This window comes from Uranotaenia lowii, chromosome 2 (genome assembly GCF_029784155.1).
Source record: "Uranotaenia lowii strain MFRU-FL chromosome 2, ASM2978415v1, whole genome shotgun sequence".
Lineage (NCBI taxonomy): Eukaryota > Metazoa > Arthropoda > Insecta > Diptera > Culicidae > Uranotaenia > Uranotaenia lowii.
Genome location: NC_073692.1, coordinates 83133366 through 83269670, shown reverse-complemented (window position 1 = coordinate 83269670; position 136305 = coordinate 83133366). Strand labels below are relative to the sequence as shown.

The 136305-nt window shown below is 36.6% G+C and overlaps 3 protein-coding genes across 3 annotated transcripts; all 3 read right to left on the bottom strand.

The window, feature by feature from the left end:
- Positions 1–21708: 21708 nt before the first annotated feature.
- Positions 21709–22744, bottom strand: LOC129741607 (pupal cuticle protein 20-like). The gene is made up of 3 exons (XM_055733345.1): positions 22727–22744; positions 22332–22488; positions 21709–22271 (listed from the first exon to the last, which is right to left on the bottom strand). The coding sequence occupies exons 1-3, from the start codon at positions 22742–22744 to the stop codon at positions 21709–21711; spliced, it is 738 nt and encodes a 245-aa protein (XP_055589320.1).
- Positions 22745–43695: 20951 nt separating this feature from the next.
- LOC129741606 (pupal cuticle protein 36-like) lies at positions 43696–44881 on the bottom strand. The gene is made up of 3 exons (XM_055733344.1): positions 44784–44881; positions 44293–44452; positions 43696–44234 (listed from the first exon to the last, which is right to left on the bottom strand). Exons 1-3 carry the CDS (start codon positions 44799–44801, stop codon positions 43696–43698), a joined length of 717 nt encoding a protein of 238 aa, XP_055589319.1. The 5' UTR covers positions 44802–44881.
- A 12075-nt stretch (positions 44882–56956) lies between these two features.
- LOC129741602 (uncharacterized) lies at positions 56957–119151 on the bottom strand. The gene is made up of 6 exons (XM_055733339.1): positions 118961–119151; positions 112673–112784; positions 105463–106174; positions 57780–57941; positions 57617–57714; positions 56957–57552 (listed from the first exon to the last, which is right to left on the bottom strand). The coding sequence occupies exons 1-6, from the start codon at positions 118985–118987 to the stop codon at positions 56957–56959; spliced, it is 1707 nt and encodes a 568-aa protein (XP_055589314.1). The 5' UTR covers positions 118988–119151.
- Positions 119152–136305: the final 17154 nt, after the last annotated feature.

Here is a 136305-nt window from a genome sequence, read left to right as displayed (position 1 = left end):
ACAGTTAGGGCAATTTTTTCGCACATGTAGCCGGGCCAGGTACATCCGGGCTTTTGAAAAAAAAAATTGGCAAAATCCGGCCAACTGATTTCGAAATTTTCAACCCAAAATCAAGGCAATATTTGAGCATATTAAGTTAAAATCCCAGAAATTATACATTAAAAATCTATATATATATAAAAATGGATTTCTGTCTGTCTGTCTGTCTGTCTGTCTGGTCCCTATAGGCTCGGAAACTACTGAGCCGATTTGCGTGAAACTTGGCAGGTGGGGGTATTGGAGGCAGGGGAAGGTTCCTATTGTGGTTTGAGACCCCTCCCTCTCTCATGAAGGGGGGAAGGCCTCCCAAACAAAAGGCAATTTTTTGCATAACTCGAGAACCCATCAAGCAAATGGTATCATATTTGGCATGGGGTGGTATTTGGGAACGAGGAATATTTCTATGGATATTTGGTACCCCTCCCTCCTTTCAGTGGCGTGATAGGAAGGGGGGAGGGGGGCTACCTTACAATTTTTCATATAACTCGAGAACTAATCAAGATATTGGATCCAAATTTGGCATGTGAAGGTATTTGGATACGAAAAATATTTCAATGATTATTTGAGACCCCTCCCTCTTTCCAATTGAAAGGGGGAGGGGCCTCTTTCATATTTTTTTATATAGTTTAAAAACTAATAAAGCAATTTGAACCAAATTTGGCATGGGAGGGTATTTGGATACGAAAAATATTTCTATAATAATTTGAGACCCCTCCCTCTTTTCAGTAGGGAGGTATAAAGAGGGAGGGGCCCTCTTTTATAGTTTTCAACATAACTAAGAAAGTAATTAAGCAAATGGAACCAAACTTGGCATGGGCGGGTCCCAAATGGAACGTGACATGTTCTAATGATTGTTTGAGACCCCTTCCTTCTTACAGCGGGGAGGAAGGAAAGAGGGAGTTTCATACAATTTTTACTGCATAACTCAAGAACTAAAACAGCAAATGGAACCAAATTTGGCATGGAAAGATATTTGGGTACAAGAAATGCTTCTATGAATATTTAGTATCCCTCACTCTTTCGAAGAGGTGGATGAAAAGGGGGAGGCGAGGTCTCCCTTACAATTTTCAGTATAACTGGAGAGCTGATCAAGCAAATTGAACCATATTTGATATGTGAGTGTATTTGGATACGAGAAATGTTTCTATTATAAATTGAAGCCGTACCTTTTAAGCGGTAAGATATAAAGGAAGAAGGGGGGGTTTCCATTTTTTTCCATAACTCGCGAATTAATCGAGCAAATGAAACCAAATTTGGCATCAAAAAGTATTTGAATACGAAAAATACTTTTATGAATATTAAGTTATCACCCCTCTATTGAAAGAAGAGAACGGAAAGGGGGATGGTACTCCCTTTCAAGTTTATACAAAACTCAAAAATTTACTACGTAAATAAAACCAAATTTGGCATGGCATGGAATATAGGAAGGGAAGAGGGAAGCTTACATTTAACTTTTATTTTACAAAATCCGAGAAATGGACAATACTTAACATGGAAAATCATTTTGGTATGACTCTATGATTATTTGACACATCATCCTCCTTTCAGTGAGAAGGTACATGGGAGAAGGGAGGTGAGCCCAATACAATTTTGTTAGCATATGTTCTCAATTTATGCTTACAAAGCCAACAAATGGAAACAAATATGGCATGGAAAGGTACTTGGTTACGAGATATGTATCTACGATTGTTATAGACTCTTATGCTTTACAGTGTAGAGAGGGAAAGAAAGAAAGGGGCTCCATACAATTTTTGTTGTAAAGCTTAAATACTTATCAACCAATGGAACTATATTTGATATAAGAGGATTTTTGGGAACGAAAAAAATATTTATTGAAGATTACAATCTCCATTCAGCAGGGGGTGAAAGGAAGGACAGGGGGGGCTCTCTAATCAGTTTTTTAGCATAAATCCATATCAAGCAAAAACAACAATACTTTATAAGTTAGATTATTTACGAACGATTAATTTGGGACGCTTCTTTTTTAGGGCGAAACTTAAGGAAACAGATGAAAATTATCAGATCTTTAAAACAAATTTATAAATCAAGATTCCGAATATAAGTTATGGTTTGTGTTGCAATTTGAAACTCCAGCTGAAGCTCTCATTTTATAGTGGTTGCTTATTAATTTCGTCATAATTTGATTTAAAATAATACCAAAAACAATAAAAATTTGAATGATTTCTGAAAATATCATTTGATTCTGAAAGGTGTAGCAAAGCACACCGAGTCAGCTAGTAAAAAATAAAACAGTTGAAACATTATATTTTTTTTAAAACACATCAGCATATTTTTTATTGTATTCTAGGCTTCCATAAAATCGATTATTTTGACAAAACTTGTTCAAAAAATTTCCTTTTTGGACGAAAAAATATAAAAGTATAGTTCCACTGAGGTTGCCAGGCAAATCCCAGAAATTTTATATTAAAGCCTAGCAAAATCCGAGCATTCATTTTCCTTGTACTACGTTGTGCATTTTCCAAAATTGACGACTAAAAATCCGAGGAATTTCCGGGAAATTTTTTTCAAAACTCAAAAATTACTCAACAATAGAATACAATTTGTATTTACCAAATAAAGTGAATAAATCCAGGCAAAATTCGGGCGTTTTTCAACGAAATCAAGGCATCCGGGCCGGGCCGGACTGTTCCCAAATTTTGTATAAAATACTCGGGCAAACTCGGATAATACCAGGCATTCTGGCAACCTTAAGTTATGTGATTTGAATTTTTTTAAAGAGCGACCATTCTCCCGAAGGCATGAAACCTCATCACTGTTTTTTCAATGGGTCTTTTCAAAGTTATTTACAAAACTCAAAGTTAACATTTTTTTCTTCACTATTATCATTATTTTTTTCGGATTTAATCTACTGGAATTTTTATAGAACTAACTCTGGTTCGTGACAGTCGTGTTTTCGGTGGTGCAAAGTTTTACGAAGTTTTTTATGCAAAAAATGAATTGTGAAAAATTGTCTATGTTTGGATCTGGTACATTTCCGAGACTTTTGGCTGCGATTCGCACGGAATGAAGAAAATTGGTGATGCTGAATCCCAGGTTTTCCAAGATCTTGTGAAGAAAAAATATGGCGGAAAGGAATCTCCTGGAGGATGCGCTTTTAGAATGCACCTGTCGACCGATTCAAGCCGAATTGTCTTGAAAAACTAAGAGGGTGGAGTGTGATTGATTTGAAAATTAGGAAACGTTTTTATTTTCTTGGATCCCCGGAATCGAAACCGCCTTTCAGGAGTCATCATTGCTTCGCCAGCGGAAGAACGGATAGGCTTGACTTAGAGAGGTTTGCTGAGAAGTTTTAAAGGCCGCCCGCTGTCTAGCTTTCGAAGAAAACCCGGATTACATCACAGTTTCTAAGAAGCTAAGTCACAATCTTTGACCAATTGGTTGAAGATACTTCAAAGCTTCATCATGGTCTAAATTCAAATGGTATTTTGAAGCGGAAGGAAGAATGAGCCAGCTGAACTCGATGAGATTGTTTAATTTGTAGAAATTTACTAGTCATATTTGCCATGTAGAATCTCCCATATCTAAAACCCTCCCAAATCCTTTCTGAAACAGCTTCATGGGTCGTATGAGTTCTCTGCACCTAAAGAGCTTATTTCGCTGTTTCAGAACTTCCCTATCATGATCACATTGACTTGCCGCGGTGTGCATTATAGTACTTCGCTGAAAATCAAAGCGGCACTTGAAATAAGTATTTAATCTAGATACAGACCCCGTTCGTTTTTGGCAACATTCGATTTTGGCAACATTCGATTTTGGCCACATCCGTTTTTGGCACATTTGCCAAAATCGAATGGTTTTTATAAAACAACATCAACTTTTAGTTTTCGCTATAACAGGACCATTAAAATTTAGACAAAACCGAAAATACGTTTTAACGTTAATAAATGGTGATAAAATACAACACAAAAAACAACAAACCTTTTTTTAAATTATAAAGTAGGTACTTAAAAATGACAACAAGATGAAATAAAAAACAAATACAAGCAAAAGACTAAAAATGACAAACAGCAACTGAAAAATGATGAAGAATGACAAAAATAGCAAATAAGACAAAAAGCAAAAATATCATAAACAAAACAAGAATAGTGCCAAATACATCAAAAACATGAGAAAAAATAATTGAAATTTACTTAAAATGGTCGGAAATTGACTTGTATTTAATATCGTTTATGGTAATAAAAATAGTTATTTTGTAAAAATAATTGAAACACATTTTAGAGAATAAACCATTCGATTTTGACAACACAAAATATTCGACCATGTTGCCAAAAACGAACGGGGATTGTACTGATTTTGGCATCTTGTATTGGTTCTGATTAACAGGTTTACTTTCTGTATCAGCCAATGTAAGATGTGTGTAGTCACCCTAGGCTATGCTATGCTATTATACTTTTTTTAAGACTGTGAAGGCTTTGGTAGCTTGGTGAAATTTAATGGAGGAGGTTGGAGGCGGTGTTTTTTTTTTGGCGGGTGATGGCTGGTGGAGAGGGCATATACATTGCAATATTTAAAGGGAAAAAATCCGGGCAAAATCCGGGCATTTTTCAACAAAACCCGGGCAACCGGGCCGGGCCGGATCGTTCCTAAATTTTCCACTTAATATCCGAGCAAGTCCGGATAAAACTGGACAATATTGCAAGCTTACTTAAGTTTTTAATGTAATGCTAGAATCATTCAAAATTTTTTGCCTCAAGGATTTTTAAAGAAATTTATCCATATATAAGTTAAATTACTTGTATTTTCTTTAAATAGTGAGTATACTTATACACAGACAGAAATGGCAATTGGTTTTCATATAATCTGTGGGTTTTAGTGAATAAAATTTATCCGTTATTTATAACAAAACCGTTCAAAAAATTCGTTTTTTTACATAATTATTTGGGATAAATTAAAATGATGTTTCAAATGAAACCAATTGACCAACCGGCTATTTGCTACGAACTCACCACCCGATTCCTGAACTGTTATACGGGTTTGTTATACGGTTGGAATTCACCATATGCAAGCTGAACTTTCGCGACTATGCTGGTTGCTTCTTTCGAAAGTTTGACTCTTCAAAGCTTTGGGTTTGTGCGTCGGTGCAAAAGAAGTTTCTTTTGAACGGTTGACACAGATTTCATGTTTCGAGGTTACTTTGTTCAACATACAATTCAAATTCCACTCATTTTTACACAAATCTTGAACCTTAAATAATTTTTGTTGAAACGTTTGTGGTGCCATTAAATCACTGTTCAACTATCACGGCATTGAAATATATTAATAGTAGGTTTTTTTTGTCCACACCAAAATTATTCTAGTATTTTTGCTATTCATGGCACAAATCGCCATTGCCATTCGAAAAAAGGCATATTCGTGGTATAAAATTTAACGAATATAACAATTTTCTGAAAAAAATAACGAAAAAATATAAAATCATTGCTTATGTACCTAACTTCTTAAGTCCGTCTATTTTTCCTGCTTTTTTCATCTATTCCGTTAAAGAGTTTTTTTTTGTTAAAAATCTGTACTTCAGTTTAAATTTTGCGTACACCAATTTTTAAGTTTAATTTTTGATTTTTTTTTTTAATTTGAATTCAAATTATTTTTTTTAACTTTTTGTCATTGATAAAATCAGATTTTTTTTTCCTATAGGAAAGATAAAAGTTGATTTTATTTTATGAATTTCAAACAGCCTAAAACTCAAAACAAAGAGAAGGGGTTTGGTCAATTTTTAGACAAACTGTATATTATGGAGATGAGAAAGTACGAAAGGCTGTTATAATAAAAAGACATCAACGAGTGTAATACTGTCAGTGAGCGACGAACCTGAAACTGAATCAAACACACATGCATGACTATTAATAATGGGAATGATAATGCAGGAAAATGTTCTTATTTTGAATCAAGTAACACAACTGAATAGCTTTCAATGCGTTATTCTCAGATTTTTGCAAATTAACAAAGTTTAATTAATGTCTTAAATACAAATTCATAGAAGAAAAACAAAAACCTACGGTAACCTGCACAGCAAAAAATTTCTAAAAGTATACGCAATCTAAAATACGAGTGATCTACTTTTTGACCAGTGTAATTCAAAACTGATGTAATTTTACACTCTTTTTGATCTATTTTTGAATCGTTGGTATAAACTTAATTTTGTATGATGTATGTTTACACGCCCTGATCTAAAAAATATATCTCAATATAAAATTACATCGAAAACAATGTAAAACACGACAGATCCATTGTTTTCCTTTTTTTCGCGGCATAAATTGTTCTGTTTTTATCCGAGATGGTGGTTTATTGTGCGAAAAAAAAATTCGCTTCCGCTGTTAATTTTGTATTAAAACCGAACCAAATTCTTTCACAATTGAAATAAAAAATGGTAGGTTATAGTTTTAGACGAAATGAAAAACATGGAACTTCAAATTCTCTTTCGATTGCAGGAATTGCAGTTTTTATAAATGGATCGAAGGTCGAATCAATGTTGAATGTTTCTGATGTTTAGAGGATTCCGATTACTATGCTGTTCCGGAAGGATTCAAGAATGCCTGAAGCTGATCGGCAAAACATCGCCCTGCTGGGGATCATCGGACACAACCACAATTCCAGCTGCAAGTGATGGTGGATGTTTTTTGAGTTTGCAGTGTATCGGAAATATATGTTAAAAAAAATGACACATGTGGCGTATTTATTCATAATTTATTTATTTTATTTACATAGTATTCCGTCTCACGACATAACTTGACGAACATAATTCCTAAAATTCACTCGGTTCATAGCAACCGTTCTCCAATTTCTCGGGCACCCCACGTTCGCCAGATCACGCTCCACTTGGTCTAACCACCTCGCTCGTTGCGCCCCCGCTCGTCTTGTTCCTACCGGATTCGTAGCGAACACCTGTTTTGCAGGACAGTCGTCCGCCATTCTCGCAACATGTCCGGCCCAGCGTATCCGGCCAGCTTTCACCACCTTCTGGATACTGGGTTCGCCGTAGAGTCGCGCGAGCTCGTGGTTCATCCTTCACCTCCACACTCCGTTCTCCTGTACGCCGCCAAAGATGGTTCTTAACACTCGTCGCTCGAATACTCCGAGTGTACGCAGGTCCTCCTCGAGCAATATCCATGTCTCGTGCCCGTAGAGAACAACCGGTCTAATGAGCGTCATATACAGGTTACACTTCGTGCGAGGGCTAAGTCTTCTCGACCGCAGTTGCTTGTGGAGTCCATAGTAGGCACGACTTCCGCTGATAATTCGCCTCCGGATCTCACGGCTGGTGTCATTGTCTGCGGTCACCAGTGAGCCGAGATAGACAAAGTCTTCGACTATCTCCAGCTCGTCGCCGTCGATCGTGACCTTGTTATTACTGGACAAGCGGGTTCGGTCGGTCTCGGATCCGCAGGCCAGCATGTACTTCGTCTTGGACGTATTAATCATCAACCCAATCCTTCCTGCTTCGCGTTTCAGTTTGCGGTAGATCTCCTCCACCGCCGCAGATGATCTGCCGACTATATCAATGTCATCGGCAAAGCAGATAAGTTGACTGGATCTGTTGAAAATCGTGCCCCGCATTTCGCCCACCGCTCGTCGAATAACACCTTCTAGCGCCACGTTGAACATCATGCAGGATAGACCATCACCTTGTCGAAGCCCCCTGCGCGATTCGAATGAACTCGACAATTCACCCGAAATCCGCACACAGCACTGCGTTCCATCCATCGTCGCCTTGATCAGTCTGATCAGCTTCCCGGAAAAGCCGTTCTCGTCCATGATTTTCCATAGCTCGTTACGGTCGATCGTGTCGTATGCGGCTTTGAAGTCGATGAATAGATGATGCGTAGGGACTTGGTGTGCACGGCATTTTTGGAGGATTTGCCGCAATGTGAATATCTGGTCCGTCGTAGACCGTCCCTCCATGAAGCCGGCCTGATGACTTCCCACGAATCTGTTTGCTTGTGGCGTTAGGCGGCGGAGTAGGATTCGGGACAACACTTTGTAGGCGGCATTGAGGACAGTGATCGCTCGGTAGTTCTCACAGTCCAATTTGTCGCCCTTCTTGTAGATGGGGCATATTACCCCCTCCTTCCACTCCTCCGGTAGCTGTTCTATGTCCCAGATCCGGATTATCAACCGATGTAGGCAATCGGCCAACCTGTCCGGGCCCATTTTGATGAGTTCAGCTGCGATGCCATCCTTCCCAGCCGACTTGTTTCTATTCAGCTGGCGAATGGCTTTTTTAACTTCACTCATCGTTGGGAGTGGCTCCTCTTCGTCGTTGGCTACGCCGGCGATGTACCTTCCCCCACCGTCTTGATCTCCTGCATGTGCGCCGTTCAGGTGTTCATCGAAGTGCTGCTTCCACCTTTTGATCACCTCGCGATTGTCCGTCAGGATACCCCCGTCCTTATCCCGGCACATTTCGGCTTGCGGCACGAAGCCTTTGCGGGATGCGTTGAGTTTCTGATAGAACTTTCGTGTTTCTTGGGAACGATGCAGCTGCTCCAGCTCCTGGAGCTCCTCCTCCTCCAGGCGGCGCTTTTTCTCCTGGAAAAGTCGGACTCGCTGCCTCTTCCGCTGTCGGTGATTTTCCACATTTCGACGGGTGCCTCTTTGCACTACTGCCGCCCGCGCGGCATTTTCTTCGTCCATCACCCTCCTACACTCCTCGTCGAACCAGTCGTTCCGTCGAGATCGCTCCACATAACCGATGACGTACTCCGCCGCACTGTTGATGGCTGTTTTGATGGTATCCCAACAGTCCTCGAGAGGGGTTTCGTCAAGCTCGCCCTCTGCCGGCAGCGCTGCTTCGACCGATTGCGCGTAGTCTGCCGCGACCTCAGGTTGCTTCAGTCGCGCGATGTTTAACCGAGGCGGGCGCCGGTTTCGCTTGTTGTTCACTACGGAGAGTTTTGGGCGCATCTTCACCATCACCAGATAATGATCCGACTCGATGTTGGCGCCCCGACAGGATCTGACGTCGATGATGTCCGAGAAGTGCCGGCTGTCGATAAAAACGTGGTCGATCTGTGATTGAGTTTGGTACGGTGATCTCCAGGTGTACTTGTGTGGGAGGCGGTGCTGAAAAAAGGTACTACGTACGGCCATTCGTTTGGAGGCGGCGAAATCAATAAGTCTGAGGCCGTTTTCGTTGGTCAGCTGGTGCGCGCTGAACCTTCCAATTGTCGGTTTAAATTCCTCCTCCTGGCCGACCTGAGCATTGAAATCCCCGATGACGATCTTGATATCATGTTTTGGGCAACGGTCGTATTCACGCTCCAGCTGCGCGTAGAATTCGTCTTTGTCGTCACCGGTACTTCCGAGGTGAGGGCTGTGCACGTTGATGATGCTGATGTTGAAGAACCGGCCCTTGATTCTCAACCGGCACATTCGTGAGTTGATCGGCCACCACCCGATCACGCGCTTTTGCATCTTTCCCATCACTATAAAAGCTGTTCCAAGCTCGTGTGTGTTGCCGCAGCTCTGGTAGATGGCACGACCATCTGGATACGTTCGTACCGTGGAGCCCTTCCAGCATAACTCCTGCAGCGCTACGATGTCGAATTTGAATGAATCATTCGTTGGAGAGCACGTGGGTACTGCCCACAAAATTTAGAGATCGGCAGTTCCATGTTCCAAGTTTCCAATCGCTAGTCCCTTTTCGTCGCGTGGGTCTTTGCCGATTTCCATCCGAAATTTGTTGTTCGTTATTCGTTGCTTATGTTTTTTTAGTAGTCACAGGCTCGCAAGGCCCGCAGCTAACCCCACTATCTAGCAGGAGGACCGTCGTGATGTTACTGTTTTGGGTCCCGAACACCACCAGGACGTTTTTGCACTCCACACGCCGCCCCTGACATGGAGAACAGACGCGTACGAAGCCCCCTGACTCAGTCTGCATGCGACCAAAGCATCCACCGGGGTTGGGTACCCGATCTCCGCTAAGGTTACTCGCACCCCAGCTAGTACCACGGGGAGGTAGAGAATCGGAGTTGCAGACAAGAGGTGATATGACCACTACCCGAGGGTTGGGCGTATGGGGTCTCGAGTTGCACATTGTCTACTTCACTAGCCATAAACAACTTATTCATAAACAACACCCAAAAACTGATTATTTAAAAAAAGATTTGTAATATTAACGGTAATATGTTTTGAAATTTACATCATTGTGTATTTTTACACGACGGTTTATGTCATCCGTTTGCGTGCATTGTTTTCGTTCTAAATTTACACGCCTCAAAAATTACATTGTTGAGAAAAATACACCGTGGTAGAATTTTATATCAAAATCGATATTCCGTTTTCGTGCATCGTTTTCGATCTAAATTTACACGATTTTTTCTTGCTGTGTGGACGAAAAACTGTTTTAGAAAGTGAAGCTCAAAGATTCCTTTTTTATAATACCCTTGTAAAATATATATAAAGCTTAGTTCTTTCAGAAATTTGAAACTTTTTTTTCTAATAGCTCGTTTATTTGTAATCGGACATTTAAAGTTTTGACAGCGATTAGCTGCTTGTAAAAAGTACTATCCGACCCATTTTTGTAATTTCTAATTTACGCGTTTTTGAGATATTTACGATGCAAGAGAAGAAGAAAAAAATAATTTTGCAGAGTTTCCTCCAAAATTCATCATTATCAAATTGATAGCTGACAAAACCGTTGATTATTCAAAGAATTACTGTATGTGAGTGGTGGAAAAGTATGCAAACACTGTTAACAATGTCCACAAAATTCAAATTGAGCATTGGAGTGAAGCACATGATCCGCAACTACGGTTAAGGGTCTTCTGGGAAGTCATATCTCCTACCAGAATTTTTAATTTGGAGCAAAAACTAAGGGCCTAGTAAAGAGTCATTCAAAACAAACCTGAAACAACAATTTTTTGCTAGTTCCAGAGTTCGTAAGCTGTATAGCCAGTATCGAGGCAATGGGACAGATGATTTCTGATGAACGACAAAACTTATGACATACCCTATTTAATACAAATTCCTGCTTTTGAATCCTTTACCAAATCTGCTCGTGGCAATGTCCCGAGCATATTAAAGTATGTATTGGCTAGATGTTTTGTATAAAATATAATGATTTGCCAAAATTCTGCTCTGCTAAAAAAACATCAATTTTCAGTATAAAAACTTTGGTTTTCGCTGTTTTTAAAGGCCTAAAAGGGTAATCTTGCTTGTACCCTTCGCAACCTATGATCTACACTAACCGATTATATGTACTTTAAATTCAATTACATGATGGTTTCACTTCGTTATTGTCGGATTTAGCCAGCAGAAATTGCATTAAAATCGCGATGAAGTGGCTCAATAATAATCAAGTTTAGTTGATTTCGAAACAGTTGTATTCATTAAAATGCCCTCAGTTTCTTTCAAAAGAGAAGTATTGAACCGAAAAGTAGCAGAAATTGAAAGAGGAGGATGTAGCAATCTAAAATAAAGATTAGACGAAGTATAAGTTTAAAAAACTGATCAATATCACGAATGAAAAAAGTGTGCGCCGGTCGATGGGAGGTACCAAGAATAAAGTAGATTTTTATCTTACAAAGAACGAGAAATTTTTTTTTTTAAGTTTTTTAACAATAATGGTAAGATAACCTTAATTTCTCTCATAGAAAGTATTTAGATCAAAGGAATAGTATTCGAGATACACGCATTTGTAACTGTCCCATTACTAAAAGAACTAAGGTTTATACAGGGTGACAATAAATTACGTACAGTCAAATCAAATCAACCAAACAAAAGTTACATTTTTTGGAATGTTTCTATCAGGTTGAACCAAAAAAAAAATACAAAAATTGCTTAAAACCTTTCCAAGACCTACATATATTTTTTTTTTTCAGTAAGTAGAATATGCCTTCGACGCTGCTCTATTCAAAAACTCATTAAAGGGTTTCCTTCACCAACACCAAGATTTTGACAACTGAGCCACTTCATTACCAACTATAGTTCAAGGCAAGGAGGGCCAACATAACATTCAGCAGTAAAAAAAAATCTAGAAAAAAATTGTATGTTTTTTTCCATGAAAATGAATAGAATTTCTGTCTGTCTGTCTGGAAGGGTATTTGGGTACAAGGTATGTTGCTATAAATATTTGGTACCCATCCCGCCTTCCAATGTGGAGATAGGAAGGAAACCTTTAATTTTTTTACATAACTTGAGAATTATTATTTTATTTACATGGTATTCCGTCTAACGACATAACCTGATGATGAACATTATAGGGTTAGTTGCCCTACTTTGGACCCTTTAGGCGATGGGTTTTAAAAAATAATGCTTTTCTCATAAATGGGCGAGAGGTTTAAAATTTTCAGGAAATTAATTTATATTTCATGATCTAATCTGCAAGTATCAATGATAGTTTTTGACATAGATTTCACCGTTGTTGAAAGATTTGCAAAGATATGGATGACCGAAATTTCCATCTTTGAACCTTCTGTTCCTATTTTGGTACTGAACTGGTTCCTTTCATTGGACCTAGATCTAAAATTCCTATAAAAAGTATGATTTCTCGAAAATGTGCAAAAAATTCATTAAAAATGTAAGCTTTTATCAAATATTATCATAAAAAAGTATTACAGATTTTTACAACTAAAACATCTAAATTTCTTTTATGGATATCTCAAACACTTTTACTCCTTGTCAGCTCTACCAGTAGAACAACAGCTGAAACTTTTTTTGTTTACTTACTTGTAGTTTACTTGTGTAAAGCTGACAAAAAATTTCAGAAATGTTCAATAAATATTGGTTTTTAATTATCCTCCAACTAAAAATTCGCACTTTTGTTAAATTGTTGCTATTTAAACAAAGTTTTGGTGATATTAGGTCTAAAAATGGAACACCAAAGTCAAAAGTCTCCTATATTTGGACCCATTACTAATTTTCCGGGATTTCCATTGATTATCATTTATTTTAGGTAAAATAGGTAGTATGGTTTATGTTCTTCACAAAGAGAGCAATTTCCCTATAAAATTTGGTTTGGGCAGTAAAATAACGTGATTTTTCCTTATTCACTCTAATTTCTCAAAACGCGGCCAACTAATTGAGCTGTCTGATTTACCACTGATGAGGAGGTACATTTTTAAAAGCGTTGAAAATTTTATGAGAACAACTTTTTATGGCAAAAAGCGGTATTATAGGAATCAGGAAGAATAAGAGTTCATTGTGTGCATTGTAATATCTTTATACTATGCTAGCAAAACAAATTATTGACAATTTTCAGCATCTTAGGACTAAAGTAGGCTCTAGGTTCAAAGTAGGAGCACTCACCCTACCTCCAATTCACTCGGGCCATGGCAACCGGGGCAGAAATGGGTTTATGGGGAATTCTGTGATAAACTTTATATTGTGGAGATAAGAACGTTCAAAAGGCTTTTATAATCAAAAGACATCAACGACTGTAATATTGTCGGTAAGCGATGAACCTGAAACTGACCTGAATCAAACACAAATGCATGAATGACTATTAAAAATGCATCATCGCATTATTTTCAGCTTTATGAAAATGATCAAAGTTTAAATAATGTCTTGAATGCAAATTCAAAGAAGGAAAACAAAAAACTACGGTAACTCAGACGAAAAATCGTTTTCGAAAGAGAAGCCCAAAGATTCCTTTTAAATAAACGTTAATGATTGAGTTGCCGCTACGATTACAGCTTTCTCTTAAATGATCTAATATAGAAAAATCAAGTGGCGCATTCGGAAAAAAATCCCTAGAAAAATCTTTATACAATAAAATTCCCGAAAATTTTGATGAATATTTCAACAACGTATAACTTCTTTCTAATCAAATCTAATCAACCAAACATTATTTACATTAAGATTGCCAGATTAACTGGTTATATTTGAATTCGACCGTATTTTTAATAAATTTTTTTTTCAATGTTCGGTATGGTCCGGTTGCCCGGATTTCATTGAGATCAGCCCAAATTTTGCCCGGATTTATTGATTTTATTTGTCAAAAACATAAATTGGGTTTGGAAATTTTTTAATTATGCCTCCAGAACGATTTTTTAAAAGTAATCATGAACAGGTTTTTGGAAAGCCAAAGTACAATGTAAAATCTGTCGATAAGTTCTGATAAAAAAATGTTTTTAAGTTTTCTTTTCTAGATTTTTGTTGAGTAATTTCTGGGTTTTGGCTAAATTTGTTTTTATGGATATTGCCCGGATTTGTCGTCAATTTCGAAATCAAAAGCCCGAATTTTGCCAGGTTTTTTTTCATAAAGTTGCTCGGATTTTTCCGACCCGGACACGTGCTGAAAAAGTTCCGGCAATCTTAAATTACATTTAGAGGAATTTTTGCTATCAGGTTGAACAAAAAAAAAAAAAAATGCAAGAATAGCACAAAATACCTTCCGTAGACCTCCTCTAGACCGCTGCAAGCTTTGTATGAAAAATTCAAATTTTTATCTTTTTACACCTCCCATAACTTTTTTTGGTTGTTTTTGCTGCCAGTAATAGCAATAAAAATTTTGGAAGCGATCCATCTAGTCCTGAATTAGCGCAACGAGTTTTAGTTTTGTATGGAAATTTGTAAGGGAAGCCAAAATTTTTCATTCGAAAATCGCCAGAGCTGTACTGAAAGTTCCAAAAAATATAATTTTGAATGGAAAATGTTTCTTGATTCTCGCAGTACAATTCATGTGAACAAAGCACAAACAAAGAACAAAAATTTTTTTGTTCTAAATTATTATTTTTAATTTTAGCGTTTTTGACTGCTTGTTTGAAAGCTGTGAAACCGTAGGATGAGTTTAAAGAATCTCAAAAAACTGCTTTGCATAGCCAGGGATTTTATTAATTTGTATTACATTTTCAAGACATTCCATGAAATTATTAAAACCTCATTCAAGCAAAGTCTGCTATTTTTAAGTACTTTTCAATGAATTCAGATTTTTTAATTTGAAACGGCAATAACTTTTTTCATGAAATTCTTAGCTGCTTGTCATGTTAGCAAAAAATGAAGCTTAAGAATAGTCAAAACCAAAAATCAAAGACCGATTTCATTTCAAGCTTATTTGATTTTTCTGAATGGTTTAATGTGCAAAAATTTCTTCTCCCATACAAATTTCCATACAAAATTGAAACGCGTTGCGCTAACTCAGGAATCAACCAAATCATCTCCAATTTTACACTGATGCTTGGTGTCCCAAAAGGCATCGAAAAAACATATGGAAGAAAAAAGTTATTTTTTGCGATGGTCTAACCTCCATACCTTTATTTCAGTAAGTAGAGCATGCCTTCGACGTTGCTCGCTACTAAAACTCATTATTGGGATTTCTCCACCAACCCCAACATCATCTGTAAAAAGTAGTTTTTTTAGCATTTGGCTCCTTGGGGCCAAGGATACCAAAGCCTGCCAAACTCAAAAATCTTCACCAAAAACAATGGGGAAAGAAGTGTATAAACCTCGAAGAAATTCATTATCTCCCCTCCTACATGAAACAAATCTATCAAAATATACTTACTTTAGTCAAAATGTTCGTAAAATAGATTGGGAATAGTTTCAGATACCGCACAAGCTTACGAATTTAGATAAAGTGCCTTTTGAACCCCTAATTCCCCTATATTTGGTAAACAATCCATAAAAACACTGACTTCAACTAGAAAATTTTGAACAAAAACAAATCTATCTTATGTGATTTTTCCCGAGAAATCAAATAAAGGTTATTTAAGCTAACACATGCTTCGGAAAATGGAGTTATGGCTGATTTACCCTCAATTCTCCTACATTACAAAATTACAAAATTTTGAATCAAATGAGACCTATCTTGTGCAATTTTTTTTCTCCAAAAAATCAAATGAAGGCTCACCCTAAAATTCCCAACATTTTTCAGTTAATTCATAAAAAGCTTGATTGTACTGGAAAACTTTGAATCAAATGAGACATATCTTGTCTTTTTTTGTTCGAGGAATCGAGTAAAGGCTATTGGAGCCATCTCATGAATCGTAAAATGGAGATATGGCTGCTTTACCCTCAATTTCCCTCCAGTTTTCAAATATTTCAGAGAGTTGTTTGTTCGGACTTGAAAATTTAAATCTAAGTGAGACTTTTCTTGTGTGTGTGTTTTTTTTTTCAGAGAAATCGAATGCAGGCTGTTTGAGCCACCACATGCTTTGTAAAAACGGTCATAACTTAAAATTCCGATGCTTACGGTGCGTGGCTCAAATAGCCTTCATTCGATTCCTCGTAAAAACACATAAGATTATTCCCATTAGGTTCAAAAATTTTAAGTCTATACACGATTTTCGTAAACTGTATTAAAAATGTTGGGGAGTTGAGAATAAAAACATCCTCAGCTCCATCCTACGATGCATGCTGTGGCTCAAATAGTCTTCATTTGATATCTCAGAAATGAATCACATAAAATAAGTTTCATTTGGTGCAAAATTTTCGAGTTCAAACTTATTGTTTTAATATATTCTTGAAAAATTTAGGGGAATCTAGGGCAAAGCAGCCATAGCTCCATTTTCCGAAGCGTGCGGTGACTTCAATAGCCTTCCCAGCAAACATTTTTGTAGGTATATTTCCCAACAAACTTTGCTATACGTTTCATATACATTATAAAATCATCTTATATAACTCGAAAAAACAGCATTTACGTACTAAAGTGGAGGCAATATACATACATATTTTTAACTTCTGGCTTATGCGATAAGTGTTGTAAAAATTGGACGATATACAACACCTTTTACCGTACATCCTGACAGTATGCGAGAGAGCGCAAGTTTTGCTGCAAACCGTTGCCAGCAACAATATTTTCTGCTTCTCTCATTGGACAGTTTAACCAAATGGACCCTCTGATTTTTAGAAATCTGGTTGCATTGCTAATCGCAGAGAGAACAACAAGGTTGTTTCTCACTTGAATCCCGCACGCGGGAGACAAATTTGCAAACATGGCGCAATTTTGTCATATCCGAGTTGGTAGACTTTAACTAACCATTTTTACGATCATTTACTTGGTTTGGTAGGAATTACGATTCGCATTAACATTGTTAACGAGTTGAGCTGACATTTCTAATGCGATGTTATGTTTGCTGGGTTCATGCGATTTCTCGAAAAAAAACCACACAAGACAGGTCCCATTTGGTTTCAAGTTTTCAAATCAGAACGTGTATTTTTCTGAAATATTTAAAAAAAATTAGGAGAATTGAGTTCAAAGCGACCTTACTCGAATTTTCGATTACTCTTATTTGTTCCAAAATCTTCCAGTCCGAACAAGCTAACCTAACCCTAACCCTAACAGCCTTCAATCGATTCCTCGTATAAAAATACATCAGACAAGTCTCTTTTAGTTCAAAATTTTCAAGTCCGAACTTGCTTTTTTGGAACTCTATTGAAAATATTGGGAAGTTGAAGGTGAAACGGCCATAACTCCATTTTACAAGGTTTTTTTTTCGAATCGTCAAAAAAAAAAAAAATTACACAGGGTAGGTCTCATTTGATTCAAAATTTTCAAGTCCGAACTTGCTTTTTTTTAATTGATTGAAAATGTCTCCAAAAAACCATTCGCTTGATCGAAATACTTTCTATGAAGGAAATTAAGATAATCTTATGATAATTGATGAAAAAATTAAAAAAAAAATATTTATCTTTTTTTGTAAGAAATATTGCTACTTTATTCTTAGTACCTCCCATTGGCCGGCGCACACTTTTTTCATGGTATTGATCATGATCATTGATATTGATCAGTTTTTCCAACTTATATTTCCTCTTAAGTATCTGTTTTTTAGGTGACTGCATCCTCCTCCTTCAATTTCGGCTACTTTTTGGTACAATACATCTTTTCTGAAAGAAGCTGAGGGCAGTTTAGGGGGTAAAGGTTGATACGGTCAAAATTTGGTCGAGGGAAAACGCGTGTAAATCGGTAAAATCGTTTATTTAAAAAATCAAATTAAATTTCTTTTTCAAGTTTAATTAGTACAAAATTAAGGAAAAATATTCAGTTAGGCTTCCGATTTTCCAAATCCGAATTGCCGGGCCTTAGGCTTAACCCCTGCCATCAGATTTTGTACAGCCACCTTGTCCACCTTCTTCGCCGCAGAAAGCCAGTTTGTCTTGAACTGCTGCTCGTCCTTAGCAGTTTTTTGGTCTTCTTTAGGTTCCGCTTGACAATAGCCCAGTATTTCTCAATTGGGCGGAGCTCTGGCGTGTTTGGAGGGTCCATGTCCTTGGGAACCACCTGCACGTTGTTGGCGGCGTACCACTTTATGACCTTTTTACCGTAATGACAAGATGCCAAATCCAGCCGAAACAGTACGGAACAACCGTGTTTCTTCAGGAAAGGCAGCAGATGTTTATTCAAACACTCTTTAACGTAGATTTCTTGGTTGACAGTCCCGGAAGCTATGAAAATGCTGCTTTTCAAGTCACAGGTACAGATGGCTTGCCAAACCAGATATTTCTTCGCGAATTTTGACAGTTTCATGTGCTTGAAAATATCTGCTACCTTTCCCCTTCCTTTTGCCGTATAAAACTCCTGTCCCGGAAGCTGTTTGTAGTCGGCTTTGACGTAGGTTTCTTCGTCCATTACCATGCAGTCAAACTTCGTCAGCATCGTCGTGTACAGCCTCCGGGATCGCGTTTTGGCCGTCGTATTTTGTTTATCATCGCGATTTGGAGTCACTACCTTCTTGTAAGTCGATATTCCGGCTCGTTTTTTGGCTCGATGCACGGTTGTAGACGATACACCCAGCTTATTTGCGGCATCTCGGAGAGAGGGGTTAGGGTTTGGCTTGAAACTACCGGCAAATCTCTTTGTCGTCTCAGCGGCTTCCGGTTTTCGATTTCCCCCCGATCCAGACTTCCTGGCTGTCAACAAACGTTCCCCAAACACTTTAATTACATTTGTAACGGTTGATTTGGCAACTTTTAGCGGTTTTGCCAGCTTTGCGTGCGAGTAGCTCGGAATTTAGAGATGCGCGAGAAAAATTTTGATTCGCTGCTCTTCTTCCTTGGACGGCATTTGGACAACTGAAGAGTGAATTCCAAAATCAAAATAGGAGCAACATTCTACACACACACACACACCTTCAAAATGAGAGGTGTTCAGGTTTTTTAAATGCAAAATTGAAAGAAATACGTCAAGTTGATATTGACCAAATTTTGACCGTATCACTTTTTAGCTGTTTGCGAATTGACAAAACTTGATTATTTTTGAGTCACATCAAAGCGTTTTCAATGAAATTTCTGCTGAAAAAATCTGACAATAACGAAGTTAAACCTTCATGAGAATTAACTTAAAGTATAATCGGTTGGTATAGATCGTAGGTTGCGAAGGGTACAAACAAGGCTTTTAAAAACAGCGAAAACCAAAGTTTTCGTTTTGAAAATTGTTGTTTTTTTCCACAGGAGCAGAATTTTGACAAATCATTATATTTTATACGAAACAACCAGCAAATACCTACTTTAACATGCTAAGGACCTTTCCACGAGCAGACATGTTATAGGAAGGGGAAAAGGGTTTTTCATAAGTTTTGTCGTCCCTCAGAAATCATCCGTTTCATTGCCTCGGTACCGGCTACACAGGTTAAAAGCTCTGCAACTTGTAAAAAATGATGTTTGAGGTTAGGTTTGAATGACTCATAATGAGGCTACACTTTCAGCTTATCGAAGAAAAATGTTTTGGACATTTCAACGAACTACACTTCGATTTTCGCTTATTCAAAATTATAAATGCTGGTATGAAACTTGACTTCCCAGATGACCCATAACCGTAGTTGCCGATCATGTGCTTCACTCCAATGCTTGATTTGAACTTTGTGGACATTTTGTACTTTGTTTGCATACTTTTCCACTCGCACACATTAGTTCTTTGAATAATAAACGGTTTTGTCAGCTATCGATTTCATAATGATGGATTTTGAAGGAAACTGTTTAAAATTATTTTTTTCTCAAAAACGCGTGAATTTTAAATTTTGAAAAAAAAAAAATTGGTCGGATGGTACTTTTTACAGGCAGCAAAATGCTGTCTTGAATGTACGATTACTAGTTAACGAGCTATTAGTAAAAGAAAGTGTCCCATTTTTGAAAGAACTAAGCTTTATAGGGGAATTAGGGACTTAAAAGGCACATAGCTTGTGCCTTCACCCTGTAAATAAAAAAGGGAGATTGCTGTCTGTCTTTTTTTTTAATTTCAGTTATTTTTTTCTTTTTATTTTTTATTTATTTTTAATTTATTTTATTTATTTTTTGATTACCCAGGTGGTAGATTTTGTCTGTCTGGCAGGTGGGAAGGTCGTGGGAAGGTTTCCAGTATGGATTGAGGACCCTCTCTCTCATTGAAAGGGGGGAAGGGCTCTCTCAAAGAAAACACAAATGTTGACTCAAGAACTGATTAAGTTAACCAATTTTGCATGAGAGAGTACACTGAGTCGATTTGGGGTCATTTTCGAACCTCTCAAACCCTGGGATTAAATAGACCCCAGGTGCCTTGACTACTTTTTATGCAATGCTAAGCGAGTAACAAGCAGTGATGTCATTTAAATTGATTGTTTGTCATTGCCAAAAGACATGTCCCCTTTAAACACCTAATAACTTTTTTGTGTAATAAGATTCGAAGTAACGGTCTTCGACAAAGCTGTTCAGTGGAAAATTTTCCTCTGAGAATTTATTAATTGGCACAAAAACCATTCGCAAACCAGGTTCCAAAGAAGAAACAAAAGTGATGACGATTTTTCAGTACAAAATATTCAATTTTCCCATACAAACATGAAATTTTAAATTTACTCATGTAAACGTTACTTAAAAAATCTGCAAAAAATCATGGATTAGTTTTGAACCAAAACAAAGCATTCTAGACTCCAGAGTTTGATAAATTCGAAAATGACCCCAAATCGACTCAGTCTAATGGGAGAGTGTTAGGTGAGGTCGGGGAGAGGGGGGCTACCTTAAAATAATTCACAAAACTCGAGTGCTAATTAAGCTAATTGAACTAAATTTAGCATGGGAAGGGATGGTATACGAGAAATGTTTCTATGATATTTTGAGAAATCTCTGTTCTTCCAGTGGGAACATTTTAAGTTGGGAGGGTGCTTCCATACAATGTTTTACATCATTCGAGAACTTATCCAGCAAATGGAACCGAATTTTGCATAGGAGGGCATTTGGATACAAGAATGGTTATATATGGTTATGCTTATTCGAGACTCCTTTCGCCTTCAATTGGGGATAAAGTTAGGGAAGAGGTGAGCTCCAATTGGTTTGCATAAACCATTTATTTAACAATTAGAATAAAATATGGCATGGAAATTTGTTCTATGATTATTTGAAATAGCACCCTTCTTCCAAAGAGTACATATGTAGGAAGAGGGGTGGGCACCCAATACAATTTTGTTGGTATAACTGTAGAAGTAATTGAGCAAATAAAATCATCTTAACATGGAAAGGTGTTTGAGTACGAGAAATGATTCTATGAATGTTACAGCAGACAGCGGACAGAGGGGAGACAATAAAGTGATTAAAAATATGGATTTTTGAATCAAGAATGCTTATAGCAAAAAATGTTTGCATTTCGGATAGCATTGAATGAATAAGCAATGCTTGAATTTGTTACTATTTTTCCGCAAAATCTTATTTATAGTTCTCGTTCATTTCATCTGAATATTTTTACAATCACGAACACAGTCAGGTAAGGGTGTTAACTTTTAATGACTATTTTTGAGAGGCGATTCCCATTTAGTTGGCTCGCAGAACCTGCAGGGAGCGGAGGATTTCCTCTGGGATTGGGGGTGGAGTTGGCAGATGGGTTCCGGTAGGCTGGAATCCATTTTCGTCGGCGATGTAGTCGACGCGGTACTTGACACCATCATCGGCAACGAATTCGTAGTATCCCTTGGCCCGGAGCACTTCGTTGTCGCTTCCACGGTTCTCAATGCGGCCAGATTCGGCGAAGTCGATGTTGTTATCGGTCAAGATACGGTAGTTGTATCCATCTTCGTTCAGGTCACGGGTATCTTCCTTAACTCCGATGGTGTTTCCGCTGCTGCTGCTTCCTGAGCCGAATCCGCTTCCTCCACGTGTTCCGAATCCACCAGCCGAGGCAGAGACAACAGCAATTGGGGCAGGAGCAGGAATGACAGGAGCGGGAGCAGCGACAATTGGAGCACTCTGGACAAATCCTCCAGCACCAGCTCCTCCGAAACCAGCTCCACCGAATCCAGCTCCTCCGAATCCTGCACCACCACCAAGTCCTGAACCACCTCCAAAGCCAGATCCTGATCCGGATCCGAATCCTGAACCTTTTGAAAGATAACTATCGATAAGAATTTGTTGGGATCTTCACTTGTGTTTGAAATTACCTCCAGATCCACTTCCTTTGCCGCCGCTTCCACGATAGGCACCTCCGCCATTAGGACGGTACTGGCCATCGTCGTATTTCTGATGCAGGACCTCTGGACGGTATTTACCATCATCGTAGTTTTGGGCAAAGGCACAGCCCAAAACCAGCATGGACATCTGCAAAGCACAAATTGAAGGCGTTTAAAACATCTCTTTCACGTTAACAACCCTTTTTTGACACCCAGTGTTCTGTAATTGCTGTTTTAAATATCACTGATCATAATCATTTGCCGGCAATTATCACTGTAACACGTGAAGAATGTTTGTCCGTAAACTTCTGATCACTCCCAGTTTGATTTTCCCAACAGTCCTTATAATTGTCACTGAAGCCCAAAAACCCTCTAATTGCTCTTACCACAACAAAGCACTTCATTTTTATTAGCACTCGCGGTTTGATTCTTCGATTCTTAAAGATGAGCGCGAAACTTTCGATTTCAGATCCACTCTTCGTCGGGGGAGCAGGTGAAATGATGTGCTGTATCCGGACCGTGCTCTAGTTTATATACTGGTTGGAATAAAGAATCAAAGCTATTAAGACCAGGCTATCATATCTTCTCTCTCCACTTTTCGGCGCTTCCACAATAGATTGTCACCAAAAGCGGCGAAGAAGAACCCGCCCCCTAGCCGAAGACAATTCCACATATTCTGATCTGATCTGGTCGAGGCCCCCTTTGACATCGCGCGGTGGACATGCGAAGAAACCATTAGAGCATCTTCCTTCTAAAAAGCGCGCGCCGAAGCATTTCGCGTTTGTAAAATGTGGTTCAACGAATTTCCGAGTCTGGCGCTATTAACAGTTCATCGTTAGATCCTGGTGTAAAAAGATCGACGGTTTCCAATTTGTCTTATGTCCGGTAGAACGAATGTAGCTTGTTTGGAACTTCGAATTTTCTTTTTCGAATTTCGGTGCATGAAAATATTCTATGAGAGTTAAACATTTTAGCACAATTGTTCAAATTTTTGTTAACAAGTTGGAGCTTCTTCATCAAATTGATATTAAATTTCATCAGCAAAGGTAGCCGAACCTCGACGTGTTCCAGCATTTTTAGTGTAACAAGAAGCACTGTAAAGTCGATCAGCGTAAATGCAATGTTTAAAGAGAAGTGCAACTGACACGAGTGAAGTGCATAAGGTGAAATGGCTAAGTAATGGGTAATATTAACACATTGCTGACTAAATTCGAGATATCTGGTTTTTTTTCGCTTGCCGCGAGAAGTGAGTGCAGCAGAAGCATAACTCGTACACTTTCGGTAACTCAAAGATACTCAATGTTTTAAATTTAATGGAGTTGTTTCTGAGATAAGAATGACGAATATTGGCATTTTCCGGCTTAAATTTCTTTGCAGTCCTTAATTTGTTAAAAGTGTGTTGATAATAATTTCGATAAACCTTAAAAAAAAGGAGGAACTGTTTAGAGGACTGAATCACTGTTTATTAGTCAACAAAAATTCTGATTGCATAAATCAGAATAGCAGATTTTTAAAGAGCTTTTTCACTTGATTTTTATAATCAGTTACAGTGACGTTCAAAATTCTATAGAAATTAGATGCATGCGCACTAGACCGCTGCAAGTTTTGTATGGCAATTATATTCTTAGATATTCTGAAATTTTTACACCTCCCATAACTTTTTTTGGTTGATTTTGCTGCCAGATAACGCAATGAAATTTTTGGAACCGATCCATACAGTCCTGGCTTAGCACGACGAGTTTAATTTTGTTGAGATATTTGTTAGGAAAAATAAATTTTCCATTCAAAAATCTCCAACGATGTACTGAGAGTTCCAAATATTTTAACCTTGGACGAAAAATAAAATCTTCTTTGATACTTGCAGTACAACTCATGTGAACAAAGCAAAAACCTAACTTGTACCCCACAAAAGATATTCGATGTAATACACAATTTTTGTTTTCAATTTTTTTTTTAACTTTTAGCGGTTTCTACTGCTTATTTGAATGCTGTGAAACCGTAGGATGAGAATAAAATATTTGAAAAACTGCTTGGCATAGAATGAAAATTTATTGATTTATGTAATCTTTGCAAAAACATTTCATGAAATTATTAAAAGCTCTGGCGTTTTCAACCCTTCGGTTCATGTTTTTTTTTAAATTTCTACTCAAAAATGATTTTAAGCAGTGGGAATTGATGTGTACACCAATAAAATTAAAATAAAATACGATTTTTCAATTTTTCTGCAAATTATGTTGCAAATTTGTTACTTTATGAAACGAAGGGTCAAAAACTTCTCAATGGATTCAGATTTTTCATAGTTTTTATGGTTTTTCTTTTTTCATAAAATGCGTAGCTGCTTGTCATGTTATCAAAAAATGAAGCTTAAGAATAGTCAAAACTAAAATTCGAAGACCATCATCATGTTAAACTTATTTGAATTTTCTGGATGATTTAATGTGCCAAAATTTCTTCTTCTGTACAAAATTTAAACGCGTTGCGCTATCTCAGGAAACAATCAAATCATCTCAAATTTCAGACCGATGCTTGGTGACCCAAAAGGCAATGAAAAAGCATATGGGAGGAAACAGTCATTTTTTGCAGCGGTCTTATGCGCACTGTCACTTCAACTATGAACTTACGAAACTTTTTTCCCTGATAATATTTTTCGATTGAAACATAACACTAATTATCACACTATTGTCTCACGAAATTCGAAGTTTTTTTAAATTATTTGTGACCTGAGTTATAGCAATTCCGGAAAAAATCGAGTTTTTAGACTTTTTCCATATAATCTGCAATATCTCAGAAGTTATGCAACGCATATAAGATATCGAAACTTTGGAGAATGTTTAAAAAATATATAAACTTACGGGAGTGAAGTTTTTGAAAAGGGATCGAAATCATTTTTTGTCATTTTTGTTTTTTTTTGTCATTTTTGTCATTTTTGTCATTTTTGTCATTTTTGTCATTTTTGTCATTTTTGTCATTTTTGTCATTTTTGTCATTTTTGTCATTTTTGTCATTTTTGTCATTTTTGTCATTTTTGTCATTTTTGTCATTTTTGTCATTTTTGTCATTTTTGTCATTTTTGTCATTTTTGTCATTTTTGTCATTTTTGACATTTTTGTCATTTTTGTCATTTTTGTCATTTTTGAAAGCTTTTTCAATCAACTTTTATAAACAATTACAGTACCATTCGAAATTGTAATACTTTTTTTTTTCTAAATTTTTCCAAATATTTATTTTTGGATGCATTAAGATTGGATTGAATTGAAACTATAACAAATTTAGACCAAACAATAATTTTTCTGTCTGTTATGAGGCATAATATTCTTAATAAGGCACAGCACTTTTTCTAATCCAAACAACTGATAGCATTCGTTTTCTCATGAAAGAGTTTGTAGCGTTAATCAGAGATCTTATTTTTTTTTTATAGTAGTGAATTGTAAAAATCTGAAAAAAATAACAATTTTGCGAGACAATGATCCCTGATCATGTGCCAACAGGTTGGATTTAAACCATGAACACAATTAGGAAACTATTATTTACAAATTTCGTGCACTTCTTGTACTACTATCGATATTCTACAGCATTTTGTGTTCTGTTTTCAAATATTTCTTTATTCTTGATAAGGGGCCGTTCACATACCACGTGGACAACTTAGGGGGGGTATGGAAATGTCCACGCTTGTCCATGGAGAGGGGGGTAGGGGTTTGGGTCATGTCCACGTGGACATACTTACTTTCAAAATATTTTCTAAAGGTGAATAAATATTAAGATGTTTAAATCAAAATCTTAAATTGGGAAAGCTTTCCAGTTTAAGTTTTAACAATAAGTAGCTACTTGAAAGTAAGTGATGAATATGATAATTTAGAAATTTTAAATTTTTAAAATTATATTATATCAGGAAATTCTTATTCGTTTTTTTTCCAAAATCAGCCATTTCAATAACAAAAAGGCAAAAAGTGGTGTTTTTAACTGTCAAATTTATTGGTATTTAAAAAAATATATTTCAAATCTGTCCACGTGGACATCCAGGGAGGGGGGTAGGGGTTTACCAAATGTCCACGGAGGGGGAGGAGGGGGTCAAAAATCTCATTTTTCTGTCCACGTGGTATCTGAATGGCCCCTAACGTATGTTAGTTTTACTCACAACAGCTTTTCGTGATGTTTCATTTGATGGATTTTTTTTTTTTGGGTTTTATGTTAAATTACATTGGAACTATGTGCTATAAATTCGAACACTGAGGAACGCTTCAAGAATGAATTCTCGAATAAGTTTAATTGCAGTACATTAGGTCAGAGGAGTGCAAGTGCTCAAACCGCGAAGTAATATAGAAAAATGTTTGGTAAACTTATTTTAAATTGATGACTTTGGCACTCGCAGTTCTCTGAAGATAGGCTGAATGTATGGAAAATGGAATGGAAATTGTATGAAAGAAAAATTCATCATCGAAATTCAATAACCACCGAAATACATTTAGTTGACTAGCGTAAAAAACTGACCTATGAATAATTTCAGCTCAATTGTTCTTGATATAGGAGTGATTGGGGCTCAGTTGCAATTTTCTCCCCTAAAAAATCTCCAAAGAGGGAATCAAAGGAAGTCGTTGAAATTTTAACTATAAAGCCAAATGACTTAGAAATGTCAAAGACGTCAAGATCAAAATTTTTGTCATTTTTGTATTTTTTTCTTCTTTTTTTCATTTTTCCCAGCTTTGTTCCTTTTTTTATAATTGTTTCATTATGTTTTACATTTATTCCATTTTGTCATATTTGTTGTTTCAAATTGAGTTTAATTTTCCATAGAATTTTAATATTTTCTTTATTTTGTTTTTTTTTTTATTTTTAGGAATGCACTAGCGGAAAATAATTGAACAACCCTATTTAAGAATAATTTCTTAGCTGCTTCTTATACTTGGGTTACATGAGGTTTATTGGGACTTGTGATTTATTTTACAGTCAAATTTTTGATCATTCCATAGAAATTTACTGGTTTTTCAAAAATGGTTAAGCCCTCAAAAGTCGATTTAAGCCAATTTTTTGTTCCAAAATTAAATCAGATCTCGACGTCTTCAGAACTTTTAGAACTGAAAATAATTCTTCTTATGTTTGTATTTTATTTATAAGTTTATATTAGAAGAAAAAAGATTTTTTAAATAAATTTTAAAATTTGATTTCAAGGTTTTGAAAGCTGCACTATGCTTAAATACTCAAATTTGAATGGTGTACATCTGTACAGCTCTGTAAAAAATCAGAATTTCAATTCAGAATGTCAAAAACTAGTTTTCAATCCCACATATTAATCTATCTTTTAAATTGTAACACGCTTATAGTTTAAAATTAGATCACAGAATTCTTATTTATATAATTGATGGATTTTCAAAAAAAAATCTTTCTTGATACAATTAATAATTGCAATAGTGAAAAATTATCAATTATTGAACTTGCCTATTTAAGCTCAGCGTCATTCGCCTTTTCAATTAAAGTTTTAAGATTTTAGAATTTTTTTACATCCATCGTTGACTTTTGCATTTATTGAACAATTTGTTTTAATGAAAAGGTTTAGGAGCTTGTTTCCGTTCAGAATCATAGTTTTAAACATTTATCATTATTTGAAAGTTTCGAATGGAAATTAAGAACAGAACCCAAGTTTAGGAATCTTAAATTCATGGTAAAGATAAAATATTAATTTGAAGGGATGAATGTAATTTTTACTTAATAAATATCAAAAGATAAAATGAATAAAATTTATATCAATACAATGACAATATTTTTGGCAAAACTTAACGTCAGTCTTCACGGTACAACTTGAGTTCGAAGTTAACGTATACATTCAAGTTTGAAGAAAAAATGGGAGATTTTAACTTATAAATGTATGATTAGGTGATTATCAAATAAAAAACAGAGCATTTTTACATTTTTTAGTTTTACAAGAAATCAAACAAAATTTCGTAAAACGTTTTGACGACAACTCAAAACTTTGTTCATATAACCGATTGTGCTGCCAAAATTCGATTGATAACTGTTTCATTAAAAATTAAAAATTTACGTATTTTAAGATATTCTGGGATATCTAACGAGACTTTCTTTATGGTTCTTTCTGGTACTACTGGAAGATGTTTGAATCTTGAAACAAAATATTTTAGTTAACTTAACAACTTTGTTAAAAAATACGGAAAGTTTTCTCTTAGATATACTTGCAATATTGCAATAATTGTGTTTCTGTTAATCATTTTTTTTTAATTAACTTGTAGTTCTTATGTATTACCAAACGGGACATAATCAAAACATCACCCCAATAACTTTGTACTCAGAGGTAAAAAAATATTCGCTTATAATAATTTCCGGTTTATTCTTGTCGGAAAGCTCTATTTTACTGAGCAAATGCAGTTCTCTAAATTATTAGCATATCACATGTAGTGGAGTAAGAGGCCGTTCATTATGTTTATTACGTAAGCACAGGTTTGGAATTTTTAGATCCTCTTTCTATGAAAAAAAAAAAAAACATTTCCAAACCCCCTCCTCCACCTTTGTTAAAATCATACGTTTTTAATTATATGACAAATTCAAAAAAATATAATCAAAATATATGGTTTTAAATATATTAATATGAGATCATGTAGTCGTCAAGTCTTCGAAAAGCACACTTTAGCACACTTTTTTTTTAACCTAAGGTCAAATTTTAAAAGCGAAGCTGCAGAGTTTGTGGAATTCTTAAACTTCAATGAGGTCGTTAAAAAACCAAAAGACTCTGTTACATTCGTATGAATTTCGGTTGACACATTTTTTGCTAAATTGTGATTATAATCATAGGTGTATGACGATAAAAAAGATCAATCACTTAGAAGGTTTATCAAAATGTATGTTGATAATCCACCATAGGCGCGCGGATTCAACGCAGTTTTTGCCTAAGTATATATTCACATGCATTATTTAGATGTATAAGTTCGACAAATCTCCAATGCAGCTTATACACTAAACCCGGACCCCATAGCTTCGTATAAACCATGGGCGGCCAAACCATGACCCGCGTCTTTATTTTGGTGGCCCGCAAAACTTTTTTCAGAATTGAATGTTTTCCTTCTATATCATTTAAACAAACCGACTATATCAAGCAAATGAGAAACATTTTTATATTCTTCAAATTTTAAAACATTTTACATATTGTTTGTACTTTGCAATCATGTATTATGCAATAAGTATCTGTTATTTAGTTACTTTAAATAAGTGGTATTGAAAGTAGCCTCCACTATTCTGGGAGCGTTGAGAGTCCTCAAGCGGAAACTTCTATAACTTTGAAGAGATATGCTCATAAATTTCGAAATAACTCGAATAACTCAGAACATTCAAATGGTAATGAGTAGGTAAATAATTATTTATGTAAATTTTCAGCCAAAAATTCACCGTATTTCAAAATCACTAATAAGATATTTACAAAACAAAAATTCAGTATTTTTTTGACTTTGCAGTCCAACATTTCATTTGTCAGCTTCGATTGAAACAAATCAAACGGGAAAACAGAAGGTTAAAAATAATAGAAATCTAATTTGTAAAATTATTACAGTATATTGTAGTTACACCATTATTAGAGTTCTACTATTCTACTACTTCTACTATTTGTAATTTGAATTCTATTTTCGAAACTTTGGTTACCAACAAAAATTATTCAGCTTGTTAAAATGTATTTAAAAATATATAAACTCTGCACTTTATTTGTACTTTATTTCAACAGAAAAACATAACATTTTTTAAATTAAATCGAAACGATATATCTTAGTATCAGTAAATATTTTTAATTTACGTGCAATGGTGTATAAACTATTAGAAACATTTGGGCATTAAAATGCTGATTGCTAATTAATGTGCTTTGTTTTTGTTAGAAAATTTAGGCCGGAACAAATTTCAAATCCTTCTTTTGTCACTCGGATTCGGAACATCGCGAGGGAGGGGAGGGACAATTAAAAATAATGGGAAAACAAATATATTGGAATAAATTGCACGAAAGCTTGTACGCAACCAAATTGCATATTCTATTATTGCATAAAACCTATAAATCAAGTATTTTTTTATCGAAAAATTCAATAAAATCAAGAATACAAAATGTGAATTAATTTCCATCTACCAAAATTTGGTTTTTGGTCATGTAATCTTTCGGATATTTGAATTTTTATTTGAAATTTACTTAAAATACTTCAAACTTTATTTATTCCCCCCTTCGAGATTTTGGAAATTTCGGAGGAGGGGGGGGGGGGGGAGTGTTGGTTGAAAAAAGAAGAAGTTGATAATATACAACTTGATATTTGTTCCAGCCTTATTTCCTCTTCAAATTTGTGGTATACAAGCTCCACCAAAGACAATTTGACGAGCAAGATGACTTACATAAAGTTTCCCTCAGATTGTGGAGCTTTTTTATCTGTAAGTTCACTTTAAATTAAGAGAGATAATAATGTAGAAAATATAAAATTAGTGGCCTTATAAGATATCATATTCATTTAGCTCTGCAATCAAATAATTTATTTAGGTAAATTTTAACTAAATTTCAACTTGAACTAATTTGGCAATTACATATTACGGGGAAGGGGGATTTAAATTAAAAAAATATATTTTCATAGTAATTTTCCTTTTTTTTTATTTCAAAAGGTAGCAGGTTTATATAAATAAAAAACTCTTAGCGCACACATTGCATTGCGTGTGCTGTATTCATACGCCGAGATCGGCGTATGTCTACAAAATGACAATGATAATTTGAAAAAAAAAATCAAATTATTTTTATACGATTTATGAACGGATTCATCGCTCATCGAATTCAAGTTAGATCAAATGAGAATGTTAAAAAGATCGATTATTAAAATTTTAACTTTTAGATTATCAAAGAATTACAGAACCCGAGCAGACTTTTATGGCAAAATTATAGCAAATTTTGCTATCACGCCCTGAGAGCCAAATTTGCTCTCATTATGCTTGACATAAGGTGGTACACAGCAAAAATGAGAGCAAAAATTTTCATACTTGGTTAGCAAAGTGATACCTTATTTTGCTAAAATTGAGACCCCAACAACTACATCTCGTTTTCCGAGAGCTTGGAAAGCATAATAATGCCAATATAAGGCATCACGTATTTTTCTATGATAGCAAAATTTGACATCATTATGGTTTCAAATCTTTCGAAAAAATGAGGTGTTATTAAGGTCTCTATTTTTGCCAAATTGGCATCACGTTGCTAACCAAGTACGAATGTTTTTCTTTCATTTTTGCTTTATATCAAGCAAAATGACAGTAAATTGATCTATCAAGGAGTGATAGCAAAGTTCGCTATAATTTTGCAGCAAAAGTTTGCTTCAGTGAATAACTTTCGTTCCTTTTTCCAAGTTTACTTCATTATCATAATTGTCGATTTTTATCCATTTTTTCCTTGAGTGCCTAATTCTACTAAACTAAACGCCTGAATTTATATTACTGCTTGGCGTTTGAATTGGAAACCCAAGTTTATTAAAATTCCTTGCCTACCCAAAGGCGTTAAAAACTCGCACCATAAGTAAATGAACTATTTCTTTTTCTTGAAAAGCATCGAATGGATCAAAAACTTAATAATGACATAATAACATGTCATGTCAAATGACATGTTATTATTGCAAAAGAAATGAAATTCAAAAGTATATAATCGTAAAAAAGTAAGGAACCTATAATTTTCAAAAGTCCAATGAAAACATTTTCATATAATTATGCTAATGCTTTTCAACCATTTTTTCAAACTTTCATCACTACTAGAACTGTTCTTAGACAAAAAAAGAGCAAAAACGAACACTTTTGTTTACAAAATGCATATTTTTTATAATATTTTTACTATAATTTTTCAAAAGTTTGTAATGTAGATTTCGGAAAACGTATGTGGTGTACCTATTTATACCGTCGTGGGTCAAATGACCGCTAACACTTGTTCGACTAAAAGTCTCTTGTTTCTCAACCGATTTTAACAAAATTTATAGAAGCTTGTAACGTGACTCAAAAATGATTCTCAGAAAATATTCAGCTACAAATATTTATTGTTAAAGTATTCTAAGTCTAAGAAAACAAAACCCGAAAAAAGGCAAAATCCTGCTTCGCGAAAAGAGCGGTAAGTCAGTTATTAAGTGCACGAAAAAAAAATCACATAGTGCTTGAGAAAGCTGAAGTGAGAAGCTGTATTTTGCATAGATGGATTTTTTTTTAAATTTCTTAGGATCATGGCCACAAAAAATGTAAAAAAAAGTGTTAAGATTCAAATAATACTGCTCGAGTTTAAAAATGTATAATAATTGTATAATTAAAAATCGAGCACCTGGACAATATTTACCCCTTTGTGTATGCAAGACATTGATAATTGAAAAGGAAAACGAACTTTGTTTCCCTTTTGCAAAATGCGTTGTCTAAAGAAAGGCGTTTTAAATGTGCATCAAAATTTGAAGTTATATCAAATATCGCTATTTACTAGAACTAGTTCTTGATTTAACTTAAGAATGAAAACCGAAAGTGCTTTTCAACTAAATCAACAACATTAAACAACATGATAATAATGTTCTACATGTTTCTAAAAAAACTGTTCTACAATTGATCAACATTGGCGAACGCTCAGAGTAAAAACTTACAGATGGGTGCTCGACCTATTGCTGCTGATCCAAAAGCTGGAACGACCTTACGACCTCCATGAGCCATCAGGAAAAGGTCGCTGTTTCTTTGTCCGGTATCCAGTTTCGAATCGCACCTTGTCGTTTTCCATGTATCGGCCGGAGAACGCAACTCGAACTGCGAACGGTGAACAATTTCTGCAGAAATTCCTCTTATTGTTACCGTTTTCCGAATTCACAGTACTTGTAGATCAGCTTCTGCGTTATGGCAATGTTCGAGGTGATCCACATAAGGCAGACCAAAATTGGTCAGCAGGTACATCACCTTCTTGTTGGCGATTTTCTTATCCCGATGCCGAAACACTATTGTCAGCCAACCGTGTGCAGCCGCCATTCAGTGACACTTCCGTCTTCATGAAATTCCGCAAGATCAGTATTAGCTTCCGCTCATCTTTGTGGTAATCGGCAATAAGAACCATCTTTTTTCGTTGTCCGACAGTGCATGCAGAAAGTTCTGCAGATCTCCTCCGACGTTAGCTTGTCCGAAACGAATTTCAACCACAATCGCTCGGCTATGTAATCGGGACACTAAACAAAAACAAAGTCCAAATGATTGCTCATAAAATCGTTGTGATAATTATTATTGATGTTATCTCAATATTTTCGATTTATTACTCTACGCTTACCTTCAAGAGAGAAATAATCAAGGCTCCGATCCTCTTGCAAGTGCACAAAACAGACAAAACAATACCAAATCGGTTATTTACATTCAGATTTTGTTTCGTTTTTTCGTGCATCGAACACTTTAAATCATAAGTACTCATACTCACAATGTTTATCACCCACTTGGGAATGATATCTAGATAATTATTCTGAGATGCTAATCCAGAATAAAAAAATCTACATTGTAGCAGAAAACTTCTGTTATCACTCAAATCAATAATTGTTTTTATAATTGGTGGATTTAACATCGGGTTGTAAGGTTTCCCGATTTATCCGGGTTTTTCCGGATATTTAAAACAAAATTTAAGAAAAAGTACGGTCCGGCTCGGTTGCCTATATTTCATTAAAAAAAGCTCGGATTTAGCTCGCTTTTTTTTTAAATTTATTTGCCAAAGCAAACAACAAAAAATACCAATTTCCGTTGTTATTTTTTTAAAGTTTGCGTCCAAAAAGAAATTTTTGTTGGGATGAATAAACCCATTGGGCTTAAAATCCCGGAAAAAAAAACCAAAAAGAAATTTTTTGAGCAAGTTTTATAAAAATTATCATGAAAGGTTTTTTGAAAGCCTAAAATTTAAATTCTGCTATTGAATTTTGATGAAAAAAAAATTTCTCGATTTTTCTTGAGTATTTTCTGGTTTTTGACCAAATTTGCTCGAATATCAAATGCCCGAATTTTCCCAGGTTTTTAGAATAAATAGCTAGGTGCTAAAACTCTGGCAACCTTCATCTAACCACTGATCCAATGTAATAGTGTACATGTGCAAAAATATAATAAACAAATAACCTCATCAAAAAATTGGATATTATAACACTTTTCAAAATGATAACAGTTCTGCTTATGAAATTAGATTCATAAATTTGAAAAACATTTTTCAGCCCATTAGGCCGGAATAGATATCAAATTCTCCTTTTTCCAAACCTACCTCCCCCTGTCCATCGACCAAAATAAGGTGTTTTGTGTTATCAGCACTGATGGTTTTTTGTTGTTGTTGATTTAACCACGAAAACAAATCAGTTTGAACTCGGTTATAATTTTGGTCTCAGTTTGTATTTTATAGGAAAAAATTGACACCTCCATGATGCCAAATTCTGTTTTCAAACTTAATTGTTCTCCAAATGTTGCTTCCTGTTAGCTGTTGATACCTAGATTAGGTCTCAGCTTGCTGTCAATTAAAAATATATGACACCTTAATTATGCTTAATTTTGCTCTCGTAGAAAATTCAACAGCAAAAGATGCTATCAGTTTGCTGTTGACACCTAAGTTTGATCTCAGTTTGCTATCAATTTGGGCATCAAAGTCTGCTCGGGAAGAACATAACACGGAAGAGCTCTATTTATATTATTTATTATTATTTTAGTTAGAGAGCTTAAGAAAATTTCATCCGAAATACGGAAAGCTCTGGAAGGGTATTTTGTTTTGACCAATCCCGTTCTGCAGAGTGATCCTGCAGAGGGATGAATAAGTCCAAAAAGTTTAGAACAGTGGTTTTCAAACTTTTTTCAATCTCCGCCCCCTTTTGCAAAATTTTGAAGCTCAACGCCCCCCTAGGCTAATTTTTAGAAAATCCTTTAAAAAAAAATTATAATCTGGATGAAAACCATAAGCTTTTGGCTTTATGTTGTTGACATAATACAAAATTCATTCAAATTTATATGAGACCCTCTGAGCCAAAGTGGTAGGGGGTATTATAAGTGTAAAAATGGTCGATTTTGATTTAAACGATTCTTCATATTTCAAACTATATTTTGTGATTTTTCAAATTTTTAGAATTTTATTGACATATTATTTTGTTCGAAGGAAATATGCAAATTTTCGAAAAATTTATGGAAAATTACCAAACATAAAAACTTAAAACCGTGTTTTCTCAAAATGAGCTTTTTTCACTTATACCCTTTTGGCTCCAAGGGTCTCATATTGTTTTAAACCTCCAGTAAATACTTAATTCTATGTAAAGTTTCCTGGACAAAAACTTAAACTCATTGATTAGTTTGTTTTGATATCAAATGATACATACATACAGTTGCGTTCAAAAAAGAATGAAATCGCTTGAAGGTGCGCACCCACTTCAAACTTTGACAAGCTGCCATTTCCCTCTCGGTTGATATTTTTTCATGAAAATTTCACACAATCTAGTTCAACTATCCGACTAACATTGAACAAAATTTGAAGTCTTTACACTGACGGGAAACAAAGATACAGCTATTCCCGTAAAAAAGGGAAATTTGGAGTTGCTTCACTAAATGTGCTGTATCTTTGACAATTTTCATTGAAAAATCTTCAAATTTGGTCAAATGATGTGAAAATGTTTGATCTAATACCAGGCCAAGTTTCGTCAAAATCGATGAACGTGATCAAAAATGCTGCCGAGTTGAAGATGAGATTCATTATCGCCCAGCAGACGATTTCATTCTTTTTTGGACGGATGTTTATATGGAAATCATCGTAATCCATGTATTCTTGGTATTTTCTTTCACAAAACCAAAATTTATGACAAAGAATGTTTTAAATTAATAGGAACTTTATTCTTCCTTTGTTAAGAAACAGAAATTGTTCCAACAGAACTGGTATTGAAACACAAGAGCGAATAAAATATTCGCTTAAATTGTTGATCAAATTTATTTATCGGTATAATCAGCAGGTCATTTCTGAAGTTCTGTTCTTCATATTTTGAACTCTGTTGAAACATTTTCTCTTTCGAAACATAGAACGAATGAAGCTTTTAGCAATTTATAACATTCTTTGTGATAAATTTTGGTTTTGTGAAAGAAAATACCAAGAATACATGGATTACGATGATTTCCATATAAACATCCGTCCAAAAAAGAATGAAATCGTCTGCTGGGCGATAATGAACCTCATTTTCAACCCGGCACCATTTTCGATCACGTTCATCGATTTTGACGAAACTTGGCCTGGTATTAGATCAAACATTTTCACATCATTTGACCAAATTTGAAGATTTTTCAATGAAAATTGTCAAAGATACAGCAAATTTAGTGAAGCAACTCCAAATTTCCCTTTTTTACGGGAATAGCTGTATCTTCGTTTCCCGTCAATGTAAAGACTTCAAATTTTGTGCAATGTTAGTTGGATAGTTTAACTAGATTGTGTGAAATTTTCATGAAAAAATATCAACCGAGAGAGAAATGGCAGCTTGTCAAAGTTGGAAGTGGGTGTGCAGCTTCAAGCGATTTCATTCTTTTTTGAACGCAACTGTATCTATCATTGCTATCTAATAAAATCTTGAATTTTGGTAAAAAAAGTTCTATATTTTGAAAACAAATTAATTACTATCAAGCCGGTGAAATTTCTTGTACTATTTCTTGTAATCTAAATTTGAGTCCTGTTCAAAGTTAGGCAGCATTCACGGGTCTTAAAATTTAAATAAGATTCTTATAACTGAATTCCGGCAATGTTAGTGATAACCGAATAGGTTAAAAGTCTATCCATGGCAAATGGCACAATATATTTTTTGAATCGATTGAAATAAAGATGAACTATTAGAACTTATCATAAAAAATCGCTTACCTCAAAAAATTCTTTCATATTTTCTTTCCAACAAATCTATCACTACATCACAGATAACGTCTTTTTACACAGATTTTTCGAAGTTTTTTTTCTGTTTAGCAAATTTATTGAGACAATACATTTTGAAAATTATCAAGCATTGCCATCAAAAATTAATCTTTTTCAGTATAATCTAAAATAATTTTCAAACCATGATCAACATGCAAAAATACAAAGTCTGTGACAATTTAAAAAATTCTTTTTTAGTTACATTTTTAGGAAAATTAAATAGCTTGCAGCTCTGCGAAATAGAAGATATTTCAGTATTGAACCTGAAGTTTAGCTCTTTAGTGTGATTTCATTTTTCTTGCATGGAACCTACTCGTTGTTATTTCAAATCAACGTTGTTTTGTGATTTGTGAAAATGTGAATTACGACCTCATCGCCCCCCTGAGCCCTTCCAACGCCCCCCAAATTTTAAAATTTAGCTTACCGCCCCCCCCTGGAAGCTCTCAACGCCCCCAAGGGGGCGGTAGGGACCACTTTGAAAACCACTGGTTTAGAATATCTATAAGCTCTATGCGTGTGAAGTATTGTCGAAGAAATTAAATTTAATTCACGACCCATGTACTGAGTCTGAATTGAAAGGTATAATCTTGTCTGTTAGTTCGTTGAAAGTATATTAAACACGTTTGAATTTTTGTTTTTATCAAATAAGGAAGAACTGGTAAAAATCTTTATCTTAAAAACATGTACAAATTTTTTTTTCTAAATTTATACTCAAGGTAACCCACTGAAATGCGTTTGTGTGGCCTGCTAGCAAGTTTTAGTACTAAAATCTGTCCCACGCCTGTTGAAAATCTTGGCCACCCCTGGTATAAACTGTTATGGAATAAATGTATTACTTGTGTTGATGTATGTACATTTTGGAAACAACGAGTCCGTACAGATACCTGGCAAGCTGGCAACTCATAAAACATTCTTATTATACATATAGTCAGTTATAAGAGGAAAAACATGTTATCTGTCGGCTTCTTATAGGATTCGATCCCAAATGTTTTCTAGCCGGTACTGAGAATCGAAACCAGTACGCCTGGCATACCAAAACCAGACTCGCGCCAGCTTATTCGCTAGACCACATAGGCGCTTTTTCTGAGAAGGTGAATCAAAAGTTCTACATATTTTTCTATTTATATTTTTTTCATTAAGTTTCATCATTTTTCAATAACTAGAGAACTTACTTTTTTGAGGCTGGTCACTTAGAAACACACTCGCTTTAGCAATTTTATGTGAGCCTCAGCATTTCCCAAGATCAAGACATTAAGTGATAAATATAAACATAAAATCAATTTACTATAGAGAATCCCCGATTCTGTAACGCACCGTTTATGTCTGCCCCCAATTTTGTCTACTCTTTTTTTTTCACCATTTTTGACTCGATTTTCATATTCATATTTGATTCAATTTTAAAAATACTCAAAATTAAATCTCTCTTTTTGTGTTGATTAATTATTAATTGATCTCGCGTTATTTGACACCATTATAATGAACCACTGCAATTCATGATGACACACGGAAAATAAAAAAAAGGTAAAATTTACCATTTTGCGAGGTGAATTTTTTCCACCCCTCTTTAGAGGTAAATTTTACCTTTTTTTCATTCACCTAGCAAAAAGGTAGATTTTACCATTTTCTCATTCACCTAGCTGAATAGTAAATAATACTGTATTCCCATTCACTGATTTAAAAGGTAAATGCTAGTTTGTTGATTGGTTTCTTCAATAAAATTAATTTAAAAAAACACAATTGATGAAAAAAATGGTATTTATTTGAAATGAATAGGGACTTTTACCTAATATTTATTTTTGAAATATATCACCGTGTCCTTTAAAAATTGTTGAGGCAAGTCCTTTGTTCGCCAAGCTTGTCAGGTCCGGCTTTTCCGGAATAATATCTGAAGGCTGACGGGAATACAACACGAAGCTCTTTGGGCCAATCTGAAACAAAAGCAAAGTATTATGAAGAGAACCAGCACAACTAAATGAAATCTTAAAAAACACTTACCATTTTGTTCCGATTTTCACATATTGTGCACGAAGCAAAACTTGTTCCTAAACACCAAAACAGCTTAACCTCAATAAACGGATTCGTCAAATAGTTACTTTTTTCGAGATGATTTGTACCGTTTTGTTTAGCTCAATCCAGGTCAACTTCACCTCGCTACGAGGTAAGTTTCACCTTATTTGGATTTACCTTTCTTTCTAGGTGGATTATACTTTTTGATTCAGCTCAATTCAGGTGAACTTCACCTTGCTACGAGGTAAAATTAACCTTTTTTGGATTCACATTTTTTCTCGGTGAATTGTACCTTTTTTCATTCTTCGTTTCAGGTATATTTTACCTCGCTGTGAGGTGAGTTTCACCTCGAAAAGGTAGAAGTTACCTTTTTGGCTTTTGCGAGCGTTCACCTTTGCTGTCTCGGTAAATTTTACCTTTTTATTATTTTCCGTGCATCGATAGTGATATTGAAGATGACTTACAAATGACACAAAGAAAAGATGTCTGATTTTGTACAAGATTTTTGAATCAAATTTTAAGAATAATAGAGTTGGTAAAAACATTCAAAGAAATGATAAAAAAAAAATAATAACATAACATTGATAGAATCTACAAGCTTGTTTTTTTTTATAAATTGAGCTCTCTTCAAAGCAATTATCCTGAAACGCCGCAAGAGGATGACATCATTTATCGCGATATTTAAGCATCATCCCAATCAACTATGTTGTCGAACATCCATATAGCAACATTATATGTTTTGCAACTCCGTATTTGAATGTTTGTTTTTCAAAACAAGAAAAAGGTTTTGGAAAGACCTGCCTTTTGAAACGAAAAAAATCAGTGTCGAAAAGTAGTACGTTTTGATGTAGTTTTCAAAACAGTGTCGAAAAATGCTTCTGTTTACACTGTTTTCATCTCTAAAGGAAAATTACAACTGTGCCTGCAGATATCTTAACTTAATTTTTACAAGGGAATTTGCCAGCATTGCAAAATATTGTGAATGCAGCTCGTTGCAAAACTCGATTTTGGCAACTAGTTGCAAAAATAAATATTTTGTTCGGATTTAAATATCCTTCGTTTTTTTTTATTGTGTCGTTGGGATTTTTAGCACAGGGGATCAGTCATACTTGTTAATCAAACCGGTCGAAACAGAGTGTTTTAAGAAACAGCAACAAAACTTCATGAAATTTTGATGAAAAAAGAAACTTGACCCGTTTATTATAAACTTATGGCAAACATAAAAAACGCGCCACAATGTTTCAAATGGCGCTGTTATTATGATTTCTGATTATGTTTATCAGGATTATTAAAAAATATTGCTTTTAAAAATTTACCCGATTTTGTCATTGTCCCCAATTTGTCACCCCAAAATGCAGACATAATGTAATAGTCGCGAATGATGTTAACCTTCCAAAGCCGTTCGCTAAATATCCGTTTCGGGGAAATATGAGTTGTAATTTGATTTCGTTCTCCTGGCTGTAAATGTTAACCGATTTTGATGATATTATATTCATTGTGTAGGTAATTTATTCTTATTACTCAATATTTCAAAATAAAGTCGATATGTATTATCAGGTTTTCAGAAACTGGTTCAGAAAGTTAAAAGTCCGAAAAATCAATTTTATTTTTAAAATACTCATAAATTCTGACAGCTTTTCTGTATTTAATTATTTCATTGATGTTTGAAACTGTCAAGAATTCATCTATCCGACAATGTATAGATATAATGGGGTCCAATGAAAGTTTTTACCGCTATGACAGATCTTCCGGTAGAAAAAAGTCTTACTTTAAAAAAACGACATCCAGTTTTGGCTTTGCTTAGCTGTATTTCATTTCTCAATTAACCGATTTTAAAAACTCAAATTTTAGTTTTTTGGCGTTAATTTGATCATTATTTTCATACAACATACTTGGTCTGTCAAAACTACCAGTTCATCAGTATATTGGAATGATGATAAAGATGTTTGAAATGTGCGCTTCGGGTCATATTGACCCGAACGGCTTTGGAGGGTTAAAACGGCTCTATTCGAAACAAACAAAAATTAAAATTGAAATTGAAGTCGAAATCATCCATCTATAGTTTCTTATATCACATTTTATTCTTGGAAACCCTTTCTACCCCCACTTTGTAAGAAATTGTGAACAAAAGAAGAACACTGTACTTAGACAAAATGTAAGAAATGTACATATTTTTCAATTTGTTGTTGTTCTTTTCCAAGGCTTCAGACAGTGTTTAAGTTCCATCTCTTCAACAAACTTCATTTTTTTTTTAAATAAATCAATCTTGATCAGTCCAGATTTTATTGTGTCCACACAGAAATTTTTTTTTGACTATTACGTGTCGGTGTCACTGAAAACTGCAACCTTTAAAAAAAATCACCTGTAATTAACAATACTTGTAATTTTAAATTGTTTTCCTTGAAAGTTAACGAAGATTCATTTATTATTACAGCAAATGTCCTGTACAAAAGTTGTACACTAAAAATTAAATGTCACGTAATCATGTTTTCGACCTGTAAAATTACGGTAAATGTCCTGTTCCTTTTTGTTACAGGACATTTGCGTAATTTTACAGGAAATATTTTTTGCTGTGCAATCCGATGCTAAATCTCAACCAGTTTTCACCTTCTCCAAATTAGCGTGATAGAAATGTATAAATCTTATGATAGGAGCACTGCCACACGCAAATCTGTTCTTCTCAAACTTGTATCCTCTTTACTTAAATCGAAGGCTATATGCACTGACTGAAAACTGATCTGCCTCCAATTCAACATGCTAAAATTCGGTTATCTGATGAGATACTAATATACGAACTCCTAAAAAGTCGTTCATCAGAAAATTTCCTCTAGATAATTTACAAATTGCGACAAAAATGAACATTCTGTTCCAGAGTTAAAAGAAAAATCATGTGAAAACAAAATGTTTATTTTTTCCATACAAACATAACATCCAGGGTTTGAGAAATAAGAAAATGATCGAAATTCGACTAGGTTGAATGATCACCTTAACAATGCCAATTTATTGTATGGTAATTTTATCTTATTTTAATATGAACTGATCTGAATAATATTTAAAAAAAATACTGTATTTAGTAAATTTCTCAATCGCTTGAAGGTGTTCAAAATAGTTTAATACTGTTTAGCATTTTTGGATTATTTTTCTATAAATGTTGCGGGGAGAAGTACCTACTTAAAGAGATAAAAATTTAATCTGCGTGGCACGTGGTCGGTGTGTGAGATGACCAAGAACATTCCTATCGCCTGATTATAGTACGCAGCTCTCTACTAAGACCATTCAATGTGACAATTTTCATCTGAAGCTCAAATTGGAGTTGTTACGCAATGTCTTTTCAGTCTGACAGATTACTAAAAATATACTTCTATCAGTAACAATCCGTGAGTTTGAAACCAAAATATGGGAGTTAGCGGTTTTCAGTTAGCGGACCAAAAAAGTGGAACTTTTCAATTGGCTGGTTCAATCAAAATTTTGCAGCCAAATTTAACCGATAACAGAATGTTAGCGGTGTAAATAATTAGCGATTAGCAAATTAGGGAGGTTTTGTGCCGAACACTGCCTTTCATGATTATTTTTTTGAAACTTGCTCAACTTATCTAAAAAAAAAGAAACTTGCTAAAAAATTCCGTTGTGGACGCATAAATAAAAAAAATTACAACACAGTTTTTGTATGTTTGATTTTAGAAGAATATGAGAATAAACCCGGACAAAATTCGGCTTTTTCAATGGAATCCGGGCTTTTCCCAAATTTAATATTAAATATCCGGGCCAACCCGGATAAAACCGGGAAATCTGGCAAGCTTAGTTTAAGAGGGTTAATGCGCTTTTTTTTTATCTGGATATACATGATGGACTGTTTTTGTACCCGTTTAGCTATTTGGATTTCAGGTTAATTATTAAAAACTTATACAGCATCTTATGCAAATGCTTGTAAGCTACTTGCAGCGATTACGTTTGCAGAAGCTGAGATGATAATCAATGAGTTAATTGCATAAGAAATATTCGCTGCATTCATTAGTGCAAGTCTACATCAGTTACAATTTCTACTGTCAAATTAAAAAAAATGTAATGATTAACTTTTTTATTAGAAAAAAAAGGTTTAATCAATGTTATTTCAGCAATATGATAAAAAAATGTTTTTTCAAATCATAAAACCAAATTTTTAGTATGATTTATTGCGTTAATCATTGTTTAGGCCAACTTGCTGTGTTATAGTAGATCAACTGTGTGTGTTGTAATAATATTCATTGGTTTGTTGCTTCGACGCTTTGAATTTCGGACATCGAAAGTGAATGCATTTGTTTAATTGTACATGAGACACTTATATTTCATTGTTACAGGATCAAAACTTATCGCTAATTTTCGTTCATTTCATCTGCTAGACCTCGCGATCACGAACACAGTCAGGTAACGATGTTGTATTGCTGCTTACTCTCTACTGTAGAGAAGTGTCAGCTTTTAGTTGGCTCGCAGAACCTGCAGGGAGCGGAGGATTTCCTCTGGGATTGGGGGTGGAGTTGGCAGATGGGTTCCGGTGGGCTGGAATCCATTCTCATCGGCAACATAGTCGACGCGGTACTTGACACCATCATCGGCAACGAATTCGTAGTATCCCTTGGCACGGAGCACTTCGTTGTCGCTTCCACGGTTCTCAATGCGGCCAGATTCGGCGAAGTCGATGTTGTTCTCAGTCAGGATGCGGTAGTTGTATCCATCTTCGTTCAGGTCACGGGTATCTTCCTTGACTCCGATGGTGTTTCCGCTTCCGCTGCCTGAGCCGAATCCGCTTCCACCACGGGTTCCGAATCCACCGGAAACTGGAGCAGCGAACACTGGAACTGGAGCCGGGGCAGCAACGACTGGAGCAGCTACAACGATGGGAGCAGCCTGGAATCGGTTAGCATTGCCACCACCGAATCCAGCACCACCTCCAAAACCGGAACCGCTACCGAATCCTGAACCACCGCCAAATCCTGATCCACCTCCGAATCCTGATCCTGTAATTGGTTTTAAAGTGAGTGTTTGCGGGGATTAACTGTCGGGAATGAAGCATACCTCCAGAGCCACCTCGGTTGGAAGATCCACTGCCAGTGTAGGCACCGCCGCCATTTGGACGGTACTGGCCATCGTCGTATTTGCTGTTCAGGATATCTGGACGGTATTTACCATCGTCGAAGTTCTGGGCGAGGGCACAGCCCACAACCATCAAAGACATCTGCAAAGCACATTGAAAATACCGTTTAGTTACTGTTATATCACAATTTTTCACTTTGAGTTCATCAGGCGAAGAATCCGTGTATGAGTTCACTTGACATTTATTTTTTGATCAAACAATAATTGATATTGCATCGAGATGGATCATCAAATATCACTTCTGTCGTAAAAATATAATCTTTTTTCATCAACTTAATCCAGTTGACGCCCCAGATGCATCATCGGTAATAAAACGATCCAATCCACTATTCAAACAGTCCATGTTTGTGCCGAATCGATTTGAAAGCTCCACAAGCTTAATCGCACTAATGGCCAAATAAAATGGCTCTTACCACAATGAAACACTTCATCTTTATTGACACTCGCGGTTTTTCTTAACGGATCACGAAGAAGGAACGCGTAACTTTCGATTTCAGAACTACTCTTCGTCGAGGGAGCAGGTGAAATGATGTGCTGTTTCCAATTTGTGGTCCAGTTTATATACTAATGGCCAAAAAGGATCCCAGCCATTAAACCTCAAAAGGCTTCTCTATCTCTCTTTCCACTTTTCGATATCTCTAGCACTAGGCACTAACGACCGGCTAGAAGAAGAACCCACCCGATCCGGACAATGCTATATTCCGGCTGGACCGGAGACATTTCAAATGTTCAAAGTTCAAACAGCAAAAAAAAAATCCAAGAAGCTCCAATACATCTTCCTGCTGAAAAGCACGAGCCATTTCGTACCGCTATAGAACCAAACGACCGCCAAAAAATTGTGATCTAGATATGGTATCAATTATGCATACATTCGGCCCCTCTCCGGTTGGTCCCTCTAATTAATAAAACAGTCTCGTACGCACGCGCCTTCTCGCTACTGCCGGGTTAGAAAAAAAGCTCGTTATAGATAGCTGGAACCGGTGAAAATTCGATGAGAATTGCAAGGCGTTTTCCGATGAATGCGATCGTGTAAGGTTTTTTTTCGATTTTCGCCAAGCCTAAACCCCGGGGAGGACGACCTGAATGGCGCAACCTGCAACTTCTGGTTTTCGGATGGTTTTCAAACTTTTCAGTATCAAGGTTGCAGTTGAAGAGCACAGCATCCCCTGAACCAGTTTAAAGGCCCCTCTTCAAACAAATCTTCTCTTTTTTCGAACAGCCAACCCCTAGCCCAAACAACAGTGGTAAATGATAACGGCCGCCGACAGATGGTCGTCGAAAGGGAAATTGGCTTACAAATTCATTCACCCGACTGCAGCCAAAAAACGGTGGAATTCACACCGGTCATATTTGCATTTGAAAAGGGCGGATCCTTCAATGGGGGCCCTTTTGTCTACCTTGTGCCCATCCGCGGGGTGTGATATACTCTGTTTTGGACTCATAAATTTCGGAAATCAGACCGCGTCTTCGCCGTGGATGGCACAGGTTGTAGCACAAAAAATATCTGGTGGCTTGAATATATTTTTTTTATGGAGCCACTGACCGAGGAACGGTGATTTTCAATGCCAATACTTGTGACTTCCGAGGGCCATCGATTTTGGTTTTATCACTCCTGACAGATGAAATTATGATTTCAAGCTCACGATTGATGAGTCCACCTGATTTTGTCAGGCGGCACCGGATCGCATTTCGTTTTTCAGTTTATGGCAGTTCGGAACAGACGTGTGAATTATCGTGTTTTACCGTATGGCTGGGCTCTGCGAGCTTTGTTTATTCAAATCAACTAATGTTTGGAAAAGTTACTACTTTACAGCTCTTTGTAGGTTGGCCGGATCAGAATATTTTAAAATAAACAACATTGTTTGGCGTTACCGTTTATTGACATATTTTCTAAAGGAACTGCTTTAAAACTTTAGGGCATAACAGGGACATTAACAGGGCTTCTTAGAAAGCTTGATGGATTAAACATCTTTCAGGGACATTAATAATACATGACATAAATAAGCTTTTTCCTGGAAACTTTAATTAAATTTCACCTGGAGTCATCTTGAAGACACTTTATCCCACCAAGAAAATGGTAAGTTTTTGCAAAAACAAGCAAGTTCAAATGTAGCAGAAATCTCATACCGAAAAAAATGCGCTCTCATCGTGTTGAAATCTTTCAATGGCGGTGTCATTGTCATCCCATTAACAGGCCTCGATACGATAATAGGCGTGTAATTCGATCAATTAGCAGATCCATGTTAACTGCTGAAATTATCTATTTGGATTTGTAGTTATGATGTAGTTTTCTGTTTGTGGCTAGTGTTTATGCATGCGTAGCTGCTATTGAACTTTGATTTAGACGATGATTTCGGCAATCAATGAGTGGAAACTCTTCAGGATTGTTTTTTATGTGGTTGAAACCAGAGCTCTTCAAGAACTTGCAGCTTCAATAAAATTTTTGTAGAAACTTAGATTTGTTAATTTAGGTTTCGAATTTTAAATACAGCGAATGCGCAAACATCACTGTTTTGAGCAAAAATGCATTGAAGGCTTGACAGTAGCTTTTAGCAGAAATATTATTTTGTTTTCTATATTTCTCGAAAACTAAATATTCTTCAAAATACTTTGTAAATAAACAAAAATTGATACAATTCACAACAAGATTGAAAAAATTGACAAGATTGACATACTTGACAAAATTGCAAAAAAATCATCCTTATTGACGAAATAAACAGAAATAGCAAAATTTTCTTTGTTGTCAATAATTGACTTAAAAATCAGAACTGGCGTAATTTAAAAAAAAAAATCAGTAAAATAGCTGCTATGAAAAAATTGCCAAATTATTAAAAATAGCAAAATTGACAAATCGTACCACATTGAGAAAAATTAAGCAAATTGACAAAGTTAAACGAAATGTCAAAATTTAACAAATTGTCATAAATAACAAAGTTGACCAAATTGACCAAAAATAGCTAGATTTTCAATAAAATACATAAATCTAGAAACTGAAATGATAGACAAAAATGCTCTAACAAGTGTTGTGAGCCAACTCGGTTGAACAACTCTACTGAATCAAACCAATCAAAAGATTCTCTTTAATTCAACCACGGTATAGGAAAAGATACCGGTTTTTCAATAGCAACGTACTATCTTCTTCAGTGAGCGTTTTTGATTGAGCGTTTTCGAGTTTTCGATTGATCAATAGGAAACTCTCACTGAAGAAGATAGTGATTTGGTCTTGAAATACTGGTATTTCAATTTTTTTTATTCCGTGGTGGACAAAAATGAAAAATTAAATAAAATTTTAAAATTGGCATAAATAACAAAAAAAAAAAATTTGGAAAACAATCACAAAATTGTAGCAATTTACAAAAGTGGCTAAATTAACCCAATTGGCTGCATTGACAAAATTGACAAAAATGACAGAATTGAAAAATTTTATAAAATTTGCCAAATTGATAAATATAACTACATTCAAACAATTTAGAAAGTTTTCAAAATGGATAAAACTAACATAGTTGACACAATTAAGAAAATTACAGAATAAAAAAAAATAAAATTGACAAAAAAGACATTTGAAAATTTGTTAATTTTGTCCATCTTCTCCATTTTGTTAATTTTGTATAAATTTGACCAATTTGTTTTTGTAAATACTTTCAATTTTGTCATTAATTTAAATCTCGCCAATCTGGTAAATTTTGTCGAAATTTTCGTTTTGTTTATTTGTCAATTTTGTCATTTATGTCATTTTTGTCAATTTTGTGCATTGTAGAAATTTTGTCAAATTTGTCCATTTTACGCTTTTTGAAAATTTGGTCCATTTGATTATTTAGTTAAATTTGGTCCATTTGATTATTTAGTTTAAGTCAACAATGTTAATTATGTCCATTACGTCAAAATTGCAAATTAGGCGCTCCCCTTAATTACTCATAGCAAATTTTACACCAATAAAGCGAGCCCATCGCTTTTTGTGCTTATGACGTCATTAAAAAGATGTTGTCAATTTTTGATCATCTTGATTAGTGATTGCTTGATAATGCAAGGAAGCCAATTGGGCCAATTGGGTTATTTTGAATGGATCATTTTATGATATTTACTAAGAATAATTTTTACAATTGTTTTGTTTTGTTTGTGAGAAAAACAATCAATTTTTGAATATTAAAAATAATATGAAATGTGAAGCCCAGTTTTGCAAAAACGTCGAGACAAAGGGTACAAAAATTCACCCTAATACACACAAACACACAGACATTATCAAAACTCGTCGAGCTGATTCGATGGGTACCTATAAATGTATGTCAAAGACCCGTAATTATTTGAACTTGAATTTTTTCTACAGCCTATGCATGTCATATTCTTAAGCTACCAAAATTTGCACTGTTGTTATGAAGCTCAAAAGCGACCAAATTGAAACTGATCTTCTTGCATCTCATCACTTTTATCTTTTTTACAGAAAGGTTTAGTTATCGCTGGATTTGGGAGAAAAAGGATGAAATGCAAGAAGATCGGGTTCAATTGGGTCCAAGGCCGGATTAAAGGGGGGCAAAAGGGGCAATTGCCCCGGGCCCCCCGGCTCAGGGGGGCCCCCCGAGAGAAAAACTATTTTACCATTACTTTAATCATACTACTACAAATCCATGAAAAGAAATCAAAACTCGAAAATCTGGATGAAAACTTGAAATATAAAAACTAAAGAGCTCCCGTGAAATAATATCTAGATTAGGTAATCAGATTAAGTAAGCAGTGAAGGAGCTCTCCCTCATCTTCTGGACAAAACCGAATTCAAAAAATTATTAAAAGGAGGCAAATCACCTCAAATTTTAATTTTTTATCAAAACATATCAGTTACGATATTCTGTACAGAACAGGTAAAATAAATAAAAAACATCTCCTCATTTTCATTACATTCAAACGTCTTGCATAACAATAACGTTTGTTGTTACTTTAAGTTTCCAAGTTTTGGTTTACTGCACTAAAATAGCAACTAATTTCGCTTTATGATAAACATTTCAGAATTTTACCCAAGCAGTATCCGAGTTAATACCGCGTATTATAATATCTTCCCAGACAACCAGAAGTCGTATTTTATTTTACAGATTATATCGTTTAGAATGTTATTTAAACTCATTTTCGTATATCTGCACCTACAATGTGCGGCCCATGCATATACTTTATCGTATTTAAATACATTGCATGATTTTATTACGACAATACACGACATCGATGATTAGACTCGTATTTGAGAAGGCTTCAAAATGATGATCTATTATTGGATCATCGATGACGTGTTCCACGATTTAAAAGATTTTAGTTATAGAAATATACGTTTTGCTTTTGGTTCAATGCCTTTGAAGCAAATCCTCTTGAATTTATATATTCCAGATAGCGTCGAGGAACCATCATGAGCTGCAGATCTTATCGTCAGGGGATCTAGGTACTAACAATAACTTCATGAACGTTGAAAAAAATCAGCAATCAGGCAAATAATAAATTTGTACGATATAAACTTGTATTTGACAGCAAAAAACGAATTTATTTGAAATAATCTTATTTTTATTATTTTTGGGGATGAATAAACCAATTGGTTTAAAGTGCAAATTAAAAATAATAATCTTATTTTTATTCAACTGACGCAAAATGAGAGCCCTGCACTCAAGTCGCAAAAGACGACCAAATAATCGCCAAACTTTCCATATTGTTACGAAAAATGTCGTATATTACAACCTCAATTATCTATATGATGATGTAAATTATCATAGTATATTCCAAAAAGAATCAGGGTAGTCATAAATGATGCGCATGACAAGTCGTGCAAATCGTAATTTAATACAATCCAAATCAAGAATATGTTTGCTAATGTACCTGTATGGCCTCCAAAATGATACGTATATACTGGTTTTGCTACATTATATACGATATATTTACACGTATATTTGCGTTGAAAATTCGAAATACCCATTACCCACCAAATGGTTGTCTGGGTTTTCACCTTTCAATCATTATTATTAAAATTTTAATTAGTTTATAAATTCTAAACCCTTTTCCTCCCTATTTTTGAAAGTAAAATATTTAAAAAAGACTGTAGTTGCTTAAATTGGACCAATCGACAGTACAGGGTTTCTTTATTGAATTTCCATCCCCATTTCTGTCTTAGACTTGAAATTTATATTGGAACATTTTCAACTGATTCAACCAACATTTTTTCATCTACTTATGTGAATATCCTGAATTCAGTATATGATTTTCCAAATCATCACTCTCAAATTATCATAAAAACGATCTGATAGTTGAGTTGCTAGTATCATTGAGTGATTTTCTTAATATGAATATTTCTATGATCTTAATCTTATCTTTTTCCAGATTCAATTCATTGGTATTTTCAAGTCATGTGTTGTTTCTTCAGTCACTGAAGTTCAGTTTCATCATTTTTCTGAATTTTTAAAATTCATGATCTTTGTTTAAGGTACTAAACTCATTTGGATTCTTTATCTGATTTTTTTCAATGATAAGTGATTGTATGTTTTAAACATTTAATCCTAATTCCCAATTTTTTCAACTGATCATTTTTGCACTAATACCCCTTGGGCTTTTAGGGCATCGAATGAAACTTTCGTCACATTTAGAATAACAATTTGGTATAAAATATTTTTAACTGATGAGAATCATATTGAAAAATATCTCAGGAAAAGATTTTTTTCTGTTTCAAAGACATAGACTTGAAATTAACATTTGGTGCAATTTCTGCTTTTGCTCTGATTGTAACTTTGTATCTTTTTTTCTTAATTTAATTCATATTTTGTTTCTCAAAACTTCATTTGAAATTATGATGTAGATTTTAAACACTGATTTTTTGTTCTGAATATAACGTGATTTAAAGTGTTGTGTTCTTAAACTCTTATATCTGTATCTCTATGGAATGTGGATTTAATTATTTTGTTTTCTATGTTTCAAATCTTCGTGATATTTCCTAATTGTCACTAGGTAAATATTTCTCGAATAAGCACAAACCAACCGATCAATGATGATATTAAAATCATTTATAATATTTATCCGGTCATTTTTGTTAAATAAGAGAATTTTAGTTGGTGATAAGGCTTAAAAAAACATAAATTTGGCTTTTTGCAGCTTAAATCAGAGTTTTCATTTCTAAGATATTTCTAAACTCCTCCCCAATGTTAGAACGTGATTGATTACCAATTTTCATTTGAAGATACCAGAAACTATGTTCTTCGCAGACAACATGGCTATTTGAAGATAGTATACTGCACTCATTTCCAGTTTTTTTTCACGTTTGAAAGGTTTTGTATTTTCTAGGTAGGATTTAAAAAAATCGAATAATAGGGCCCCCCGAGAAAAATAGCCCCGGGCCCTTCGATGGCTTAATCCGGCCCTGATTGGGTCGCTTTTGAGCCTCATAACAACAGTGCAAATTTTGGTAGCATAAGAATATGACATGCATAGGCTGTAGAAATAATTCAAATTTTGTATGAAAACCAATATAGAAATAGTGTTTTTTTTTCTAAAAAAAAAAAAAAAAGTGGAGTCTTATTACCATTGTCCTGCAACCTATCGATCTAAATGAAGTTTCTTACAAGTTCACAAGATAAGTTTGCAGAAACAGTGAGCTTCAAAAAGGCTTTAAATTTTTTCGAATGTTTTCTTAGTACCGTTTAAAATTCAATAAAATATGGGGTACATAATATATGGGATCATATGGAATCATAAATTACGCAAAATAGACCAAGGATGCTTGAGCTGAAAGTCACGATTTTTGCAGGTTTTTGGAGGAATGTTTTCATACGAAAATCATGTTCACCACCAATAATTAAATTGAATTATTTTATTTCCAGATTTATATACAAATCCATCTAAAGGGTTGCCAACATTTTCAACAGGCGGGCCAAATTTCAAAAATGAGATTGGCTGGCGGGCCACAAAAACAAATTGTTCTAAAGTATTCAAAAAAAAAAAAAAAATTATAGGAGATTTTTGATAACGCTATGGAAAAAAACATTTGTCTTAGTAACATCGAGTATAGATTCATCTTAATTAGTCATTTTTGTTACTTGCATATTTTTACGAAATTCGCTCCATTTGAAAAATAGTAGAAATGTTATGCAATACGAAATGAATTACTCCTCCCAATTTATGCGTGTTTTCAAAGAATTTAAAACTTCCTCGATTCATTCATCCCATAAATGTCAAATCCCGTGACTACAATGGACTTCAAGCTTTTTTAAGGGATTTTAACTTCACTATGGACATCAAGTCAATGTTATGATATCCAAATAAAAAAATGACCGCCAATTTTCCAAAGTTTTCAAGTTCTCCTTAAAAAAAATTGATAGACGAATTAGAAAACTGCAGTGTGGAATTGTTGGAAAAATGTAACGGTCACAAACTTTTGACATTTAAAAGAATAATTGTTCCAACTACCTTGAGTGTAGAATTTACTGATAATGTGTCAAATACAGTACAATTTTGATAATTTAAATGTTATAATTGTAATGGTTTTTTTCAGTTACGGTAGGGGCTTTTAAGGGCTCTAAGGGCTTCATACAATTATATGAAGCCCTTAGAGCGAAAGGGGAATTAGTGCAAAAATTATCGATTTTGAGTAAATAATGCCAAATTATTCTTCATGTTTCAAATTATATTTAGTGGTATTTTCAGATTTTTTAAATTATATTCGGATACTTCAAAGTTCGACAGAAAATTGCAAATGTTCGAAAATGAATGGAAAATGGCCATACACAACAATTTAAAAGCGTGTTTTCTCAAAATTAATTTTATACAATTTTATTACTCTGGTTTTTATCAGAAATTTTCAGATATTTGTTTTGAATTAAGTTAGTGTTGATTCAGATGTATTAAACCAAATGATAGATGAAGAATAAGAAAAAAAACCTTCAGTTTTTAAAACATGACTTTTTCAAAATAAGCTTCGCGGACCACAAACTAAGGTTGCCAGAATTTTTCCAGCACGTAGACGGGTCGGACAAATCAAGGCTATTTTATCTCAAAACCTGGCAAAATCCGGGCATTTGATTCCAAAATTTGGCCTGCAAATTCGGGCAACATCCTGGCAAATTTGGTCAAAACCCAGAAATTACTCAACACAAATCAAAGAAAAAAACTTGAAAAAAATTTTTTTTCATCATTTTCATTTTGCAGTTTCTAAATCCTATTCTAGGCTTTCAAAACAATTTTCATGATTATTTTTATAAACCTTGCTCAAAAAATTGAGTTTTAGGCGTAAGTTGAAAAATTTTACAACCAAATTGGTTTTTTTTGTTTGTTTTGGCAAATAAAGTGAATAAATCCAGGCAAAATCCGAGCTTTTTTCAATGAAATCCGGGCAACCGGGCTGGACCGGACTTTTGTCAAATTTGCATTCAATATCCGAGCAAACCCGGATAAAACAGGACAATCTGGCAACCTTAATCAAAACCAACATTTAAATTCATATCAGAAACTCATGAGTTCTAACATCCAAACATGACTGAATCATGTATACAAATTTTTCTTTTCGTTGCCACATTCAACAATAATTTCTAAGACTGAATTTTGTTTGGAAAATCTTAATTTTCCATGAATCATCGAAAATTTTTAAGAAATCGTTGTATTCGACCAAAAGCTGAAAAGTTTTTTCTAGCGTAATTTTTGATGAAATGAAAGTAGTCCAATGAGTCAAATTTCCGTAGATCAACTGGCTCAAGGCCGAAATATTCTAGAAAAGTCAAATCTTGTCAGATTATAGAGGGATTATTGTTCTAACTTTAGTTTAGCAGAATGTTAGAAAAAAAAAAAAATAGATTAAAAGTGGTGGATGTTTTTACAAACGTTAAGATTTATATGCCTGCACCCCATTTTTCATACACTTATGAACCTAATGATTATTCTTATTTTGACTATTTGAAGTTAGTTCAAACCCTCAAAAAATGGCTGAATTGAATAAAGCACTAGCAATTGCTTTTGCTATTTTAGAGCTTTTTAAAAAAATCAAATACTTTTACTAATATGTACATTTTTATTCCGGAGCAGGTGTAAAGTAATTGTTCAGGTGTGCTTTTTCACAATTGGTTATGAAAATACTGCCAAGTTTCGTAACTTTTAAGTTTGTAGTAAAACTACCGAAGCATTTGGTATTTTCTTATTCATACCCTCATTTAATAAGGGAGTAAAAATCTAGGCTCTTTTGAATGTCAGTGCAATAAATTTTTAGCAAAATTCGTGTCAGACCTGAAGGAGCACCAATGATTACATTTTAAGTTAATTCATCGTGATTTCCATTTCTCACATACTTTTATTTTGATAATGACTATAATGACATGGGGTAACGAACTTATTTTGGACACCCTTGCAACTATTTTCCAAAATTTTTATCTCATAAATTAAGTTAGTCATTTCGATAAGGCTGGAAAAAATATCAATTTCTTCTTTTGTCACCCCCACCCCCATCCCTTAGAAATTTTCAAAAAACCCGAAGGAGGAAATAAATAAAGTTTGAAATAATTTATGTAAATTTCGGAAACAAATTCCAATATTTGAAAGATTACAATACCAAAAAAAAAAAAACAAATGTAATAAGGTGGGAGTTATTTCACCTTTTGTATTCTTGATTTTATTCAATTATTCGATAAAAAACTTTTTTTTATAGGTTTTGTGCAATGATATAGTATGCCATTTTGTTGCACAACTTCGTGCAATTTATTCCAATTTATTTGTTTTTCGCATTATTTTTTACTGTCCCCCCCTCGCGGTGTTTCAACTTCGAGTGACAAAAGAAGGATTTGAAATTTGTTCCGGCCTAATTAGCTAGTTTTCCTTCTTTGGTTTGTTGATTCGCTGTTTGCTCCTTTCTTCTTACTTGGATGTGTAGGGTTTTGAAGCCTTTCTAGTTTCCCGAACTCTCAGATTCCGCTGGAGTACTCTTGGTTTCTTGAAGTGGAAGCAGTGTTGCGCTAATCCTGATTTTGGTTTTTTTGCGATTAATTTTCATGCTCCTGTATTCTTTTTTCTAGAATTCTACCTGTTTAGCCAATGAACACTAGATCTTTGCAGTCTTTGCATGAGATGGAATTGACCACATTTCGTTGTTCTTCTTTCATTTTAGTGTAAACTTCGTGTTTAATTTCTTCTTTCGATTTGATAGTTATTGTCATATCATGTTTGACTAGTATTTTTTTGCAGTTTTTCACATAAAAATGGTACATATGGTGTCGAAATATATCTCTTAAAACCATTTTCTTTATTGTTTTATAATGTGCTGTAGTATTCGTGTACCCCATCCTTGATGATTGATCCAGTAAAATATGTCGGATAGTTGATTTTATTCAAAATGTTCTTTACTGTTTCAATCATCTGTGGTCTATTCTTCGCATCAGATAATTTTATAGCGCGATCGGTTAAAGCGATGACTGTATTACGTTTGTGAGTGTATGGGAATCCAAATATCGACCACAATTTTGTTTCCATTTTTTTTTTGTTTTTTCTCCATTATTTCGTGTAACACGAATTAAAAAAAAGTTTTAAGTTTGAGGGTAGACAAAAATAGTTTTAAGGCTAAAATCTTGTTGTATTGCAACAAACGACGATATATTTCGATAGAAATAGTCTTGATCATCGTAATTAATGGATAAAGCAGTCAAAAATTGTATCATATACATTCTTATTTGAAGAAAATGCATCGCTACTTTCCAAAGCTAGGTCCCTAATTGGGGACATTTTTATAATTTTTGGTTTTAACTGTAGTAGGGTTACCATATCTGGCAATGCTAAAAAGAGTAAATACAATGAAAAAAAAATCCAAAAAAAGCCCGGTTGCCCATGCAGATATCGAGAAAAATTCCCAGATTTATCAAAAATCTAAGCAAAATCCAAACCAAAACGACATTTTTTACACAATGTATGATTTTTTGAGCATGTTTCATCGAAATACACGTGCAAGCATTTTTTTGAAATGTGAAATTTGAATTGAACATCGCGGATGTGGCTCAATAAGAGTAATTTTTTATGTGTTCATTTTTCACTTTTTCTCTTGAATTTTCATAGGAAAAGCCTGGATTTTTGTTTGATTGGCCCGGATATTGCCCGTTTTCACAGAAAATTTAAAAACCCAAAGCCCGGATTTTCCGACCTGAATACACTCAGATAAATTTATTAATTTTTTTTTCAATTAGTGAAAAATTATATAGGATATAGGATGTAGTAAACCTAAGAACACTTCATATACTGAAACAAACGAGTTCATATTTCTGATAAAATAGCTCTCATTAAAAAGCGTACATTTCGTAAAATTTCACAAAAAGAAGAGTACGGCCATTTCTTGATCGCAAAAGAGTACATGTACTCTTAAAAGAGTACGTATGGTAACCCTAAACTATAGCCAAAGCTATATTCAATGAGCTTGTTTGGAATCACCTCGTGTTAATTATAGCAATAAGAATTTCGAAGAATACTACAAGTAAAAGGCAACAATTTTTCCAATATACAAATTTATGACACAATTCAATTATATAATACACACTACATTAGTAGAATCTCATACGAGAATGACTGAAGGTTCTGCTCTGAAAGATCAGAACAAAAGTTCTGCGACTCATTGTTGCAGTTTCCGCACATACTCAAGTGCACGAAGAATTTGCTCAGGAATAGCGGGAGCTACTGGCAGATGAGCACCTTGAGGCACAAATCCATTTTCATCGGCAGTGTAATCAACCCGATACCGTACGCCATCGTCTCCAACATATTCGTAGAAGCCCTTAGCCCGCAGAGCTTCGTTGTCGGTTTCCCGGTCTTCTAGACGACCCGATTCGGCAACCTGTGCGTTCTGTTCGGTAAGATACCGGTAGTAGTAACCGTCGTTGTTGTACTGTTTAACCTGTTCCTTGATGCGATCAAAACCGGATCCAGCCGAATCGTAGTTTTTGATGACCTTCTTGGGGGCTGGAGCTGGGGGAGCGATTACGGAAACTGCAAGTTTTTGTCCGGAGTTTGAACCAGAACCAAATGCGGAGCTTGAAGCTGAACCAGAACCGGATCCGAAACCAGAACCCGAACCGGATACGAAAGCCGATGCACCAGCTTTGGTGTTTCCGGATCCAGAGTTGCTGCTAACGATGCCAACGACTGCACCCGAAGAGCCTCCCGTACGAGTTCCTATTCCCGAGCCTCCCGAACCTCCTGAACCGAATCCTGAAAATCATACACAAAGTAAAATTGGATGTTTCTTTTTACAGATTTGTTCTTAGGAACTGACCACCCTGTCCGCCTCGTCCACCTTGCCCTCCGAATCCACCCCCAGCACCACCGCCAGCACCTGATCCTCCTTGTCCACCTACTCGGTAGTTGCCCTCTCTGTTTTGAAGAAAGTTACTTTTACTCCTAGCGTCTTTGACGTAACACTTTTGACCCTTGCTTACTTGTACGGTACATATTGACCCGAATATCTACCGGAACCATCTGGTCGATAAGCTCCACTGTTATCCGGACGATACTTTCCATCGTTGTATTTTCCCTGATAAAGTTCCGGGTAGTATCGGCCATCGTTGAACCGGGCATCCTTTTCCTGAGCCAGAGCACAACTTGCGAGCACCAACTGTAAGAATTACCATTCGCCATAGCATCACTAAGTGTAGAATCGCTCGTTTCCGCAATGCGCTGCAACCTGGCACAAACTTACCAAAACAAGACACTTCATTGCTATTCTTTGACGTGCAACCCCTTATGCAATAAAAACCTAAACTTTCAGATCCAAACCCCGCTAAGGCAACCGAACTAATGCAGTATCCTCTGAACCGTAGCATGGTTTTTATAGTACGATATAAATATGGACTAAACGAAACATTTGATTCTTTCCGATTCTGATTTGACGAAATGCCAAGACAGTTCACCCCTCGGATGACGATTATGTGTCACCACCAGCCAAAGCACAAACATAAGCTCATCCCGCTTATCGATCCGGTCGAGTTCACCCGTTGTGCACAGTTAATCCATTACACAGAGAAGCTTGACACAACTATACAAGTTTGAAGCCAAGTTTTTCTCCAAAAACTTCGTTAGAATAAAATCTCGTTTTCCTCATCGCTCGAGCTCAACCTCTGGGCCTTCACACCCGCGGATGAACTCGTGGCACATAAACCATTACGCCTGCTGCCGGTGGCTTCGAACCGGAATGTTTGATGTTCAGCATAAAATAATGATTATGAATATAAGCAATCGTCGTCTTTGTATATCCGAGCGAGCTACCCAAAAATTGACAACGATTTGCTCCCGGATTCGGTTCAGAGGAAGAATCCTGGAGGAAAACGGACCACATCTAAAGTTCAATCGGTCTGGCGAGCGGATAATTATGGCGCTGGCGTCTCAGATTTTTATTGTCGTTAGTCAAGTTTTGTTTTTGACATTATTAGTGGTTAATAGGGACTTAAGATAAGGCATTTTGTCGTGTGGCAAAATGACAGTTTTAAGGTGAAGAATCTCAACTGAAGAGCGCCTCGCTTCGCCTTTATTTGGGGAAACTCCATATTTTGTTCTGAAAAACGAACATGATTTTGCTTTGAACTCTGAAACCTAGCCATCATTGAAAGTAGTCCGACCAATTCAATGCAATATTGAATTATGAAGGAAATTCGTCAAGCAATGTTTTGTTTGTTCTTGGCAGCGTTGTTTCACTAAAGCTCATAAATCCTAATCAAATTCACCAGTGCTGCTTGTTAAGTGATTTTGGTCGAGTTTTTTTAAACATATTCGTATGTTTATGGTCAAGCTTTCTAACACACGTTGTACTTAAATTGAATTCATGATTGACTACTCACATCCAAACTGGGATTAAATTTTTCGACAAATTTATTCACAAGCTTGATATCTAGCCATTTTAATCTATAAATAATTTCTTCCTTTACTAAATTATCGATTATCTAAATTTTCTGTTCTTGGCCGATCATTAATTCAAACTTTTTTTTTCAGTGAATAATTTATTATTCTAATTTCAGTGCCTCTATTTTTATCTTGTTATCGAAAATGGCGTTTCTAGTCAGCCTCAACTCTGGGACATGTAAACCAATTAAGCGACAGCGCATACCTTCTAAGCGTTGAACAGGATTGGTCGGCTCTTCTCAAACAACAAAGAGCCGGGAGAAAACAACACTGTGTTCAGTTCGGCTTCCGAGTGTAATCCTCTTTCGCTGATCGTGCTCCACTCGTTACCCGAGTTTACACGAGCTGTAAGTGACTCGAACGGCAAGTGTGGGAGCCAGGGTTGCCAACATTTCTTTTTAAAAATCAGGGAACTGGCGAAATAAAAATCAGGCAACGTTAAAGTAACGGAAATTTCGTTCAAAGTGATGACCTTTTTTTGACATTTTCACTCTAATATGTGTTGTGAGCCTACTACGTTGAATAATTCTACTGCATCAAGCAATCGAAAGATTCCATTTAGAGCAAGTTCCCTGGTGTTGGAAAAAAGTGAATTTTGTCACTTTTTGAATATTTTGAAAATTTTGCCATTTAAAAACATTTTTAAGATCTGTGGCCTTCAAGTATTTCTACAACACGTGTTGTATTTTCGCATGCTGTGATGCAAAAATAGCAATATTTCTATCACATACGGTTGAAATAGAAACAGTACTGTAAAAAAATACAACGTCCAAAGATCTTGAAAACATTTTTGCATGGTAAAATTTTCAAAATGTCAAAATTTCTACCACTTTTTCCCAACACCAGTGAACTTGCTCTTAAATCTCTTTTTTAAATAAGAATTAACAGAAATGTTTCGATTGCTTTGATTCAGCCACATTTTCACTTTTTCACTTCAGCTATGGTACCAAATCCAGTTCCTCACTGCTCGTTTTCCATAAAATTCACAAAAATCAGGCAAAATAAGGCATATTTTCGAAAATCAGGAAAATTCAATGGCTTATCAGGTTGTCAGGCAGAGCCTCGAAAAATCATGCAATGCCTGAAAAATCAGGCACATTGGCATCTCTGGTGGGAGCATTTGCATCTGAATGGGAGAAAGAGCGCCGTTTCAGTCGTACACCTCAGAGTAAAGAAGAAATAAATTATTTAGACTCCCATCACATAACGTAGAAAAATTATCAACAATTTCTCTACCGCTGTTAGCTGTTTTGAATTCTTTTTTTTTTTTTTGCAAAAGGTAGCGTTCGAAGAAGAGGTGCCAAGTGGTTTCGTCAAAAAATCAGGATACAGCGAAGAACAAAAACAGGATTTTCAGGACACCAGTAGATTGGTGGAAATGAAATGCAGCTCTTCTTAGATTGCATGAATTAAGGCGAAATAGCAGTGCAGTATACGCCTTAATTTATGCAACAGAAGAGATAAAAGTCAGGTGGCTTGTAGTTTATACCGAAAAACACCGTTCAAATATCATCTGAACCGAAGATTATCATTGGTTTAAGAGGTTAAACTGTTTTTATTACAAAATCAATTGCAATTAAGATCAGGACGACTTCTAGAAAATCAGGACCTACACCTCTGAGACCTTTGATTCGGAAAGCAGCATCTTTTATCGTGAACGTACCAAGAACAAACTGAGTCAGCTCGCAGATTTCTCCTCAACACAATGCGCAACAGATTTTTCCGGAGAAGGGAATTCTCTTCATCAGCGGATGTGAATGCTCTCGCGCTTGAGTTCAGTGCGATTTATGTATCTCTCCCCGCACAGATTGGGGGAGCAGACGAAAAAAATTGCACTCTCTTTCACTGGACAAGCCATTCTGAGGAGTTTGGCCATCCATGGCGTTGAACGTGCATGTGTTTAATTCAAAAATTGCAGCTTAGCAACTTATTGAATTTGCTCCAGTTTTCAATTTGTTGAAAATATCATCGTGTTCTTAAAACGAAGGTTTAGTGCAAAGTGTAGTAGCGAAAGAATGATGGAACATATGTGCAAAGTATTGATGCACATAGGCTTATTTTGAACCGTTGATTTTTATATTGGGTCATTTAAAAGTAGATACAAAAATTCAATTCAATTCAATTTGCACCCCCATAGTGTTGCCGTAACACATTATTCTATTTTGAAAAACTCACCTTCCTATCCAGGAGATAGTGGTAGATTCTCGGGACGGATTCGTGATTGCTAAAATTAACGGAATCTGCAGCTGCTACGCTCCACCAAGATGAACGATCGGGAAGTTCAACACAATGTTAGATGAACTCACTCACAAACTGACAAGAAGTACCCCTGTAGTAATAGAAGGAGACTTCAATACATGGGCGGTTAACTGGGGTAGTAGGTGCAACCAAGGTTGCCGAAATCACAGAAAAATCTGTAATTTCACAGAATATTGAGGAAATTTTCATCACAGAATCTGTGTCACAGAACACAGAATTTTTAAATTTTCACAGATTTCACAGAATTTTAAAATTTTGAATGAATTTCAGAAATTATCAATGTGCAGAAATGGCCCCGAACAGTTTTTTGGACAAATTCTAATTTAGATTTCATACTTTGAATAAGGAAAGTATGATAAAATTAGTAATGGTTATTGATTTCGCCTAATTAAAATGTGAAAAAGACCCAATTTACCATGAATTTTCCATGAAATTCAAAGAAATAGCATCACAGAAATCCATCACAGAATTTTTGGGCAAAAACACAGAAAGTCAGAATTATTTTTTTCAAAAACACAGAATTTTTTTCGGCAACCTTGGGTGCAACAACGCTAGGGGCCACAGTCTACTGGATTCCTTCGCGAGACTGGAGGTTGAGCTGTGCAACACTGGATTCATCAGTACAAGCATGGAATGCTAGATAGAACTTCAGTGATTGATATCACCTTTGCAAGTCCATCATTAAAAACTGACATGAGTTGGAGATTGTGTGACGTTATGTACACAGTGATCACCAGGCAATACATTATAGCGTAGGAGACCAAAATCCGGTGTCAGTAAGGCAACTGCCAGTTCATGAGCGGAGATGGAAGACCAAAGTTTTCGATAAGGATGTGTGCACCGAAGCTATATACATGCTGGAAGCATCGCAGGTGACGCGCATAGTGATGAGCAGCTGACGAAAATGATGGTAGCGGTGTGCGACAACACCATGGCCAGAAGGAATACACCGAAGTGGTGGCGACGACCAACTTACTGGTGGACCTCACAAATTGCTGAGCTTCGCACAAGCTGTCTTAAAGCCAGACGACGAACTCAACGGGCGAGGAACGAAACGAGAGGTGCCGTTTATTGGGCATTTAAGCGAGCTATTAAAACAAGAAAAGAGAACTGTTACAGAGTGTTATGCCAGAGCGTAGATGATAATCTATTTATGGGATCAAGCCTATAGAGCAGGCATGTCAAACTGGGGGTTCGCGGGCCGCATGCGGCCCGCGTCCTAGGTCAATGCGGCCCGCGTAGCCCCGTCTTAAATTGTCACAAAAAAAACACCACTGATTTTTATGTAAAATATTACTGCAAAAAAAACTAAAGCTGAATGTACCGATTTAACTGATTTTCGCTGCGGCCCTCTACGTCATAGAAAATTTTTAATGCGGCCCGCACACCTAAACGAGTTTGACATGCCTGCTATAGAGTTATAGAGCACTGGCGAGCACTGGCCTATAGAGTACTGGCGAGATTCGGTGACCCAAGGTCGCCGACCGAAAAGTGTCCAAAAAAACTGAAAGAGATCGTTGCACATCTTTTCCCGCAGCATGGCCCAACGAAGTGGTCACTTACCCCGTACGACGCGGGAGTCCACGACATCGAGCCAGTAACGAACGAGGAACTTGTGGCTATCGCTAAGAAACTTGCTGTGAATAAGGCCCCGGTCCGGACGGAATCGCAGATGCTGTGCTGAAGGTGGCGGTACAGACCATTCCGGATACATTCAGAGGTGCTGCAAGTGTTTCGACGAGGGATCTTTTCCTGATCCATGGAAAACGATGAAGTTGGTGCTACTACCGAAACCTGGGAAACCTCCAGAACACCCATCATCGTACAAACCCATTGATCTGCTGGACACTTTTGGTAAGCTATTGGAGAGGATAATATTCAACAGTCTTATTATCTACACAGAAGGCGAAAGTGAATTGTCGGACAGACAGTTCGGTTTTCGGAAAGGGAGATCTACGGTGGTCGCCATCCGAATGGTTACGGAATATACGAAGCGGACAGATATTGGTCACTGCGCCATTTTGACGATATACGTTAAGAATGCCTTCAACAATGTCAGCTGGAAAGCTATTGCCAAATCGCTTCACATGATGCGTGTTCCCAAAACCCTCTGCAAAAAGCTTCTTCGAAAATCGAATCCTGACGTACGAAACTGAAACTGGGTTATGATCTACTGCTCTAACAGCGGGTGTTCCACTGGGTTCCATACTAGGACCTGTGCTTTGGAATGCCATGTATAATAGACTAAGTCGATTTGGGGTCATTTTTGAATTTCTCAAACCCTGGGGTCTTAAAAGCTTTTTTTTGGTCCAAAACTCATTCATGATTTTTTGCAGAATTTTCAAGTAACGTTTACATGAGTAAATTTGAACTTTAAGGTTTGTGTGGGAAATTTTGTATTGAAAAATCAACATCATTTTTGTTTCTTCTGTGGAACCGAGCTTGATTATGGTTTTTGTGCCATTTTATGAATTTCCTAAAGGAAATTTTCCACTGAACAACTTTGTCGAATATCATAACTTTGTATCTCTTTCGACAAAAAAGTTATAAGCTGTTTAACAGGTACATATCTTTTTGCATTGATAAACAATAAATTCAATTGACACCACTGTTGAGTGCCTAGCAAGGAATTGCATGACCACTTTTCATGCAATATTTCGCAGGGCACAATCAGTGATGTCAATTGAATTTATTGTTTATCAATGCCAAAAGACATACACCTATCAAATAGCTTTGTTTTGTCTAAAGAGATACAAAGTTATAATATTCGACAAAGTTGTTCAGCGGAAAATTTCCTGTCATGACCCAAAGAGTAGCAAGAGACGTCCCCTTGTGAGCGTGGCACTGTTGAAACTACGATACGGAGGAGCGGCCTGGAGCTTCTCTATAGAGGTAGAGCGCAACAGATCCAAATTAAAAAGCACACATCGGCTGATAGCCATGCGAGTTTCCTATGCATACAGGACCATATCAGCAGATGGCATCGCGGGCATGTTTCCCATCGACATAACTCTGACGGAGGATATGGAGAGTTACGAAGCAAGAGCTGTTAGAGGAGTGTGAAAAGTTCAACGAGCAGCGTCAATGCTCAAGTGGCAGGAGCAATGGGACGCATCAACAACGCAAGATGGGCGCATAGGCTAATCCCACGACTTTCAGGCAGAGTAAATCGGAAGTATGGAAAGGTCAACTTCTACCTGTCGCAGTTTCTTTTCGGGTCATGGGTGCTTTAAGCAATATTTTCATCGGTTTAAGCTTATCAGCTCGTCTTATTGCCCGGAATCCGTAGATACGGAGGAATCGGCAGAACATGCTATCTTTGTCTGCCCTAGGTTCATTTTAAGGCGTCAACAACTTCAAAACTTTATCATTATATGACCATTTATGGGTTTATTTCATTGCGGTAACTTTAATTTGTGGGTGTAATTATCATATAATAAAGTTTATAAAAAAAGAGATTCTACTTGGATGACGAGTACAACTTTAAAAAGTGTTAAAAAAGAATAAAAGTAATTATTGTTCATGCAACTATACACTCAGAGGAAATCTTATTATAAATTTCATAAGATACATCTTATGAACCACTTTTTTGCGTCCAAACTAATTTTTCATAAGAGTCTTATGAAATTCTTTCAATTTTCATACGATGTTCTTATGAAAAATAGAAGAAACGGCATTGTGGAAAAATGATGAACACATTCATTCATAGCATCAGTTTTTTTTTCATCATCTAACAGTACGAAGCAATCGCCAGTTCATAGTTATTATAGTTTTCCTTCAATGTTAAATGATATTGTTATCTCCGGAATGGTGAGTTCGATTTGATGTTTTTGGTGTGAACGTTGAATATATTAGTAAACTAAAATACATTATTTGTTTACTTTTCAGCAAGCTGATCGGCAAAAAACGAAAGGTCGAAGATTAAGATGCGGCAAAAAAAAAAAACTTTGATGGAGCCGTCTGTTGATGCGCTGCTGATGGCGACCATGAAGAATTTAATTTTAAACAAATTTGGCAAACAATAAAGTGAATGTTTTCAGCATGAAATATCGAGAAATTTTCTTATTAGAAAGTGATTTACTGTTTCCATAAGAATCTCTTATGAAAAGCAACAACCTCTCATTGAAGTAGGCGTTCATCTTCAGAATTCATTCGCGTCATAAGACAATCTTATGAATTTCATTAATTTTTCTTATGGCGCCACTTCATAAGAGAATCTTATGGCATACATAATAGTATTTTTCTGAGTGTAGTTGAAAATATAAAATACAAGAAAGAAATTCATCGAATATAATCAAAGACAGGATAAGTTGGTCACTAGGGTAGTTTTTGAACAGAATATAGCGCAAAAATAATGCTGGATTGTAAATAATCCATCTTCTTATGTTAAATAAATGAGTATTTGTTTGCGGAATTCCATTTTACTTAGGATCCAATAAGCTTAACCGTATTAATTTATTTTTCGGTCATTATCAATAATGTGCCTCATTATGAAACTATTGTTATGTTTTCTATCAATATTTTTTTTTATTAATTTGGCTAACGATTGTGTTGAATTTCTAAAATCTTTATTTTCCTGCATTTCTTTTTGACATTCCTAATATCAAGCTCATATTTTAAATACATACCATCTTATGTCTCCATCTTAATATCAAGGTTATGTTTACTAAGTTGATAAATACTGTTCTAAGTTATTTTTTTAGAATAACTTTCAACATTATTTAACAAAAAAAATATATTTTTTTTTCATTCAATTGACCAGAAAAAGCTTGGATTCTTGCTACGAACGAAATATCTCCATGAGTTTTGCTTGTTAACAAGAATGAAAACGCCACAAAACTTGTTCTGGTTTTTTGCCAAACCTTCCAATTTCGATCTAAATTTATATGATAATATATACCAACCCACTCGCCCACGGCAACACACGTTTCTCAAAAGAACATCCCAGCAACGCATCTTCGTAGATCCATTTTTTCAAATCAGCTTTTTCGACTAAGCACATTTTGGTGTGAATTGTGGGCTTTGTTCAATTGGCAAATGGTGGTTCCAAACGGTTCAAAAACCGCCTTCGGTTGCACTCAACTAATCAAGACCCCATGGAGCTTTTTATAATTTGTTCCGCCATTAAACAAAAGGTTCTCGATTCTAATCATTCGAAACACTTTCGTCTAAATCAATTTAGTATTCAGATACGGATCGAGCCAGAACGCTATCAGTCCGGTTTTTTGTTCGCTTTTCATTTCCAATTTTCAAACACTGGGAGCTTTATTAGCATAGAAGATACCGGGGTGACATGGGGGAAAGAGACAGCGAAAAAAAGCAGAAGGAGTGGTATCATCCGATTCGGATCGGAGCAACTTCCTGGAGTAGCGAAATGAGATCAAGTTTTGTGTTTCGGTGCGGAAAACTGGTTCCACCACATCGTGACCTTCAAAAAGCACATTTTGAGGAATTTTATTCAAATTTTAAAACAAAATCGAGTGTCGACTTTTGCGAGAACGCTTCTTGGCAATTTTTGGTTTTTCTTAAACTGGAAATAACCGAAACTTGCGTTATTCGATGCAAAACAGTTTTAATGATATTGATAACTTTGTGTGTTGTTACAGTATTGTCAAAGTGTTCAATTTGATCCTGATAAGTAATATTTCTTTCTGAGTTTATTGAAATTATCTGGCATCAAAATTGTAAACTAAAAGGTACAACTATCGGTAAGAATAATACAATCACAGGAGTCAAAAAAGAAAACTAAAGGGAAAATCTCAGACGAGTTTGACTGCCTACCTCCTTCCTCTATGGTTTCCGTTTTTGTATTGGGAAATTGCGATCATTAAATTTGCATTGCTTTTATAAATGTTCCATTTCATAACCAATCAAAGTTAGCAGCCCGTCATAAAAATTTCAGTGTTCTGATGACAATGACAATTTTTTCGATAAATGAATGAAATGTCGCTTTTAGTCACACTACTTTGTAGTTTTACTATTTCCCAATATTAGAACTAAGGTTGCCAGGATTATTTTCATTACGTATTCGGGAAGGACAACCTGGTATAATCCGAGTATTTGATTTCAAAATTATCAACCAAACATCTGGTCAACATCGGGAAAAATTTAGTCAATATCCTGGAATTACTCAACACAAATCAAGATAAAAAAGCTTGAGGTAAAATTTTTTTCATCATAACTCATCAGCAGTTTTTAAATCGTATTTTGGTTTTTCAAGAAACCTCTCATGATAATTTTTTTCAAACTTTTGAAATAATTCGTTTTGGACCCATAAATAAACATTTTTACAACACAATTTGTTTTTTTGTTTGTTTTAGCAAATAAAGCGAATAAACCCCGGCAAAATCTGGGTATAAAACCTACTACAGCAAACTTGATTCCAAATACCGTAAGATGAAAAGATGGGAATAGAAATAGACCAAGAAAAATGATTATGATCACATGGGAGAACTATTCCCTTCATTCCGATAGACATCGACACTCAACCAGCCTATAATATTCATACGCCAGGTTGGTCTCCTGTAGTAGAATGTTAATACATGGGCCCCGGAGAGGCGCAAGATGTTGGTTCAAGTCCTACCGGGAGACAAGGCGAATTTTTTTCGCATGTTTTTCAACATCGATTTTCTCTTATCTAGTCCCTGAAATTTCATCTAAGTTGGATTCATTTCTCTACAAAAAAGTTTCGCTGACTGAATGTTTGAGTCAAGACCCATCTCTTGGTTGCAGTTTAAAAATTAAATGAAATTTTAATTGATTTTCCGTCCAATTTTGTATTAAATCTTCGGACAGCAACCTCAATTTTATACGTAGCTCCTAATTTTGGATGTTAAATTAGAGCTTTTGTGAATGCTTTGTGATAATCAACCTTCTAAGTGGGTTAGGGTCCTTATGACCCTCTAGCAAGGTTGTCAAAGTCATAGAATAATCTGTAGTTTCACTGATTTTTGAGCAAACTTTCATCAAAGATTCTTTGTCACAGAACATAGAATTATTAAACACTAGCCGACCCAGTAAACTTTGTTATACCTTTAACTTAATAAATTGCTCGGAAAATATATAACTTCATCTACACGTCTTTATCTTATTCGATATTGATATTTTTTGAAAATCGCCATAAAACTGTTCGAGTTGTCCCCTTACACAAAATTTGACACCTGAAATAAATTGCTCGTTTTTCAAAACACTCATGTGCAAATTTTCAACACTATCCGACTAAAAGTAACGTCAATATCGCGAAAACAATATTTGTCTTCTATGGACGACCCCCTTCAGAAAGGATCAATTGAAAATCTGAAAACGTTTTTCATCATTCCTGGTCCTAATGAGCATCCATGCCAAATTTCAGACCTCAAGCTCTTAAGACGGCTGAGTCTATAGAGGACAAACAAACAAACAAACATACAGAAATTGCAGATCCCTTCTTCCAGAAAAAGTGAGATTCTCGAAACTTTTAAACAAACCATATGTGACCCAAAAATCCCTCGGATTCCAAATTTCACTTCATTCCGACCGCCCATTTTTACGTGATGGTTTTACAAAAAAATTGCCTCCATTTTTATATATTAGATTCACAGATTTAACAGAATTTTTGAATTAAGAATATTCAAAATTTCATTCTATTTCTCCAACAAACAATTTTGATTACTTACTTCGAATGAGAAAAGTTTGATTAGATTGGTTATGTTAATTGATTTTTCTCTACAAAACTGTAAAACAAACTCAATTTATCATTAATTTTCAATGAAACTAAAGAAAAAGGATCAAAAAATTTTTCTTTATAATCACAGAAAGTCTGATTTTTTTTTTCTGAAAAATACAGAATTTTTTTTTCAAGGTAATCGAAAAAAAGCCCCCTAGATACGATGTACAGAAATGGTTAAGCTAGGGGAGGAACGAAATTATTATTATTATTATTTTTATTAAGGGGGGAGTAGGGTCTAACAGGTAAAAATAAACACCATTTTCACGATTTTTTTCTAGAGCTATCATTCAAACAAATGTATGCAAATTTTTTGCATTGTACAAAGCATTGTTAAAAGAACATTTAGTAATTTTTTCGTAGAAAAATATTGAAAAATGAGCCGGTGACGGAGCACTTTCGAGGATGCCTTTTAGAAAACAGGATTTCCGGTGGACACTGTATCTCAGCACAGAATCATCTGAATTCAAAAAATCAGAGCAAAATATTTTTAATAGATGTTTTTCTGGACCCCAACGTTTTTATTTAACTTAAAAAAAATTATGAAATTTTTGTGGCTGTTTGAAGTAAAAACTACGATTTTTCAAGAAAAAATCCGCCATTTTTTATCTGTAAAATCACCCCAAAGTAAAAAAAAATAAAAAAGAAAAACATTGGGGTCTGGTATTCTATATGTAGAAACTATGTTCCAAATTTGAAAAGAATCGGATAAGTAGTTTTCAAATGACGATGTCCACGGACTTTAAAAATGTGCTTTCGAGAAAAACGCGTTTGAAGTTTCTGCTCTTGCATTCTTGCGGTATTAGATAGGAGGAGATAGAGGCCTATAACTTCTACAGTTTTCTTCAATTGACTTGAAAATTTGACACAACATTCTTGAAATGATTTACAATAAGAAAATAAAAAAATAATCGATTTTTCGAAAGTGTTAGACCCTAAACCCCCCACCCCCCCCCCTTAAAGACATTTTACCATTGATATGGCATTCGTGTCAGTAGGAACGAAATGTTTTTTAAAGTTTTCTACAAACAGAAAGCTCACAGAAATGAGAGTTTTAAGTCATTCGTAGATTTTGAAAAAAAAAATGTCACCGGATCATCGCAGCAAAAAAAAATTACACCCAGATTACCCCAGGTATTTAAATCAAAATTACTGAAACTGAAACGATTTTCATAAAATATAACAATTTGATAGCGATATCTGCTATCACGGCCTGAGGAAGTGGGATTGAAAGTTCATGCACCAGTACCTCACCAATAGCTAAGTTGATTCGAGAGTCAAAATCTTTTCCTAGGGAACTAATATCAACATTTGAAAAAACACTTTTCGTTTAAATTATGGTGAAAAATCAACATCCGAGCATGTTTTATCTACATTTATAATTTTATTTATTAGCAGATTTTAAACATTGTATCCAGATTTCAACACAAAACCTTAATATCTGTAAAACGTTTGAGACGAGCTCAAAATTTATAAACCAAAAATTAAAATAAAATACAATCAATTTCGGATTGTTTTATAATAAAATACAGACCCCGTTCGTTTTTGGCAACATGCCCAAACATTTTGTGTTGCCAAAATCGAACGTTGCCAAAATCGAACGATTTTTTTCTGAATTTTTTTTTTCCTATTTCTACAAAATGACTCTTTTTGTAATAATTAACGTTAATTAATTTTAAGTCAATTTCCGACCGTTTATAGAATTTTTATAGTTTTTTTTTCTCATGTTTTGATGCTTTAAGCATTTTTTTTTGTTTTGTTTATAATCTTCGTTTTTTGTCAGTTTTGCTGTTTTTGTCATTCTTTATAATTTTTAAGGGCTAGTGAAGTAGACAATGTGCAACTCGAGACCCCATACACCCAACCTTCGGGTAGTGGTCATATCACCTCTTGTCTGCAACTCCGATTCTCTACCTCCCCGTGGTACTAGCTGGGGTGCGAGCAACCTTAGCGGAGATCGGGTACCCAACCCCGGTGGATGCTTTGGTCGCATGCAGAATGAGTTAGGGGGCTTCGTACGCGTCTGTTCTCCATGTTAGGGGCGGCGTGCGGAGTGCAACAACGTCCTGGTGGTGTTCGGGACCCAAAACAGCAACATCACGACGGTCCTCCTGCGAGATAGTGGGGTTAGCTGCGGGCCTTGCGAGCCTGTGACTACTAAAAAACATAAGCAACGAATAACGAACAACAAATTTCGGATGGAAATCGGCAAAGACCCACGCGACGAAAAGGGACTAGCGATTGGAAACTTGGAACATGGAACTGCCGATCTCTAAATTTTGTGGGCAGTACCCACGTGCTCTCCAACGAATTGAAGAGCCGCAAATTCGACATCGTAGCGCTGCAGGAGGTATGCTGGAAGGGCTCCACGGTACGAACGTATCCAGATGGTCGTGCCATCTACCAGAGCTGCGGCAACACACACGAGCTTGGAACAGCTTTTATAGTGATGGGAAAGATGCAAAAGCGCGTGATCGGGTGGTGGCCGATCAACTCACGAATGTGCCGGTTGAGAATCAAGGGCCGGTTCTTCAACATCAGCATCATCAACGTGCACAGCCCTCACCTCGGAAGTACCGGTGACGACAAAGACGAATTCTACGCGCAGCTGGAGCGTGAATACGACCGTTGCCCAAAACATGATATCAAGATCGTCATCGGGGATTTCAATGCTCAGGTCGGCCAGGAGGAGGAATTTAAACCGACAATTGGAAGGTTCAGCGCGCACCAGCTGACCAACGAAAACGGCCTCAGACTCATTGATTTCGCCGCCTCCAAACGAATGGCCGTACGTAGTACCTTTTTTCAGCACCGCCTCCCACACAAGTACACCTGGAGATCACCGTACCAAACTCAATCACAGATCGACCACGTTTTGATCGACAGCCGGCACTTCTCAGACATCATCGACGTCAGATCCTGTCGGGGCGCCAACATCGAGTCGGACCATTATCTGGTGATGGTGAAGATGCGCCCAAAACTCTCCGTAGTGAACAACACGCGAAACCGGCGCCCGCCTCGGTTAAACATCGCGCGACTGAAGCAACCTGAGGTCGCGGCAGACTACGCGCAATCGGTCGAAGCAGCGCTGCCGGCAGAGGGCGAGCTTGACGAAGCCCCTCTCGAGGACTGTTGGGATACCATCAAAACAGCCATCAACAGTGCTGCGGAGAACGTCATCGGTTATGTGGAGCGAACACGACGGAACGACTGGTTCGACGAGGAGTGTAGGAGGGTGATGGACGAAGAGAATGCCGCGCGGGCGGCAGTAGTGCAAAGAGGCACCCGTCGAAATGTGGAAAATCACCGTCAGCGGAAGAGGCAGCGAGTTCGACTTTTCCAGGAGAAAAAGCGCCGCCTGGAGGAGGAGGAGCTCGAGGAGCTGGAGCAGCTGCATCGTTCCCAAGAAACACGAAAGTTCTATCAGAAACTCAACGCATCCCGCAAAGGCTTCGTGCCGCAAGCCGAAATGTGCCGGGATAAGGACGGGGGTATCCTGACGGACAATCGTGAGGTGATCAAAAGGTGGAAGCAGCACTTCGATGAACACCTGAACGGCGCACATGCAGGAGATCAAGACGGTGGGGGAAGGTACATCGCCGGCGTAGCCAACGACGAAGAGGAGCCACTCCCAACGATGAGTGAAGTTAAGGAAGCCATTCGCCAGCTGAATAGAAACAAGTCGGCTGGGAAGGATGGCATCGCAGCTGAACTCATCAAAATGGGCCCGGACAGGTTGGCCGATTGCCTACACCGGTTGATAATCCGGATCTGGGACATAGAACAGCTACCGGAGGAGTGGAAGGAAGGGGTAATATGCCCCATCTACAAGAAGGGCGACAAATTGGACTGTGAGAACTACCGAGCGATCACTGTCCTCAATGCCGCCTACAAAGTGTTGTCCCGAATCCTACTCCGCCGCCTCACGCCACAAGCAAACAGATTCGTGGGAAGTCATCAGGCCGGCTTCATGGAGGGACGGTCTACGACGGACCAGATATTCACATTACGGCAAATCCTCCAAAAATGCCGTGAACACCAAGTCCCTACGCATCATCTATTCATCGACTTCAAAGCCGCATACGACACGATCGACCGTAACGAGCTATGGAAAATCATGGACGAGAACGGCTTTTCCGGGAAGCTAATCAGACTGATCAAGGCGACGATGGATGGAACGCAGTGCTGTGTGCGGATTTCGGGTGAATTGTCGAGTTCATTCGAATCGCGCAGGGGGCTTCGACAAGGTGATGGTCTATCCTGCATGATGTTCAACGTGGCGCTAGAAGGTGTTATTCGACGAGCGGTGGGCGAAATGCGGGGCACGATTTTCAACAGATCCAGTCAACTTATCTGCTTTGCCGATGACATTGATATAGTCGGCAGATCATCTGCGGCGGTGGAGGAGATCTACCGCAAACTGAAACGCGAAGCAGGAAGGATTGGGTTGATGATTAATACGTCCAAGACGAAGTACATGCTGGCCTGCGGATCCGAGACCGACCGAACCCGCTTGTCCAGTAATAACAAGGTCACGATCGACGGCGACGAGCTGGAGATAGTCGAAGACTTTGTCTATCTCGGCTCACTGGTGACCGCAGACAATGACACCAGCCGTGAGATCCGGAGGCGAATTATCAGCGGAAGTCGTGCCTACTATGGACTCCACAAGCAACTGCGGTCGAGAAGACTTTGCCCTCGCACGAAGTGTAACCTGTATATGACGCTTATTAGACCGGTTGTTCTCTACGGGCACGAGACATGGATATTGCTCGAGGAGGACCTGCGTACACTCGGGGTATTCGAGCGACGAGTGTTAAGAACCATCTTTGGCGGCGTACAGGAGAACGGAATGTGGAGGCGAAGGATGAACCACGAGCTCGCGCGACTCTACGGCGAACCCAGTATCCAGAAGGTGGTGAAGGCTGGCCGGATACGCTGGGCGGGACATGTTGCGAGAATGCCGGACGACTGTCCTGCAAAACAGGTGTTTGCCACGAATCCGGTAGGAACAAGACGAGCGGGGGCGCAACGAGCGAGGTGGTTAGACCAAGTGGAGCGTGATCTGGCGAACGTGGGGTGCCCGAGAAATTGGAGAACGGTTGCCATGGACCGAGTGAATTTTAGGAATTATGTTCGTCAAGTTATGTCGTGAGACGGAATACTATGTAAATAAAAAATAAAATAATATAATTTTTAAGTTTATTTTGTCATTTTTAGTCTTTTGCTTTTGTTTTTGATTTTTTTTATTTTTTATCATTTTGTAATTTTTGAGTACTTTAAATTTTTTTTTGAATTTTTGGTTTTTGTTGATGTATTCTATCACCATTTTTGAACGTTAAAACGTATTTTTGGTGTTTGTCCAAATTATATTGGTCCTGTTATAGAAAAAACTAAAAAGTAATGTCGCTTCTAAGAATCGTTCGATTTTGGCACATGTGCCAAAATCGGATGTTGTCAAAATCGAATGTTGCCAAAATCGAATGTTGCCAAAAACGAAAGGGGCCTGTACACATTTAATTTTCAATTTATGCAGTATTATTGGTTCAAATTAGAAATATGTATTCATTGTGGATGTAAGATACAAATGTCTGAACACAGGTTGATTGAAAATCATTACTAAGCTATTTCACATTCCAATAAATATCTTTTTCTCTGTGTAAGAAAATAAATACAAAAAACTAGCTGCATAAATTTGTTTTGTAAATCAGTTTTTCTATTCAGTTTTTAATACAAAAGATATAAAAAACTAAAAAAAATTATTCAAACCAAAAAATTCAATAAACTCTTTGGAAAAGTAGGCAATGTTTGAAAATTACGCAATATTTTTTCACAAAACATTAAAATAAAGAAACCAGTTCAAAATTAAAAATTAGAATTCAGAAATCATTAATTCAGAATTCAACATTGGAATCTTGATTCATAATTCAGATAAATATTTACCATCCAGATTTCAACATTCATAGGTACGTTCAAGTTTAAAATTTCATAAATTTTATTATTGGCTTATGATTTCGATTGTATATTCTCATTTCGAACACTAAATTTTCAATCAAAATCTGGTATGCAATCCAGAAAGCCAAAGATAGTCGGTTCTAGTTTTGCTGGGGTGCCGTGAAATATTTATTGATACACGTGTCGTATACGTGTTCTACGTCCAGGTTTGTCTGGCCACCAATTTATTTCCACTACTTATGACTAACACAAGAACTTGTTATGAAAATCGCTGTATACTATCTTCAAGCTGAAAAATCCCGTAAAATGACAAAAATATCTTAAAAATAGTAATATGTAGTATTCGGTATGGAAATCCATCCAATCAGATTTTTCCGAAGCTTTTAAAATAAAGTTTACTGAAAAAATATTTAAAAAAATGATATTTTTCAAATTCTTAATTACAAAACAGTCAATTAAAGCAATTAATTGGACATTTTAGTTGTTTAGCTTGTTTAATATGTAGAGAGGACGAATTAACCGGCGAGATTAAATTCCCCTTAAAAAATATCTTTTTCGTTATTCTGTTTGGTAATCGAAATGTAGTTCTTTTCTGTGTGCTTGTACATAGAAATTATTTTTCGAATTTAAAAAGGATTCAACAGTTTTTTTTCGTATTCACTTTTCTCATAAGAGCTTTAGCATCTATTATTAATCTTCGCATCAATCATTAGTAAGGTTTAAAGCCATTTCTGATTAGCAAAATGACAATCGCTTAGCATCGGAGACAGTCCTCTGCAGCCATATTGTGTTATTTACTTTAAACACTACTATCATTAAGAATTTTTATGCTATTGAATTATTTATACTGAATACTATTTATTATGAGCGGTCACTTATCTTAGTTCCTAATTTTTAACATTCATCTTGAAGATTTTGAGGCTTTGATTGCATTTTGGAAATTAATTTTCTGTTTGACCAAATTTGTCAAAAATCGGAATGAAATCGGTATGTTTAGCCAAAAATCGGTATTCGGTATATACCGACTCTTGTTCGAAATTTTCTTCAAAAATCGGTATAAATTCCAGAAAATCGGTATATGTGGCATTGCTGGTTGCAAATGTCAAAGTTCTCCCTCCTAACTTTTCACTCCGAGAATTTGTTTGGACCTGGCTAGTTAAACGCGGGGAACTGAGATGAAGAGAGAAAATACGTCAATAATCACACAAATTGTGCAGCCAATAATTGAATTTGTGGTAATTTGTGTTGGCTGTGTGGTGGCGGCTTATAGAATACTACCACTGGGATACTGGTCCACGTCGTAAAAGGCGACTTATCCAGTACTTCCCATATGCGTTAGTCATTCTTCAAATGCGACTATCACATTGGGAGGGGGGAACCTTGGCTTGGTTCCAAGCCAAGTTTCTTCAGGGAGGATTCACCAATTGTGCTTATTGCTATTAATGCGCATGCACGAGTTGTATTCTCCTAAATTTTGTAAACACCCGCTTCAAGGTGGTTCTGTGCCTGCGGGCCCCAAAGTGGGGGTAGGAGGGTGTATAATAATCCTATCTTAAGCAGAACGTTGTTAAGGTCTGCACTATAGCCAGGCACTGGTGCAAAGGGCCGTATTTTTCCTGGCAACTCGTGGGATTCAGATTATACACACTATTTTAAAATTTTCATCCTGTATGGGATACCCCGCTTCATGCGTCGATATGAAGGTGCAGAGGTTCTTGTGTTTGATGGAAATATGTGTGGAATTCTTTGATAGAAATGCTTTCTGTTAAGGTTGCACAGATAAATCTGCAGCACAAAAGAACCGCTACACTGAATTTATGTCGTTTAATCCTTAATGGAACTGCATCAATCGCCTTGGTCCAAGAACCCTATTTCCGAAATGGAACTTTTTACTTAGGGAATTTGCTCAAACCAAACTTTACTGTGTTCAGTGTAATTGGAATGACTAATGCCCGAATAACGCCTCGTGCATGTATATTGATAAACAATTCTTTAAATGCAACACTTATACCCAATCTAACAACAAGAGACATTTGCGTCGTTCAGGTTTCGCTGCCTGATAGAAAATACATCTACTGTTCAGCATACTCACCATATGAACAATCATCCCCTACGGATGATTTAAAAAATGTCATTTCATTCTGTGAATCACAAAATATACCTCTTGTAATTGGCTGTGATGCCAATGCCCATCATTTTGTATGGGGTAGCTCAGATATCAATCTGAGAGGCTTAAATTTAATGGAATATTTAAGCAGCACTGATTTAGAAATTCTAAATGTAGGAAATAAACGAACTTTTGTTAGGTGTGACAGAGAAGAGGTGATTGACATCACACTTTGTTCTAGAACAATTTCTCAGGAAATTTCAAATTGGCATGTGCCTAACGAAGAATCGATTTCTGACCACAGGTTTATCTATTTTGAACACTCAGGTGAGTTTTTAGAAACAATTACATTCAGAAACCCAAGAACAACTAATTGGGACCTATATTTGGAGCATATTGCTACTAAATTTCATGGATATACACCTGAAATTACTACTCCTTCTGAGTTGGATGAAGTGGTTGCAAAAACCACCGAAATTATTTTAAATTCTTATGAAGAAGCGTGTCCCTTACGAACGTTGAAATTCAACAAAAACAGTACACCATGGTGGAACTCAAATCTTAGTAAATTACGAAAAAACTGCAGACGCTCTTGGAACCGAAGGCGCACGGAAGGTTTTGATGCTTTCAAGTTGGCTCGCAGAGCTTACCGGAAAGCAACAAGAGCTGCCGAACGCTCAAGTTGGCAGAGCTACTGCACAAACATTTCAAGCTTGCACGAAGCAAGTAGGTTAAATAAAGTCTTAGCCAAATCAAAAGATTATCAGGTTTCATACCTTAAAACCCCTAGTGGTGATTATACATCAAACGACGAAGAAACATTAAGTTGTCTATTCAATACTCACTTTCCAGGATGTGTTGATCAAGATTCATCGATAGAGCCTGAGTTCTTTTCTGGAAGTCTAGATTCCTTGCATTTTGCTCGGAAAATAGTTACTACAGAATCGATCAAATGGGCAATCGATGGTTTTGCTCAATACAAATCTCCTGGAAGTGACGGTTTATTTCCAGTTTTGCTTCAAAAAGGTTTCGATCATTTCAAACACATATTAAGAAAAATAATGATAAGCAGTTTTGCTCATGGATATATTCCTAAACTTTGGCGGCAAATAGCCGTGAAATTCATCCCTAAAGGGGGACGATCATCATACGACGAAGCCAAAAGCTTTCGTCCTATTAGTCTAAGTTCATTTCTATTAAAAGCACTTGAACGTTTAATTGATCATCATATCAGGCAAGAATGCCTTGTCCAACATCCGCTTAATGCGACACAACATGCATACCAAACAGGAAAATCAACATTAACTCTTCTGCACAACGTAGTACACAATATTGAAAATAGTTTTTCACAGAAAGAATCATGTCTAGGAGCATTTCTAGACATAGAAGGAGCATTTGATAATGTCTCGTTTACATCAATAATGGATGCGGCACTACTTCATGGAGTGCCTAGTGTTATAACTAACTGGATTAGCGCAATGTTAAGTAACAGGAATCTTCATTCGTCTTTAAGACAGGCTTCAATAACAAAAGTTAGCACACGTGGTTGCCCACAGGGAGGTGTACTATCACCCCTTTTGTGGAACCTAGTTGCAGACGGCTTGTTGAGAAAACTCAATGACCGTGGAATACCAACCTATGGATTCGCAGATGATTATCTTCTGCTGGTAAGAGGTTTGTGCATAAGCACATTATTTGATATAATGCAACAAGCTCTGCGCTCTGTTGAACGATGGTGTTCTCATGTAGAACTGTCAGTTAATCCTCTAAAAACTAATATTGTATTATTTACTAAAAAACGTATCACCTGCGGGGTGCGCCCTCTGCTGTTTTATGGTTCCGAAATCACCGTGTCTGATCAAGTTAAATATTTGGGTGTCATTCTTGACTCCAAATTAAACTGGTCAGATCACATCGAATTCAGAATCAAAAAAGCATGCATGGCCTTCGGACAATGCCGACGTGCAATCGGAAAAAACTGGGGACTCAAACCCAAACATATTCACTGGATTTACTCCACAATAGTAAGACCAATTCTGGCCTATGGGTGTCTAGTGTGGTGGCAGAAAGGAGAAGTTGCAACAGTTCGGACTAAACTAAATCACCTTCAAAGAATGTGTCTCTTAGGGATGTCCGGATCGTTCACAACAACTCCTACTGCAGCACTAGAGGCTCTGTTTTCTATCAAACCTCTACACTTGTTCCTAAAACAGGAAGCCTTCTCATGTGCTTTTCGTCTACAGGCAGTTGGTCTCTGGCTGTCAGGAAATATCGAAAGATCATCGAGTCATACAAATGTGTGGCCTGAATTAGTTAGATTAAACAAGTTTAATCTAGCGCCAAACGATTTAACACTCTCGAGTAGTTTTCCCTACATGGGGTTTAAAGTCAAATTTCCTTCTCCTCAAGAATGGTTTTCAGGTTTCGTAGAGGACCAAATGTCCTCTCATATTGTATTCTATACTGACGGTTCATTATCAAACGGCCGTGCAGGTGCAGGAATTTACTGTCACGAGTTGAACATAGAATATGCTCAACCTCTAGGAAAATATTGTACAGTCTTTCAGGCTGAGCTATATGCTATTATGTATGGAGTGCAAATTGCACTTCAAAAGAAAATTATGTTCAGAACAATTTATTTCTGTTCAGATAGCCAAGCAGCTATCAAATCACTCAGTGCTTCCAGTTCTAGATCAAAACTGGTTATCGCATGCCGGAAAGCAATCGAAGAACTTGCTGAAGGCAATGGATTAAACCTTCTATGGGTACCCGGACATAAGGGAATTTTTGGAAACGAATGCGCCGACGAACTCGCTAGAGCTGGGTCGGAAAAGGAATTTTACGGACCAGAGCCGGCTGTCCCAATATCACCATGTTGGTTCAGAAACCAAATTCAAACTTGGTCCTCTAACCAGCATGAACGATACTGGGAAGAGTTGGACACTTGTCGTCAAACTAAATTATTTTTAGAAAAACCATCTCTAATCATATCGAGTTACTTATTAACATTAAATAAATCTCATTGCAGCATCTTGATCAGAGCACTCTCCGGTCATTGTAAACTCAACTATCACATGCACAACATTCAGCGTGCTGAATCTCCAGTATGTGGTAGTTGTGAATCAGATGTGGAAGATCCCTTCCATCTTATATGTAACTGTCCCTCATTTGCCAGACTACGTTTTCGTACTCTGGGATCTTACGCTTTAAGCGAATCTGAGTTTAAGAAATTAAACTTAAAAAACATTCTCTCATTCCTTACCGAATGTAGAAAAGAGCTTTAATGCTAATAATCCCTAGTGGAAAGGCTTTATGCCATCTTAAATAGATTGAATTTATTTCTTCCTTTTATAGGTTTTTCAGGTTTCTCAGGTAAATGATGAAATCCTGGATAAAAAAAAGGCTAGGCACAATTTTCCCGTATGTTTGGATAACGTGCCGCTATTAAGCCTACCCCCATTCTGATACCTGATACCTGATACTATTTATTATGAGCGGTCACTTATCTTAGTTCCTAATTTTTAACATTCATCTTGAAGATTTTGAGGCTTTGATTGCATTTTGGAAATTAATTTTCTGTTTGACCAAATTTGTCAAAAATCGGAATGAAATCGGTATGTTTAGCCAAAAATCGGTATTCGGTATATACCGACTCTTGTTCGAAATTTTCTTCAAAAATCGGTATAAATTCCAGAAAATCGGTATATGTGGCATTGCTGGTTGCAAATGTCAAAGTTCTCCCTCCTAACTTTTCACTCCGAGAATTTGTTTGGACCTGGCTAGTTAAACGCGGGGAACTGAGATGAAGAGAGAAAATACGTCCATAATCACACAAATTGTGCAGCCAATAATTGAATTTGTGGTAATTTGTGGCAATTTGTTAGAGAGAATAAGAAAGTTTGAGTTACAATGAGAGAAACCAGTGTTCAGAGAGAGTGAAAATGTGCTAATTGTTGCAAATTGTTGCACATTGTTGCAATTTGTGAAGCAGTTGTGGAATTTTAATCATTAGATACCATTTCAAATTCAAAGAACTTTCTCTTGATTTCAATCCCTTGGTTAAACGACCGAAATGATCGTGGCGAAGAACGTGTTAATGGGAAGAGAATTTCGCTTTCTCGAGAAAGCGTTTCCAATGTCGATAAAATTAATTCGCTCAACATTATTTTCTCTCAATCAGTTCTCGTTTTGGGCATGATGAGCAAAGTATGGTGGTCGCATGTGCCAAATAATACGTTTAGGCATAGAATAAAAGTATTGGCAGCTGGCTGAAGTGTTTACGAAAAAGGCGTCCAGGGATGCCATGTGTTTGAGATGAAAAAAAAAATGAGAGACATTTGGGAAAAGTCTGTGTACATTTTTGCACAAGCAAAGACCATTTATTTGGTATCAAAAGAGGGTTTAACGATGAGTGTAAGCGGAGTCATTTTGTTGAAATTGAGATTAGAAGTATAAACCGTAAAGTAGATGATTTAAATTGTACAGTTTTCGTATCACATATTTCTGTGAATTTTTTGTTCCAAAATTCTCAGGAATTAATTCGAGGGTTCCTCAAGGGTCTATTTTTGGTCCAGTTCTATTTTCGTTATTCATAAACGATCTTTCTTTGGCTCTGAAATTTTGCTCTCTACATCCTTTTGCTGATGATGTTCAGATATACGTAAGTACTGATTGCTTACAGCAGTTAGGTCCTAAACTGAACCACGATCTTTCAAAAATCCACGAGTGGGCTGTTGGTAACCTTCTGCCAATAAATCCAGAAAAACAAAAACACTTTTCGGGGTTTACTTGGGGCTTGTGATATAGCTCAATTGGCAAGTCTGATGTCTCCTGAGCCGATGTCCTCGAGTTCTAGCCCAAGAGTACAAATCGAACACAGTTGTACCGGATAAGTTTTTCAATAACGATCCGCCAACTGCAATGTTGATAATGTCGTGGATGCCATAAAGATGGTAAAACGACTGAAATCGAAAAAAAAGCACTTTTCATTAACAAGTCAACTTCTTCTGTTTTATCTCCTAAACTTGATTATGATGGAAAAGAAATTTCGTTTGTAGACCACGCTAAAAATCTTGGAGTTATTTTTAAACAAAATTTCTCTTGGGGCCTCCAAAAAATCTTCCAATGTGGTAAAATATCTTATACCGCTACGTAGTTCTCGAACAGAGCGTTTCGTTTTTCCCCGACACAGTTCTGTTTACTCTAGTAGCTCGTTTTCCAGTAAGGGGTATCGTTAACTGGAACGTTATTCCTTTCCGTATAAAATCTATTAGATCTAGGTCAGAATTCAAGAAGGGTTTATTATCAGGACTTGCAGATTAAATACGACATAGTTAAAAAAAACGAACGATCGAAAATTTAGCTAGGGAAACACATCACATATATGTGTTATCCACACATTGAAACAATTTATAATTATTCTTAAGATTGTATTTTACGTTACAAAAAGGAAATAAAAAAAAAATTAATAATAAACAAATGAAAATAAATAAATTGAGCTTTATCAGCACACAATATGTTTAGAAACGTGTGTAATTGTGGATCTGGTAAACAATGAGAATAATTTGCAAAGATTTTTATCATTTATTTTTTAACAGCTATTTTTTAACTCCCTGAGTGGGGTGAAAAGGTGGCTTTTTTAAGTGATAGTTATTTCAAATTTTTAGTAGCTTGGGCGATTTATCTCATGACCAGTATGCCAGAGAATATTTTGGTATCACAATCTGAAACAGATAGTAATAAATCCTTTTTTTTTTAGAAAATTCAGGTTGAAAATTCTTCTTTCGTTTGCAAAATTTGCAGACATGGTACATTGGATTTTCAGTATTTTCAGATATCAGACTTCGTGGAGTGAAATCAAGATAGTTTGTTATGCTTCAATTACCTAAATGATTTTGGAAAAAAAGTTAGATAACTAATTGATTTTTTACATTAACATTAAACACACTATTCTGGCACGTATCACGCCGATCTTACAAAAAAAAAAATGAATGATCGGTAAAAATAATCAAACCATACAAGCAAGATTCCTTAGATAATCTGTTTTAAAGGAATTAAATGTGAAACAGTAATACTGAAATCCAAATGCTTTTTTTAAGTCTGGAAAATCCGTGAACTGTGAGCAAAAACCAGCGCGAAATTAGTATCTGTGCAATTGACAAAATTCCGTGTTTTACAAACAAATCAGGGCAAATGGCATCCAAAACCAGCTGTCAAAATTTCGGCTGCGTCTCGCCCCCACCACCGCATCTAATCCTCTTCTACTTTTTGCCAAAGTGAGACCACCTTCTACTTAAAAAAGCTTGTTCTTCATCAAAATTGTTAGCAATCAAGAGAAGAAATATACAGTAAGGTTTTTTTTTACACTGATATACGTACCGCGTAAAAAAAAACCGTGTAAAAAAAAACCGTGTTAATTCCCGAAAACCGTGTAAAAAAAAACCGTGTTAATTCCCGAAAACCGTGTAAAAAAAGACCATTCGAATTCTGCAGCTCTGAAGTTCTGACACTTAAGACCTGAGACCTGAGACTTGAGACCTGGACTTGAGAATGTAAACTAGAGACATGAGACCCGAGACTTTAGACATGACACCTGAGACCTAAGTCCAGGGACCTGAGATCTGAGACATGAGATCAGAGACTTGAAGAATGAGACCAAAGACATGGGACATTAGACCTGAGACCTGAGACTAGAAACCTAAGACATAAAACACGAGACCTGAGACCTGAGACATAGGACATGAGACCTGAGACATGACACCTGAGACCTGAGACCTGAGACATGAGACATGAGACATTAGAAATGAGACCTGAGACATGAGATATGAGACATAAGACATGAGACCTGAGGTATGAGACAAGAGCCATGAAAGATTAGACCTGAGACATGAGACTTTAGACCTGAGACAAGCTACTAGTGTTATTACCGCGAAAAATTATATTAGCTCCGATTTCAACTTGCGACCCCTCTAGTGAAAGGGTTTGGCTTGTAGGTGACGAAAAATAGTGTCGCGAGTTCGCTAGTACAAGCTACTAGGGTTAGTACCGGTAGAAATTATATTAGCTCCGATTTAGACTTGCGACCCCTCTAGTGAAAGGGTTTGACTTGTTGGTGACGAAAAATAGTGTCGCGACATCGCTAGTACAAGCTACTAGTTTTAGTACCGCGATAAATTAGTTTAGCTCCGATTCCAACTTTCGACCGGTCAAGTGAAAGGGTTTGACTTGTAGATGACGAAAAATAGTGTCGCGACTTCGCTAGTACAAGCTACTAGGGTTAGTACAGCGAGAAATTAGTTAAGCTCCGATTGAGACATGCGACCCCTCTAGTGAAAGGGTTTGACTTGTAGGTGACGAAAAATAGTGTCGCGAGTTCGCTAGTACAAGCTACTAGGGTTAGTACCGGTAGAAATTATATTAGCTCTGATTTAGACTTGCGACCCCTCTAGTGAAAGGGTTTGACTTGTGGGTGACGAAAAATAGTGTCGCGACATCGCTAGTACAAGCTACTAGTTTAAATACAGCGAGAAATTAGTTTAGCTCCGATTTCAACTTTCGACCGGTCAAGTGAAAGGGTTTGACTTGTAGATGACGAAAAATAGTGTCGCGAGTTCGCTAGTACAAGCTACTAGGGTTAGTACCGGTAGAAATTATATTAGCTCCGATTTAGACTTGCGACCCCTCTAGTGAAAGGGTTTGACTTGTGGGTGACGAAAAATAGTGTCGCGAAATCGCTAGTACAAGCTACTAGTTTTAATACAGCGAGAAATTAGTTTAGCTCCGATTTCAACTTTCGACCGGTCAAGTGAAAGGGTTTGACTTGTAGATGACGAAAAATAGTGTCGCGAGTTCGCTAGTACAATCTACTAGGGCTAGTACCGCGATAAATTGGTTAAGCTCCGATTTAGACTTGCGACCCCTCTAGTGAAAGGGTTCGACTTGTTGGTGACGAAAAATAGTGTCGCGACTTTGCTAGTACAACCTACTAGGGTTAGTACCGATAGAAATAAGATAAGCTCCGATTTCAACTTTCGACCGGTAAAATGAAAGGGTTTGACTTGCAGGTGACGAAATATAGTGTCGCGACTTCGCTAGTACAAGCTACTAGGGTTAGTACAGGTAAAAATTAGTTTCAACCCTAGTAGCTTGTACTAGCGAGCTCGCGACACTATTTTTCATCACCTAAAAGTGAAGCCCTTTCACTTGAACGATCGAAAGTTGAAATCGGAGCTAATCTAATTTCTACCGGTACTAACCCTAGTAACTTGTACTAGCGAAGTCGCGACAATATTTTTCGTTACCTACAAGTCAAACCATTTCATTTGACTGGTCGCAAGTCTAAATCGGAGCTTAACTAATTTTTCGCGGTACTATCACTAGTAGCTTGTACTAGCGATTTCGCGACACTATTTTTCGTCAGCAACAAGTCAAACCCTTTCACTAGAGGGGTCGCAAGTCTAAATCGGAGCTAATGTAATTTCTACCGGTACTAACCCTAGTAGCTTGTACTAGCGAACTCGCGACACTAGTTTTCGTCACCTACAAGCCAAACCCTTTCACTAGAGGGGTCGCAAGTTGAAATCGGAGCTAAACTAATTTCTCGCGGTACTAACACTAGTAGCTTGTACTAACGAAGTCACGACACTATTTTTCGTCACCTACAAGTCAAACCCTTTCTCTAGAGGGGTCGCAAGTCTCAATCGGAGCTTAACTAATTTCTCGCGGTACTAAAACTAGTAGCTTGTACTAGCGAAGTCGCGACACTATTTTTCGTCATCTACAGTCAAACCCTTTCACTTGACCGGTCGAAAGTTGAAATTGGAGCTAAACTAATTTATCGCGGTACTAACCCTAGTAGCTTGTACTAGCGAAGTCGCGACTTTATTTTTCGTCACCCACAAGTCAAACCCTTTCATTAGAGGGGTCGCATGTTGAAATCGGAGCTAAACTTATTTCTCGCGGTACTAATTCTAGTAGCTTGTCTCCGGTCTCAGGTCCAAAGTCTCATGTCTCAGGTCTCAGGTCTCATGTTTCAAGGCTCTTGTCTCATACCTCAGGTCTCATGACTTATGTCTCATGCCTCATGTCTCATGTCCCATGTCTCAGGTCTAAAGTCTCATGTTTCATGGCTCTTGTCTCATGCCTCAGGTCTCAGGTCTCAGGTCTCATGTCTCATGCTGAGGTCTCAAGTCTAATATCCCCTGTCTTTGTTTCCAGGTCTCAGGTCTCATGTCTAATTTCTAATGTTTCATGTCTCAGGTCTCATGTCTCATGTCTCAAGTCTCAGGTCTCAGGTCTCAGGTCTCAGGTCTCAGGTCTCAGGTCTCAAATTTCAGGTCTCAGGTCTCAGGTCTCAGATCCCAGGTCCCAGGTCTCAGGTCTCATGTATCATGTTCTTAGTCTAAGAGATAAGATTTTCCCAACTTCAAATAGATTCTAAGTGTTTTCCTTTGAAAAGGACTTAGAATATTTTCTCTCAAAAACCGTGTTAATTCGCGAAAACCGTGTAAAAAAAAACCGTGTTAATTCCCGAAAACCGTGTAAAAAAAGCCGTGTAAAAAAAACCGCGTAAAAAAAAACCGTGTAAAAAAAAACCTAGGTGTACATAGATAGTGCTTTCTTCCGGCTATTTGCTCCACTCTGTGCCTCTCGCTTTACGCATAATAGTGATAACAGTGATAAATTTCTGCGTACGCGAGAACATGAAGTTAGCGTTAAAAGATCCCTCGAATTTTAATCGGCATTTACAACTTATCGAGAGCAAATTTGGTATTAATATGATAAGTAATATTCTAGCTTATGGATGGAAATCCCTCTCACGTGTGGGTGTTTCTATCGGCGGATTCTCTTGGAAGATATCAATTTTTTGTTTCCCTGTAGAGCAGTGTATGATTTATATGGGCCACCTTCTCTATAGTGGCTTTCCTTAAATTAAATTGCATTGTAACTACAAGATCTCAAAATGGATTTTCGTATTGAATATCACCCACATGATGGCTTTATGCAAGTTTTAAAATATTTTGAATGAAATAAAATGATAGTGTGTTCAATTTTATGTTTTTATGAATCTTTAAGTTAATTTTGGTGGTTCGATTTTTTCTTGGCTATTCTCTTTTTTTAGCTTATTTATCATGTTCCATTGGAATTTGTGCTGTTGAATTATAGTCTTCGATACCGGTCCGTACAGTTTATTTATAATTTGGCAAAAAACATTAATTCTCTTTATCGTCGCAAAACGTTGTGGTCGTCTAAAATATTCGATTCTATTCTCAAATTTCCATACAGAATCCCACGAGGCAGATACCAAACATAGCTTGTGAAATGATCTGCTCAAAATATTTAAATTAGAGTATCGTGGCGAATTAGCAGAGCACGCTCTTCTTTTCCAGATTTGAATTGATAATCAGGCAGGCAATACGGTGTGTGTATAATATGGATTCACTTTCATCGACCATTATAGCCGGAAGACGTTGGAGGAAAACAGGTTCAGCTTTTCGGAACCCGGCGAAGATCGCGTCGTCCAAGTCAAATTCGTCCGTGCCGAGACGCTACCTTAGAGCCGGGGCACATAATCCCATAGTTTATGGAACAACATTTTTGCGAGCTGTTACGCCTTGGACTTTTTTTATATTGTCGTTGTTCTTTTGTTTAGTTTTTGCTGTTCTTGGATCCTACATGCCATCATAAAGATGGCACTTGGCGCTCAGAATGTCGTTTGGATTTGTTTAGATGGAGACAAGGTCTGGTGGAGTTCGGATCGATCGGAGTGAATTGAAATGATATCGAGTCATCATCGATGCCCGGAGTCAATCAAATCGAATATTCCTTTCACCGTCACCACTCCGAATGAACAGGCAACAGTTTTGAGGGGTCGCATTTTTAACTGGGACTGGCAGATTTGAAGGACGATGCGCTCGATCGTCAAGAACGTGGAAGATTTGTCGATCCCGTACATTGCGCCTTTTTTTTTTAATCTTCGAATAATGTCAAACTGAACACAAAATATTTTAGGGAATCTAAATTTTTGCTGAACCAAATATTATATTTTAAAATTTCAATTATGGCTTTTTACAATCTGAGGTTTTAATCAAACAAGCTTTGATTTGAAATACCCGACGTTTCGATCATTTTTTATGGTCTTTCTCAAGGGAACAGACAGATAATTCCCTTGAAAAAACCACAAAAAATGGTAGAAACGTCGGGTATTTCAAATAAAAAATTGTTTGATTAAAATCTCAGACCGTAAAAAGCCAAAAATCAAAATTTTAAAGCATATTCCTGGTCGGAAACATTTTTTTCTCTTTCAACTTGCCAAAGTTCATAAGAGTAGATTCAGATATGCCTGAGTAATTTTTAAAACTACCATCTTTTCACCCACTGTTAATTGAACTTTAACAGACAATAGGGCACTAAGATTTTTTGGACTTAGGCTCGAAGAGTTTCAAATTAATTGCCATTAAATATATTTTACAATATATCTTATGGCATATTTTGGTGGAAATTTTGAATTTAAAATTAAATTTTTCGATAGAATGGCAATTTTCTGAACCAATTGTATTTTGGATTAAGATTAATTATTTTCTATGTCACCAAATGTAAGAATTATTTCTCTTAATTTTGTCTGTTAAAAAATTGATTTTGATAAATAATCAATTCAATAAATAGGATAGAAATTAATGAATAAGAAAAATGAGGTGTTTAAAAATGACGATATATCATTCAATGAACAATAATCAATATTATAATTTAGTAAGGTGATCGTATGTTAACATGTACATTGAATATCAATGAAGGTCTGATCTGCTTTTTCCATCAGATGAATCATCTCCTTAAAATTCACACAATTTTCATTCTTGGCCTTTTTTATATAAAGTTGAAAACACGATACAGTAATAAAATTTTATGGCAGCTTATGGCGTTAGACATGTTAAGAATCACCTTGACTTTGCTGAGATACCAAAAAACGGGAAACCAATCATAATATTCCCGACTGTTGAATGGAAGTCATCATTGATTTAGACAGCTTACAGGTTTTTGATGTCAAGTAAAATAGTCGATAAATCTCCTTCCAGCCATAAAATATTGACACGATTTAAATAAACATAATAAATACATCTGTCGAGATGCTTTCATCTTTGGAGGAAGTGACATAATCGAAGCACCAAAATAGCGTCTCAGACCTCAGCCAAACTTCAAAAGAAAAAAAATGCAGTAGCATTCGAATAAACGAAAATTAATGCAAATCTTCAAAATTATCTCCTACAAAATGAGCGTACATTAAATGACGCATCTTTTTAGCGGTGACAGACATGTCTTTGAAGCTTGATTTTTTATGAAGTTTCCAAACGTTAAAACACTATAGATGAAGCCTAAGAGAAGTGATTGATTGAGTCCATTACCATTTGCATAGATTTCGAGGTGCTGAGTGATTCTAATCAGGGAATTGTGGAAAAGTATGAAAGATATCAATCTTTTTCCCATTAATAAAATTTTCTGTCGATTATAAGGTTCTTCCCGAGCAGTTTCATTTATATTTCTACAGACTGACTATTTCTTGTTTCGTTTTTTATGAGTTTTTTCTCATTTTCTCTTTCTCTATTGATGCTTAATTTCGAGTGCTCTAAAACATTTGACATTATAAAATGTAAACGCCCACACTAATTCTGGCTCTGAAACAAAAACACATCTTTAGCGCTTCTCACCGGGGTGGTGCATAAATTTTTGCCATTGACCTGAACGCGCGAAACTTGTTTGGGTTTGCGCGATTCGGACATCACAAATCGACACATGCGTACCATCATATAATCAATCGGGGATGGGATATCAAAAATATCGTGTGATCAGAAAAAGGTTTGGCTGCATGCTTGAAGCTGCAAATTTTTCAAATGACTGACATCGTAAATCTGCCCCATAATCAAGTCCCACAGTGACGTTGGAACAGTGTGATAGATTGTTTATTTTATGTTCACATTTTGTACTACCATAGAAAGAAATTAAATATTCTAAGTGATCTCAAATATTTTCTGAATTTTTAAAGTGATTATTTAATTTTACACAATTGTAGAAAGCACTTGTTTTTCATGAATATCTGTAATAAAGATAATAATCTGTTATAAACTGTGAACTGACATGAATAATATGTTAATACTAGATATCCGCAAAGATGGCGCATCTTTTCTTTTACACAAGGCAACATAATTCATAAGTTTCCCAGAATTTATGGTACGATTTTGACTAACTTGGGGTGCTGAATCCAAAAAAGCAATTGATTAGTTTTTTTATCGGCTCCAGTTGTTGGATTAAGTTATGTAAAATGCAGGAATTTATTAAAATATTTTGTGCACTTTTTATTAAAACTTTTTATCAATCAACTTTCTCTTAGATCAGAATAATTTTGAATTCTTAGAAAAAACAGAAGTTTTTTTTTAAATTTTCTACCTTTTGAAATACGAGAATTTTGATGCAATAAAACAAGTTTAAGGGGGGGGGGGTAGGGTCTAACGGGTATAAAAAAACACCATTTTCACGATTTTTTTCTAGAGCTATCGTTCAAACAAATGTATTCAAATTTTTTGCATCATTCAAAGCATTGTTAAAAGTACATTTAGTAATTTTTTCGTAGAAAAATATTGAAAAATGAGCCGGTGACGGAGCATTTTCGAGGATGCCTTTTAGAAAACAGGATTTGCGGTGGACACTGTATCTCAGCACAGAATCATCTGAATTCAAAAAATCAGAGCAAAATATTTTTAATAGATGTTTTTCTGGACCCCAACGTTTTTATTTAACTTAAAAATATTTTTATGAAATTTTTGTGGCTGTTTGAAGTAAAAACTACGATTTTTCACTTAAAAATCCGCCATTTTTCACCTATAAAATCGCCCCAAAGTAAAAAAATCAAAAAAGAAAAACGTTGGGGTCTGGTATTTTATATGTAGAAACTATGTTCCAAATTTGAAAAGAATCGGATAAGTAGTTTTCAAATGACGATGTCCACGGACTTTAAAAATGTGCTTTCGAGAAAAACGCGTTTGAAGTTTCTGCTCTTGCTTTCTTGCAGTATTAGATAGGAGGAGATAAAGGCCTATAACTTCTACAGTTTTGCTTCAATTGACTTGAAAATTTGACACAACATTCTTGAAATGTTTTACAATAAGAAAATAAAAAAATAAAAATATCGATTTTTTGAAAGTGTTAGACCCTACCCCCCCCTTAAATTAAATCCGGATTGCAAATAATTTTCGAAGCATGAGTCAAAAAATTTTATAGTCTTTAATAAAGTTGCAAATAAAGTTTAAAACTTCATTATTAAAATCATAGAAACGATTATCAGTGATGGCTGAATTAGTTATATTTATTTCTATATAATATTTTAAAAAAGCAACTGCCCTTCAAATAAGGTGTTAGCTGCGAATCCGTATTTCAGAAATCCTTTTTAATAGCATTTGATCTCTGTCGTTAAGTTATCTAAAAAAAGATAAACAAAATCTAACAAAAGATATGCTTGCTTGAGTACGGTCGTTTTTTTCCGCGGTCGCGTTTTGCTTCGATAATGGGTGATGGTTTAAAATTGAAGAAAACTATCGGAATATTAGCCACTGATAACCGGAAGTGATGTGCATGTGAATGATAAACCATTATCCGTTTAATGAGGGGTGTTGTCCTCGAGAAATTGAGGCGATTTGAAGACGAGTTTTTGTGCTGCGGAAGGCTTGATTTATTTTGGAGATTCACTGAAGAAAACATGAATAATTTTTGAAAGAACAGTATTTTTTTTTTTAAAACGATGAAATTCCTTGTCCTGTTGGTTATAAATATTATTTGTGTGAGAAAATGTCGATAGAAGAAAGAAAGTACCACAAAAAAGAAAAAAAAAACGTGAAGAAGGAAGTCCCACAAATCAATGCGACGGGGGAGAATACAGTGCTTTTGTGACAAATTTTTGAGGGAAAAGTTAAGCTGTTCTTCAATTTTACTGAGTTTTCATGATTAGGTTATGCAGTTAGAAAAGCCGTGGCTGAAAATTATGCCTCGGCAATAGCGAAAAAATAGTGAGGTTTTCAGACACATGTTTTCAGACACATGTTTTCAGTTGCTTGCGACCTTGGTTGGGGGCTACTTTTTATTTGGTTGAAGCTTATTTAGTTTAACGTGCCAGGGACAGGAGTTGTTCGTGAGGTGCTGAGGAGAAGAAGGGATGTGTGGTTCCGTGAAAAACGGATGAAGACTTATTTTCACTATCGGTCAAATAGGCAAGGAAGAGTTTCATGGTTGCTGCGATCTTTTGGATAATTAAAAAAGGAGGACGTACTGCAGTGCTGCTGCCCTCTTAAGGAAATGGAGATGTTAAATTTTCCGTTATTTGCAGACAATTATCTCCAGCGGGGTAATCAAAGCTAAGTATAATTTCAACGCGGTTCTTTATTTTTCATTTGTATAAATGTTTTGAGTTACTTACTTTCCCTTTATAAAGAATTGCTGTTCGAAATATCCATTTCAATAGTGAAAATCAACATCGGTTATAGCTTCGCACCTTATTGTAAGTCATTAAAACCATTCGAGATTTTAACTGAACTCGGAAGGTTTTGTTTATCTTCTAATGTTTTCCTCTGTTCTTTTTTATTTACAAGAGCGAGTAAAGGCGCTATATCCTTGGTGAATGACCAGAAATGAGAGTGCACAAAAATCCAAAATTGTAAAAATTAAAATTTGAAATTGTATGTAAAGTTAGAAATTTCAGATTACTAACGCTTACGATGTCAGATTCCCAAACATAATTTTATCCTTGTGTTTTGTGTTTTCTGTGTACAAAATAACTCATTTACAGCCGCTGAAGAATGATCAGAGCCACACTTCTTTTTATCAACGAGGAGCACTTTTTAGCGTGCTTCCAACGCATTACCCCTCGGAGCGTATGGTACTGGTGGTCCACGCTTCTTCTCTTTTTTTTTGTTCCTGACGTCTCTGCGTTCTCTGCTCCACAGTGGGCCCGGCCGATTTATGTTTTCTATTATTTTAATGTTTTTATGTTAATATAATGGAAAACATGAACAAAGACAAAAAGAATAATAACAACTTTTTATTATTCTCCGGGATCAGACATAAGTTCTGGCTGTGGATGTACGATTAGTGATTAGTGATAAACAAAATCTAACAAAAGATATGTATTCAGGCTGCCAAATCATCATTTTTTTTAAATCATAGGCACCAAAAATGATGAGCGCCTGTGTTTTTTTTATCAACAAATGATGATTTGGTGGATTTTTTTTACCAGCTGATGTCTAAATTCAATAGAACATTTTGTCTCAGCAATAAATAGTTACTTGTGGTTATATTCAATAACCTTTTACACGCGTCAACTGAACCATAAATATGGTTGTCCGGTTGTTACTTGTTAACAGAGATAAATCATGCAGAATCTGATATGTGAACTAAAAAACATGATTGTGAAATTGATCATTTCATAATATTTCAATCTCATTCAACCGGGCAATGATTTACTTCTGAGCCGAATTTTTTTCTTCAATTAAATAAACGAAATATTCATCTGGGGATCGTAGGAAAAAAGTTATGAATTGAAAATGCATTAAAATCACTGCAAAGACAATTTTCATAACCGTCTGCATGTCGACTAGATTTAAAAATTGGCCCACAAATCTTTGTCACCTTTTTTTCGTGAAATTATTCAGTTTCCACAATTAATTTTTTTTTCTTCCATTGTAAATGTTCCTTGACTCCATAGTAACTTGTCCCGTTAAGATCTTTCACAGAATTGCGCATCTTTGGCCCTTATTTCTCAACTTCGATGAAACCTAGGTCCACCCCCCCCCCCCCCCTCAATCTTGATCCAATCAATGACTAAACAATACTGGCAAAATTTCATCTCATCCGGATAACTCAAAGGCGATCCTCAGAGACCTTCAAATTTGTATGGAACTGTGTGCGGAAAAATTGAAAATTTTCAAAAACAAATCATTATTAATTTTGGAACAATGCAGAAAAACACAAAATTTGTGATGTAAAGATTTTAATGTGAGGAACCATTTTTGCAGAACCATTGAAATTATTTTGACGCACGTGAAAAATATTACAGCGATATCTTCAGAAGAGCTTTTATTTTTTTTCATATCTTATATATAAAAAAAGAAAGCGCCTCCTTCTTTGTAACAACATCACGTATGAATGGTCGGTCGGAATTAAGTGAAATTTTGTATCCGAGGGTTTTTTGGGTCAGAGATGGTTTGTATAATAGTTTCAAGAATCTCACTTTTTATGGAAGGTGGTCCCAATACAAATTCAACTTTATTTGTTACGATTTCCATAAGAATCGATTCGCGAGCACGATGAATTTAAGAGCGTGTAGATGAAATCAAATATTTATTACGATTTATACATGAGAAGGTAAAACTAGGTTTACCGGGTCAGCTAGTATTTTCATATAAAACATCAATGGATAGGTAACAGCAAAATCATAATCCCGGGTACTATTCAACCTCTTTTCTCAATTGTTTGTAGTCTTAGATTTTTTTTATCTTTAAACCTTTTAAATAAAAAAAAAACTACAGTCCTTCAGCGGTGCCAAATGTTAAATCTTTCTGCTTTAGTTACATTTTTAAAATAAAGATTTATATCAAAATATAAAAATGTTAACAATGTAATAGCGCTGGTTATAACTTAGTTCGCCTAACATGGAGAAGCTCGAATCATTTTTTACAAATTGAAACTGGCAACCTGACTATCCTGAAACTGTTATTGGATGACAATGTTCCAATCACACAGTTGGAGCAAAAAAAAAAAACAAATAATTATTTAAAAGTTACATATTAGTAATGATGAAAGTAAGGGATCGAAGCAATCCTTTGTTGCGTTGTGACGAGTTTATTTTTCAAAGCTGGTGAAAAAGTTCCAAAAAGCAAGAAATTAGAGTAAGAATTAGTGCATTTTTATCGTGTTGGAATCTTCGAATCCCGGAAGCAGGAAACCGTGCAGTTCTGGTTTCCGATAGTAGAGCGGATAGTTTTTGCGCCGCAGCGTCTTTAAGTGTCGTCAAATTTCGCCCAAGCTCAGCTGGCTACACACGACATTTGGTTCCGGATGATAAGAAATTTGGTAAAAGGTCATATTAGTACAAGAATTCATTTGGACGGACCAGAAATTGCAAGAAATAGGAACCTGGTTAACGATTCTAGAGCGGAATGTTAATGCATTGCAGCATCATTCGCAACATCAGGTCCCCCGCAAATTGGTGAGCTCTTTTCATTTTTTATTTAACTGTGTATTCGAGCCCATTTAAAAAAATTACACATTAATCCTACCTGCCAAGTAGGATTTCCTATTAACGCAAATAGCCCTCCCCCTACCTATCTGAAACAGCATCCTTGTTTGTAGGGTCGCATGAGTCTTGCACCTGAAAAGTTCATTTCGTTGTTCAGATTATCCCTGTATGATTACATTGACTTGTCACGGTGTGCATAATGGTACCACACTGACACTCAATAGCAACACTTGAAATGAGTATTGAATCCAGATACTCATTTTGGCATCTAGTGTTGAGCTTGATTGTTAGTTGTACCTCGTGTATCAGCCAATTCAAGATGTGTGTAGTCACCCAATGCTATGCTATGCTATGCTATGCTACATATTAGTAATGATGAAAGTAAATCAATAAGAGAGGAACCATTGACAACATGCAAAGATTTTACATCATTTGTAACGTAAAAAATTTATTTAAATATATTTTTTTTCGGATCTGATTACTCAAAAAAAAAAAAAAATCCTTAAATTTGGAAAATACAACAGCGGTCACATTAAAGCATGAATCACGATGAATCTGGACCTCCTAAAACGGGTCTATCTAGGAGCTTTGTAAACGAAATAGAAATATTTTGTACTTCAAATGTAGGGTTTTTAGCAATTTAAAGGAAAAATAATAAAAAAAAATTATTCCGATAGTGTTTTGATGAATTTTCGAACTTTTCGTTGAGTACCACTCATCATAGTTTGGACTCCCTATTCGCTGACTTCAGCGGCCATTTTGTTCCACAACCTCTACATCTCTGTTACATCCCGAGTCGTCCTACCATTCTTCTTCATCTTCTGCTTGACAATTGCCCAAAATATTTCGATAGGACAAAATTGAGGGCAGTTTGATGGGTTGATGTCCTTTCCGACAAAATCCACCCGTTTTCCAGATACCACTGTAGGGGGGTTTTCGTCCGCAGCTGTAAATACGTTGCCAGATCAAACACTTTCTTGCAATCTTATCGGCAAAAATGAATTAGAACTTGCCGGGGACATCACCCGGATCAATTCAGTGCACCACTGCAGTGCCTTTATTAAACTTTTGGCCAGGATTTCGATTTCACGCCAGGATTTTTCGATTTTTGAACCCGACCACGTCGGGTTTTTCACGTGAGTGTCCAAAATTTATTTTCGTCTCGCGGCTTCCATCACGTATATCTTTTTTAAAATAAAACAAATCGCAATGAAATTTTCGGCAATGATAGAGGAAACATTTCCGAACAAAATACAGTCAAAACATTCCAGATCCAACAACTAGGAGCGCAATGGTATAATAAACAGTGCGTCCAGATTCATCGTGATCCATTCTTTAATGCAAATCAATACCGTATAAGATAGTTGTGATTAAAAAAACAGAAACAGGTTTTCAGTTCACTCCGTAAAAAACGATAAAACTCTTACAAATGATGCATAGGAAAAACAGTTGTGATGAAAATAAAAAAACCAACATAGCAAAACCAACCAGCTCAAATACTAAGCAAATAAACTGACCTTGGCTTAAAGGTTAGAGCGTATGTTTTTTAAGCCAGAGGTCGTGAGATCGAAGCTCGGTCATGGCATTCATAGTACTTCTTCTGAAGGTTGACGGTCTTAGCATTTAAAGCATGCTAGCTACCATAAGGTTGCCAGAACTTTTTCAGTATGTATCCGGGCCGGACAAATCAGGGCAATGTTATCTAAAAACCGGGCAAAATCCGGGCATTTGATTTCATAATTGACGACCAAATATCCGAGCAATATTCGGGAATATTTTGTCAAAACCCAGAAATTTTCTCAGCATAACTCAAACAGTCGAAAAGTCAACAGTCAACAGTTCAAACAGTCAGATGGCTAAAATGAAAGAAGTACGCTTTGCAACGGTCCCAATTTCAATTCGATAGAATGAAAAGGAAAGCTGCTTTGTGGGAAAAAAATCTGGGCGCTAACAGGGTCCGGTGGACAAAACTTTGGACCGAAAAGTCATGCTTGCTTACGCCTGTAGAAAGACTGCTTCAGTTCGGGATATGACAAAAAAGTGGAATCCCATCTAAGCAATGTTCATCGAGCCAAGGTAAGATTCTATAGAAGTATTAAATTTTTACATGTTTTAACCTGAAAATAATTGGAACAAGTTATTTCTACTAAATTTACATGACTAATGATGTAATGTAAATTCCCGAAAAGAAAAAAATGCTATTGTAAATTTACATGACCATAACAATGAAACCGTACCGGCTCATTATCCTTTTTTAGTTTTTGGATGATTTTTTATCAAATTCTTGCCATCAGCTTAATAAAAAAGCATAACAATCGTTTAAAAGATGTTCATAATGTTTATGATAACTTGAAATCCACGAGCTCCAGATTTGAAACAGCATTTTCTTTGCGCATCAAAGCGAACTTGCTGCTTACCGGTCGGTCGTCCGGTGTTTGTTTGTGAAACGATTCTGCTACAGTGCGTATCTGAATTTTCATTTAGTTTCGTAAATACTTTTTTGATGGATGAGTTTAAAAACAATTTTTCATTACTTTTCAAAATAGGTAGCACTATTTGAATCTAGATTTTTTTTTGATTAATAATACTTGTTATTTGTTCGTTGTACATTGAAATGTCCTTTGCTAAATGATGGATTGTGAGGAAGGGGTAATGAAGCTTGTAATTTGTTTGTATAGATATTAAACAATTCAAAACGATTCACTTGTATATAAATCCAAGAACTAGACTTTTTTAATTCACAAGTTCATACTTAAATCGAAGAGAATAGAGTAAAAAGCTTTATTGTGCTGAATCTTTTGTAACAACCAATTGAGAGTATTGCTGACCTTTTTGTGCAATATTTATTTTAACCAAAAGTTTGTTTACTTTTTGTTGCCATTCATTTTTAATTGTAAGATTTCGTTTCAATGTTATCGGTTAGAGTTATTAAGGGGGGGGTAGGGTCTAACACTTTCAAAAAATCGATTTTTTTATTTTTTTATTTTCTTATTGTAAAACATTTCAAGAATGTTGTGTCAAATTTTCAAGTCAATTGAAGCAAAACTGTAGAAGTTATAGGCCTTTATCTCCTCCTATCTAATACTGCAAGAAAGCAAGAGCAGAAACTTCAAACGCGTTTTTCTCGAAAGCACATTTTTAAAGTCCGTGGACATCGTCATTTGAAAACTACTTATCCGATTCTTTTCAAATTTGGAACATATTTTCAACATATAAAATACCAGACCCCAACGTTTTTCTTTTTTGATTTTTTTACTTTGGGGAGATTTTAGAGGTGAAAAGTGGCGGATTTTTAAGTGAAAATCGTAGTTTTTACTTCAAACAGCCACAAAAATTTCATAAAAATATTTTTAAGTTAAATAAAAACGTTGGGGTCCAGAAAAACATCTATTAAAAATATTTTGCTCTGATTTTTTGACTTCAGTTGATTCTGTGCTGAGATACAGTGTCCACCGCAAATCCTGTTTTCTAAAAGGCATCCTCGAAAATGCTCCGTCACCGGCTCATTTTTCAATATTTTTCTACGAAAAAATTACTAAATGTTCTTTTAACAATGCTTTGTATAATGCAAAAAATTTGAATACATTTGTTTGAACGATAGCTCTAGAAAAAAATCGTGAAAATGGTGTTTTTTTATACCCGTTAGACCCTACCCCCCCCTTAATATATTGAAAAAAAAAAAACTAAGAATCAAAGACAAGAGGTGAACTGTTGCTTAGAACAAATTACCACTTCTCAAATAAAGTCTACAAAATTGTATCGAGTAATATACTATTTTTAAAGTGTTTTTTTTTTGCAATAAGCAACAAAACATAATTTGTTTTTAGTGAAAATTGTTAAAAGGATTTTACTTTTTTATAATAATTAAAATTGGCAAACAATAAGACACACCCTGTGCGCGACAGCAGCGTTTCTGATTCCAAACATCGTTTCAAGCAAAAGTCATGTAAAATTACAACAAATTAACCCGAATGAGGAATCGCATGGTTTTTTCAGGGCTGCGTTATAATATACAACAGATCTGACCGATTTTTACATGAAATCATATTTTACATGAAATGTAAAACTCAGATTTTTTTTGTGTGTAATATTGATCATAAAAAAGCGTTTTGTAATCAAACTTCCAAGATGTTTCGTCATCGATTATAACGCACACCGAATTTCGACGGAATACTTGATCATATAATTTACGAGCTCTTGGTTTCACAAAAGTAGATTATTTTTGACTCTGCTTCTGCTTCTTCTGCTTTTTACATGTCATAAGGTATATACTTACTGCTCGGGATGGTCAGTTGGCGAAAATGCAATGGTTTTTCAAGCCATATGTAAGTGTGGCATGCATTCCGAGCCGTTCGTGAATACAGACAAAATGAATACAGCTGTTTACATCTGAGAGTGCCTGAACTAGGGTGGTCGGATTTACCGGTTTTTTCAAATCCGGTATTTCAGTATTTGTAATTTATAAAACCGATAAAACCGGTAAAGCCGGTATTTTTCATAGTATACCGAATTCATGAGAAGGTTTCGTCTAATTGCATTAGTAATGGCATAAAATGCTCATAATTTATAACGCAATAGATTTTGCAAGATGTTCAATTGAAAAAGATGGTATTGTGCCTTTAAACTAACCCTATGTCACAAATCTATCATCACCCTCATGATAATCATGATATTTATCACCGTCATTTTATTAATATAATTTTGTACTCAGGTTGCAGAAATTATAGACATTTCATATAATTTAAACGAATTTTTGTCCTAAATTCAATAATACAGTATTCAGTTTGAAGAACAGATTTTACAGATTTAGTATAAGTTTTTATGGTCTTTCATGTAAATGATATGAAATTTCATATACTAAAAGATTTTTCGTAAAAAATTGACTTAATTAATTACTAAACAATACTCAAAACACCGTCACAAAGTTTAAAGTTCACTCACAAAATTAAACAATATTGTTGTCTAAAATACAGAGGTTTTCCCCGCAACCAAGGTCGTGATTGCATTAATTTTCCCTTTCCAAAATTAACATGAACTAATAGAAATAAAAATCTATTAAAAACCTGTCAAAATTCAGCAATAAATATAGTTGTTCGGATCTGATCCATACCCCCTTTGTTGCTATAATACTGTTGCAAATTTAAGAAAACTTTGTTACTGCTTTGTTTGGAAAACGAAAATGCTCCAACAGCGTCAAAAATAAAACAACAGAGTTCTATCAATTACCTTGAAAATATTGATAGAGAAATTTAATTAAAAAACATTCAACATGTCTTTCAATGCTGACTCTGTTGAAACATTTTATGTCTTCAAACAAAGTAGGAAGTTTATAATCAGTTTTCAACATTTTTGGGTTTAAATTTTTGAATGCCCGGCACCGCTTAGAACGATTTTGATAAACTCGGTCTGTTTATAGATAACACAATTTTTAATTTTTAACGAAATTCCAGTTTTTTAATGAAAAATACAGTGATTATTGTGAAGCAATCTTAAATTTCTTATAGCTGTATCTTTTTTTCATTCGTTGTACACTTGTACAATGTACAGTCTTCAAATATTGTGGAGCGTCAGCTCGATAGCTGAAAAAATATCTGAGTATTTGTACACATACATTTTTAATGAAAAAAAATTTAGCTGTGTAAATATTATTACAGTACCAAAGAATGATGAAAAATTTACCGGAAATACCGGTTTTTTACCGTCCCAAAAGTCGGTATTTCGGTATTGAAAAAATGAACGTTTTTACCGGTTTTACCGGTTTCGGTAAAACCGGTTAGACCACCCTAGCCTGAACCGTCGTTTGCTGCCCATGATCCGCAAGCATGCTCACTAGACCGCTGCGAGCTTTGTTTGAATATTTCCAATTTATAAGTTTTTACATCTCCCATAACTTTTTTCGGTTGTTTTTGCTGCCAAAAATAGCAATAAAAAAAACTTTGGAAGCAATTCATTCCGTCCTGAATTAGCGCAACGCGTTTAAATTTCCTAAAGAAATTTGTTTGATAAACAAAGTTTTTCATTCAATTCTTTTAATGAAAAATATTTCTTGATTTTTGCTGTTCACTTCATTTGAACGAACCATAAACCTAACTTGTACCCCAAAAAAGATATTCGATGCATTATAAAAAAAATATTTTCAATTTTTTTTTTTCAAATTTCTTATCTAAGCGATTTTAATTGAAAAGCATTGCATAGGTACTATATCATTGCACTAATTGCATAGGTACTATATCATTGCACTAAACCTAGAATCAAGTAATATTTTATCAATAAAATCAAGAATACAAAAGGTGAAATTACTCCCATCTTCCACAATTTGTTCTTTGGTCTTGTAATCTTTTGGATATTTGAATTTTACATTAAATATTTCAAAGTTTATTAATTCTCCCCTTTGGGTTTTTAGAAAATTTTGAAAGAACCCATCCCCTTCTTTCAAAATTTTCTAAAAACCCAAAGGGGGAATCAATAAAGTTTGAACTATATTAACAAAAGAAGAAATTGATATTTGTTCCAGTCTTAGAGGAAATATGTGAAACCTTCAGATTCTATCGAAAACTCTTACAAAGTGAAAAAGTGAAAAAAGTGATCAAAATCTTAGCAAATCAGTTTGTGCTGAACCTTATGAGCATCAAAAATTCGATCACTGGCTCACGATTGACTGAGTCTATTTTTTTTATCGATGCGCTATAAAAGAAGACTATAAATTCTAGAAAAGCATATGAACAACAAATAATTAATCAGAAATTGCGGTGAATACATGCACCCATGGTGCATAAATAATATACTATATATTTTTAATTGTTTACACTCATAATACATTTTTGTCTTGTTTTAATATATATTAAGTGGTTATTCAATCAATAAAAAAAATTCTAAATTTAAATCGCTTAAAACGCCATCAGATCCCACTATATTGGTACAAACAATAGAAAGAAGACGTTTTTCGAACCACTTTTCGAGGATGCTCATTTCTATCTTCTTGGAATGCAAAATCAATTCAGATCGGATTTTGTTTTTCGTTCGTTGTCACGTCTGGGGGTTGGCAGATGCAAATGCCAAGGCCATCAACTGCCTGCGTTTAGCTGGGTGTTGTTCTTGTTGGATTTGTTGCTTCTTAGCCGAAGATCAATATGAGAGGAAAACAGGAAAACATTTTCGACATAAATCAGGCATTCAGTGAAAATTTTTTCGAATCCGCAAACAGGATTCAATCGGGAACGTTAACCTGTAGGAAAACTCGATTCGGCAGACGAAAATTCCTAGAGCAGTCGATCGATAACCTTGAAAGGTGTCCGGCAAGTTGAGCGAAATCATAAATTTTCCTAAGAGCTATCAAATTGTCATTATGAATATTTATCCCCTACAAGCCTATTGGCTGCACAAAAATATTATAATAGGATTGGATGAGTTAGTTGCCGCTAGGCTACGCCGAAACTATTCTAGAGAAGGGGCTCCATCTCGAGCCCTTATTTGAATACGGCGAATATTTTATGTGAATCGTTAAGAATTTCTGCGAGGTTTTTATTCTATCGTTGGATCGAAGGCGGATTTAAAGGAGTCCGAGAACAGCATGAAGTGGCTGTTCGGATCCTGTTGTGAATGTTCAAAGAAGAGCGTCTGCCTTATTTAAATTAGAGATAACGTTTACAGCTATTAAAAATGGCTACGCGTCTGAAAATGAACAGGAGTTTGGATTTTTTTTCTATAATTTTAAACTCATATGGGTTCATTGAAGTTCCGGAATCAAACTGAGGAAACTAAAAATTTTCATTGCTGTTCCATAAGGGAAAATGCCACCTCTAGTTTAACAACTATTTAGCAAACTTGATTCGAAATTTTTAACCAACAATCAAATTTCTCAAGGACTGAAAGTTAATTTGGGAACTTATTGGCCATTTTTGTCATTTTTGTCATTTTTGTCATTTTTGTCATTTTTGTCATTTTTGTCATTTTTGTCATTTTTGTCATTTTTGTCATTTTTGTCATTTTTGTCATTTTTGTCATTTTTGTCATTTTTGTCATTTTTGTCATTTTTGTCATTTTTGTCATTTTTGTCATTTTTGTCATTTTTGTCATTTTTGTCATTTTTGTCATTTTTGTCATTTTTGTCATTTTTGTCATTTTTGTCATTTTTGTCATTTTTGTCATTTTTGTCATTTTTGTCATTTTTGTCATTTTTGTCATTTTTGTCATTTTTGTCATTTTTGTCATTCTTGTCATTTTTGTCATTTTTGTCATTTTTGTCATTTTTGTCATTTTTGTCATTTTTGTCATTTTTGTCATTTTTGTCATTTTTGTCATTTTTGTCATTTTTGTCATTTTTGTCATTTTTGTCATTTTTGTCATTTTTGTCATTTTTGTCATTTTTGTCATTTTTGTCATTTTTGTCATTTTTGTCATTTTTGTCATTTTTGTCATTTTTGTCATTTTTGTCTTTTTTGTCTTTTTTGTCTTTTTGTCATTTTTGTCATTTTTGTCATTTTTGTCATTTTTGTCATTTTTGTCATTTTTGTCATTTTTGTCATTTTTGTCATTTTTGTCATTTTTGTCATTTTTGTCATTTTTGTCATTTTTGTCATTTTTGTCATTTTTGTCATTTTTGTCATTTTTGTCATTTTTGTCATTTTTGTCATTTTTGTCATTTTTGTCATTTTTGTCATTTTTGTCATTTTTGTCATTTTTGTCATTTTTGTCATTTTTGTCATTTTTGTCATTTTTGTCATTTTTGTCATTTTTGTCATTTTTGTCATTTTTGTCATTTTTGTCATTTTTGTCATTTTTGTCATTTTTGTCATTTTTGTCATTTTTGTCATTTTTGTCATTTTTGTCATTTTTGTCATTTTTGTCATTTTTGTCATTTTTGTCATTTTTGTCATTTTTGTCATTTTTGTCATTTTTGTCATTTTTGTCATTTTTGTCATTTTTGTCATTTTTGTCATTTTTGTCATTTTTGTCATTTTTGTCATTTTTGTCATTTTTGTCATTTTTGTCATTTTTGTCATTTTTGTCATTTTTGTCATTTTTGTCATTTTTGTCATTTTTGTCATTTTTGTCATTTTTGTCATTTTTGTCATTTTTGTCATTTTTGTCATTTTTGTCAGTTTTGTCATTTTTGTCATTTTTGTCATTTTTGTCATTTTTGTCATTTTTGTCATTTTTGTCATTTTTGTCATTTTTGTCATTTTTGTCATTTTTGTCATTTTTGTCATTTTTGTCATTTTTGTCATTTTTGTCATTTTTGTCATTTTTGTCATTGTTGTCATTTTTGTCATTTTTGTCATTTTTGTCATTTTTTTCATTTTTGTCATTTTTGTCATTTTTGTCATTTTTGTCATTTTTGTCATTTTTGTCATTTTTGTCATTTTTGTCATTTTTGTCATTTTTGTCATTTTTGTCATTTTTGTCATTTTTGTCATTTTTGTCAATTTTGTCTTTTTTAGCGTTGGCGTTTTGAAAATTTGCATTCATTTTCACTCACATATTTTTCTGAATGATCTTGATTGAAAGTTTGATTTTTTTTTATCCTAGTTGTGGAATGTGCCATGTCATCTTTCAGTGTATTAATACCGACAAAAGCCTTGGAATCAATTTTTATTAGAACATAAACAACTACGGAATACGACCAGAACAATAAATACGCTAAAACTAAGTCGCTATCAGTTCGCTATCGCTACACATAAATTTGGTTTTCAAATGTTATCACTCCAATCGAACAAGATAATCTACGATCGATCGTCCTCAGCTTTGGGCCACGCACGCCATCATTGCCAATCTGTATCTATCCTAAGTTTTAAGATTGAAGAGAGAGGGATTTTCGATTTCGAGGGTCACATTTCGAAATTTGCTACCTCAAGGCTCATTTGAAGACGATCGCTTTGCTTAATATCTGATAATAACTGAATCACACCAATTTTGATACCCTATTACGATTTCGAATGTTTAAGATTTTCAAGTTCCATTCGACATTGGAGCAGTTGTCGCTCGATGGAGGCACCTGTGATGCTGGAAGAGGCCGTCGAGGTCGATGACACCGTCGTTTTGGACGGTAGCGTGAAGGGGATTCTGCTGCTAGTCGTGTAGGCGTTATCTGGAGTTTCAGTTATCAATTCTACTTTCGATTCTTCGCCACTGACCGTTGTCAGGGAGATGGTTCTGATGTCAATGTCTAAGTTGTTCTGGCCATTATTGGCTTTTTCTTGCTCCGATGAATCGTGTGGAGGCAGATATTCAATACCGGGGAAGGTGGACATCCGGGGGTCCGATTCGCCGCTTACCGAGGTCTTTTTCACCTGCTTCGAGGATGCTTCCGAGGATATTTCGAACTCTGGGGTCCCGTACTCCAGATATATGGAGGGTTTCTTGTAGTCAAACATCGTCGTCTTCGGAAGAAAATCGGAACTGGAATCGCTGCAAGTGTTGGAATATTGTTCTAGCAACCGAAGACACGTTTCGTTCTTCGGTTTTTGCACGTACGCATAGACCCCGGAGGCGTCGTACGGTGGATTGCGGTATGGCTCGTGGCCACCCTCATAGTTACCGTAGCCGCCATCATAAGGGATGTGCACGTGCACGTAACGACCGCGATCACCGTCGTCATAGTGGACGTACCGGTACCGGTCCAGCGATTCTACATAGTCACCTGCAAACGGCAGTAGAGATGCAAATTATATTAAGACTGTCTTTCTGCGGTGACATTGGAACAAGGCAAAACCAAACAGCATGCAGCCATGCATTCCGTCCCTGAATAGTGTGCAGAGTAATATTTGAATGTTAGATTTTTAGATTTTTTTTTTTATTTTGAGGGAGCAATAGAAGTTAGCTTTTTCGGAATAATTCATGCTTTGTTAGTTACTAAAAGCATAACCAGATGGTCAATAAATCCACGGTAAAATTCACGTAGGCAAAGCGTTGAATCGCGTTAATTCGGCCAAAAGTTTGGGATCACCCCCTCGTAAACATGGAAGTTTTGATCGGCCTTTCCTCAGCCATCGTAAATATGACATATTACATTTCTATTGATCTCATTTGAAAGATCGCGAGCAAAACCTTATTCGTATGATTTTAACAAAATGTATTCATGTTAATTTTATATGACTTAAACTTAGCTTAAAGTTTGGACATTTTTCGAAAACTGCACTTAAAATTCAAACCCAATCATCTCAGGGTGGAGTGAACCAAATTTCAAAATTCGAGTTGCATTCGAATCTTTTTTCAAACTTATCAAAACACATTTGTTTTATTTTGTGCCAAAAATTTGCAGTGAACTTTAAATAAATAAATAGAATATTTATGAAGATTAAGTTCATTAAACCTTAGTTAAAGTTTGATAATTTTTTTATAATTTTCACCAAATAGTTCGACCGTTAAAAACTTGCAAATTTGTTTTGACCATAACTTAGATGTCTTTCAAGTTATTGCAGATCTGTTGCAGGTTATAACGCAGAATGGTAATTATGAACCATATTAATTAACATTTCTTTTCTACATTTTTAATTGAAGGGGTGATATTTTATCATCAATTTTAAATAATATTTTAATAACGATCTGAAGTGTGAATTTTATATAAGGAAAACTATCTCTATTTTAAACTTAAGAGAATTTATTGAAAACTAATAGATGATGATTGAATTGAAAGTTAAAAAAATACTCAAGAATGTCAGTGATCAAAGTCAGAAATAAAATTCTTTTCTTTTATTCAAATTCTTCCAGTTTTAAGAATTAAAGGCTACAAAAGTTTCTTTTCCATTACGTTATAATCGATTTCAAATAGATGAATAAACAATACAATAACAAACAATGAAAATAAGTAAAACGTTTATAAATTTTCAAATGAAGTTATTGTAAATTAAAATATTGGGCCCCGGAAAGCATAAATCTAGATTTCTAGGCATCCAAGAAGATGTTTACATATCACAAAAATTCAGTGTTGAAAAACGAAAGTGAACTTATTTAGAAGTAAAATTTAAATAAATAACATTTATTTATAAAATGTATCTATACAACGTTATTGCATAAACATTAATTTCTGCCTGCCTGTCTGTCTATCTGGCTGTCTGTTCCTTATACACTCGGAAACTACTGAACTAATTTACGTGAAACTTGGCAGGTGGAGGCTTCTGGGGTCGAACAAGGTTCCTAAAAAGTCTGGTACCCCTCCATCTCACTGGAATGTGGGAGGGAGTCTCTAAATAAAGCAACTAGTTTTCATAACTAGAGAATGATCATTAAACTGAGTCGATTTGGGGTCATTTTAAAATTTGACAAACCCAGGGGTCTAGAAAGCTTCGTTTTGGTTCAAAACTCATCCATGATTTTTTGCAGAATTTTTAACTAACGTTTACATGAGTAAATTTGAACATTTAAGTTTGTATGGGAAAGTTGAATATTTTGTACTGGAAAATCAACATCATTTTTGTTTCTTCTGTGGAACCGAGCTAACTTATGCTTTTTGTGCCAATTTATAAATTCTTGGAAGGAAATTTTCCGCTGAACAACTTTATCGAAGACTGTAACTTCGTATCTTATAAGACAAAAAAGTTATTAGCTGTTCAACAGGGGCATGTCTTTTCGCATTGATAAACAATAAATTCAATTGACATCACTACTAGGTACCTAGCGAGGTATTGCATGACTACTTTTCATGCAATACTTCGCGTGACTCCAGCAGTGATGTCAATCGAATTTATTGTTTATCAATGAGAAAAGACATGCCCATGTTGAACAGCTAATAACATTTTTGTCTAATAAGATACGAAGTTACGGTCTTCGACAAAGTTGTTCAGCGGAAAATTTCCTTCCAAGAATTTATAAATTGGCACAAAAAGCATTAGTTGGCTCGGTTCCACAGAAGAAACATAAATGATGTTGATTTTTCAGTACAAAATATTCAATTTTCCCATACAAACTTAAATGTTCAAATTTACTCATGTAAACGTTAGTTAAAAATTCTGCAAAAAATCATGGATTAGTTTTGGACCAAAACGAAGCTTTCTAGACTACAGGGTTTGTCAAATTCTAAAATGACCCCAAATCTTCTCAGTTTAATGATCATGCAAATGGAACCGATTTGGTATGGGAGAGATTTTGGGTACAAGAAAGATTTCTATGAATATTTGAAACCCCTACTTCCTTTCAGGGGGGAGATGGGGCTGTCATACAATTTTCTTGCAAGAACCAAAAGCTACTGGAGTAAATGGAGCCAAAGTAAATATGGAACGGGTTTTTTTTGGGTATGAGGAATATTTATATGATGTTTTTTTACCCTTCCATCTTTCCAGGGGGAGGGAGCTCCCATATGTTTTGTCCCGCAACTCGAACACTTATCGAGTAAATGGAACCAAATTGGACATTGAGAGAAAATTCGGTACCGTAAAACGATCACCGTAGGATCGATCACTTTTTTCAATATTTTTTGATTATTCTTTCTGTTAAGGGGAATGTGGAATGTTTCATATTTTTATAACAGTACTGGGCACCTATGAACGTAAAACGTGGTTGCAGAAATAATAAGACAACTTTTAATTTGATTTAAAAATCGATCTTTTTTTAGAATTTGATGCTTTGGGGTAATAAGATTTATAAATGCTAGTTTATCAAAACATGTAACTTTTGGTTCAGTGAACTCTGAGATATACAATGCAGAATTTCGATGTTTCTTGGTTTAGATTTCTTCGCAGTCCAAAAAAAAAATAACATCGCGGTCCTTTATGTGTTAAGGCCGAGAAACAATAGATATCAAAAGATGAATAATGATACTGCCTAGATTAAGGGGCTTAATTTGTTATCATTACTTATAAAATTTTAACTACCAAAAAAAAAAAATGAGATTTGGCCTTCATTCAATTCCCTAGGCTCTCACACTTTTTTTTCCTTCAAACTTAACCAATTGATAGGGTTTTTGCCTTTTGTCATAGACTGGCTTACTCTTGGAAAATGTCCCTATATTTTAATATTTAAAATTTACTTCAAACTAGAACAAAAATTAAACCATGACTATACATGTACTAAGGAAAAAAGTTGAACTCTCACATAAATCAACCTGCTGCTTCTAAACGCTTTGATTTCATAAGGAGGGGTGATTGATTGCGAGCTATCGAAAAAATAAATATTTCAAGATTTTGAAATAACATTTTTTTTCCTTGTAGGGAAGAGCCAACTGCGACCAGTAGTTGATTTATTGTGGTATTTTCCCCGCGTTACTATATGCTTTCAGGTTCATCTGCACTTTTGATTGGAGTGACAGTTGATTGCTAACTAAGCATTTTATCCCAATCGGGTATGATATCAAAGTTGTATGATAACCTTCTTAGGGCTGATATGCAACCATATGTCTTGTGCGCTTATTAACTTTGCCCCAAGTACACGCTCTCTCCTATTTAGGAGGGCGCAGCAGTTGCATAGAAGATGCTCTGCAGTTTCTTTTTCGAACCCGCAGAACCGACAGTCATCGTTTTGAATTATGTTTATCCTTTTGAGATGCTGTTTTGTTGGACAATGTCTGGTCAAGAGACCTGTGTAAGTACTTAACTCGTGCTTACTTAAGTTCAACATGTTTTTTGGAGAGTCGTGCGCTTGGTTCAATGAATCTTTTTGCCTCAGTTGCTCCTTCTGCTGTTTTCCAGTTGGAAACAATAGTGGTGCTTTTCCAGTTCTTGAGCTCCAAAGTCAAGGCACTTCTCGATACTCCGCAGAAAGGTTCAGGTCCAATCAACAGTCCCTGAGATCCTTCCCTAGCTAGTTGGTCTGCTTCTTCGTTCCCTAGGATACCGCAGTGGTCTGGTACCCAGAAAAAAGATACTCTGTTCCTTATGGCCATGTGAACGTACTTAGTGCTTGAAGAGCCGCCGCAGTGAAGAATAGGATCGATCTGGGAGGAACCGCAGGTCCACCTGACTCCCACACGTCCCTATCATTGATAGTTACATTGTATGGTATGTCCAGGTTGAAAATGGGCTCCATCATTTTTCACAAGAAGTAAGTTTAATTTAAATTTCTTTAGGATTTTGAGGTACAGGACACCTCCTTCAGAGAGCGTTTTGTGTTTTGAGAGTCTCAAGGCACTACGTTCCGCCTCTAACTCAATGAATCGATGTAGAGGCAGAATATTTAGTATTGCATTTAGAGCCTCATTCGGTGTGCTTCGCTTTGCGCCAGTTATAGCTAGCGTTGCTATTTTTACTTACATTTGAAATTTTTAAAAACAAACCAATTTTTTCTCAATTTGAAACTCCACTTTACGTAGAAAAAAGTTATTAGATATTTTTATTTTAGACTTAGTTAATGATAATTAAGTGGAAAAATTTCATGTTGATCAAAGTTACCCTAGTGATCAATGTTACTCCGTTTTACGGTTCGTTAATTTTTTCTATGATTATTTAGGACCCCTCTTCTTTCTTTTAGTGGAAAGATAGAAAGGGGTGAAGTACCTTCCTTAAAAATTGTGGAACAACTCGAAAACCAATAAAGCAAATGGAACCTGTTCTGGAACGAACGAGCCACTGAACCACCCTAGTATGCGAAAAGGCCCAGTAGCAACATGGCGATGCTGCGCGCATTAACGGATGTAATGCGCGCCAAAAACATTCGGGTTTTCCTCGGGTCTCGAGTTTTCCAAAGGGTCGAGACAAATTTAGCGCCAGGTTCGGTCTCTTTTTGCACTCAACCACCATCGGATACGGTAACAAGTCAGAGGCCCTTGGGCTAGAGTCAGAGGCCTGTATGGCCATTGTCAGAGGTCCAAACGGGACCATAGTTTGTGTCGGAAGTCTTTGTAATTTAGTTAATAAGTCATAATACAGTCCACTATGTTTGTAATGTTTTAAGAATGTGTGCGATTTTCATTATTCAAAGAAATATCTGATGCTATCGATCCTGCCATCAGGGGCGATCCTGAACAGAACCCAATTAGGTAAGGCAGAGTTTGTAAACGAGAAATGTTTCTATGACCCTTCTCTCCTGCCATTGGGGGGATAGGAATGGGTGAGTGGAACTTTTATACATTTTTTTGCTTACCTCGAACACCTGTCAAGTTATTAGAACTAAATTTGACATGGAGAGATATTAGGGTAAAATGTTTCTTAGGTGATTTAGCACACCTCTTTCCATTACGAGAAGTGTTTTTCGATACGAGAAATTCTTCTATGATTGTTTGGGAACCTTTCTTTTCTTCCAAGAAATGGACAATAAGGTGGCTCCCATACGAGGTTTATTTAACAACAACAAAATTTATCAAGCGAAAAGAACCATATTTTACGTGAGAGCATAAATGCATTCCAAAAACATTTCTTTAATGATTTAGGACCGCACTTTTCTTTCTTGGATTTTATGTGTATAGCTCGAGAAATTTAAAACAATGATTTAAAAATAAATTTAAGATTAGGTTTTTAAAATGAAAAAAAAAAAACACCACAGAAAATTAAAAATACTCATTTTGGTATGACAATTTCATGCTAATATTGCAGCTCTCATTTTAAAGAGTTTGCATCTGAATGATGTAAAATTTTAATTCAGTATGATGTACAAACAAATCAAAAAGGTTTTTTTTCAAAACTTCATTATTTTCTAGAAGGTGTAGCAAATCACACTGGGTTAGCAATATATAAACATTTATACAAGCACGCAAAATGTTTGAAGGAACATTGACTATTTTCAGCTTAGAAGAAGCCCCATAAAATGTACGCACAGTTAGAGCTTAGAGATGATATAGGTAGGCAGTGAAGAGCATCACTGATTAATAGCTTCCTACACGTACGCCCAGGAGGTTAGTGCTTCGATTTAGTTTGCGCTATCTATTCAGATGCTGATTTTCGTGACTTTTCGACTTGAAATTCCACACTTTTGGTGGTCGTCGACATTTGTGCCGCAAATGAGAATGAAAAAACCTTGCCCGAATGATTAATAATGTCTTCTGATAAAGCTTAGCGACCGAAAGCCGGTGGAAATTTTCAAACCTTTGAACAAGATCGAGTTTAAGATGTTTCGGTATTCGTTTGAGGGGTTGATAAAGTATAGGGGTGATTTATACCTACTATTACGCCAATTATTTTGTGGCCAATTTGTGTTTCCTGATTCGGTGTGGTTGTGTGCATGTCTGAATCTCTACATAATTGATATGGGGTATTAGAACAAAAAAGCTTACCATCGTTTCGATGAACGTATCTTCCGGAGCTGTATCTTTGCTTATTATATTTTCCATCGTTGGCAGCACGTGCTTGCACCCAGGAAGCAAGGCCGATTGAGGCAAAAAGGATCTGCAAAAAAAATTGTAACACGTGGTATAAGAGATCAATAGGAAGCATTCAATGTAGTCAAATTGAACGCACGTAGCGCGCTGACCAACCCCAGAAACCAAACAACCTTTAGAATAGATCTTCCCCAAAATGGAAATTTTGTTTTATTTTTTCGACTAAAAAACAAATGTATTTTTTTTTAGATTTCTATTATTTTTATATTTCGAGTAAACGAAAATCATAAGATGCCACATTGAAACGCATTGAAATTTTATTAGCTTTCCAAATAAAATATTAAAAGAATTGAATAATGACCTTAAACATGAAAAATTGTAAAGAAGCTTTAAATGGTGTCTAAGTGAACCGTTTGCATCACAGAATATTCTGCAAAAAACACTATTGTGTACCCCTATTTATGAAGCGACTTTCATTTGAAGACACCAATGTGGGCCGACAACTCCTTTTAGCGTTATGAAAGAAATAATGACAAAAAATCTTTATTTTACAAAAACCAACGGTGGTCAAACAACTGCTCTCACATATGCAGGAAGCGCGCGCTTCTAACAACATGGAAACAAAAGTACACTACTTAACAACATCGAGTGCTTTGAAGGCTTTAGAACTCGCACCTGTTCTCTGGATCGCCATGCATAAGGAAAGGTTGTGACTGAAATTACAAGCAGGCGCGCAAATAGTTGGATTGGAAAAGAATATGAAGCCAATGAAAAATGGCGGCGATACAACCAAGCAGAAAGTAGACCTAGCGACTGAGTATGTGGAAAGGCAAGGCATCTGGATGAGATGAGCAGAGCTTTGGATAGTCCAACAAAACACCTAAGTACTATTGGTAACCAACAGAAGTGATACGCCATATGGATTAAACTATTGGATACTTTCGACATCTTCAAAACACAAGTTAAACTCCTGAGCGTGTTGAAACACAGTATCAAGGCCTAACGAGTAGCAAGATACGTGTGCTGGCAAGTGTAGCTCTTTTGAAACATCGATACGGAGAATCTGTCAAAGGTTCTACCCTACAGATGTATTTAGCACAAATGATGAACATTACAGATCAAAAGCCAACCGAGTTTCCTGAACCTGTAGGACCATTCCAGAAGAAGTAAATTTTGCCTTCGCAGGCTTCGACATTATTTTAAAAGGATATTACGAAACTAGAGCAGTTAGAGGAGTTCTTCAAGATACATATTCTGAACTAGAGATACGGTGCGAATGAACTTTCATTTCAAGCAACACAGCATAGGGTTAAACCCTTATCCAGAATGAATATGTTGTGAGTCATTTTTGTAGTATGTGCACTAGAGTGCCTTAAATGACCCGACTTTTGAAAAAGTTATGTGCTGCAGGCTAAAATTAATCCTAGGCCTAGTGCAAGATCTCATGCCAAGTTTGGACCAGATCGGATAACGTGAAGGGATCGCTAAACGAGCCTGAAGATTGTATGGGATTTTGAGACATTTTGTTAGGGAGAAACATGAAAAAAAACAGTTTTTCATGGATAACTTTAGTTTCCTTCGCCGATTTATTTCAAAAACGGGTTTTCTTAAAGCCCAAATTATGAAAAATATTTTATCCGCAAACGGCAAATCGATTCGAGTTAATATAAAAAAGTTAATAGGCTTCAAAAATGGGTTAACTTTTTTAAGGGTTCATGCTGCGAAGAAATGTTCGAACACCCCTACTTATTAACAGTGATGAATGCCACCCTTAAAAATGTTAGCCCATTTTTGAAGCCTAATAACTTTTTTATCTTAATTCCAATAAAATTACAGTCTTCGGATGAAATATTTGTCATAATTTGGGCTTCAAGAAAACTCGCTTTCAAAAGAAATCGGCTCCTCAACATAGATAGTCTGTTTTCTTTACAATGACGCTTTTCAGCACCGAACGACGCATACTTAGTTTGTTTTTTCCTCTCTTCAGTGATCAGTTTTTTTCGGAGTTACTATCGGTAACCATCAAACAATCATCATTCGCCCTTAATGAAAACATTGCGCGTAGACGGCGTCGTAAGTATCATTCGGCGTATTCTATACTCGCTGACGATCATGCTTCGCGCGAATGCTTCATGAAGCAAAACGATACAATTCTATATAGGAACGAAAGAGGAAATCAAAACCAAATCTACGGCTTATTTCCCTCTCAAGCTGTGATATTTTTTAAATGAATTATGGTCCCTCCAAGTAGCATGCTTCCCTAAGGGTCTAAGTCTGGACATTAATTCTGGGCCATATTCAGTATGGTTGATTTGAGTCAAAACGAATCAACTCGCGAACGAATTGATTCCGTTGGGAAGCGAATGATCACTGAAGTAAACAATAACTGAACATCGAAAGGAAAAAATCAACAAGGAACGCTAAGCAACACAAAAACAGAACGGAAAATCATTTTTACATAGTTCACTAAGACGACGCTCTTCTGTTGCACATTTTATTCGTTTGTGAGTAAATACGAATAACGTCGTTACTGTGGTTGCGTCGGTTATGATTGGAAGTTTTGAAGTAAATGAAGAGTAAGAATGACCTGGAGATCACCATACTAAGGGCAATCACAGATCGACTACGTTTTGATAGACAGCCGGCACTTTTCGGACATCATGGACGTCAGATCCTGTCGAAGTGCCAACATCAAGTCAGAATTATCTGGTGATGGAGAAGATGCTATTCGTTGTGAACAACATACGAAACCGACGCCCGCCTCGGTTAAATACCGCACAACTGAGGCAACCTGAAGTCGCGGCAGACTACGCGCAATCGCTCGAAGCAGCGCTGCCATCAACAGCGTTGCAGAGAACGTCATCACGCAGTTGGAACGAACTCGACGGAACGACTGGTTCGCCGAAGTGTGTAGAAGGGTGATGGACGAAGAGAAAGCCGCGTGGGCGGCAGTAGTGCTAACACCCGTCGAAACATGGAAAATCACCGACAGCGGAAGAGGCAGCGAGTCCGAATTTCCCAAGAAAAAAAAGCACCGCTTGGATGAGGAGGAGGAACTTTCGAGGAACTAGAATCGTTCCCAAGAAACACGAAAGTTCTACCAGAAAGTCAACGCATCCCGCAAAGGCTTCGTACATGATCACAAGCCTAAATGTGCCAGGATGAGGATGGAGGCATCTTGAAGGACAATTGTGAGGTAATCAAAGGGTGGAAGCAGCACTTTGATAAGCACCTGAACGGCGCACTTTCAAGAAATCGTCATGTCCAGCGTAGCCAATGACTAGATGGAGCCACTCCCAACGAGGATTGAAGTTGAGGAAGCCGTTATCTAGCTGAATGGCAAAAAAGTCGACTGAAAAGGATGGCATCGCAGCTGAACTTATCAAAATGAGCTCGGAAAAATATGCTCGATTTCCTACACCGTACGGATGGTACGGATCTGAGACACCGAAAAATTACCGGAGGAGTGGAAGGAGGGTGTAATATTAGACTGAGTCGATTTGGGGTCATTTTTAAATTTCTCAAACCCTGGGGTCTTAAAAGCTTCGTTATGATCCAAAACACATCCATGATTTTTTGCAGAATTTTAAAGTAACATTTTCATGAGTAAATTTGAACTTTTAAGTTTGTATGGGAAAATTTAATATTTTGTATTGAAAAAATCAATATCATTCTCGTTTCATCTGTGGAACCGAGCTTGCTAATGGTTTTTGTGCCAATATATAAATTCCTTCAAGGAAATTTTCCGCTGAACAGCTTTGTCGAAAATCATAACTTCGTATCTTTTTAGACAAAAAAGTTATTAGCTGTTTAACAGGTGCATGTCTTTTGGCATTGATGAACTTTAAATTCAATTGAAAGCACAGCTGGGTACCTAGCGAGATATTGCAAGACCACTGTTCATGCCATACTTCGTGGGGCACAAGCAGTGGTGTCAATTAAATTTATGGTTTATCAATCCAAAAGGACATACACATGTAAAACAGCTCATAACAAAGTTGTTCAGCGGAAAATTTTCTTGAAGGAATTTATAAATTGGCGCTAATGGTTTTTGTGCTCGGTACCACAGTAGAAACAAAAATGATGTTGATTTTTCAGTACAAAATATTAAATTTTCCCATACAAACCTAAAAGTTCAAACTTACTCATGTAGTCGTTACTTTACAATTCTGCAAAAAATCATGGATGAGTTTTGGACCAAAACGAAGCTTTTAAGACCCCAGGGTTTGAGAAATTCAAAAATGAACCCAAATCGACTCAGTCTAGTGTAATATGCCCCATCTACGAGAAGGGCGACAAATTGGACTGAAAGAACTACCGAGCGATCACTGTCCTTAAAGCCTACAAAGTGTTGTCCCGAATCCTACTCTACCACCTAAAGCCACACGCTAACAAGGTTCGTGGGAAGTCATCAGGCCGGCTACATGGAGTCTAAGGCGGACCATGTCTTTACATTACGGCAAATCTCCCAAAAATACCATGAATACCAAGTACCTACGCACCATCTATTCATCGTCTTCGAAGCCGCATACGACACGACCGATCGATGGATGGAACGCAGTTCGTTCGAATCTTGCAGGGGGGCTTCGACAAGGCGATGGTCTATCTTGCATGATGTTCAATGTGACGTTAGAAGGCTTTATTCGAAGAGCGGTGGGTGAAATGCGGGGCACGATTTTCAACAGATCCAGTCAACTTATCTGATCTGCCGACGACATTGATATAGTCGGCAGATTATCTGCGGCGGTGGCGGAGATCAACTGCAAACTGAAACGCGAAGCAGGAGTGATTGAGTTAACAATACGGATTAATACGTCCAAAACGTTGTATATGCTGGCTTGCATATTCAACACCGACAGAGTCCGACAGAGCACGATTGACGGCGACGAGCTGGAGATAGTCGAAGACTTTGTCTATCTCGGCTCACTGGTGACCGCAGACAATGACACCAGCCGTGAGATCCGGCCAACGAATGATCAGTGGAAGTCGTGCATACTATGGACTCCACAAGCAACTGTGGTCGAGAAGACTTAGCCTCGCACGAATGACGCTCATTAGACCGATTGTTCTCTACGGGCACGAGACATGGATATTGCTCGAGGAGGAGCTTTGTACCTTTGTAGTATTCGAGTGACGAGTGTTAAGAACCATCTTTGGCGGCGTACAGGAGAACGGAGTTTGGAGGTGAAGGATGAACCACAAGCTTGTGTATTCAGAAGGTTGTGCAAACTGGCCGGACACGCTGGGCAGGACATGTTGGCCGTACGAATGTCCTGCTGAACAGGTGTTCGTTATGAATCCGGTAGAAACGAGACGAGCAGGGGGTGACGAGTTAGGTGGTTAAACCAAGTGGAGCGTGATTCAGCGAATGTGGGATGTTTAAGAAATTGAAAACGGGTGCCATAGAGCTGTGGCTATGGCTAGAGCTATGAAATAATCAGGAGTCATTAAGAACGCACTTTAAAGTCCCCTATTCATTCTTATGATTGAGAATCGATGCCATTATTAAGCAATTCAATTTTCTACGTTAATTATTGAGAACTCTTTAGACCTCTTCAGCATTCAATCGAACTTTGCAGCTTGCTCACATTTGAAGCTGTTCCATATTTGCACCAATGAAATAAGACCAATTTTCATGAACTGTATCTTGACACTTACAACTTAAGCAATAAGTTAGCTTCCTAGTTCTGCACATTGTAATAAATTAGCAGCAATATTACACCGCCGCCAATTTGTCGTGGGAGCACAATCATCGGTATTTATTTTTTGCACGAGTTTGAAGGCCATTTGCTAGTCTGCTGCTAGCAACAACAACTGTTAGAAACTAAACTTTTTCCACGAGGCAAACGCGCTCTTTCCCATGTGCGTTCTTCCACTTAGCTAGTGAGTAACACTTTTTTTCTCTGATATCGAACATTTGCATCTTAGCCAGTCCATATATCGGATGCTGCCGTTAAATAAATCTTCACTTGGTAGTTCGGCCTGATCGTTACCAATTAACTACTCTCGGACTGGGCGGCGGCTTTTTTTCCTAAACGACAGCAACAGCCGGGAAAAAAGTAACATCCCCGAGATCTTTCCCGGCTTAGATGTGTTCGCAAGAATTTTTCTAATCCGTCTGGAATTCCTAATGGTTCCATGATGGAGCAAGCACACGCCTTGTTGCCTGTCAGTTGTGGACCCTTGGCATTCGGGACTCAGCTCTCCGGCATAAATTAGGAGGAATTATGATATTTGACTCACCAGAGGTGTTGACGGGACGATTTTCATCTTGAATATTCGATGTGATGAAGCTACTGGTTCTGGATCCCAGGTTCTGGAGAAAAGTGTATAGAGGTGTGGGTGGGACGTTGGTCTTCCTCTCTCGGGTTTGTTTCGTGAACTGTGGACGCCCTCTGGAGGACGTTCCTTGCCGCGTACTTCTGAATTCCTTAGTAAGTTCAATCAAACTAAACAGAGCTTCCAGCAATGTTCTCGTTAAATAGCTGCAACTATACTCACTCAGTAGGTACATTGTCCAGCTTCAAGTAACTAGACGCCGCACCGATGCACTTAGCGCCATGACGTAGCGTCCCCAACGTAGACGTCTCGTTCTCGTAGTCGTTCGTTGTCAAGGAATTCGAAACTGGCCAATTCGTGGGGCCATTATTGAATAGTAAAAGTGACGAAGGACCTGACGGTCATTATTGATAGGTGGTACCTGAAAATACAATTTAAAGTGTAATTGATGGATATGTCAGGGTAGATGAGTTGGTGCGGAAGGATGCGCATTTTTGGCGGGTATCTCACGATCAGATCGGATATCTTTTGAGATGGAAATGAGAATGGCTCCATTAATATAAGCAAATATATTTTTTGTTATTGATCGCACTGGTTCGTTGAAGACGAAGTAGCGTCTTTGACTTGAGATCAGGGGAAAACTATTCCATGAGATTCTAGATTTTTTTTTCAAAAGGCAGATGATTAGAATTTGTTTACGCCGATTCCCAAGAAATCCAGAGTTATCTTTTTTCGGTGAAAAAAAACAGGATGTAGTGCAGATAAGGGCATAATGGCCACCTTAAGGAAAACGCTTATTTAACCATAGAAAATAGCTATAATATGGAGGTTTCATTATTGTTTCGTGTTCAGACACTATAAAAGCCTATTTCCTAACGGGCTGATACTTGCAAAACAAGATGAAAACGTTTAAAAAATGCATTTTAAAATTTTTTGTCAAAATCTGAAAACCAGCCACTTTAGGAGCATAATGAGAACCAACCCCTGAGGCAGTATAAGCACCATTAATCAGGCAAGATGAGAGTTTTCTGCCGGGGAATCTAGCAACGAATTCAACTCGATGAAGTCAGGTGAGTCGTAGATTCTTCAAACAAAGCAATAACAGGATAATCTAGGTCGGTTTGTGAAATACAAACAATTCACACATTATCTTTCTGGTGCTTTGTTTGACGGATGATGCTAGCCGTATAATGTAACAATCAAAAAAATCGATCATGAATTGTAAATGGAAAAAAATCACCTCGAACAGAAATCGAACTCTAGTCATTTGATAACCTCTCTGACACCTTACCATCGCTTAATCGTCGGATGTAAACTATTCAAGTTGTGGCCCTATAAATCAATTTTAATTCGCTGCTAGATTCTATGGCAGAAAATGCTCATCGTGCCTCGATCAACGTTGCTCTATATACCCCGAGTCAACAAATTTAAATGAAAACGTGTTTTAAAATTGATAAAAGTGAAAAATCAAAAATTTTATGATGTTAAAAATTTAAAAACAGTGTGTTCATCATGTTGCAGTGCGTACATTACAGATCAAGGTGTTTTTCAGATCATAAAAGCTTATTTCGTGATGCTCAAAAATTATAATATTTTCATTACTTGAGAATCTAGCTGATTTTTTTTTAAATATCTCTGTAAAGATGATAAGGAGATTCCTGTTTAGTGAAATATTTATGCTATAGGAAGTACGAACAAATCCTCATGAAATTTTTTTTTAAGAAAATACGTACTTTTGTAGAAAAGAGTAGTGCTTATTATGCCCTGGGTGTTCGTTATGCCCTTATCTCCCCTATTCAATATTTTTGACTTTCCTCGCTCAAGGCAAACAAATTTCAATAATAACTTCCTAAGCTATTGGATATTTTGAAATGCCGAGCGGATTTGATAAGGCAGACTCCGAGGAGCCCTGCATAATTTTCATCGATCAATTTCTGTTTACCCTCAAATGATGCGTGGTTCTTTGGGTCCCAAGCGGCAAAAACCGTTACAAAATACCTGCGAATGTTCGAATATCTACAAAAACTTAAAACTTTACATCTGCTTTCCAATTTTTAAAAGTTTTCCACTCCGTGGAAGTATTCATTCAATTAAAAAGTTTATCTATCACTTAAAGGCTCAAGATTGAAAGAAGCGGTTCACCAAACTCAAGCATCTGTAACATGCAATTCCCTGGGCCGAATTACACCAAATAACTTTTGTTTCACTAGTTTCTCCCATATGCTTAAATTTACATGACCAAATTGTATTAAAGTTTGTATTTGTTTCTAATTCTAAGCTTGTTTAGAATTTTAATGAAATGAATAAATCAAAAAAGTCAAGGGGGTGAATATGGTTATAAGACTAACGCTAGCTAACGTCATACATTTATTCCCATGCAGTTTCTTTTCGCTCAGGTAGAAAAATAAATCCTTAATCTTTATATATACGGTATCACGTGAAAGGCAATTTTAATTTGTTTTCAGAAATTTCTACCATGCTTAATAGATTAACAGGTCTTGGTCGTTCTAAGAAAGAAATGTGTTAAAAGCCCTTTACAGTAAGAAATTTAAATTGTAGTCAAATTCACCATTGGAGTGATCAGTTTTCCAGTAGGCGCTTAAGAAACGTATGACTTTAATTGGCAGTCTAACTTTCTAATCTTTTTTTGTAATATACAACAAGTAGGGGAACATGCCCTATTATGCGCCACCTAAGCGAATCGATGATTTTCTATGTGTTCCACGTACAAATTGTGTTAAAAGTGGGTGCAATCGTCGAAGAAAATTGTTTTCTACAAATGCCTATGATTTTTTATTACTCAAATGGCTTTAGTTGCTTCAAAAACTTGATTTTTAAAAACCTTATTCAAAGCCACAGAACAAAACTGTGTTGCAAATACGCGCCGCCGTGTATTCAATACGCGCCTGGCAGCCGAACACACCCGAAAGCAGCCGAAGACCGAAAACACACCAATACTTACAGACACTTTGAATGAAAATAAAATCAAAATGGACTAATCAAAATTTAAAAAAAAAATAAAACTAGATTTTTTGGGCTGAATTAACGCTCAAAATAAGGTTTTAGACTTTTGGTTCATTTTCAATGAAAATTGGCCTTTTTGAAAAATTAATGCTATTTTCAGCCTACTACGATTGGCGCGTTATAACGAGCGCATGGGCCGTGATAAAACATATCCATAAAAAGCATACCATAGCGAGTTCGGTATAATTTTTTAGCATTAAATCGTAGTTTATATTCTCCTCTATCGATGTGTCAGAAAAGATTGTCTTATTCGTTTTTCTCTGCTTGGTGACACCTTATTGAAAATGTTTTAAAATTTAGATCGAAATGAAGAAAAACCTAAATTGTGAAATTATCACGACACAGGAGCATTTTAAGGAAAAATTCATACTTGCCATGACCAATCACAGCATTTGGAACAAATTGGTAATATTTTGCAGGCTCAAAATGCTTCAGATTCTTCAAAACAAGGGTGGCGCGTATTAGCCACATGGGGCGTTTTTTTTTTTTTTTGTAAATCTTTATTTGAAACGGCTCATACCTTCAGGTTTTAAGGAGCCAAACTCGTTTTTTGTTTTTACAATATTTTGCTTAGCTTAACACTTTTATTTTAAAGAGAAAGAAGATAGGAAAGGGAAATATGAAAATAAAAAAGAATTATAGACGAAGATCGATAGCTTTTAGAAAAAGGTAGATTTCGAACATGTAGTCCAAATCTAGCACAGCTAGTACATCTCTCACTGGAACATTAGGTGGTTTTCCTCGGGCCCGAAGGGAGTCAATTAAATTCGTTCTGGCGACAAGATGGACCTCACACGACCAGACAATATGCTCGATGTCATGGTAACCTTGGCCGCAACTACACAAATTGCTGCCAGCAATGTCAAAACGATAGAGTACCGCGTCTAAGGAATAATGATTGGACATGAGACGGGAAAATATACAAATAAAATCCCGACTCAGATCCAATCTATTAAACCAGGGTTTAAGGCTTACCTTTGGAATAATCGAGTGGAGCCACCGACCCTTCTCATCCTCGTCCCATTTGCGCTGCCAGTTGACAAGAGAGTTTCTTCGAACTAAGAAGTAAAATTCGTTGAAGACGATTTCACGGTGATATGTGTCGCCTTCCATCGCCCCCACCTTTGCCAGAGAGTCCGCCCTCTCATTACCCATTATCGAGCAATGTGAGGGGACCCAAACGAAGGTGATGGCAAAGCAACGTCTTGATAAAGCACTCAGAGTCTCTCGTATCTTCCCGAGGAAATACGGTGAGTGCTTTCCTGGTCTTATTGAACGGATTGCTTCAACAGAACTGAGGCTGTCCGTTATAATGTAGTAGTGTCCTACTGGCCTTGAAACGACGCTGTCCAACGCCCAGTAAATGGCTCCTAACTCTGCGATGTATACCGAGCATGGTGGATGGAGGTTATAAGAGGCGGTAGCTATTTCGTTAAAAACTCCAAATCCCGTTGATTCCTCTATAAGCGACCCATCTGTAAAGTACATTTTGTCAGCATCGACGTGTCTATATTTAGCATCGAAAATTCTTGGAATCAGAAGTGGGCGATGTGAATCAGGGATTCCACGAATTTCTTGCTGCATAGACAAATCAAACTGGACAGAAGAGGTGTCGTAGTCAGGGATGAAAACACGAGTTGGAGAGTACGAAGAAGGATTAAACTGCATGGACATAAAGACATGATATATAGACATAAATCTTATTTGAAGATTTTGCTCAAGTAGTCTTTCAAAATTTACGATCACCAATGGGTTCATGACCTCACACCTGATGAGGAACCGGAGTGATAATAAATTGAATCGATCTTTTAGTGGGAGTATGCCTGCCAAAACTTCAAGACTCATGGTATGCGTTGAGAGCATACAGCCCAAAGCGATGCGAAGACAACGATATTGGATACGCTCGAGTTTGATGAGATGAGTTTTAGCAGCTGACTGGAAACAGAAGCTACCATATTCCATAACTGAGAGAATAGTTGTTCGATACAATTTTAAAAGATCTTCTGGATGGGCTCCCCACCAGGTGCCAGTGATTGATCGGAGAAAATTGATTCTTTGTTGGCATTTTCCTTTCAGATACTCAATGTGGGCTCTCCAGGTACACTTGGAATCAAACCAAACCCCAAGATACTTAAAACACCTCGATTGAGTGATCGTTCTGCCTAGGAGTTGAAGCTTAGGTTGAGCAGGTCTACGTTTCTTAGAGAAAACAACCATCTCCGTTTTCTGTGGAGAAAACTCAATCCCAAGCCCCAAAGCCCAGGTTGACAATCTGTCTAAAGTATCTTGTAAAGGTCTGTGCAGATGAGACTCAGTAGATCCTGTGACAGACACTACTCCGTCATCTGCAAGTTGTCTTAGTGTGCAACCTTCAGAGAGACAACTGTCGATGTCACTTACGTAAAAGTTGTACAAAAGTGGACTCAAACATGAACCTTGCGGGAGGCCCATGTAAGAAGTCCTTCTAATTGAAATATCTCCGTGAGCAAAGTTCAGATGTTTCTCACAAAGCAAGCTGTATAAGATGTTGTTCAATAGTGGAGGCAGACCCCGAGAGTGCAACTTGTCTGACAACACCTCTATAGAGACTGCATCAAAAGCTCCCTTTATGTCTAGAAACACTGAAGCCATTTGCTCACGTTTTGCGTACGCCATTTGTATCTCTGAAGACAGCAAAGCAAGACAATCGTTTGTCCCTTTGCCCCTTCGAAACCCAAATTGGGTATCTGAAAGGAGACCATTTGTTTCCACCCATTTATCCAATCGGAACAAAATCATTTTCTCCATCAATTTCCGAATGCAAGACAACATCGCTATTGGACGGTACGAATTAAAATCGGACGCTGGTTTCCCAGGCTTTTGGATAGTAATAACTCTCACTTGTCTCCAATCTTCGGGAACAATGTTATGCTCTAAGAATTGATTAAATAAATTCAACAAGCGAAATTTGGCGGCATCCGGAAGGTTTTTCAACAAGTTGAATTTTATTTTATCAACTCCCGGAGCTGAATTGTTACAAGAGAGGAGAGCAAGTGAGAATTCCATCATTGAAAAGCTGGAATCCAAATCACATCTGTTCGGAGACACACTTCGGATGATTTTTTGCACAGGTGTGGAATCTGGACAGATTTTCCGTGCGAAATTTAAAATCCATTTATGCGAATGTTCTTCACTTTCGTTCGTGGAAGAACGATTGCGCATGCTGCGTGCCACATTCCACAAAGTGCTTAAGGATGTTTCCCGCGATAAACCTCCCACAAAATTACGCCAATGTGCACGTTTTTTTCCCTTGATCAGGTTTTTAAATTGCTGCTCAAGAGCAAAATACGCGTTGAAGTTATCCAGGGTTCCGTGTTTCCGAAAAACTTTGAAAGCGTTCGATTTGTCCACGTACAGTTTAGTACAATGACTGTCCCACCATGGATTGGGAGGCCTTCGGCGAACAGATGGATCTGGGATGGGTTTCGTTTGAGATTGAACTGCACTTTCATAAATCAAGCGAGCAAGAAAAGTATATTCCTCCAACGGAGGTAATACATCCACAGAATTGATGGTTGAAATAACTGCGTCCGAGTACTTTTTCCAGTCCATGTGTCTTGTGAGATCATATGCCATGTTTGTTGAGTTTGAAGTGTTGACCCCATTGGTGATCGATATTTTGATAGGCAAGTGATCACTACCATTGGGATCGGGGATTACCTTCCACTGGCAATCCAATGATAGTGAATTTGAGCAGAGTGAGAGGTCAATTGCACTTTGTCTTGCAGGAGGTTTAGGTACTCGTGTTTTTTCACCCGTGTTCAAAATTGTTAAATTGAAACTGTCACAAATGTCATAAATAAGAGTAGAACGACTATCGTCAATTTGTTCTCCCCAGACAGTTCCATGTGAATTGAAGTCACCCAGGATCAACCTTGGCTCAGGAAGTACTGAGCACAGGTCCTCTAGGTGACTTCGATCCACTGCAACTCTATGAGGCCAGTACAAACTGACAACGCATAAGTCCTTACCTCTTATAGTTGTATGACATGCAACAGCTTCAATTCCTCCTGATAAAGGGAGGTGGATTCTATAAAAGGAGTGGCGCTTATTGATCCCCAAAAGCACCCCTCCATAAGAATCGTTGCGATCCAGACGGATAATGTTAAAGTCGTGGAATGGAATATCTGTTTGAGAAGAAAGCCATGTTTCAGAAAGGGCAAAAATATCGCAACTAGTTTCATGAAGAAGATGTTTGAACGGATCCAATTTAGGGATTAAACTACGACAATTCCACTGCAACACAGTGATATCTCCGACCTCTCGGCTTAAATTAGCCATCGAGAGAGATAAACACTGATAGAAAGGGCCAAGTTTGCATCAATTGCTTCAAAAGTGTCTTTACTATAGGGAGCATTGTAGTAACAATGCCTCTTACGGATTCAGATACGTTTAAGAACGAGAAAATTCCATTAAGAATGTCAGAAAGCTTGAAAAGTCCTGGCTGGGAGACTGATTCAGACAAAACCGCGTTAGTGGTTGGAGTACTCGCTGCAGCTGATGTCCCCGCTGTTGATGTGAAATTTGGTGGTGAAAAAGTCGTTCGGAATCCAGGAGGAACTAGTTTTTCTTTATTCGGAGATACCGACTTTTTAGTGGCGCTGATTGGAGAACTAATAGTAGGGATTTTGTTTGGAACTTTGGAGGACTTGGAAGTTGTTTTGGCTCGTTTCCGTGAGTTTGCCACAAAAACGAAAGGGGTCTCTTCATCAGTGGAGTCCTCATTGTCAACTGGCAGCACTGAAAAAATGTTACTTAACTGAGGTTGAGTCGGGGGAGAAGCGCTCTTTAAAATAGCGGCGTAAGAACGATTGGATCGTTCTTTTAAAGAGCGCCTCTCCTTATCCCAGCGACTCTTAAATGCCTCGCACACAGAGATATCATGAGGTGAGCCCCCGCAATAGACACATTTCTGTTCTATTGCTGAGCACGCTCCTTCCTCATGAATCTCTGCGCAACGAGGGCAGCGTGCCTTGTTACAACAATGGGACTCGGTGTGTCCCATTTTCATGCACTTTTTGCAACTCATTGGGCGAGGCACAAAGAGTCGCACAGGAAGCCTCAACATTCCGTTGATCAAAACGTAGTGAGGGAGGGCGGTACCTGCGAAGGTTACGCGAAATGAGGCTGAAGGCGAGTACTTTTTAACTCCGTTCACAACGTTGGCAGTTTTAAGTTGACGGCAATCCAAGATTTCGACCGAAGTCGACTCAAGGCCTTTAAACTTTCCAACGCCGTTGGACTTAACGTACTCTGCCTCCAGGCTCATTTCCGTTATCACGCCCTCGATCTCGACGTTTCGAGACGGAACAAAAACATGGTACTCCAGGTTAATGAACTTGCTGGCAACAATTTCATTTGCACCTTTCCGATCAGCCACTACAACGCGCAGCTTGTCTGGTCGCACCTTTGAAATGCTGGTCACGGAGGGCCACCTCGCCAGATCTTTGGTGATCTGTACCACGTTAAGACGTTTTCCATTAGGTTTGGGCCGGATGAAAACCACCCAAGGCCCAGTAAAAGATGAACCGTCTGTGTAGGTTCGGAGTCGGGGTGTTCTACTCTCAACCGTGGTGGACAAAGAACTAACACTCATCGAAGAATGAGAAACATTTGACGGACCAGCATCATCTGAATCCTCCAAATGCTCCTCATCTTCGTAGGTAACATCCTTATCATCCTCAGCTGAGGAGTTCAACTCCCCGCCATCGTTCATATTTTCTCACGAGAACACGAGTGCTCCCGTTTTGAAAATATAAACGAAGCACACAATGATCGAATAAAGGGAAACAGATAGAGAAGAAAAAGTGAAAAAAGAATAAAAGACTCACAAGCTTTTGCACTTTGTTTCTACAAATGTTTTCACCAGCCACGTGGTCCTCCGTTGGAGCAAGATGTAGACGTTGATCGGACCAAATGCTCGACCGTCCTGTGATTACCCGGATGCGGCGATCAGAACCGAATCCTCCGAGTTACCGCCCTGACGATGTCCAAAATCCGAATTTGAAGGGCGAACAGGAAGGCGCCTTCCGAAGATGAATATGGCCTTGATGGAGATGGTGATGGAAAAAAACCTGCTGCAGCGAACCAAATTGGCGTTTGCACACCTGTGCCAGCCGGCTCCGTTGACAAACCCCGGCAATTAACGACCGAGCCAGCAGGAAAAAATCACTCCTCGTGGAAAAACGTACTTCGGAACACAGCACTTTTGTTAGGTTAAAAAAGTCAAACAAAACACTCAGGCAGAAAAAAATGCGTCTGCACTGGGCGAGCTACTGCGATCGAATGACATGGGGCGTTATATGAACTTTTCTCCTATTGATGCCACATGAAATCCATTTTAATCGAAGTTTCGGGCAACGGAAGGTTCCTCATTTGAATTTTTTATGAATTTCAAAATATTTTCAAAATGGAAGGACAATCATCGATTCAGATTCTCAAAATATATATTCATAAAAAGAAAAAAAAAACTTTAATAAATCTTTACTTTGAAAATAAAAAGCTTATATCTATATATAAAAAGCAATTTCTGTGGGTTTGTTTGTTTGTTTGTTTGTTTGTTTGTTCGTTTGTTTGTTTGTTTGTTTGTTTGTTTGTCCTCTATAGACTCAGACGTCTTAAGAGCTAGAGAGCTGAAATTTAGCATGGATGTTCATTAGGACCAGGAATGATGAAAAATATTTTGGGTTTTCGGGTGACCCCTTCTAAAGGGGGTCGTCCATACAAGACAAATATTGTTTTCGCGATATTGACGTTATTTTTCGTCGGATTGTGTTGAAAAATTGCACATGAGTGTTTTGAAGGACAAACAATCGATTTCAGGTGTCAAATTTTGTGTAAGGGGTCATCCAAAGGGGTCATCCATATTAACTGTTTATTGTTTTTGCGATATAAGCGTTATTATACATCAGATTGAGATGAAACTTTGCACTTAGGAGTTTTAAATGACGAGCAATCTATTCTAGATGCTAAATGCGGAGTCAGGGGTCGTCCATATTAACTTTTCAATATCTTAGTGATATTGACGTTTTCATACATCAGATTGGGATGAAAATTTGCACATAGGAGTTATAAGGGACAAACAATAGATTTCACTTATCTAAATTAAAGTTAGAAGTCGGCCAAAGGGGTCGTCCATATAAACTATTCACTGTTAATGCGATATTGTCGTTATTATACAACGGATTCAGATGAAAATTGGTACGCGAGAGTTTTGAGGGACGGGCAATCGATTTTAGGTATTAAATTCAGTGTAAGGGGTCAGCAAAGGGGGTCGTCCATATTATTTTTTCCATATTTTTGCAATATCGTCGTTATTTTACATCGGATTGGGATGAAAATTTGCGCACGGTAGTTTTCAGGGACGGGCAATCGATTTCAGATGTCAAATGTTTTGGCATGGTCAATTGATTCATGATTTAAATTAAGTAGCAGACGTCAGAAAAGTGATCGTCTATTATTTTTGCGATTATTACTTAACAATGTATTCGGAAGTGCATCTGGAAAATGCTTGGCAATTGACTTTCATACAAACTGTTCATAACATATTCCAAGTTGAAAGCGAAACGGAGTTTGTATGGGATCAGCTAGTGTAATATACATTAAAATGGTACGTCTCGGTGGTCGAGTGGTTAGCGTGGTAAGACGGTAATAGCTGATCCACTGATGGCATGGGTTCGATTCCCATCTCGGTACTGGGCGTTAAATGTTAATCTTAAGTTGTCCACGTCATTTATACAGTCTGTAAAGACTAAATCGGCTAAGAAATTTGAAGTTCTGTTTTTTTTTGTTAAGTTGATTTATTGAAAATTTTTAAACTTTCAAAGCCATATCAGTTGTCTAAAGCTAAACTCATTCTAAAATCTAAACGAATGCTATTTTTACTTGCGTTTACAAGGTATTCATAATTAAATTGCAAAATAACAATTGAGGTTCTAAACCACAGTGAAGATTCTCTTGCACCAATTTATTTCACCCTAAATTTCCCATCATTGAACAATTAATTACCTATATTTTTTTTTTCCTTGTAGGGGAGAGCCCACTGCGACCAGTAGTTGATCTATTGTGGTAATTACCCCGCGTTACTGTATGCTATCAGGCTCACCTGCACTATGGGTTAAAGTGACAGTTGATTGCTGACTAAGCATTTTATCCCAATCGGGTATGATATCAAAGATGTATGATATAACCTTCTTAGGGCTGATATGCCACCATATGTCTTGTGCGCTTATTAACTTTGCCCCAAGAGCACGCTCTCTCCTATTAAGGAGGGCGCAGCAGTTGCATAGAAGATGTTCTGCAGTTTCTCTTTCGAACCCGCAGAACCGACAGTCGTCGTTTTGAACAATGTTTATCCGTTTGAGATGTTGTTTTGTTGGACAATGTCCGGTCAAGAGACCTGTGTAAGTACTTAACTCGTGCTTACTTAAGTTCAACATGTTTTTGGAGAGTCGTGCGCTTGGTTCAATGAATCTTTTCGCCTGAGCTGCTCCCTCTGCTGTTCTCCAGTTGGAGACAATAGTGGTGCTTTCCCAGTTCTTGAGTTCCATATTCAAGGCACTCCTCGATACTCCGCAGAAGGGTTCTGGTCCAATTAACAGGCCCTGAGATCCTTCCCTAGCTAGCTGGTCTGCTTCTTCGTTCCCTAGGATACCGCAGTGGCCTGGAACCCAGAATAAAAATACTCTGTTCCGTATGGCCAGGTTTCTTAGTGCAACAATACACTCCCATACTAGCTTGGAGTAACATGTGAACGTACTTAGTGCTCGGAGAGCGGCCTGGCTGTCAGAGAATATATAGATACTTGTGTACCTGTATCCTCTTTTCAAACAGGCTAAAGTGCATTCTAGAATTGCTTGAACTTCTGTTTGGAATACTGTTGGCCAGTTTCCCATATGAATTGAGATCCTGAGTCTAGGTCCGAACACCCCTGCCCCAGTTCTGTTATCCATTTTTGACCCATCAGTAAAGAATTTAATCGATCCGGGAGGAACCTTAGGACCACCTGACTCCCACACGTCCCTATCGTTGATAGTTACATTGTATGGTATGTCTAGGTTGAAAACGGGCTCCATCCAGTCATCATTCCTTACAATAAGTGAGTTTATTTTAAATTTATTCAGGATTTTTAGATGTCCTGTAAGATCCCCCTCATAGAGAGTTTTGATTTTTGAGAGTCTCAAGGCACTACGTTCTGCCTCTAACTCAATAAATTGATGTAGTGGCAGAATATTTAGTAGTGCATTCAGAGCCTCGCTTGATGTGGTTCGCATAGCGCCAGTTATAGATAGCATTGCTATTCTTTGAAGCTTCGCTAATTTCTTCCGGGCCGTAGCTTGCATAGTTTTGGTCCACCATACTAAGGAGGCATAGGAGATTTTGGGTCTTATTATAGCTGTAAATATCCAATGGATGATTTTCGGCCTTAGTCCCCATTTTTTCCCTACTCCTTTGAGGCAAATCCATAGAGCTGTTGTAGCCTTGGCTATTACATGCTCTAACTGTGGGTTCCATGATAGTTTTGAGTCTAGTATGATTCCTAGATATTTCACCTGCGATTCGAAGTTTAGCACTTCCCCATCTAGTGTTAGAGGTTTTAATGCAATTTTTCGTCTCATAGTGAATGCTATCACAGTAGTTTTGGAAGGGTTAATGTTCAGTCCCTCTTCCCTGCACCAGAATAGTGCGTAATTAAGTGCAGATTGCATTCTGTTTGACAACACATTCTCATATTTTCCCCGAACTATTATTACTACGTCGTCTGCAAAGCCAATAACTTCGAAACCCATAGATACAAGTTTGTTTAGGAGGTCGTCCACGATCAATGACCACAACAACGGTGATAGAACCCCACCTTGGGGACATCCCTTAGTTGGAGTGGCACTGATCGTGAGTCCTCCCAAACTTGCATAAATGGTTCTATCTATCAGCATGGTACTAGTCCAGTTAACAATTGCCATGTGGCACCCTCGTCTTTTCATAGCTGATTCGATTGAGTAATGAGATGCGTTGTCGAATGCCCCTTCAATGTCTAGAAAAGAAGCAAGTGCTATTTCTTTTGCCTCCATTGTCTTTTCTAATTTTTGTGTTAAGGTATGTAAGGCCGTAACCGTTGACATACCTTTTTTGTAAGCGAACTGAAAATTGTTCAGCTTACAAAAGCTAAGATACTGAGATTTAATGTGCTCGTCAAGTATCTTCTCCATTATTTTCAAAATAATGGATGTCAAACTGATAGGTCTAAATGCCTTTGGTTGAGTTTTATCTTTTTTTCCTGGTTTCGGAATGAAGATAACGCGCACCTTTTTCCACTGGGTGGGAATATGACAGAGGGTCATACTGGCGACAAACATCTCTACCAAGGCAGGTGTTACCATTTGTTTTGCTTGCTGTATCTGGATTGGCATAATTCCATCTTCACCAGCAGCTTTAAATGGCTCGAATGTACTTATTGCCCAGTTAACCATTGACGGTGTAAAGATTGTGCGCGATTTGCGGAGAGCTTCCTCGCGTCTAACACTTCGACTGGGTCTTCCAGCCAGAGTGTCCATAATCTCTAACCCTTCGATGGATCCTGGAAAATGCGTACTTAGTAGTAATTGAAGTGTTTCTTCTGGGTCTGTAGTTAGCTCCCCATTGTGTTTCTTCAATTGACCCAGTCCATTTGAGTGTTCTTTAGATAGAACTTTCTGGAGCCTGGCAGCTTCTGGCGTAGTTTGAATGGATTCACACATGTGCCTCCAACTACTTCTTTTAGCTCTTCGAATATTTTTATTGTACTCAGTTAGGGACTTACGATAGTCATCCCAGTTTAAGTCAGCTTTTGCTTTGTTGAAAAGTCTTCTTGTTTTTTTCCTTAACTTTTCTAGTTGTCTGTTCCACCAAGGAACTCTTCTGTTTGAAACACGTTCCATCAGTGGACAGCTTGCTTCGAAAGCGTATAAGATTTTATTTGTAAAACTGTTTGAAGCTTCCTCTAATTGCTTTGATGTGCGTATTTTCCCATCCAACAAAGGATTACAGGCTTCAAGTGTGTGTTTGTAGAGATCCCAGTTGGTGTTCCTAGGGTCTCTATAAACGTCCCTGATTATTTCTCCTCCCACTATGTCGAATGTAATATGTCTGTGATCAGACAGTGATTCTTCATCCGACACCTCCCAGTTATTTATTTTCCCTAGAAGCAGTGGTGTGCATAGAGTTAAATCGAGGACTTCTTGTCTGTTCACGGTTGTGAACGTAGGTTTGTTTCCCTCGTTACATATTTCAATGTGGTTTTGTGAAAGAAACTCTAATAAAGACTCACCTCTATTGTTGATGTCTGTACTTCCCCACAGCGTGTGATGTGCGTTAGCATCGCAGCAGACGAGAAACTGCTGGTTTTGTGCCCGGCATTTTCTTACAAATTCTACTACCATCGGTGGGGGTAGGGGAACATGCCCTATTATGCGCCACCTAAGCGAATCGCTGATTTTCTATGTATTCCACATACAAATTGTGTTTAAAATTATTGTTATCGTTGAAGAAAAGTGTTTTCTACAAATTCCTATGATTTTTCATTACTCAAATTGCTATAGTTTCTTCAAAAACATGATTTTTAAAAACCATATTCAAAGCCACAGAACAAAACTGTGTTGCAAATACGCGCCGCTGTGTATTCAATACGCGCCTAGCAGCCGAACACACCCGAGAGCAGCCGAAGACCGAAAACAAACCAATACTTACAGACACTTTGACTGAAAAGAAATTCAAAATGGACTAATATAAATTTAACAAAAAATGAAAAATAGATTTTTGGGCTGAATTAACGCTCAAAATATGATTTTAGACTTTTTGTTAATTTTCAATGAAAATTGACCTTTTTGAAAAATTAATGCTATTTTCAGCCTACTACGATTGGCGCGTTATAAAGAGCGCATGGGCCGTGATAGAACATACCTATGAAAAGCATACCTTAGTGAGTTCAGTAGGATTTTTTAGCATAAAATCATAATTTAGATTCTCCTCTATCGATGTGTCAGAAAATATTGTCTTAGGGGAAAAGTTCATATAACGCCCCATGTGGCTAATACGCGCCACCCTTGTTTTGAAGAATCTGAAGCATTTTAAGCCTAAAAAATATTACCAATTTGTTCTAAATGCTGTGATTGGTCATGGCAAGTATGATTTTTTCCTTAAAATGCTCCTGTGTCGTGATAATTTCACAATTTAGGTTTTTCTTCATTTCGATGTAAATTTTAAAACACTTTCAATAAGGTGTCACCAAGCAGAGAAAAACGAATAAGACGATATTTCCTGACACATCGATAGAGGAGAATCTAAACTACGATTTAATGCTAAAAAATTATACCGAACTCGCTATGGTATGCTTTTTATGGGTATGTTTTATCACGGCCCATGCGCTCGTTATAACGCGCCAACCGTAGTAGGCTGAAAATAGCATTAATTTTTCAAAAAGGCCAATTTTCATTGAAAATGAACAAAAAGTCTAAAACCTTATTTTGAGCGTTAATTCAGCCCAAAAAATCTACTTTTAATTTTTTTTAAATTTTGATTAGTCCATTTTGATTTTATTTTCATTCAAAGTGTCTGTAAGTATTTGTGTGTTTTCGGTCTTCGGCTGCTTTCGGGTGTGTTCGGCTGCTAGGCGCGTATTGAATACACGGCGGCGCGTATTTGCAACACAGTTTTGTTCTGTGGCTTTGAATAAGGTTTTTAAAAATCAAGTTTTTGAAGCAACTATAGCCATTTGAGTAATAAAAAATCATAGGCATTTGTAGAAAACAATTTTCTTCAACGATTGCACTCATTTTTAACACAATTTGTACGTGGAATACATAGAAAATCAGCGATTCGCTTAGGTGGCGCATAATAGGGCATGTTCCCCTATTCGTTTTTCTTTGCTTGGTGACACCTTATTAAAAGTGTTTTAAAATTTAGATCGAAATGAAGAAAAACCTAAATTGTGAAATTATCACGACACAGGGGCATTTTAAGGAAATATTCATACTTGCCATGACCAATCACAGCATTTAAAACAAATTGGTAATATTTTGCAGGCTTAAAATGTTTCAGATTTTTCAAAACAAGAGTGGCGCGTATTAGCCACATGGGGCGTTATATGAACTTTTCCCCTATATCGGTGCTATCTCCTGGGAAATACGCCGAGGCTACACTCACCGTCTGCTTACCTCTTGGTGTCGGTATTTCCATTCGTATAGCCGTGATGTCTCCGTCGATAAATTCTGTAAAGGGAGTAAATTTAATTCTTTTATTAACTAGTAAAGCAGCCCTTGGGTGAGCGCTTCTATCGTCGTAAAGAATCTTACCATTCGGCGTGTAAAGCCCTTGTACTTTACCCTTGTTAACCCAAGGTTCCTGGATAAAGGCAAGGTCCAGGTTTTCTGAGACGAATCTTCTCAGTAGTGTACTCAAGGCTCCTACTGCATGATGAAGATTCGCCTGAACACATTTTAGAGTGTTCATTTTTGTGGTTTTTTGCCCGTGGTGGTGGGGCAAGGCACCGGCTTTTTGCCATTTGCACATGTTTGCTTATCTCGTTTTGGTTTGCTCCATGTGCTGAGGCTTCTTGAACCAGTCTTAGTAGTTCTTAATTTTGTATTAGCAGGTTTGTTGATGGTTACTTTACCTTTAAAACTGCTCATTCCACTCGGGCCTGGTTTAAGTTGATCTTGTTCCAAACATGGGCCCATGTCCAACAACCTAGTCCCTTCCGGTAAGCAATCTGCATTGAATTTACTGAGGCTTTTCTCATTTCTCCCGTTTGTCCCTGAGTGTTGTCCCTGGTCCATAGGTCGGCCCTGGTCCTTCGACTCTGGTTCATTGAGATTGAGCGTCGCCAAGGTACTTTCTTTGCAAATCGACTCTCCTTCTGTGGATTGGACCTGTTCTATCGCCGACTGGTCCTTTACAAGGCCCTGTTTTAGCTGCCCAGGTCTTTGAGCAGCTTTATCGGTGGTGTTCCCTTCAACAGTTCTGCTTTCTGGATTTTTCTTGGTTATTTTCCAGATTTTACTGGAACCAAATCCATAGTATATGACGAAGTTCCTCTTCTCCAACTCTTTCATCGAGGTTTCGTCTACGGTGAAAACCACTTCGAGAGCTTCGTTCTTTTTGTGGATATCGTAGAATCTCCAGCTTTCAGTACTAAGCTCATCGTTTTGGCTTTCAATTGTAGCCTGAATCGTACCGATATCGTCCTCGGCAGCTCCAGGTAGGTGAGCCTTCAG

Excerpts from the sequence above, each read along its gene's own strand:
- LOC129741607 (XM_055733345.1), bottom strand. Across the intron at positions 22,272-22,331 it reads CAAAGGAAGTGGATCTGGAG|GTTCAGGATTCGGATCCGGA; the intron begins GTAATTTCAAAC and ends ATCTTTCAAAAG.
- LOC129741606 (XM_055733344.1), bottom strand. Across the intron at positions 44,235-44,292 it reads CAACCGAGGTGGCTCTGGAG|GATCAGGATTCGGAGGTGGA; the intron begins GTATGCTTCATT and ends AACCAATTACAG.
- LOC129741602 (XM_055733339.1), bottom strand. The coding sequence starts at position 118,987 with ATGAAAATCGTCCCGTCAACACCTCTG. Across the intron at positions 106,175-112,672 it reads ATACGTTCATCGAAACGATG|GTGACTATGTAGAATCGCTG; the intron begins GTAAGCTTTTTT and ends TGCCGTTTGCAG. Across the intron at positions 57,553-57,616 it reads TGGACGAGGCGGACAGGGTG|GATTCGGTTCAGGAGGTTCG; the intron begins GTCAGTTCCTAA and ends TATGATTTTCAG.